Source organism: Falco cherrug, chromosome Z (assembly GCF_023634085.1).
Source record: "Falco cherrug isolate bFalChe1 chromosome Z, bFalChe1.pri, whole genome shotgun sequence".
Lineage (NCBI taxonomy): Eukaryota > Metazoa > Chordata > Aves > Falconiformes > Falconidae > Falco > Falco cherrug.
The window spans coordinates 71492260-71632490 of NC_073720.1; the positions used below are offsets into that span (position 1 = coordinate 71492260).

At 41.1% G+C, this 140231-nt stretch overlaps 1 protein-coding gene across 5 annotated transcripts; it reads left to right on the forward strand.

The window, feature by feature from the left end:
* The first annotated feature begins 1652 nt into the window (after window positions 1-1652).
* Window positions 1653-109222, forward strand: MOB3B (MOB kinase activator 3B). Of its 5 annotated transcripts, none has more exons than XM_027808474.2 (6): window positions 1653-1822; window positions 4830-4917; window positions 46686-47294; window positions 84035-84237; window positions 88531-88648; window positions 104654-109222. In XM_027808474.2, exons 3-5 carry the CDS (start codon window positions 46877-46879, stop codon window positions 88612-88614), a joined length of 705 nt encoding a protein of 234 aa, XP_027664275.1. In that variant the 5' UTR covers window positions 1653-1822; window positions 4830-4917; window positions 46686-46876; the 3' UTR covers window positions 88615-88648; window positions 104654-109222. The 5 variants fall into 5 exon arrangements, with proteins under 5 accessions (XP_027664275.1, XP_027664277.1, XP_027664279.1 ...); XM_055699631.1 differs by lacking the exon at window positions 1653-1822 and adding an exon at window positions 2170-2296; XM_027808475.2 differs by lacking the exon at window positions 1653-1822 and adding an exon at window positions 2579-2807.
* Window positions 109223-140231: the final 31009 nt, after the last annotated feature.

Genomic DNA, 140231 nt, shown 5'->3' on the forward strand with positions numbered 1-140231 from the left:
TATCTTTCTTACCTACTCCTTCTTAGGGGTCTGATCCCACAAACTCTCTGTATACATATTTTACTGTTTTAAATTTCCTGCATAGGAATATGGGATATAGTAATGACAATGCCAAACCAGGCTGCAGCTCAGGAAAAAAAGACTGATTCACTGCCTGAAACCAAGGAATTGGTAATGACATAAAAAGCAGTTCCACCAGTGACAAAAACCTGCTCATTCTGCTATCAGAAAGATTATTTCTACTGCTATTTGCTCACATAGCTCTGTGAGAAACACCTAATGGCTGCCAAGCTAAAACTAAAAGTTTGTTTGAAAAATCTTCACTTCTCAGGCTGTTCTTGCTGTGTTTATGAAGGTACAAAGGTCACTTCTACTATCTTTATTTGCAAATGTTTGGAAAGAACAGTTAATCAGTCACAATACGGTATTTCCCCCAAGCAACTCAAGTCTCCCTCCCAGTCACAAACTGCCAGCACATTCTTTGTTACCCACTCACCTTTCCTTCTCTGGTTTGGCAGCCAATATTTCCTAAGCCCAGCTCTCACCTGAGATGCCATGGATTCAGCTTTTCCTTCAGTCCAGTTAAGGTTCTGCTTTGCCTCTGCCACATGGGAGCTGCTGCTGCACTCCATCTCCAGCTTGAAAAGAGACAGAAGCTGGGGTCTTCTGTGAGGGCAGTGTTGGAGTCCATAGTAGGGAAAAAGAGGACGCCTTCCTTTGCCTTTCACAGTGGGAAGGGAGGCAATGCCAATCTTCAACAAACCTTGTTGATTTGTTGCAATCTTCTGCAAACCTTTGAAGTGGGCAGCCCTCTTCCCCATGCCCTCTGAGATAGAGTTCCTTCAGAGGAGAGAGCCTGACCACTCACCAGGGTCATTTGTCGGTGCTTGCCATGCTGTTCTGTTCTCAGAAGAACACTTTCAGTTTTGCATGGTCCTTTGTCTTGCATCTGTGTTAGGCTGTATGTTTCCACATGGGTTTCTGCTGCTTGAGAAGAGGGGAGGTTGGTTTGTGTTCATTCAGTCTTCGTGAAAACATTTCCCGAACTCGGTCAGCATTGATGTTCAGTTTGAAATTTTTCCTCTTAAGAATAGTTTGGCATATAGCCATTTTATTTTGAGTTCGGTGGCACTGAAACGGGTCTCTGCTGTTACTGTGTCATGTGTCATGTCCTGTCCCCTTTTTTGCCAGTGGAAAAAGGTAGGTCGAATGGGAAGGTGTAAGACCCTGAAGTCTATGTTGACAGGAAAAAGAAAGAGCTTTATGTCCAAGCTATGTATATATACACTCAGCTGGGAGAATGTGTTTTGCTGAGTATTTTTCTTCCCTACCAAAACAACTAGATCAATGTAAATACAAAGATGGATTTCGCTATACAAACAGTTGTGTGTCAGCCTACTACCATGGACCCATGTATTAGACCAGGGGTCCTCAAACTGTTTAACCAGGGGCCGGCGCGGATGCAGCGGCAGGCAGCCATCTGCGGCTGCTTGGTTTCCCCCCCACAACTCCCGGCGGGGGGACCTGTAAATACCGGGGACCAGATTGAGGACCCCTGGATTAGATAAACCAAAGATCCCTTTAGCTGGTAAGACATTTACGAGTACAATTATGTATCTTATCCTCCAGCCCTGAGGGAAAAGCCCACGGTCTTTGACCTATGCTAACGTGGCAAACCCGTACTGTTTTGGAGGGCAAACTCCTCTGGAGCGCTGTGTAGACGCGGAGCCCTGTTGGGAAGGTCGTGGGGGCTGAGGTTTTCCTGCTGCTCGTTGCAGGCTCCCCGACAGCTCGGCGTTCCGCGTCTGTTGCCTACACTGAGGTAAGTTTTCCACCAAGCTCTGCTAAATGCGGTGTAGGGTCAGGCCTCTCCCCGGTGGCCGAGGGCAAGCAGGCTGCGCCTCGGACGGGGCGGCAGGGGAGGGGGCTGCCGTGGCGTGCGCTGGGAGGCCTCGGGGCGCCCGGGTGCTGAGGGAGCCGCTGCCGGGTCCGCGCCCCCCGCCCCGCTCCAGCCAGGCGGGGTGTTCCCCTGCGGGTGGGCACCGCCATTTCGGCCGCTGCCGCCGCTGCCCGCTCCGCGCCCGCCAGGGGGCGGCCTCCGCCCAGGGCCGCACGGCGCGTGGGGCCGCGCGGCGGGAGCCCGGAGCCGGCGGCGGGGGCGGGCCGGGCCGGGCAGCGCCTTGCCGCCGCCGGGGCTCCTGGTGGGCGGCGGAGCCGCGCCGGGCCGTCGCGTCCTTTCCCTGGCCGCCCGGCGAGGAAGGCACCTGGGCGGGCGGCGGCCCTCGGAGGGGCGGAGGTAAGGCGGGAGCGGCGGGTCGGGTCGCTGCGCGTGGGGGGAGAGGCCGGTCCCGCCGCGCCACAAACTTGCGGCTGGGACGCGCTCCGGCCGCCCGCCCGTTCCCCGTCCCGCTCAGCCCGGATGGAGGCGCCCCCGCCGGCAGCCCCAGCTCCGCCCAGCGCGGCGGGGGGGGCCACCCACACCTGCCGAACGGGGGGGCTCGGCCGATGCCTGCCCTCGCCGGGGGGGGTCCCGCTCCCCCGCAGCCATCGCGCTTCCCCGGCCCGGGGCCTGCGCCTTGCGGGGGGTGGCGGGGGCGGCCGGAACCCCGCTCCCTGTCCCGGTCGAAACGGCAGGTGGGCACCGTGTGAGGGGATGGGGCAGGGCGGGCCGTGCCGGGGGCACTTGGCTCCCCTTGGCGCTGCGTAGGTACAGCAGCCGGCTGGCCCGGAGCCCGCGGAAAGGTGCATTTTCTTAACGGCTTTTCAAACGCACACACACAAACAGACCCCCGCTTCCCCCCCAAAAGGTAGGTCGCTGCGTGCTTTCCTCAGAGCTCCAGGGGTCTGCTCGGTCTTGCTGAGGGAGCTGCGGGCTCCGGCGACCAGCCGCGGCGCGGTGGGTGCGGAGCAGCCGGCAGGAGCGGGGCCGTGCGGCTTAGAGAGGAGGGGGCGACCAGTCGTCAGCCTCGCGTTTGGGTTGGCTCCCCCCACCCCATTTATTTAAACCCAGTATGGTGAACCCTTCCCAGCCCGCTTCTCCTGCCTTTCTGCACCGTACTCCGACGCGGGGAGGTGAGATCAGAGCCCAGCCTGTCGGTCGTGTTGTACTTGTGTTGAGCAAAGGGATGGGAACCTCGGCACCCCGGCTGGGAGTTTGTCTTTGGCATGACAAAAGCTGAGGACACAGCCTGTTAAAAACAGCAGTCTGGCTACAGTTATCTTAATGTTGGAGATGAAGTTAGTGTTTCCAGAAACCTGCCATGCAGCTGCTCTGCCAGGTCTTTCAGTTGTGCAGAGACAGGTTCAGGATGCTAGATTTTGCTTTTAGTTTGCAAGGTTGCTCAGTGAAAAATGGTTTGAGTTAGACAACTTGTTCACTAGTGAAACACAAACACAGGATTTGAAATCTCTGCAAGTCTTTGCAGCATCGTGATGTGACAACATGATAGCTGGTCTCACAGAGGCTGACACAGGGCTTGTTATGGAGAAATGAGTAATTGCCAGTGCAAGGATCAGCAAACCCTAGAGGTATCTACTGTTGGCTTAAAAGAGAACAGCTACAATGCAAGCACTGAGTGGTCCTCATTGGCAAAGGCTCCTGGAGGCTCCTGCTTGCACCTGATTGACCCTGCAGATCATCTGTCTCTTCTGACAAGACTGTTGTCAACTGTCATTTGAAGATGTAGAGGCCTTCCTGCTCCCCCTTGATGGTCATGAACTGTTCTGGGGCTGGTTGTGGGCAGTTCTTGTAAACAAACTGTTCTGATTGATGCAGGGGTGTGTCCTAAACCAAGTTAGAGCAAGAACAGTTTACCTGTATGATTATCAGGTGGATAAAGGATGGTTGAGAGTCCTTCCAACCCCTGCTTAGATTGCAGTGATTTCTTATGTAGACAACAGGATTATTTCTATTCTCCAAGCCATTTAACTGTGTTTTTACACACAGATAATATTCATATATAATGAGGGACAGTCGTGAGAAAATCTTCCAGATATTCTTCTCAGACTGAAGAGTTTATGGGCCAGATACTCTGCAGTAGGTAGATGGAGAGCCTGTTTCCCCATCTTACACCATAGCAAAGCATGTTATTCAAGATTTGCAGACTTTTCTGAGTGGACCAACTTTTGTGACAGTTTTGCTTCTCCACTCTGTGGGGTAAAGAGCTTCCCTGGCACAAAAAAAAACCCAACCAAACAAAAAACCCAAACCAAACCAAAACAAAAAAACCAAGGAGGAAACTGCTTTTTTTTGTAACAGAGAGTATGCACCTCTCAAAGAGGGGTTAGGGTAGAAAGAAGAGGAACACCAGGTACACAGGGTACAATCAAGCAATTCTGAGTTCCAGAAAGTGCTAAAGAGCAGAAGGAGATGGATGCAGAATAATGGGATGTTGTTTAGCATCAAGCAGCTTGGAATGATGATTTAATGCTGTTTGCTGCAGTGTTGGTGTAGTAGCTGGTGCTATTTAGAGCTCATTAGTGAGTGATGTGAAACTTGGGACTGGACCAAATCACTTCAGCTCCTCTGCTGATATTTTTGTCACGATAAATTGTTGTCAACTGCCAGCAAAGTACTCAGCATTGTTTGAGATCCCTGAGGAAGGTACTTACTTACTGGAACAGAAACTAAGAGAAGCAGGGAGGCGCATGTGCCCTGGGAACATGGATCACAGAGTCATTTGGAATAGCAATTGTTTACAAATGTTACTGGAAAAATGGGGTACTGTTCTTTGTTTAGTATTCAGTCTTTATCATCAGGTAAACTGAGATCTCAGATGGAATAGTTTATAGGCAAAGCACAATGTTATTTTCATTTTTGTGTTTTACAGTATTATCTTAGGATTAGATGCTTCAGTAGTACCTTTGACGGATGAGTCTTCTGAGCGTCTTCTGAGCCAAGGACTTAAGCCTGTGCAGGTAAGATGGAGACAGAAAGCTAAAATGAGTAAGATATAACAGGAATTTTAAAGCTAACTACTGTACAATTAAATTTACTTCCAGAGAAATTGCCAGTTTACTACTGCATTAAGCTCTTTTGGTGGCAGGTAATTATCACATTAGTATGCTGAAGGAAAAAGGATTATGAATGAACTGCGGGTATAGCTGAAGATCTAATAGTCAGTTGTACATGAAGTAACTGAGAGGCTCCTCTAAAGGAGTTTGGACCAAATAATAGTAACAGAATGGGAGGTTTTGCTCACTGTTCTCCTGCGATTGTTATGCAGTCTTGCTGTGACGCTCGCCTTTCTCTGTTGTGCTGGTTTTCATATGCACTGGGTGTTCTTCCCTGCTTTATTTTAAATCTTTACCTTGAGACAGAAGTATGGATTTTGTTTTTTTGTTTTGTTTGGATAATTTTCTGTTGGTCTAGTGACCTCAGGAAAAGGTTCAAGAAGTGTTAGAGCAGGACAAGAATGTGAGATTGAAAAGTGGGAAAGGGAGGAAGAGAGGGTATAGAACTGGGTCACCCTGTCTTGTGAACTGTAACTTTAGTTTGATTTACCCCAAAAAGATAAAAAGGCTCTTAGGCTAATCAAATAGTTTCATGGGAACACATTAAGAGCAGGGGATTCTTCAGTCAAGACTTCACAAGTTCTGTTTGATTTAGGAAATCTGTGTTCAGATTTACTTCAAAGTATCTGCTGCTTTTGCTGTTGTGGGTGCTTCCTTACCACACAAGTACAATCAGAAAAAAAAATAAAAATTCTACTTTTGTGTGAAGATTGAACATATCCTCATGTTACCGAAAGATGCAGGTTTTTAATCCATGACTGTAGTAAATTCTGTGGCTAGTAACGTGCAGTATATTTAGGTATGTGGTAGCAGAGAACCTCTCCCCTCTCAAAAGCAAGTCTTTCCCCCCTGTGGTGTATACATTGTTTTGGGATGTTTGTTTTTGTTATTTTACACTTATTCCCATTTTGGGTGTACAAAAAATAATTATAATTATGCAGCTTTGAAGTTTTAAAACAAATACTAGCAGACAGATGAGTGCAGTGGGGGCTGCTGAGCAGTGGGGAGAGCCCAGGTGAGCTCAGAGACCTCCGGCACCAGGCACCTGTATCGGGGCGGCTGACGAGGCGTGTGTGGGGCAGGGGGGCAGGGGGGCGCAGCGCTGAGGGAGGGGCATCACGCTGGCCTGGCAGAGTGGCTTGAAGTGCATGTCGTCCGACAGCCAGGAGCTGCTTTCTGGCTGCGGTGCAGGCCAGGGACCTCGTCCTGCCTGACCCTCGTGGCAGAATGGTGGGCGCACTGAGAGCCAAGGCTGCAGCTTCAGCTAGGGGTCTGCACCATATGCCTCTACCTACATGGAGCTGCTGAAGGGAGAGGCCACAGTGCAGACCTTCAGGCTTCAGGGCGTGTGTAGACCTTTCTCCTGAGGCAGGGACAGGCAGCAGGCCAGCCTGCAGAAGGTATGCCCAGGTGGAGGAGCTCCTGCAGCAGGTGGCTGAGTTGCAGGAGACGGTGAGAAGGCTGCATAGCATCAGGGAGGCCGAGAAAAAGTTAGATAGCTGCTTCTGAGCGCAGCCTGCAGTGGACCTGCAGCCACAGAGCCAAAAAGTCCCCCACCAGCGCACCAGGGGTGAGGGGTGGGAGCAATAATGCAGAAGAGTGGAAGATAGTAACAGCAAGGACCTGCAGGAGAAAGACACTGCCTCTGAAGCCTGAGGAGCCCCTGCAGAGCTGCTTTGCTGCTCTGCCAACTGAAAAGGAGAAAACTTCAGAAAACATGCTGGAGCTGAGTAAGGCACCCCAGTCTGCCTGTTGTATAACAACCAGCGCAATTAAGAAAAAATGACAGGTGACAGCAGTAGGTGATTCTTTTGAGAGGTACGGAGGAACCTATTTGCTGATCTGATGCACTGTTTAGCAAGGTGTGCTGCTGACCAGGGGCTTGTATCAGGGATGTTATGAGAGACTAACAAACTTCATACAGCCCACTGACGATTATCCAGTTGTTGTTTCACATGGGCACCAATGATGCAGTCAGGAACAGTCTGAGGAGCATCAAGAAGGGTTACAAAGCCTTGGGAGTGGCAGTAAGAGACTCTGGAGCACAGATTGTTTTTTCATCTGTCCTCCTACTCAAAGGGAAAAGGCTTGAAAGGGGCAGCCGAATCTGGCAAATCAACAATTGGCTGTGGGACTGGTGCCACAGCCAGGAGTTTGTCTGCTTAGACCATGGAACTGTCTTTGAGAAATCTGGTCTTCTGGGGGCTGATGGGGTTCATCTGACAGAGAAAGGGAAGAACATCTTTGGTCAAAGGCTTGCCAAGCTGGTGAAAGGGCTTTAACTACAGTTGCAGAAGGAGAACCTCAATCCATCCCACTCCTATCAGTTTAGTGCCAATGCCAGCAAGAGTTGCCTAGAGCCTGGAGAGGGATCAGAGGGCATCAGGAGAGTACCTGCAGAGCAGCACAAGGGATTCCAGCTGCTCCAGCCAGTAAGTCATTGTTCATTGAGGGCCAAACTTAAATGTCTGTATGCAAACACACATAGCATGAGGAATAAATGAGAGGCACTAGAGACATGTGCACGGCTGCAGAGCTACAATCTGACGGGCATCACAGAGACATGGTGGGATGACTCTTATGACTGGAATGTTGGGATGGAAGGTTACAAGCTCTCTAGGAAGGATGGGCAGGGGAAGAGAGGAGGGGGTGTCATCCTCTATGTAAGCAACCAGCTGGACTGCATGGAGCTCTGCCTGAGGATGGATGGGGAGCCAACTGAGAGTTTATGGGTCAGGTTTAAAAGGAGGACAGGGACAGGTGACATAGTGGAGGTCTGCTGCAGGCCACTTGACCAGGAAGATGGAACAGATGAAGCCCCCTGTAGGCAGATAGGAGCTGCCTCATGTTCACAAGCCCTGGTCTTCATGGGGGAGTTCAGCCACCCCAAGATCTGTTGGAGGGACAACGCAGCAGGGCATAGGTAATCCAGAAGGTTCTTGGAATGCATTGATGATAACTTCCTTTTCCAAGTGACAGAGGAGTCAATGAGGAGAGGTGCTGTGCTGGACCTTGTTCTCACCAACAAGGAAGGGACTGACGGGGAGTGTGAAGCTTAAGGGCAGCCTTGGTTGCAGTGACCACAAAATGGTGGAGCTGAAGATCCTTAGGACAGTGAGGACGACAGCAAGATTGCTGCCCTGGACTTCATGGTGTCTGCTTGGTAAAGTACTGTGGGATTGAGCCCTGGAGGGAAGATGTGCCCAAGAAAGCTGGTTAATGTTCAAGGATCACCTCCTTCAAGCTCAGGAGCAGTGAGTCTGACAAAGAAGAAGTTGGGCAAAAACTCTGGGGGACCTGCATGGTTGAACAAAGAGCTCTTGGACAATAAAACATAAAAAGGAAGCCTTCAGGGGGTGAAAGCAAGGACAGGTAGCCTGGGAAGAATACAGAGAAACCATCTGAGCAGCCAGGGAACAGGTTAGGAAAGCTAAAGCCCTGACAGACTTAAATCTGGCCAGGGACATCAAGGGCAACAAGAAAAGTCTCTATAGGTACATCAGTGATAAGAGGAAGACTAGAGAAAATGTGGGCTGTCTCTGGAAGGAAATGGGAGACCTGGTTACCTGGTACATGGAGAAGGCTGAGGTACTCAAATGACTTTTTTTGCCTTGGTGTTTGCCTGCAAATGCTCCAGCCACACTGCCTGAATCACAAAAGGCAAAGGCAGGGAGTGGGAGAGTGAAGAACCCACTGCAGGAGAAAATGAGGTTCAAGACCATCTGAGGAACATGGAGTTGCACAAGTCCGTGGGACCTAATGAGATAGGTCCGCAAGTCCTGATGGAACTGGTGGATGAAGCGGCTAAGCCACTATCCATTGTATTTGGGAAGTTGTGTCAGTCTAGTAAAGTTCCCATGGACTGGAAAAGGGGAAACATAACCCTCATTTTTAAAAAGGGAAATAAGGAAGATCTGGGGAAACTAGAGGCCAGTTAGTCTCACCTCTGAGTCCAGCAAGAAAATGGAGGAGATCCTTCTGGAAACAATGTTAAGGCACATGGAAAATAAGGAGGTGACTCGTGACAGCTCACACAGCTTCACTAAGGGCAAACTGGGCCTGACAAATCTGGTGGCCTTCTATGACAGGTTACAGTGTTGACAGATGAGGGAAGAGAGACTGATGTCATCTACCTGGACTTGTGCGAAGCTTTTGGTACTGTTCTGCACAACATCCCTGTCTATAAAGTGGAGAGACATGGATTTGATAGGTGGACCACTTGATAAATAAGGAATAGGCTGGATGGTTGCACTCAAAAGAGATGTCCAAGTGGAGACTGGTGATGAGTGGCCTTCCTCAGGTGTCCATATTGGGACCAGTGCTGTTCAGCATCTTTGTTGGTGACACGGACATTGGGATCGAGTGCACCCTTGTTTGCCGGTGACAGCAAGCTGAGTGGTGTGGTTAACATGCTGTAAGGGAAAGGATGCCATCCAGAGGGGCCTTGACAGGCCTGGCAAAGAGCCCTGTGTGAACTTCATGAAGTTCAGCAAGGCCAAGTGCAAGGTCCTGCACCTGGGCTGGGGCAGCCCCCAGAATCGATACAGGCTGGGCAGAGAATGAATTGAGAGCAGCCCTGAGGAGAAGGACTTGCGGGTGCTGGTGGACAAAAAGCTCAATATGGCCCAACAATGTACACTTGCAGCCCAGAAAGTCAACCAGATCCTGGGCTGCATCAACATAAGCGTGGCCAGCAAGTAGGTTGAGGGAGGTGATTCTCCCCCTCTACTTGGCTTTTGTGAGACCCCACCTGGAATACTGTGTGCAGCTCTGGAGACGCCAACATAAGAAGGACATGGACCTGTTCGAGCAAGTCCAGAGGAGGTCAGTGAAGATGGTCCGAGGGCTGGAGCACCTCCTGTGAGGACAGGCTGAGAGAGCTGGGATTGTTCAGCCTGGGAAAGTGAAAGCTCTGGGGAGACCTTATAGCAGCCTCCCAGTACCTAAAGGGGGCCTGCAAGAAAGCTGGAGAGGGACTTTTTACTAGGGCCTGTAGTGACGGGGTGAGGGGTAACGGTTCTAAACTAGACGACAGTAGATTTAATTAGGTATTAGGAAGAAACTCTTTACTGTGAGAGTGGTGAGGCGCTGGCACTGGTTGCCCAGAGCAGCTGTGGATGCCCCATCCCTGGCAGTGCTCAAGGCCAGGCTGGATGGGGCTCTGAGCAACCTGGTCTAGTGGAAGGTGTCCCTGCCCATGGCAGGGGCGTTGGAACTAGGTGATCTTTAAGGTCCCTTCCAACCCAAACTATTCTATGGTTCTATGCTCCTTATTAGGAGTTAACACTGAATTCCAGACAGGAAATGTGAAAGTAATGTCTACAATAACTTCTTTTTTCTTTTATAAGATATAATTAACTTGTAAAAGCAAAGATTTTTTTGCAGAAAGCTAACATAGGCAGTTTTTAAACACCTGTTCCCTATAAAGGCTTAGCTGACACCAGTTATCAATTAAGTTCACTTGGGTACCCCAAATTATCACCTAATGAGTGTATGGCTTTACAACCCCTCTTGTTTCTCCCTTTCAGAAAAAAACACTGTATCTTGAAATGTGAGTCACAATTGATAATAAAGCATGTATGAGTTAATAGTCATTCATGAAAGTACCTCCCCAGAAGAGCAGATGAAGGAAGTGAATATTTCCACACTGTGTGGAAATGGGCTTTTGCTCATGGTGCTGTCATTATCTAACCAAAATATGCTGTGATCCCGTGAAGAATTGATATAATCTAGTAGGATCTGTAAGGCTGTGTCCAGTCATATCTGCTGAAGTCTGTGCTGACTCTTGGCTTTTCAGAAACTGAAATCCAAGTGCAGATTTTAGCAAAGAGAAGTACATCCACTGTAGGTATAGGTACGTAGATACAACCTGACATCATCTTGCATTATGCACAGGGAAACCTCAAGTTCATGGGCTTCAGCTCAGCAACTTCCTTAAGCTGGGTATGCAAAATTGGGCTATATTAATTCCCCACAGTAACTATATATTAAAAGCAGCAAATAAAAAAAAAAAAAATAATTTCAGAATGAAATATGCTTGAACGTATTTTGCAGCCATCAAACATCCCTATGATGTCAATGTAGTTGCAAAGTGTTTAACAAAACAGATTGATTAATGAGGTTGTTGGGAATTTAACATAGACTATGTATGAAATTGATCTTATGTTCCCTATACAAACCAGATAAAAAGCTGAACTTTTACGCTGGTGATTGAAAGTAGACTTACATTCAGGATTCAGAAATCCATTCTTTCCTCCTCATTTCTGTAAGATAGGAGCACATGAGAGTAAAGTAGGTGGGCCTGATCTCTTTAGCTTGAAGTCTAATTTAGATGCTTAAAACTAGGCAGTTGTAAGTATCTTGGTTTTGTCAATAATAATACCATTCCATTAGGATCACAAGATGCAGAATTCATTTTTGTCGTTGTGCCCCTTGTATCCCCCCCAAAGTGGGAAAGAATTTTGAGATATGTATTCCATTTAAACAAAGGAAAGACGTGGGACTGAGGTGGCTGTCCAGCCCTCAAACTTCTCAGGGGAGATGTTGAGATTCTTTTATCAGGTAATGGTAGCAGCATATCGAATTTTTCCTCTTTAGAATATTCCCTTTTTCTTCCCCAGTCCTGTATAGGCACGGGAATATTTTAACTCTTTTCCTTTTACATTCCAGTTCCAGACTTTCCATTTATGATAAACATATTTTAGGAATCAGATATGCTTAGAAATCTGTGGTGGGAAAAAATCTGTGTCAGAACTCATCCAGTCCTCTAACACATAGGGAGCAGTATGAGATCGAAGGTATTCAAGGTCACTTGGGTAGCAGTGAAACTGAGGAAGGTGATGACTTGAAGCACTGCTTGGTCACCTGTATAAGAGAGAGGAAGGTGGGAGGGGAGTAGAAGAAATTGTTAACATCTATGTCCATATGGTAAATATTTTCCAATTAATGTTATCTGCTTATGAATTTAAAGCAGATAGAACTGATACATATTGTGAACCAACAATATCCAACTGAAATCCATATTGCAGTTATTGAATATGCTGCAGTTATTAAATACACTATACAGAAAAATGGGGTTTGTGTCCCCAGATATAGATGTAAGTGTACTTGCAAAATAACAATCAAGGCTGGGAATTTACTTTCTAGCTCAGAAGGTCTACCCATCATTATTTTTAAGTTTAAAGAGGTCCAAGTCATGTTAAATTCTTGTCTGTTTTGTAAATTAAATCTTTGTAGTGTATAAAACTCTAGGAAGGTCCATCTTCCTTATGCATGCCTGTACCTTCTACTTTTTTCTGCATTAGTGAAGTAATGCAAAAGTAAAATCTATGCATTATCCAAATGCAAGAATTTCAGGTCATAAAACAATTGGCATATTCCATGGAAAGACCAAAAAATGTTTTTATATAGTGCAAAGAGAGAATACAGAGGAGCAATATCCACTTGTTTCTGAAAGAGCTTACATTCTATAGAAGCAGTGAAACCAAGTGCCCCCTTCACTTGAGCTCTACATGTTTAACTTAGAGCACTGAATGCTTTTTAAAACAAGCCCCAGTTACCAATTTGAATATTATTGAAATGTGGAAATTAAAAACCTATCAAAAAGGAGAAAATTATCAGACTCCTACAAAGAATCAAAAAATAGAAGATGTTACCTATTTATGATGTGTGATTTTTCATAAGACTGTCAAAAATTATAAGGCTTGTTCTCAGTTCCATTTGGACTGCTTCCCAGGAACAGTGGCTGTATTGCTTATCTTTTAGGAAATTGGTGATTCTTTGGAAATACTTTTTCACACTGAAGGTAGTGCTTTTTAGGATCCATGTTTGAAAGGTGTTTCTTGCTTTTGATTGCTCTTCTGATAAGCATATCTCTAATTCTTCAATTTGCTGATGAATTCCATTTTGGAATATCTCAGTCTTGCTTATATTCCAAGCACCAACAGGAAGATTTTTGCTAAATAGTTGGAAGATCTGTTGGAGGAACTCATAGATGATCATTTTGACATTCTTCTGTGTGATATTGGTAATCTCCATGGGGAATCTGAAATCAGTTGTTTCGCTGAGGCATTGCTGAGAAAAACAGCCACCCATTTTGCACAAAAAGTTAATGTTGTGGTAATTCATTTTGAATCCCTGGAAAAGGCAAACTGGATGCGAGATTTGAATGTACAATGCCAATGTAACACAAACTTGTAGCAAACTTCTCTGAACCAAGATGGTCATACTGATGAAGTAGTCAGCACTACTTGCCTTGCTTTGTTGCGGATCTGTAAACTTGCAGTTTCTTGATTGTCTTCTCTGTGTTCACATGCTTCTTCATGTCTGAATTTATTTCCTCTGTGTGACATGCTATGTATTACTCATTTTGTAGGAATTGCATTTTTATCAACTGCCAACGTTTGTTTATTTCAAACAGTTGCAAAGGTTTCTTATTTCTGCTTTGACTGTATTTAATTGAAAGAAGTGTGAGTGAGTCAATCTGATCAGTCAGAGGACATGGACAGAATAGCAGGTTAGAATCTGGTAAGGACATTCCATCTTCTCATATTCTTACTGGAACAGGCAGTCTTGAGATTTTATTTATATGCTTAGGTTGACAAAGACTCTGAAAAGAATCACATCCTCAGCTAACAGGTGTGCACTTTAAGTAAGATGTAATTTTATTGATATAAAAACAAATGTCTTTTTCAGTAGGATGGATTGTTTTGTTTGTGGAGTGGCTTAAATTTTATTAGCAAAATAACCCTGTTGTTGACACAAGCATTGACTCACTAGGGGCATACATTGCTATCACTGTTGGCAAAAAAGGGAGTATATACAATTCTTAAGACACATGCCTTGTCTCCAAAATCTATGATAGTTTGCCACTCAGAGAGGCTTTCTTTTACTTCATCACTTGATGAATCAGCCTAAATTTTTAGAACTGTAAAGGAAAGCTTGCTTTTATGTAACAAAGAGGAATTCCTTACAGTTCAGAGTAAGTAAACTTGTGTTCTGAAGCTTCCTCCTGTGTGAAGGCAAGCTCTCAAGGAGACTGAGTTACTTGTGTTGGTAGCAAAATGTCCTGTCTTTAGGACCACCCTGATCAGTGTAATGCCAGAACATGTCTCCCAGTATCTGGCCAGTGGACTCTGAATATCACGTCTTTGGGGTAGCTTGTAGTAGGACTGCAGGTAGCTACCAGCATGTTAATTATAAGTGCCCAAAACAGTCGCAGCCTTTTGTGATGACAGTTCTGAGGTAGTGCTACATAAGCACTGTGGCTTGAAATTAGTGTGCTTGGTTGGCTCCTGAATATACATAACAAAGTGCCATGTTTCTGGGTACTGCTGGCTTCTCAGCCCTTTCGACTGGTTCCTGTAGTCACAATATGAGAACTCACTGGTGATTGAAGGCTGGGTTACAAGGCGTTCTTTTCTTGTGGGAATGTTCAAAGATTGCTAAATCTATATGTGAACAAAAGTGATTTGGTCACTGAAGTGTACAGCTTAGAAAACCAGGGGACATGCCCTTAATGTAATTCAGCCCTCATGATTACAGGGATATTTGAAAAAGAATATGGAAGATGTTGAAGCTCAGGAATGTTCGATGTAAGCAGCAAAGGAACTCTTGGATGCTCTTAAGATTAGAAACTATTTTGTTTTTAAAAAAATTCCTATTGATGCTTGGGAAGACCTGTTATAATGTGACAGACTGAAAGATTGCTATGGATAAGCAGTTTCTTTAGCAAGCAATGGGATGACTTCAGCAGTTATACAGCAGGACGTTACTAATATATTAATGCTCCTGTGATTATTATTCTTGTTTTGCTACTGCTGATGCTAATGCTATAGTAATATTGTGGTATTGTCATGGATGATCTACACACAGAGATCTTCAGAGAAGTTAATTTATGAATGAAATTGCTGGGAGAATGGTTTAATGTTTGAAAGACTGGACTGAGAATCAAGAGGTCTGTGCTAGATTTAATGCATGGATTTGCCACATATATCTTTTGGCGAGGCATTGAATTACTTCCTCTTTCAGTTCTTAGGTTTTTTTAAAGGCAGGATTATTAGGTTTCCCTGGCTTTTTGTTTGCTATATCTGTTTGTATTCCTTAACACATGTAAGTTATGTATGACTTGTAGTGTGTAAGGGGTCTAAACTTAGTTGGAGGTGTTGCCTTTGTTGTATATTTTTTATTTTTTTTAAAAAATCTGTGCTTATATCAAAATGATTTAAACTAAACTGTTATTAGCATGTAGTGTTAACATGTAGTGTTAAGAAGATCAGAATAGCTAGTTGAAATTTAGTGTAATAAAAGGTTACTGGAGCCTGTAGAAGAAGGATAACTATGAGTTCTTCTGAAGTTAAGTTTGTTACAAAAGTTCCCAGGGCATACAATGCATTTACTAGTGATTACACACAGTTTGAAGCAGCAGCAAATACATTTCTCAGACATTTTTTATATTGATACAAAGTTAGTGTTAAAAAAAGCAGTAGAACATTTCTTTTTTAACTCAGGAGGCTGTAGTGTCATAAAATTCTGGTTTTAATAGATTAGATTGAGCAGAATAAAAATAAGTAGCAGACTGAATCAGACCCTGATGCATGGCTGGAGTGCATAGTGAGAAATTAGCAGAAATGGGTGCATTCAAGGCATCATATGAGAATGAATCACATCAGCTTCATGTCTAGGTTACAGCTAGGTAATTGCATTAATAATGTGGGTTTTTTATCAGAGAGATCAGAGTCTGTTCCAAAAGCTTCACCATTGGGAACATGGTTTTAATGTCTGGCCACGGTTCTGATAGTTTAGTCCAGAATTAAATGCTAATTTACCTCACCTTTAACTTGGCTCACTTTGCAGTAAAGATCTCAGGACAAAATTTCAATTTGGTGTACATATGCATGGTTCTGTTGCATTAAATGGAAAAACATTGATTCAAAGCAGGCGAGGACCTGTCCTTTCGTCTACTAAAGTGACATGAACAGCTTAGTCCTGCATGGCAAAGCTGGATATGATTCACTATTAAACAGTTTTATTCTGTTTGTACGCTGGAGAGCAGAGTCACATCCCCAGTCATTCCTTGTTTTCCTTCCATTATGATTTCATAAGTGATCCATGACCTATTTGGATGATGAGAAAAAATACTAAAATTTCAAGCGGAGATTAAGCAATAATTAAGAATCATTTAGCTGCTGTTGAAGAAATGGAAGAATTTTTCTTTTCTCAAAAAAAGGGAGAAAAAAAAAAAAAGAAAAGTCAATAAGGGAAAGGCTGCTCACAGTCACTTCTAGGTGGGATGATTGTATGTGGTGAAGGAGACAGCATCTTCATTGTGGAAGAACCTTTTGCATGATTAGGAATCAAAAGACCTGTTGGCTTTGTGCTGCTTATCTAGGGACAAGTAAGGATGATTGCTTCCCTGGGAAGCCGAGTTGTCTCTGCACAATACTGTAACTCCCCTGCTTTGAGGACATCTGCTTTACCCGAATGAAGAGTACTATCTTCTAAGTTAAAACTGTCCTTCCTTGAAAACACAGAGAGGAAGAATAGATATACATGTTCTACCTTCTGCTGCAAACCATCTTCCCTGAGACCAATCTCCTCACACTGACCCTTTCTTAATGCATTACTGACTGTTCCTGCAAAAATGGAAATACCTTCCATGTGGGAATGAGAAGAATGGTTTGAATCAGCAGGAGGTATGAATCTATACTTTTGATTCAGTGCTTCATTTTTTTTCTAAGCTTTGCATTGCATTCTTTCCTCTTTAACACCTCCTTGGAGTTTGTTCAAGGGACCTAGAATCACTGAAGAACCATTTTTTCTCTGGTGAGGTAGAATTATTTTGTTTTAAAATAATAATAATTAAAAATATAATTCCATTACAGATGTTGTCTGTAACAACAGTGAGAAGTTGTTGAAGTGAGAGCTTCAAAATATCTTCTTGTTGTACTCACACTGGCTGTTGTGCTTCAGTGAAGGCTGAAGAACGTTTCTTGGACTGTGGATCCCATTTTGTGCCAAAGCAGCTGAGGGCATGAAAATTTTGTGGCTCAGGTGGGACCCGAAAACAGAATTCTGAGGTTAAATCTGAAGCAACAGCTCTAGTACAAAGGTCTAAGAGTCAACTGGATGGAACTGAGATCCCGGATCTGAATTCACCTAGGAGATATGGGGGCTCAGTGTCTTTTCATTTTCCTGTATTTTAACTACATCATTACAAGACAGAAATACTGTTACAACGTGCCTTGGAAGTGTTACAAAGCTTTACCCAGGCTCTGTGTCAGGGTTGTCTAGTGGAAGTATTGTGACATGACTGAGGCCTGATAAATGCAAAGCAGTTCTGAATCCAGATGATCTCAGAATCTTAGATTTCTGAGAGAGACACTACTTCTGGATTGTCTTTGTTTCACTCAGTATTGCCCAGTTTGCTTGCTTAAAAAGTGATGGTGACAAAATCTGTTGGTTTAAATGATAAAATATGGTGTGCACCCCACAATGTAATGCAGAGAAACACTGGCAGGTGGGGGAGCCTGAAAAACACTAACCACAGCTGCTTCCATCACAGGTCATAGCCCAACAAACCCCCACCTCCATAAACCCAGAGGAGTGCAGGGGCACAGTGGCAAGCAGGACCCCAAATTAAAGACTAAGAGGAAGGCCCCCTTCCAGGATTGTCCTGGGGGAGCCTCACTGCCATGGCTTGGGAGAGAAACATCAAGATGAGTCAGTGCTGGACCACCTTACAAACTTCCTTGGGGTTTGTCCTGATTTCAGCAGGGATAGAGTTAATTTTCTTCTTGAGTAGCTGGTGCAGTGCTGGGTTTTGGATGTGGTGTGAGAGCAGTGTTAATAACACACTGATGTCTTTAGTTGTTGCTGGGGGATGTTTATACTAAGTCAAGGACTTTTCACTTTCTCAGGCCCTGCCAGTGAGAGGGCTGGAGGGGGTACAGGAAACTGGGAGGGGACACAGCCAGGGCGGGTGACCTGAGCTGGCCAAGAGGTGTTCCATACCATGGGACATCACGCTCAGTATATAAACTGGGGGGGGGCTGGCCAGGTCCTGGGATCGCTGCTGGGGGCCTGGCAGGGCATGGATCAGTGGGTGGTGAGCAGTTGGGTTGTGCATCACTTGGGCTTTATGTCTCCCTTCCCTTTGGATTTTATTCCTTTCCCTTCTTCCTTGTCATTATAATTGTTGTTGTTGTTATTATTATTATTATTTATTTTATTTTAGTTCAATTATGAAATTATTCTTACCTTAACCCTCGAGTTTTACATTCCTGTGTGATTTTCCTACCCATCTTTCTGGGGATGGGGGAGTGGGTGAGCAGCTGTGTGGTACTTAGGTACTGTCTGCAGTTAAAACACAACAGGGTTGCTGCCTAGAGGTAGGGGACACATTATGGGATGCACAGGAAAAGCATTTCAGGATTTTGTAGGACCTGTTATGGGGTGCTTAGGGGAAGAACCAAAGGCAGAGAAAAGGATGGATCTGGGCGTTTTGGAAAGGAACAAGCATCTGAAAATAGACCAATGAAGGGATAAAAAGGTCTGGTCATGTATAAACAGCAGCTGTTTATATTTCTCTGGTCTACATTTCTTTGGTCATGTCCTGTGCCTGAACATCAGTATGTCCTGTGTTCTTAATAAACTCCACTTCTAAGTATTTTCCTTGGTGAGGGACTGTATTCTGTAGAGGTGTGTGAGTATGGGGTCTAAGTACTAGCATCTAGAGTCACACCACAGGTTGGAAGACCCATGTGTCTTTGGTACCAGCAACAGGAGGGACCAGAATAAGTGAATTTAAGTGCCAGCAGCTGGACTGGGATGAGGGGTCTGAGAACTGTGTGTCTGCTGTGTCAGTGACTGCAGCAAGTGAGGGTATGTGATAGAGCATGTGAGTGCTGGAGAGTGTCAATCTAGACTATCCAGTGAGTGGATAGTGTGATCTGAGGGCCATGTCCGTCTCTGCCTCTGAGGATGACACCACAGAACGGTCTGGATATTTGGGGGAACCAAGGCAGACTTGGTCATCTGCTGTGGAGATGTTTGTGTGTGTGTGTGCACACATGTGCGAGGGGGTCTGTTCCAGCAAGTGAAGTGGTGCTGAAGACCTGGTGGCCCATAAGTCCAGGTGTCAGGATCCAGAGACAGCTACAGGGCAGATGTGTCTGAGCCCAGCTGCTGGAGGGATTCACTTTGTACATGTGTACACATATGTATCCCCACCAGCAGACCTTGCCCTGCTCAGCAAGAGAGGGTAACAGGAGGAAGCTGTTGGTATTCATGTGACTGTTCTGTGTGTCTGCCTGTGTCAATCTGGCTACGTGTGTGTGTATATACGTGCCACACGTATTTGTGTGTATGCCTATTGGGAATGCATGCTCAGCCTCACTTCTGGCTGGAGCCGGGGGTGTGGAACTGCAGCGTTGCCTCTGCTGTGCTGCTGGATTCTGCCTACCCTAACAAATTATGGTCGTTTTCTCTCAGCCAGGGACCAGCAATCCCAGTAGGAAATCCAGAGTCTCATCTAAGTGCTTATAAAGTACCCATCTTGCCTCATTCATGTTATTGAGGGCTGTACAAGTAAAGGAGCACTTGCAGGGTTAAGAAGAAAAGATTGATCTTTACTGAGTGTCTTGCTATGGGGAGAGTGTAGAGGACAGTCTATCAGAAAAACAGGTGAAATATCCTAGAAAGGCTGTTTAGCTTTTCAAGGGAATTTCCATCTGGCTGCATTGTCAGCCTGTGTTAGATTTTTTTGACTCTAGTGTTCTCATCGGCTTGCAATCAATTGTAATAAAGTTAGACTAGCATTATTGTTCATCCATCTGTAAAAAGGTCATCTTGGCAGCCAATAAAACAGCAGTCATGAAAGCATCTCCATAGTGACAGGAGATACAAGGTTCCTGATGTTTTCTCATTTGTACTGGTCAGTGCTGGTCTTGTTAAAATTGTGTGTAGTAAAGTGAGAAACCAAAATGCCAGACTAGATTCCAGGAGAGGGACTCACTTGGGTTTCCTGCTGAGCAGCATTTCTTTCTGGAAAGAGAGCAAACATCACTACATTTCTTCTCTCAGTTGTGAAGAACCCTTAAGCCTGAATCACATAATCCAATAACCATGATAGGGAAAGCTCCACCCAGCCAACTTGTTTACTCCCAACTGCAGAGGAAATACTTCATGCGGCTTGTGTTTTTAGAGATCCTTGTCAGTCAAATTACTCTTGGGGTCAAGCCTCTAATAGGGCACAGATGATGTCAAACTTAGGGTGAAGTTCTACCACACACATCCAAATCGATATAATAGTTAGCTCCTACCCAAAGAGCTCGTTCTGTTTCTCTCCTGTTTGGCCTTAGGACTGTTTCAGCTTGGGAAACTAATGTGATGGAAAAGCCAATCCCCTTCCCTTTGTCTAGGGAAGAACATGGCTATTAGCATGGGAACGGGACCTGCTTTCATCAGCAGGCAGCCTTCAGATCCACCTGAGAGGTATGTTTAGGCTTGGATGATCTGATCTTGCTGATTTCCCATGGTAAGGCCTCTGAGGAAAAATAAAATTCTCAGCCTTTAGAGCTAAGATGTTGATGATTTGGATCAGATCTCTTTGCTTTCAGACCTTTTAAAAAGCAGATGTGTCACTATGAGGCTGGAAACCTGGTGTTTTAAGTTTAGGAGCCTGTGCTCTGTAGAAGGCAACCTGAAGTAGTTGTGTGGTCTTATCTTGAGATCCACAGAGGCAACTATTAGCTATATGGCAAAGTGTCTCAGCTCCTCATTTCTAGTGCTTGGCCTGTGATTGACTGCAGAATGTAGAACAGAGCAAAACCATTTGAAGCAAAACTAATAAAAAGCTAAGAACCTTATCAATTTAACCTGAGATTTCCAACTGCTGTATGTGTGCTACAGACCTCTCTCTTACAGAGTTGATGCCAGAATCAAATCAATGTGTTGTATGTTAGCCTGTATTAGAGGCTATAAACCTGGATTCATATTATTCCCTCTTACAATATATGCATACAGTGATTCTGTAGACTATCCTTTATCAGCCTCATAATAACAGATAACAGGATTTCTGGTCACTTACATCGGGTGGAGGGCAACTACTGTTCTGCTGTAATGAAAACTTCTTTGTGTTGCTGACATATCCTTTTTATTTCAGCATGGCAGTTTGCTTGTGAGAAATGTCTTGAAAAATGAATGCAGCATAACTGTAGGAAGACTGCTAACTCAGTAGTGATGCAGAATGGTCCAGATACATTGAGTAAAAGATTTAGCTATATGTGCTGGGTGTGTTTATAATTTTTAAAATTTTATTTCATGAACTAATGAAGCCTAGTTTCTGACCTTTCACTCAATTCTCTGGCTCCAGCTCATGTTCTGTCAAAGCTTTCAAAAGGTAAGTCAGAGAACATAGTGCAAGTAATTTTCAATTTCACGTTGTGCTGAGTGATTAGGTTTTTCCTTAGTGAGGTCAGTAGGCTTGTTTTCGTCCTTGTCCAGATGCTAATTTTATGAACTCTGGAGGATAGTATTTAGTCTGAGGTTTGAACTGCTTTCTCAAACATCATTGAAGCTGGATGATGATTTGGAAAGTTATTGTGGGAAGCCAAACAGACAGCTGGACTATGTAGCATCATGTTTCTAGGAAATCAGTTGAGAAGTGTGAGAGAGAGATAATTACATCTTTTCCCTTAAAAAGTTGTTAAAAGTTAATACTACATTGATAGCATATCTTTGGAATTAAGCATTATTGTCAAGTATAGTTGCAGTGGACTTGTTGTGAACATGTGAAATAAGGTAAAGACAGAGAGTGCTGACGTCAACTTGGTTTGGCAACAGGAATAATAACCGTGCCAGCTTCTGCTTGTTCTGCTTGTTGTTTTGTTTGTGTTTTGTTGTGCCCCCCCCAAAATGTTAGTGTTTCAGATTAGCTTTGTTTCCTCTGGGTAGATGGTTACATCCTGAAAATGGTCATTAGCAGCAATTCCAAGAGCTTGCCTTGTTAATGATCTTATGTTAATGTCACAGGGACACTTGTCTCTATAGCTGAAGGATTATCAACTAACAAAGTTGTTGAAGGCTCTCACAAGCCTTGGGAGGAATGTGTGGTTACATAGGCTCCTGCAGTGGGGCAGATTCCAACTTGGGAACAGTTTGTATTTCTCCATGAAAATATGACTGTATCTGTTACCTGTCTGCCATGTGCATAGGGGTGTTTGGGGTACATCCATTCTCAACTGCATAAGAAATAGTTCAGACTTCCTGCTTGAAGACTCCAAATGAACAGTGACATTAAATTAATTTGTTGTGTAGATGCTGACTCCAGAGTTAAGAACTATTTGTACTGTGTGTTTTGCAACTTAGGATTTTACCAAAGTCTGTGAAAGAGCTAAGTAAGTTTCCTAAGTCCTTTCTCAGTCTTTGCTCAATAAAAGATTGTTTGGACTAAATGGGAGGAGATTGCTTCTGGAATTAGTTAGTGAACTGGCACATGTGCCTTTTAATGCAGTGCAGTTAATAAGTGGTATAGGCTTTTAGTGCCAATGCTTTTTTTTGAAATTGCTCAGCACACACAACAGGCAACTGAGCAGGCTAGCACGTGACAGATCAGTGTTTTGGGCAGCATCTCAACACAGGAACCTTTGATGTGCCAAAACTATGAACCAGTTCACCGTAATACTTATTTCAAAGTCTGTAGGAATGACAGCTTTAAAACCCTTAATAGGACGAAGAGTATAGGTTGCTGCATTTGTGTCTGGGCACTAGCATGTTAGGCAAAGAGAGGTACTATTGCAAATGGCCACAACAGGCTTCAGTGCTATAAACTTACTCATCCCAGTTCCAGTGGTTGACACTGACCAAACAGCTACATCCTCACGCCAGAGGCCTAGTAGTCACCTTCTGTGAATGTTAATTCAGATTTGCTGTATGGATTTGGGTCAGTGTTTTATTGGAGTAAAATGTTGAATGCTGCAAGCAGAAAGCAGCTATGGGCCCCAAACTCCCACCTATTTCTAACAGTGAGGTTAGCAAGTTTCTGGAGAGATTGATGATTTCCTGGAAAAACTAAAAATGGGCTCAGGGAATGAGTCCACTTTTAGTCCAGTACTCCTGTTGACTGGAAAAAATCGCGTGACCTGGAGACCCTGAGAGCTGCAAGCTTTCCTAAAGCTTCTTTCCTAAATGCCACTGTTGCCTCTGTAGAGATTTATAGCAGAATCTTAGCACTAATGGGAGGAATTCAAACCAATAACAGTATTTTGTTGTCCGATGTCAAATTAAAGGGGCTAAAAGTTTTTTATTATGAGCACACCCTTGGGCTGCTGTTTATGTAGCAGGATTTATCTGCTGTGCAACACCTCTATACTGGAAGTATGAAGCAACTGAATTATTTTTTTTGCAAGTCCCAAACCACAACGTTAAAAGGCAAACCTGTGAGATACACAACTCTTTTGGCAGGTGTGTCAGTTTTGATTACCTGTGATGGTACATCAAGTTAAAAAAATAAACTAGAAATGTCCTGTAAGAAAAGCTCTTGCAGCAGTGGCATTATAGTTTATACCATGATAGCCTAAGGACAAGGGAAGAAATTAGTTTCATTCAGCAGATAGTTGAGAAAGTCACAGACAGGCTTTCAGATAGAGAAGAACAGAAGGATCCCACACAACACTCCTTTGCTTAAAATGTAAAAATGATCCTGGTTATCCTGCATTTTTTAACTGAAACAGACTCTTCTGAAAGCCTCTTTTTGAAATAAGAGTCTTCTCTGCTACTGTGCAGTCAGTACCACACCTATTTTTTCGTTCACAATTTGGCCATTAGAAGAAGAGATGAAATGGGCTATCATTAAATTTATGAAATGGAAATTTTAACCCTTTTAATACCTGTCTGAGTTCAAAACAGGTTTCACTTTAACCTAGTACTGTATATAGCACTCTTCAAGACTGCTGAAGTGTTTTTATAACAACAGTGGAGTATAATCTTTTTTCAGACTGGATTAACCCTGGTGTAAACAGAGGAAGGTTCTGGTTTGCACTGCAGACAGGTGGTTTGGTAGGATAGCATTTGTGTAGGTCTGTAATTTAGCCACAGTCCAAAGTCCTCTTTCTTAACTCTTAGGAACGAAACTGAATAGGACCAATTTTTAAAAGACGGTTTCCACTTAAACAGTGCTATTCTGTTAGTGATGATAGGTAAGAGGACAGACCAGTAAGTACATCATCTGAGAGGGATGAGAGGTGAGAGCAGTATTTGTAGTTACCTCTCTTCTCCTTTATTTATTTCTTCCTCTGCTGTGACAGCTAAAAAGTTGCCTTTATTTTTTACCAACATTTATGTCCCAGGCAACTAGGACAGCTGTAGGCCAGACTGGCTGGTTTTGGAACTTCTGTTAAAAAAATCCTTGACTTATCAGCTTGGCCCTCCACACTCCACATCAAAGGAAAGCAAGTACTTGCATGATTCTCGTTACTAACAACACGTTTTCTGTCTACAAGCTACTTGTCTTGGCAAGGTGATGAAGAGAAGTAGCTTCCAGATAACCTGCATCAAATTTCTGTGGTGCTAAAGGAGTAAGGTTTTCCTTGGGCTATTTCCCATTTTTTTAAAATTAAACAGAATTTTGAGAAGTGAAGGGAGAGTGCTGTTCTGGCTTTATGGCTTTTTCTACCCATCTCATCTCCTTGTTTTGGGCCACCTTTACTTTGTAGAGGTGTTATTTCATCCCTAGAGTCCAGTTGTTAACTTGGTTAGAGGTTTGTGGTTTGTTTCTGTTTGTCTCCTGTAGCTTATGCAGGAGCTTCATTTAAAATGTTTCACAGGAAGGGTGTTGACAACTGTTGTGTACCAAGCAACTGATAATTATATGGTGCAGCTGTTCTCCCCAGCATGGGGTAAGAAGGAAGAGGAATTCCCAGTACTGAGTGCTTAGCACTGACATTCTTTTTTCTGAATAGAATTTGGGCTGAAGGATTAAAACTTTGCATCTCTGTAAAGAGAGCTGGGATGGATACTCACATAGACATTTGGATCTTGAGCAGAAGAGATCAATGGTAAGCTGTTTTTACAGGGTTTAATTTCTTGTAAGGAATGTCCTTGGGAGTAAATATATATAATAAATATATTTAATATATAATAATAAATATATTATATATAATAAATAAATATAATGCGTAACATTTCTAATGAAGTCTTGAACAAAGCAATTGCCTGAATTAAAGTTGGGGGCGTTTTTTCCTTAATTTTATTGTGGTTGTCAGCACCAAAACTGTTATTAGCAAGTGGAAGTCTGATTTCTTCCTTTAACATGATAGTGATAGTTCAGCTTGGAGGAGATGCATTCTGTTCCCCTGTTCCAAAGGACTCAGTTCCAGTAAACCATTCACTGTGGTAGAGTCCAAACCTACACACAGGTTGAAGGTGTATGGAAACCACTTGGGTAAGGTCAGACATACAGAGGCCTTTACTCTAGATGCCCCAAGGTAAATGAGTAACTGTTCTCTGTTAATCACAGACTGATGGACAGATGTGCTATGTTGGAAAGAGGCACAGGAATGGGAGAGAAGATGCTGAGCCTTGGAATCTTAAGGCGTTTGCATTTTCTCTCATCAAAAAAATGTGCACCTTGATACCATTTTTATTTTTCCTCCTCAGAACTTACTGTTTTCAGACAGCGACCTTAGGCAACACTGTATAAATCTCTTCAGTTTAAAACATTGCTGTTCCTTTGGAAAGTGATACAGTTTCCAGAGCTAAGAAACAAGGTAGTGAAGAAGAGGTGATTATCAAGCATGATAGGATGAAGGACTAGAGTACGTGCAGGAGACAAAAGTAAACTCATAAAGTAAATCAAATTCATCCTCTGATTTTCCATCTGTTCCCAGAAAATCTAATGAGTCATGTCCATACTTCTTCCAATAACTTGAGCTGGCTCCTTCCACTTCTACTATTTTCTGCACTGCTTGCATGTTGAACATGATAGTTTAATAATTATGACCATGCCTATTCTAGTTTAATGATGCTGAGACTTTCAAGAGCACTGCAATTTCTTAGCAGGTCACAGAAAAAACTTCCTGAGAGATAAGATGCCAAGTTTGTGTTGTCTGTGTTTCTGACAGTCACATTCTAAAGTCCACATTTGTTTCATTTCCATTGTGAAGCTATTCGACCTGGAGGACTCTGTTATCCAGTGGAAGTTGGGACATATGTTGTTTCATTGAGCAGGTTCAAGCTGAGTTAAACAAAGGTGCCAAAGTCTGCTTCAAGAGCGTGTTTATAGTCTGGATTCATGAACAGATGGCAACTCTGAATGAGGCAACTGTGGTTTTCTTCCTTGGTCTGCTATTGGCCTGCTGTGTGACCTTGGACAAATGACTTGCTCTTACCTTTCTTGCTTTTACCTGATGTTCCCAAAGCAGCCAAGGAGACAAATATTTTACACAAGAGACAGTGGGATTTGTTTTGGTAAGAATTTTGTGGCTATATTGTACAGCAGAGAGAAGGGCCATTTGAAAATCAGGTCTTTCACTGTTATAATAAAGTAGCCTTTATAATTGGATTTCTTTTTGGTATATTAGACTGATAAAGACACCAAACATAATTTAATTACTTTAATGCCCTTTAAAGTATTATAAAGAAGGAAAATTCTTCTTGGGTTGTACAGCTCATTATCCTTGCAGGTGTAAGCTTCTTACCTCATAGCTTTTTCTAGTGCTTTGAGCTAGCAATTTACCGGTTTCTGCAGTGTCACCAAATGTGGCTGATTTCAGGGGCAGTGTGCTTCCATTGTGTATGCAGGAGTCGAAGGAGTCCTAACATGTAATGTAAAGCATGTAGAATACTGATGACATTCCACTGTAATCCCTAAAGAAAATCTTGATTTGACACTATCTTTAAGGTACCTTGTCTTGCAACAAAAATGCTTAGGCTGACAAGCTCTCTGCTAAAACATCTTGTCCCTTGTGATGGAGGAAAAGAATAGAATGAGCTGCTAAAGAACACGGTGGATCTCTGTAGTACACACCACAAGGGATGCATGTTTTAACTGCTTTAGTGTCCTGAGAGCAGAAGAATTTAGGAAAACCAAATTTATACTTGCAGAATCCTTGGAAATTTTGCATTCCATCCTGACTGCATATCTAGGCAGCTTTTCTCTCTTCTGTGAGGGATTTGGAGGAGGCAGAGCTTTGCTTCTGCTTTTTGCTTTAGACAATCTTGGGTCCTGCTGTGTGCTGCTTTACAAGATAAAATCATCCAAATGCAAGTGCCAGGTCACTTTCTTAGGCAGAATTGCAGATAAAGTTATTAATAATCCATCTTTTACCAGTAAAACTGGAGCATGAGCTGGGAAAAGCCCATGTAATCCAGCCCTCCCATTCAAACAGATAGGTTTGCTGTGGAGCCAGTGTCCAAAATTCTCATGGCTGGCTGCTTTCCATCAAGACACTCTGCAGAATCCGCGTGGGATGATGGATGAGAGTCTGCTACGATGACCTCATTAACTGATGCCCACTTTTCCAGATACTGTCTTCTGCATCATACTGTAAACTAACATGGTAACAAAACAGAATTTACTGTATAAAAAAAAGCCTGGAGAGAGAGCTGTGCCAGTCATCACTAATATAGTTTCTGCTTTTCAAAATCTGGCATAATGCTGTTCTCATCTAGGAACTACTTAGAATTAAAAATGGACCATAGCTTGAGATCTTTTAAGAGAAATTGAGGTGGGTATAAGGAGTTCATTTGTGCTGCAGTAGAAAGCTTCACAGGGTAATAGGGAGTAGATATGATTTATTAGATAGAGTTTAGCCTTGAGAATCTGAATTGAACTGGTTACAGCCTTTTAATGTAAAGCCTAGTGCCTCATGGCAAGCTATTCAATGCAATGAAAATAAAATATGGTGACTGGAAGGACACTGTATGTGTAAGGGTGTGGGGTGGAGGCCATGTAAGGCCATTTGAATTTATCTGTCATTTGCCTTGGATAGGTAAGATCAAGAATAGCTTCTGGGAAACTAGCAAGGAGGAATGGGAAAGACACGGTAATTTCTGGTGGTTTTCAGCAGGGCCCATTGTTTGATACATTGTAACAGCATCGTGTAAAAATTGTTTCGCATTCTAACCAGCATGTTTGTACTCAATGTTGAGTTTCAGGTGCTACATACTGTCACGGTCCACACAGTGGACTCGTGATGGTTCGTTAACTATGATCTCGAAGTGCAAAAATCAAGGTGACCATGCCAAGGGGGTTATGCTTCAATTAAACAGCACAATTTTATTGTTTGCCCGTAAAGCGGCTTGCGACAGGTAGAAAGACAGAAAGTGAGTAAAAGGTAAAGTAAAAAAGGAGAAGGAAAGAGTATTACAGCTACCACCATGGGTCCAAGGAATCCCTATGGTCCCAGGTCCAGGCAGCGTCCCACTGGTCCTTCCAATCATCATGATCCTTGGTGGGGAAGATCTCCAAAGTTCAGTCGCTAAGGAGCCATCTCTTATGCCAAGCAACACACCTCGCTCCTCCTCTGGCCCATGGATTGTTGCCAGTCTCCGCCTTCTCGAGCCAGGTTACCAGCATGTCCAAAGAGGAGCGAGTGCCTGAGGTGTGGTTTGCCTTAGAGGTGGGTGGCTTCAGACCAGGAGGTGTGGTTTTGTATTATAATGATATTAGAGTGAAGAAAGTTCACCTGAAGTTTATGTTTTCTGGTTCATTGTTATGACCATGGTTGTGATCCATCTTCTGGACAGCGGTTATGCGGCCTTATAGTATTGTTCCTTTCGGTCCCAGGTAGCAGGGAGCGGCATAGTACTCCTCGTACCGTGCAGTTCTCCTTCCCAGGGTGTAGCTGTTCCTTTCGGTCCCAGGTAGCAGGGAGCGGCATAGTACTCCTCGTACCGTGCAGTTCTCCTTCCCAGGGTCTTTGTGTCTTGTGTCCATGAGGACCACATTCCATCTCCAGGTCTCTGTTGGCAATGTTGAGACAATATCGTTCTCTTTGGACCAACTCTTACACATACTTAATGAAGGCCAGGAGGGCTTTCTCTCTGCCATGTTTGTGGCTAACCCACTTGCATTTCTGAACTGTTAGTTATATCTTTGTGTACTCAGTCAATGTCAATGGAATTGCCTTGTGTTTAAGAGGAGTAAGTCTGAAAAGAATAACTTTGAAGTTTCAGTGTGTGTGTATGAGGACACCAGTGGCTGCATTAAAACCATAAGGCCCCTACTGGGATTTGATAGAAAGTGTCAGGGTTTGGGGTTTTTTTTGTTTGTTCTGTAGAATTTAAGTCATGGGTGTTTAAGAATCTTAGGTCTCATAATCTGTTGCAGCAATATCACCTGCCATGGGAGGCACTTCTATACTATTGTATTAAAATTCAGTAGGCAAGTATTACTCTGTCTTTTTCATGAAGACCAATACAATATTTACATAATTATTCATTTCTGAAAACATCTTGCATCAGAGAGTCACACAACATTTTCCTTAGATGTATTAATGAAACCCTGTGTAACATAGAAGCATTACTTTGCTTCTGTTGAGACAGTAGAAGAAAAATGGGCAAAGGAGCATGCCCATTATCTAATGAAGTGCTAGTGATGCGAGTGTGAAGGGATGTTAAGGATGGGATCTGTAGCTTCTAGCTGTAAGACTTGCACATCTGGACACATTACCTTAGGCTACCTTTATTTTCAGAAGAGGTAGATCAACATCTATAAGTTTGATGCGTCTGATATATTTCTGATATATGTCTAGGATGAGGTGAGTCATATCATAGAAATATGTTTCTCTTCATTAACTATAATGGGAGTCTAGACAAGAGCCAAATGTGTCAAAATCTACAACAGAAATACTTACATTTGAACAAATGATTCCCTTCACAAAGATTTTAGTTGTAACCCCTCTGTATCTTGCCACTGTCCTACATCTCATACCAGAAGAAAAATACTCCCTGAGTTTATGTACTTTGCTTTGACAATAGCCCCCACAGCTTATCTGAAGGCTTTAACTTTTGCCATGTTCTCAGTCATGGCAGAGGCAGCTGCCCTTTCTTCTGCTGGATTACTGTATGTATCTGCACTGGAGACACCAGTGTTCTGCATTATGGGAACATTGATTAGCTTGAGCTGGACCAGCATGCTGGCCAGTTTTCATGCTCTGAGGAATATAGTGTAGTAACACTTTGAGGACTGGTCTGGTCTGGTAACCACAAAGCCAGCACACTTCTGTGTTCTGAGTGTTCAGGGATGAAACATTGATGCTGGCTAGGTCAGGTGGCTTAGGTGATCAGACTGTGTTAAGAAGTATGAAATTGTCTTTCTGGCTGAAATTGTGTTGTCCCTGTAAATCATACAGGCAAAATTTGTTCAGTCCTCAGCCCTTTCCGAATTTAGCCCATTTTAGGCAATGTCAGTCCAGAGGTATAGTTGCCTTAGTCTCCCTTTTCCAGGTTTCCTACCCAGTAAGCTACTGATACATAACTCAGAGTTGCTGGTGTTGCTTCTTACGAACTTTGTTCATGCATTTATTTGATTTAATATGTGTGAGTGCTTATTATGCCATATAATCTGACATTTGGACCAGAAAGGTGGAGTTGCTGATTTGTGATTCGCAATTATTAGATTTCTAAGGCAGGGCCATTAATTGCTCTTAATACAGGCTTGTGCTCAGCAATGCGTTAAATTAAGCTGATAGATATAGCATTATTGTGTTGTTAATTTTGCCCTGTCACTTGTAGATTGTAGATTGTGGGGTTTAAATATGTCCTGATCACTCTGTTTATATTGCTGCAGTAACACTGTCATGCATTATTATTAAATTTAGCATAATCTGTTTTAGTTTAAATGATCAATGCTAAGCTTCTTTTTAGACAGGTCGATCTTGTTCTATTGGTTAAACTAAAGGAATGAATATACAATAGTCCAGTATATTTATTCTGATGTGAAAGCTGTTTTTCAAGCATGTCTGGGACTCTTAAATTTCAGGATTTATTTTCAAAAGCGCTTGATGGGAAGTATGCACAAAAAATCATATCCACTAAAAGAGTATTTTTGCTGTGATTTTTCATGTCAAGAGGCCAAATCTTTGTTGGCCCCCTAAACTACTCTTTTACCACTTGGGTAGAAGGGGACAGAATTACCATTAGTGGGCCCGTTTAGTACAGTATTATAGAAAGGAGCCAATTGTGAGCCCATTTTCTGAAATGTTAGATCATAGAATGGTTTGGGTTGGAAGGGACTAAATCCTCATGAAGAATTGGCTCTTAAAGCTTCATAATTAGGAGATCCATAACATTGCGCTGCATCTCGTGCTTGACAGGTATAGTATTTCCAGAGGTGGTTTCTTCCTTAAACAAAAATAGTTAAAAGGGACTGTTACTACTTATCTTCCGTAGGGTCATCATAGTTTTCCTCTGGAACTGATGTACTGCACTATTAGCAGATATTTGTTTCAGATCTTTAAATATCAGTGAGTGTGTGTGTGTAGGATAGCAAAGAAGGACTGACAGTCTGCCAAAACTGTCATGGAAACTGGATTTCAAATTTGAACTCAAGTGGGAACATGTTTACCCACAAAAAGATTGGTGCTTTACTTTAAGAAGGTGTTAATCACAGAATGGTTTGGGTTGGAAGGGACCTTAAAGATTATCTAGTTCCATCCCCAGCTGTTGTGGGGGTAGAATTGAATTGTTGGGTGAGTTTAACTCTTTACAGAATAGTTTTTTTGCTGTTCAGTGCTTCATTTTACCTCCATCTTGAGGAAGCAAAACATGCCTCCATTCTTATTCTCTGCTTCGAGCAACTATAACTGAAATGAGAATTTGTCTTTATACTGAAGGCTTATTTCTTCTTAAGTTCTTTTTATGTGCATGCCAGTGTTTCAGCTCAAAACAGACAGTAGGCTAGCAGGAGGGTTGTTTCGGTTTTCAGGGATACTGAAGCCTGAAACAATGAGTTGATTCCTTATATTCCCCATAGATGTCCCCTTTCCTCAGTCCTGCACAAAAAAAGAAAGTGCAGCTGAATCAACTCACTTGTTTGGATTGCTGCCTGCACTCTTGGAATCTGTTTCAGCAAAGTCTTATCTTTTAATGCTCATGTTAACAGTAGTACAGCAGCACATATCTGTACCCTAGACTAATTGTATTTGTCTGATAATGTCTTAGAAACTGAAACATTGTGAAGTCTTAACCAGACAAGGAGCATAATGCTTGACATAATGTTTCCTGCATTTTTTCAGTGAATCGATTCTGTAACATCTGCCTGATACTGGAATAAACTGTGCCATTAATCTAACAGTCCTTATGACAAAGGGATGTGACAGATCAGAAGTGAGCATATAAGGTTACCCCTTACCTTTTAGTAACCATATGTTGAAATCTCTTCTGTTCAAGGCACAGTTCAGGTACAGAGTATGCAGTTTCACAGTCTGGATACAGCGTCTCTGTGACACAGAAGAATTACAAGTCAGTATATCCAAAGACCACTGTCAACAAGCAAAAATTTTATGTGTCCAGGCTACTACAGATGATAACTGTTCTGTGAAGTTTTGCAGGGTATTATGTCATTTGGCTTAAGGGGTGTGGATAGGTACCTGTGTATTGGAAATTAAAGGTTATATTCTGCCTCCATGGGTGTGTGTCTTGGAAAACTGGAAGTGACATTAAATGTAGAAGCTTTGGAGGAAATCTACAGAATGTGAAGGGAAACTGTTGTATCTCTGCAGGCCAGAACAGCTATATTCTACATCTAGGTAACTCTCTGTAGATGTGATCTGCTTCACTAAATTACATTGGACTTTGAATATTACAGTTTGCATGGGGCCTATGCAATTTCAGAAGCACCCTTACATTTTTATGATATTCTCAAGACTTATCAATATGTTTATAATAAAGTAAATTTCAGTTAGGCCTTTAGAGAGATCTGGAGGGACTTCTGAAAGTTAACCATTATCTTGTGTTAAATTGGCATGACCATTTTACTGCTGTAAATTTAATGTAACTCCTGTTTAACTCCTGTTGAAATATATTTGAATCTGAATGTATTCTTGCATTGCAAGCTCTTTATTTTTCCATATTTGGAACATTTCAGCTTTGTCTGTTGTTTTGACTAGTTTGTTTTTTATTTTTAGTAAGTAGAGGAAATATAGCACCAGTGTTCATATTTGTTCTAAAATAAAGAGTTGGTAGCTGAAGAAAAAAATAGTAATCAAAATAGTGATGATGGTTAGCAGAACTTGGAAAATCCTGGTTTCCTGGCAGTAGTAAATTGTTCCATTGTAATTATACACACTTTTCATGCTAGTTTAAGCAGATGTATTGAAGAATGAATCACAGAATAGTGGATTTTATCTTGAATTCCTGAGTGTGCTAAATCAGTGTGGCTTTGACCTAAATGGAGCTAATCTTGTTTTATTTTAGAGCAGGCAGGTGCATAATTGGGTGATAGGCTGTGGTCTTACAGGCTGTACAGCTTTCAGTGAGTTGATCTTAACAGGAAGTGCACAAGAAGACTACTCCTCTAATTGCATGTGCTCCCACACATGCAATAATTTAATAATTGTATGTGTCTGCACGTGATGATATAAAAAGCAGGAAATGTAGAAGGTTTACACTATCTTTGTGTATTTGGCTGATTGTTTTCCACACTTGAACTTAGGGTTGGAAACTCAGTAGATGCAAAATGGGATGTAGCCAGCAGCCTTTGCTTTAAGTGCCTGATGTTGGCCTTCTAAATTGCTGTTTAGCTGACACTTTTAACCAAAGCCTCTTGCAGTTCCTGGACATGACTGTAAGAAATATTAAGTAGAAGAGTGAAGAAGGGGAGAAAGAAAAAAAAAGTGCAAGGAAAATTAAGATGATATTTTGGAACAAAGAGAGGACTAAGAGGGATAGAAATTCCATCTAGGGAAAAAACAAGAAGGGAAAATATTTCTGAATCTGTATCTGATTTTATAGCATTGCTGAGACGTGTGTTTTCAGTCTGTGAAACAGTATGGGATACTCCATCTATTAACTACCATCCAGTTTGTTGTAATTATAGTATCTACCAGATACACTGCCAGTGACTTGCACCTTGGTACTTCTTGGGTATTATTGGCCATTCCTAAAGAAATATCTATAGTCTTAAGTTTCAAGTCTTGCTGGAGCCAGAACAGTGGTCAGCAAGCCAGTGACTCCCTCAAAAAAACTGCTTGCTTAGAAACTCAGTTGTGTGGCTTGCTATCATGAGTTCTCACTCATTTTCCTAAAGGAAACTTGGACTTCTGTCCCTGCTGTATTAGGATAGGATTTCAGTTTTCTCAGTTAGTTGCATGGGTGGCATGCTTTTCAGAGAGCAGATGTATTATTATTTAGGAGTACTCTTGGGATCTGTGGTGACTGCTGCCTCAAAAATTATGATGGCATCTGCCTCTCTAATATCAGCTATTATGTGTGATACAGCTGGGTATACTCAAATAAATTGAGACGGGATCAAAAGCATAATGTATGGAATGCATGGGTGGCAAAAGATGTGACTGTAATGGGATAAAGAATAGCAAGGTATCAATGGAATTTCCTAACCATTTATTCATGTAGCAACAAGATAAAAGCATCATAAGGGGCAGTAGGTCTAAGGCTGTTTTGGCTTAATGCCAGTTTAGGAATAAATTGCAAGTGCTAAAATTTGTGTAAACATAATCAGCATTCTCGGTACTGTTAAAGATTCTGTAACATTGTAATGGATAAACTAAAATGTTAAAATAAATACAATAAAGCTGTGTAGTAGAAGTGCTAAATATGTAGTGAAAAAAAATACCTCAACATCATTATCTTCTGGATGTGTTTCTGATAGGAAGCAGAAGAAGGAAAGAGATACAGAACATGGGCATGGAGACACTCAATGACATAACAGATAGGTTTGTGTTGATTATGATGTGAGCCAGGGTATGGCATCTTGGCTATGGTCTGAATGAAAAGCATGTTGCTGATCCAGGTGCTTCCCATTGCAATTGGCTTTTAGTGAGAACTAAACTGTGCAGTGCCAGGATGTGGGGAACCACAACCACCCTAGTTCAAAGCAGTCTTTCAAATAACACCTTCCAGAGATTGTCAGCTGAGCTTTCCCTGTTTGCTGGCAAGAGGTAACCACTTGAGCTCTATCCTTGAATGTGCTGCAGGATATGTGAAGAGTTTTCAGCTGTCGTCCTGGTGAGCACAGTGCTCAGGTAATGGGGCTAATAGTTTGGAATTGGAGAGTAGGGAAGCCAAGCAGCTGGGGTCACTTTCTAAAGAAGGGAGCATTAACAAGGCAATTGGAAAAGGAATGCAAGCCTTCAGCCTCTGGAGGTGACTCCTGTCAAATGTTAAGGAAAGGTATCTCTACAAGGAGGATATTACATGTTGCCCAGGCAAGTGAACTGCAGTAGAGAAATATATCTGGTACTTGAGGGAATTGGCCATGAAAGAAATGGGTTGTTATGACTAGGACAATCCACCATCACCCACAGATCCTGATGAAGTCTTATGCACAGGACCCACGTGGCAGAAATTGGTACAGAGCGCACCATCATCGTATGCGAACTCATTGGCAACAATGGGTTGGAATTCCATTATTGGAATCCCACCCAGCAGTGAATGAAGTGGTTTGCCATGTCGAGGATATAAAGGTAGTGCCTCTACCTCCATCATCTCAGCTGTGGAGAGGCTGGTCCAACAACTTGATGAATATATATACCACTCTCCACCTGTATGGACCCACATCTCAGCTATCAGTTGTAGAGGCCCTTCTGTTGGGGAGGGAGAATATAAGAGATACCGTAGGATACCCTGTAATTTTACCTGTGGGACCACGGAGAGGATGTGAGGAGATGGGTTGGAAAACCTACCTCAACTCTGGAGGCATGGGTGTGTGAATGACAAGGAAAAACAATCACAAATAAGGAGTCTTCCAGGAAGGTTGCTACTCCAGTCTCCAGAGGGCAATTTTCCAAACAGAGTGATAGGTCTGACTTTACTCTCAATCCTGTGAAAAGGAATTCTAGTCCATTCTGGTAAGACATAAGTGAGCATCCACTTCACACCACTTGCCATCCTGTTGGGGAATCCTGCAACCAGGATTAGAGGGACCCTACCTCCAGCCAGATGGAGGACAGGGATGACCAGGCTTACTGGCCTGTGCAGATCCAATGGCCTGGCACATCAGACCCACAGGAGTATAAAGCTCTAGTAGATACAGGTGCACAGTGTACTCTAATGCCAACAAGCTGTGAAGGGGCAGAACCAATTAGTATTTCTGGAGTGACAGGGGGATCGCAACAGCTAACTGTATTGGCTGCTGAAACAAGCTTGACTGGGAATGAGTGGCAAAAACATCCCATTGTGACTGGCCCAGAGGCTCCGTGCATCCTTGGCACCCCCTATACATAACAGCAGGTCATTTCGACAAAATTATAAGGTTGAACTTGATAAAGCTGCAGGGTAGTGATGAAAATAGTTCTCCAGAGAAAAATCTCTTCCATCATCAAGTCAGTTTAGTCCTGGAAGTTAAGAACAACTTATAAATCAGCACAGCAAATGATTTATTTCTCTGAATTTTGAAAGCGCATATCATACAAGTAGACACATAAGACTGCACCATCAGCTGCAGAGGCAATGCCTTGTGACTGCATGCTGCTGAAGCACATTATGCTGTGCCAAGTTGCAGGCTACAAGTACACCAGACCATTGACCTACAAAATCATCATCTCTCTGTTCTGTGAAATCTTTTGTATTCTTCAAACGACACACATACAAATACCTTGACTATAATTATGGCTCCTCGGTACGAGTTTGAAAACATTCATAATCAACTGTAGTTGCTGCCACTCTCCCTATCTGCCATATTGAGCATTTAGATCAAAACAAAAGGAAACAAAGATTTCTTCTGTTGTTACATACGCTTAGCTTTTCTGATAACCATGCAGAGCAGTGGTTTGAAGTAAATTGATTGGGTCCTACAGCTGCTGGAACTCCATTTCAGGACAAGGTTTTAGATTTGTGATATAAATAATTGAAAGATATTTGCAGTTAAATTATCACCTTTTTTTTTCATATTCCTCTATTTGTAAAGAACTATGTGTTTTGCCTTGTCTTGATGAGCTCTACTTTATAAAAACAAGTGAATCCTGTCTCCCCTCTGTTAATAGTGGAGCTACCTTCACTGTTCTGCTGGAGTGTTTAGTACCTATAGCAGTCCTGCTCAGTTTTGAATTATTAACTGAGGGGCTGCATAGGTCAAGCTCAATTACTGACTCCCACATGATTTTAGGCAAGTTTTTGTCTCAGCAACATTGAGTTAAGGGTAATTTTTTGTAGCTGAGAATCACAATGCACATGTTGAGAGTTATCAGTGTTTGTTAGAAAGGGAGCAACACACCAGTTTGAAGATGCCATAGCCTTCTTGCAGATCCTTGCTTTGGAAAACATACCTGAAATCCTGAACTTCTTAGGACAGTTGCTGAGGCACTGTGTCAGCAACCTGTTTCTGCCCTATCCACTCTCTACAGATGAACTTAAGCTTTGGTAGGAGAAGCCAGACTAAGGCTAAAGGGTCTGAATAGATGTCAGCTGACCTTCTTAGATCTCATTTTTAGCAGCTATGCTTGCAGGAAGTCCTGTTTTCTCCGTGGGGTGTTGGTTATTTGTTCCTGCCAGCATAGTGTATGTAACATGACTCTGTATCTCTGTTCATTTGCATGCTTTCCCTGGACAAGAAAATGTGTGGTTTTAATTGAAGTGTCACTGAGATGGAACATATCATTTAGACTTTTTTCTTAAAGCAGAACACATACGTGGTTTCCTAAAGCTAAGATTTAGACCAAAAATAACACTGAGTTTGACCACTGCATGCAGAGTAGGGCGTTTGAAGTTCTAGGGGATAAACTGCTGGCTTCTAGCAGATAAGGCATTATATTGCTTTGTACAGAAATACCTGCCCTCTGGTTGATTTGTACACAAAGCAGAAGAGTAAGGCCCTGACACGTGCTTTGAGACCACATTTTTGTGTGCATATTTCGCTGTTCCCTCACATGACCTGACTGGCATTTTTTCAACAGACTTCAGTGGACTTAATTTTAGGCTTGTGGATGTCCTGAGAGTACAGGAGTGAGCAAGAAATCATATTTTAACTCTCTCACAGTCTACATAATTCTGCCAGTACTTTTAAAAACCACAATGTAGATTTAGAAGTGAATTAAGTTGAACAGAACAATGAGACCTGTGAAGTTCAACCACGGTTTAACAAGGAGCTCTTACTGTCTTACCAGGACAGTGTTTGGAGTGTAAAAGTAAAATTATAGCTCTGTTGAAGCATAGTCAAAATTTCATCTTTGAAACAGGTTGGAGTCAGAAATGAAACAAAATGGAAGAAATGTGTGTTATAGGGAGTCACCACGTAATTTAATTTCTATGTCCTCCTCTTCTTTAAGGCCATTAAAATTTTCTTACCCCTTTCATCTGTCCTCTGTATATTGCTTTTAAAGGAATGAAAGATAACAGTTCTGTTGCAGCAAATTCTACAATAAGCATGCTACAAAAGTGTAAGAACCATACATTTATGGAGAGGATTCCATCCACAGAGACAAAGATTTTGGCAGAGGCAGGGTTAGTGAGTTGGTTCTGTCTACTTCTACCCCAGTAAGCAGACTGATCGAACCACCCAATCCACCAGTATGGCAACAGTTTACAAGAATGGTAATTTTAACAGCAGCTGGCAAAACAAGGCACAGGGACTCATAAAGGCTTTGGTTTATTAGTGGTGGAAGGATGTAGCAGGTCACAAGGGATAGGTAACTGAAAGCAGAGGCTGTCTGTGTACTTGCAGAGAATGTGTTAGTGACTGTGTTTGCACGTATGTTAGCTACAGCTCAGACCAGTAAAAGCCTGTGAACCAGGGAGAGAACTGGAAGAACCTGGGTGTGCAACAAAAAAACAGCATTCAAAGGGACTGTCAGAACTGCATGCTTCACTGTCACCTGTCAATCCGGCAAGCTTTAGCCTTGGTAGTTGCCTGAACTAAAGGGAGTTCCCCACCTGCTTTAAAAGTTTGGGAAGCTTGAAATGCTTGTGGCAAACACTGCGATTCACTGAAGTGGCTGTGCCTGAAAAGGCATTGCCATGGGTTTCGTTTGTATTCCATCTATCTCATCCTCTGCCTTCCACACAGACCTTTCCTTATGCTGTGCTCTTTTTCCCCTGTGCTGTGTGGCCAAGCAGGGGGTCAAAGAAATTGATTGGGATGAAAAATTGGTGGTTTGTTTAATTATTGTAGTTTACATCTTGGTCTTGTACAGCTCCCTGCAGGGGGATGTATAAACCTGGGGCAGGTATCATAGGGCAGATGGCAAGAAGGCATGAACATGAAAGGGGAGGAGGTGAGGCAAGACTGACTTTTCAGAAAAAAAATCATAGGTATGCATACATACCCCTGTATCACTGTCAGTCTGTAGAGGGTCAAGACCTGAAGTTCCTGGATGATGGAAGAACAGAGGCTGAACTTCAGTGTAATCTAAACCATGCATTTTTTACAGTTTCTTTACTGTAGGTCTGAGAGATACCCATTTCAGTTCACCTTAAACTGTGTGCTACAGTAAGGCCACGTTCCCATCCAATCCATCCTAGATTGCCATGGATGCTGTCACATTATAAACTTACAGTGAATAAATAAGAGCCAGGGTATGCTCAGGATCTTCAAGGTAGTCAGTGTACCTTCCCAGAACTTCAGATGAGGAGAGGCGAGTCCTTTGTTTAAACACAAACTATTATCCACATGTTGAAAAGCGTGCTTTGTTTGGGTTAATAAACAGCATTTACACCTAAGATTTGAGCAATCATATCTGATTCTGCTGCTGTCAAACAGCTGATATAGTTCATCATAGAAATGACTGCTGGTTTAAGTTGACTTCTAATTGTTTTGTATAAACAATCTTCCTAAAAGGAAGGAGGGACTTCTCCTTTTTGTAGACTGTGTAGAAGAGAATGTTGAAAGAAGTGGAATTAAATCGTTGTAGATAAATCATAGGGGAACAACTATAACAATATCATTAATGGCATTTGTCTAAAAAGGACTGCAAATACCATGTTTTATCCCCTGACGCCCCCCAAGCCTTTGTTATGCAGTCACAACAAAGGGATCAGTGCTGTTCTTCAGCCCTTTGTTATTTTTCAGTTTTATTTCTATGAAAAGCTATGTATTTTGGCAGAATCATAAAACATCTTTTTATTCCCTTTGTCAAATGCTGCTATAATATTAACATAGCTTAGAGATTTTCAGGCAGAAGTTGGTCCAATTAGTTACTGTTTGTCACATGTGACTCACCAATGTTCATTTTTATAGCACACGGTTTTATGGACAATTACCTGTTGTATTTTGCTTTCCCTTTTCAATCTTTTACCTTAGAAATGGGGTAGAGTTGTTATCAGTCTAAATAAGGAAAGTATCAAAGGTAATTTATATTTACTCCAATGAGCCTTGACCTTTTGATTATGAAAATAGTATTTATGCTGTTTTCTTTTACAGATTTATGTGATCTTTTACAGTTGTGGCTTTTATTCATTTCATGAAATCACTTGCTGCCATACATTTTTTTCCCCATACATGGACAAAACAAAGGCTAGTTATTGCATGTCAAAATAATGGATGTTGCTGTATGTGGGAAGTTTCTAACTATGAGAAGGATTCTTCCCAGTCAGCACTTTCTACCTGAGTACCTTGAGGCTGCAGTGCTGTTATTGTGGATATCAACAGGTTAGCTTAAGGTAAACCTAGTGGCTTTAGAGGAAAGGAAAGAACTTGGAGAAAGGAATCTTGCCTTGGGGAGGACTTTAATTCAAATTCTGATCTTTTTCCTAAAGCTTCTGGGACTTCTGCCACAATAAACAAAAGAAAATTCTTGTCTTGAGCATCAGTAAGCTTCCTTTCACTGGATGCTTTCATTTACTGTTGTTATTTTGTGTATTAATTGGCATGCTCTAGCTTTCATCCAAGTAACACAGAAACCATGGACAGATGCTGCAGCAGGACATTGTTGTCCTTAATAGTGATGGTTCTACCTGAAAGCTTTCACTGTAGAAGCTATGGAGAAGTTATCCAAGCCAGCACCTGGGAAACTGAGACTTTGTGTACACATATCTGTGCATACTTCTTCTAAGTTTCAGAGTAATAGTCAGACATCCTTATTCTGGGAGCTTAGTCCTTATGGAACTGGAAGATTGTGGAGGTTAGGATGGAATGTAGAAAAAGATGCACTGACCTTCAGAACCTTGTTCCTATGTTCCTGTATGCTGCTTTTAAGAGACATTTTCTCAGTAACCTAAATTTGCTTTGATCCTTTTTCCTTCCCTTTCAGTTCTGGCACAACCATAAGGCAAATCTTAATCTCCTTGTTTACATTATACGTTAGTAAGAGGAGGGGGTTTTGCCCCTGAAGAATGTCTTCTCATATAAAGAAGTTTTCACTATGGATACAAATCTTTTTTTCCTTGTGATTTCAGGTAAAACTTAGCTGAGCTGCACAAATTTAAGTATGTAAATAAGATACATGGAATATTATTGTTCCTATTTACTGATTTTTAGTTTGTAAATAGGAAAGATGCTTTCAGATTTCAGGACAGACCTTTCATTACCGAATAATTCTTCATACTTTAGTTGTACAGAGAACCTGTTCGTTGTATAGTATAATGCTGGCGTTCAAACAAGAGCCTGGAAGTAGAAAAAGTGCTCAATCGGAAAGGAGTATGGTATGTGTCTATGCCTCCATATAATGTGTTTCCTGCCCCAGTTGTCTGATGTAGCCATAGTAAAATGGCCTCTTGCATGGATAGTGAAGCATGAAGCCAAACATGAGAAGTCTACAAAATGTTGGACCTTAAAGGGATTTGAATCTAATGTGTGCTTTCCTACAGGCTTCTGGGTTTGGATCAGACTACACAAGTGCTCAAAATGGAGGTTTGTATTTTGGAAGGAAAAATGTAAAAAATCAGTTGATGCAGGAGTTGGTTTTCAGACAGTGTCTCGCTGGATAGACATCTTACTGTATGATTGATGCTTGAAAAGTCATGTTGCTTCACTTTTTTGATTAATAAAATGGGAATTACACCACCTACCTTCCAAGCAGACCTCTAAAGCTTGCGTAATGCTCACTAGAGTGCTGTGATGAAAGGTATGTGTTTATAAATTGTGTCATTTAACATTCTTACTACCTGTGTTTTAATAAAAATATATATGATGAAATGATACAGTATGTTTTTAACTCAGCAGTGACGCAGACATGATGGTGGTCACAGTGTGTGGTTTGTTGAGGGTGGGTTTTTTTAGTGGTATCTGCATGGCTAGGACTGTGTTATTATTTCCTTATGTTGATTTAGTATACCTCATATTTAGACTTGAGTTGCTGTCTCTGTATGTCCATGTTTCTACCTAAGGCTAGGGACAGCATTGCCTACTGTGGTACTGATGCCGTGGATTAACTCTGTGAGGGTCTGGTTCTCTATTCTGAGATCATCTCCAAATCTGCAGTTACTGTCCTCAGCCATGGCTCTGCCAGCAAGGAAATTCACCCAAGTGCATTACTCATGCCGTGGAATAGCATGGAAATAGCAGTAAAACTGTTGGTGACTGTCACACATCTTCAGAAATATATTGCTATGAAAAGGAAGAAGAGAAGCTGAGTCGTTGGAAGGAGTTATCTGAGCTGCCATATCAGGACAGACATATATTAAGTATCTAGTTCAGAAGATCATCAAGATTATCCAAAACACTGGCTTTGTATACCATCAAACCAAACACCATGAGCCACAATGACATTCTTTATGCCTCATTGTATGGTTAGGACCTGTCATGAAAGATCAGAAGCCAGCTTCTATTGCCTTTGGTACAGGTATAAGTCAGGATCAGTTCCGCTGGCATTACTGTGACAGGAGAGGAGACTGCAAAATATCTGTTGGCAATAGTTAAAATTAATTTTACATAGAAGGAGGATGGGTGCTACTGTACCACAGATTTCAAGGTGTTATGATCCAGTCTAACCAATACCACAACATTATTCACTATGTTTCATCTCTGAAATAACTCTTCCACCACCAACTGAGATAATGAAACTGGGACCATTTCTCATTCTTATCAGATGAAAATTGTCGCGGAAGTGAAAGCGGTGGCTGGCAAGCCAAGTTACATTCTCAATGCTTTAAAAATCAGGAGGTTTTGCTCACCGTTTTTTGTTGAGGCTGTCTGATGAATTTTCCTTTCATTAGTGCTATCTGATTTTGAAGCATCGGCTTTGCTTTCCACATCCAACACTACAAAGTTTTAATTGACAGTATGTGATCTGGGATGGAATGACAAACCTCTCATCACTGATTGTTGATTCAAACACAGTGCAGCAACCTGGTGGAAATCTAATGGTGCCTAAGTTCCTGGAGTGGCTTAGTGATTCATCCCAAAGCAGGGGAGTGGCCATCCTACTATTAACTACCACCACTTTATTGCCTAAGCAGTAAAGATGCTTTTAGAGCCCACAGACTTTGGCTAGAGCTTTCCCATTAGCTTCAGTCTCTGAAGGATCCGCACCTAAAGTGTGTTTAATCTCTGCTGAAAATCAGGTGAGCCTGTTCTTTTGTCTCTTGTGAGTAAAGTCAAAGCTTCTTTATTCCAGGGAAGTAATTCTGATGTTGTTTGTAACTGTTTAGAAGAGCCTAACCAAGCTGTTGCTTGAGTTGGGGCAGCTTGAGTAAAGGGCAGCTCTGTAACCTGCAGGAAAGCAATCTGTTTCAGAAGTGAGGGGGTAAGTCTCAAAATTATTGTTTATTTCTTTGTTCAGTTCTGTTAGCTTTTGAGTGAAGACAAGGGTTAATTAGACAGCAAATACCCTCAGGAAGCAGGATGCCAAAAAATATTTGAGAGGGATGATTAATTATAGTATTTCTGTGAAAATCAGGTCACACTTCTATTTTGCGTTCTTGTACATGAAAATGCATGAGAAAGCAAGTCTATGCATCCCCTGGCTTTGCACAGTCTTCAGTCCCATTTTAAGAGAGAAAAATACCAGCTCTTAGCACAGCTAAGTCTCTAAGAGAAGTTAAACAGTGAGTTTGACTTCTACAGTCCTGCTTTGCAAAGATAGTATGTAGTTTTGTGTTGTGTAAAGTATGGAAAGATGAAAGGGAAGAGCCTGAGCTTTTATTGCAAGGTGTGGAACAGAAGACTCTCCGGACAGGAAATGTACAGGAAGTATTTGTTTATTCTGATTCTGCTTTGGTGGATTAAAGAACGGTTTCATCTGACCTCATAATAGAGTAATCTTCTGGATTAATCTTTGGGTTGAATTTGACTCTGATGTATGTGTGCTTCCACAGTCACCACATGACTCCTGGTACACAGAAGACTTGAGATGATGAGTTCTTTGCTGGATATTTTGGTTGCTTTTTCTCTCATTAATTGGTTTTTGCAGATTTACTGAATGTATGGAGAAAAAGTGGGAGAGAGTATGTATTTTGTTTGCATATTTAGTAGAAAATAGCATATAAAATACTGTGTCTTCTGTTTTACTTAGAAAGTATTTAACATCAGTGAGTACTGTGCTTCAAAATATGTCTTTTAAAGATGTTTTGTTTGGTGCTAAGCATGTTGCTTTAAATAAGAACTTCTTGCATTTTCTGGTGAATATTTACAGGTGAGGAAGGCAGTCAAAGGAGCCACATAAGAGTGCCAGATATATTAAAGTGGGAAAAAAGTAGTTACCTCAGCTGTAAAACTCTGAAGTTAACATCGTTATTATTGCAAACTGGGACATTGGCTCCATGCCATCTCTGAGTGTGTCAATCACAAAAGCCTGTGCAGCATACTCACCTGTTCTTTGAAAGGCTTTGAAATAAACAGCTGACTTCCACAGAGCATTTGAGAGTAGAGGTTATGGGTCTTAGCAGCAAACAATAAACTAGGACAAAGCTGTCTCTTTAATGATTTCCTGTGGCAATGACACTTAAGTAAATTGTTCCAAGGTTAGTTTTGTTTAAAGTCTTCTTTCCGCAACCTTTATCAGGTTTCAGGATCTCTGTATTTGAACATTACTCCAAGGGACATGTCAGATACAGTAGTCTCCCTAGAATTCATTGTTGAACTTCTTCTATTTTGCTGCCACAGAAAGAATAACTGTTTATAAACTCATGACTGGAGTATCCCTCCATCATGCCATCAGCAAAAGGAAAAACAAACCCTTCTCTGCTGGTTTTGTTTAGCTGCTGCTTGCTGGCAAATTGGTTGGATGCTAATCTTTCAGCTGTTTGGGAGAGGATTTTTTTATGGCACATTCTATTGTGTGGGAGCAGGGTCTAGCATACCTGACTTCTCTTTTCTTAGGTATGTGTTGCTTTCTGGTGGGGCTTAAGAAAAAAGAAACATGTTTTCCTCTTCCTTTCTGCGCCTCAGCAAAGCTTTACCAACTGCCTTCAGAAGAATTCAGCGCTTTCCAGAAACAGCCTAGTAAAATTTTCATGGACATGATTTCTGTTAAGGGAAGCCATGGAGCACACATAATTCCATGATGCGAATTTATCAGCCACTGTTAGGGTAGGATTTTTGTAGTACTGTGCAAATTTAAAACATGTTGTGTTACTTATTTGAAATAACTCACAGCATGAAATATTTGTTCCCTGTCTTTAATCATAAAAACTTCAGTACTAAACCAAAGTCTAATTGAGACAGCCCCTATCTACCATATCACCTACTAATTGCCTACATTTACTGATGGTAATACTCTTCTGCACGTTCTTGTATATAAAAATAAACAAGGCTTTATTGCAGTAATTTATTTTTTTTCTCTCAAACTGGCTGTTAAAACCATTCATTGTTAACAGCGTCGTTTAGAAGAAACAATGTATGCTTTTCCTTCTGTAAGAAGGTATGCCAAGTATCCCCCTGTAGAGATGAATAGAGCTGTAAAGAAAGTGGCAGTTTCACCACTACTTTCTAATCATTCTACACAATCCAACAGAAAATTAGGACCACTACTGAATTCCTGAAAGTGGGTCAAGAAAAGTAGAGATCTCTGTGCAGTTCTGTGGGAACCAGGAATTAGTCGTGTGCAATACTGTAGTTTTCACTCTAACTAGTTTCTATGAGGTTTGCAAAATCAAATAGCTCATTAATTAAAAAAAGATAACAAATACAGAAAAGTCTTGCACAGAGATTTTTTTTTCCAATAGAAAAGAGCACTGAAGCTATGGTGAATGCTTAGAGTCACTTAAGAGCAGTTAGATAAGACTTCTAAATTGTCATATTTTGTGTACTATATTTATTTTTACATTATGTATGGTATGCAACCACTGTAAAAATGCAGCAAAATGAAAAGGTTGATTTTAAAAATGATCTAACAATGGGAAGATCATACAAGATTTATTGAATTCCTGTCTTTATGATAACTTAAGAGCCTCTATTTGGGTAGATGATTAAAAAGGACACTTAAGTTAATTCCTTAATACTTTAAAAAATTAGGCACTTTTTTTTATTTTAAATGTTCATCACGTTAGGGGTTGACCAATTTTTAAGGCTAGCTATTTGCTTTTCAGCTCACAATTAGTGGAAAATGATGGTAAAATAGTAATAAAACCGACAGGGCCAGGCTAGAGTTCACCACTAACGTGTATTGTTTCCATATCCTTAGGGACATGAAGCCTTTTGGGAAGGCTTTCAAGAGGAAGAGTTAGTACACTGCTCTGAAGTTGATACGAGCTTCTCTGAGGAAAACATCAGGGCCTGAAGGATCTGTGATAGGGAGCAGTTGTTTTCAGATACCTGCATTAAATCTCAGCCTTGCTTTTCTGCCACCTGCTGCAGAACAGAAGATTAGCAGACATGTCCATAGCACTCAAGCAAGTCTTTAATAAGGATAAGACTTTCCGCCCAAAACGCAAGTTTGAACCTGGAACCCAGAGGTTTGAACTTCACAAACGAGCGCAGGCCTCTCTGAACTCAGGGGTGGACTTGAAAGCGGCCGTGCAGTTGCCCAGTGGAGAAGACCAAAATGACTGGGTGGCTGTCCATGTTGTTGACTTCTTCAATAGGATCAACCTCATTTATGGAACTGTCTGTGAGTTCTGCACAGAGAGGACCTGCCCAGTGATGTCTGGAGGCCCTAAGTATGAGTACCGATGGCAGGATGACATGAAGTACAAGAAGCCCACAGCATTGTCAGCACCCCAATATATGAATCTTCTCATGGACTGGATCGAGGTGCAGATCAACAATGAAGATATATTTCCTACCAGTGTAGGTAAGTGCAAGGAAGAAGTCCTAAAGCATAAGCTGCCTTCGATTCTGTGTACTAAGAATGGTCTTTTCCTACCATCATTTTTAGAGATTATGAAGTTTGAGCCTTTGAACAGGAGCTGGGGGAGAGGACAGTGTCTTTCAGGAATAACCTGAAATGTATGAATTGTTAGCTGTGGCTGCTAGATATTGTGCTTTTTGTTAGCCTAAAATGTTTTCATTCTAGCCATTTGCCCCTGGTAAACCTCTCACGTTGATCATGTCAGCATTGCATTAGTAGCTTGTTGAAAGCTAATCAAGTTTGTGTTGCTGTGCTGTTTGCCCAGCCACTTAGGCAGATACAGAATGGATGGAAAGCAAAGCCTAATTACATTGGTATCATCCTCTCAATATGTGTACATCTGTGTGCAGTGCAAGGCAGTAGAGACGAACTTAGTGAATTTTGCCCTCCCTGCCTCTTGATTTCCCATTCAAAACTGATGAATTGGGAAGTGAATTATTCTCCAAGTTTCTGTTTCTAAGACTGTATATAACTAACAAGCTTTGCTATGGTTTAACCAGACAGCCCAAATGAGAGAGCTGTTAAGTGCAGCACAATATTCCTTTTATAATACTACCAGCTTTCCTGAAGAGTGGGGCAAGTAAGTGAAATTATCTTTGCTGGTATAGTTTCTTCTGGGTAAGGACAACTTTGCAAGAGTGCATTGTGTAGTGTAGACAGCCTAAATCTTTATCTGTGGCTGCAGGTAATAAAAAAAAAAGACAGGATGTTATATCTCTGGAGATGTCAGTGTAATTATGTAATTTTTAGCAATCTTAGTTAAGGATTCCTGATTTGATTCTTCTAGGGGGGAAGGCTGGGAGCTTGCTGGAAGAAATCTGAGGTATTATGTATAAATACTTGGTCCAGATGAGTAACAAATAAGAAGAATGCTCATACGTTACAATTACTTCAGCCCCATATTTTGCATTTTATATGCAGCTAGGGCTGGCTGATAATTAGTAGATACATCAAGAGGCTGTGTCTATCAATATTTCCTGACATTTGAAATATCTTATTCTTGGCCTTGGCAGTTATTTGTCAGGACAAACTTGTGGAGTTTTTTCCCCAGTTCCTATCAATTTCTTTTCTACTCTAACAGGTAGAAAGAAGGCATTAACCATATCTTTTAATCTGGACTTTGCCAGCACAGCAAGAAGAAGGATAATTTCAAAGGAAGCAGTACCATGTATTTTGCGTAGTGAAAAATGGGTTTGATTTCTCAAGCTCCTGTTCTTTTATGTTTCTTCAGGGTGAATGATTTTTGGAATTGAAGGTGCAGTGAAATATGTGGGTTTTCTTCCATTGGTATGCCTGCGAGCTTTTGTTACATCAGGTTTCCGTCTTGGAGTATACCAGTATTGTTACTCTGCTCTTGCATATGCAGAAAATGTGTTCTGTCTATGAGCATGGGGAGCAGGTAACACACTGGCATGCTGATGGGCTTTACTGAACCAACAATCTGTAACACACAAGCTTTCAGCTCTAGGTATTCCCCCCTTATGTTTGTATTAAGGTATATCTGGAGGAACTTTTATCCTGAAGGCTTACCTATTGTCATCCTAAGAACGGAATCAGTAAATGCCCTCGGTCTACCAGTTTTCTCCTCCCAGCAGCTCCTGCTGTTGTACATCAAATCAAATCTGAAGAAGCTGAGGAACAGGAAAGACCTGTGATCTCTAGAATGGGGCTGGACTCTGATACAAGTCAGAACAGGAATGCTTAATGTCTGTGAAAAATCTTTCACTCTGAATTGACTTAGAGGAGGGGGAAGAGTCTGCGTGAGCCTTTATGGAGTGCTGGACTGCACGATGGTTGTATTACAGACTGGGATGTCTGGGCAGTCCTGCAGAGAGATTTTATAGATACCTTTCGGGGCATTATTCCATAGAGCAGCACTTGCATCTATATTCTGCTCTCCCCTCATCTTGAGCCTTTGTTGCAGATACGATAGTGTGCACCTGCACACTTTTCGTTATCTTCTTTTCTCACCCATTTGTGGTATGAAACTGTTAGTAAAATTGTTTGAATGGCCTTAGATTTTACAATTCAGAAACAGATGTGTACTGTGTTGGATTTGGCGTGCTGGGTACCTCTTCTTTCAGCAAGTCCTTGATTAGGCACCCAGAATGATCAAAGGGAAGTTTGTGTCTATTCTTGGGTAAGTTAGTTTTCTTTCAAGGGAATCTTTCTGATTTATTTGCACACCAATTCTCTATCCATAAAATGGAAATGATACTGCCTGCCAGCCTGTCTGAGTATTGCTCTTAAAGATGTTGAATGAAATGCAGTTACTCAGCATGTGTATTGTTACATGTTTTGCTTTTCACAGTTGATCAGAGAATCTTTGTTATTGTGTTGGGTACTGTTTGTTCTTACCTGTCTGCAGCAGCCTTTGGTTAGATGCACCATTAGTATTAATGCAAACCTCTATTTTCATTTAGAGAAATTAATGACAGTGAAAATGATGATTGTTCATTCTTCAGAGAAGTTGGAATCAGTCTTGGAAGATGATATACTCAGATGTGAAACAAAACAGACTTAGGGACGTCCTTACTAATAGTGCAAGAGTTTTGGAGCACTGAGTGGCTGTAACGTAAAGAGGATAATTTGTTGCTTTGAGTCTGTGTAGGATGTGATCTCAGAGAATTGTTCTGGAAAAAATGTATGTCCAGTGCATGGGGATTGAGGCTGACCCTTCCATTAGCAAACGCGTTTGGTGAAAAGACTGAAGACATTCCAGAGTGGGATTCATAGGCGCTATCCACAGAAATTTGAACATTTTTCTCAGCTTAATCCTATGAAACTTGCTTTATTTCGTTTGACATATCTCATGTGAACTGTCTGAAAAGGGATTTCAAGAGCTGTGATTAAGCACAGCTTTCATTGAGAAGCTACTTTCAAGGAAAATCATTTCAGAATAGGGATAGCCAGGCTTGGTGGGCTTTTCTTGTGTGTGGTATTGTTGTTCCTCTGTGGTGTAAAAAAACCATAAATTCAATAGAGTTATAAATTGTTATGAATGTTGCATTTAACCCTCTCAATGTTTACATTGGCATGATGACCTCTGGCCACTTACCAGTGCTATCTCCTCTATGATCTACTCCAGTTATTCTGGTCTATTCATTTGCTGGTAGAGATCTCTTTTCTTCCAGCCAGTCTCCTACTAATACTGAACTGGCTGGCAGAAGAAAAGGGAGTTGATATGGGAACAGAAGAGCTGTCAAGGATTGTCTACAGGTGACAGAAAGAGGTGCTGAATACTTAGAAGCATGTCTTTGTATACCAAAGCTTTAAGGACTGCCTCTGTAAAATGGCCTCACAGCCTGCAGAGGATTTTAGACATGATGTGTCTTTGTCCTTATTTCCATTATTCTGAATTTCCTTTATCCATTTTAGTGGATTTAAGGAATGTAAGAGTCTGACAGCTCTGGAGACAAGTTCTGTATGTAACCACAGAAATACTGTGACCTGTCTCAGCCCTGACTAAGTGGGAATGCAGGAACAGAACAGAAGAGAGTTCACTCCGTTTGCCTGCTCAGGCCACTGTGGTGAAGCTATTCATATTAGCTCCCAGCATGAATTTCTGTAGTGTGCTGGAGTTTTATTTAGCTTTAGGGTAAATTCTTTTTCCTCAGTAAATAGTAGTTGCTGTTCTAGGCACCTAGTGGTCTCACTATTTAAACAGCTTTCAAGGGATGTATCTCCCAGGCTCATATGGACAACATAAATACTCCGTAGTCTCACAAGTACCTTTTCTTCCTTTTCTTTCCCTCCCCTACTTTTTTTTTTTTTTTTATCTCTCTGCTTTTTGGTAAACAGACTGAAGAAATCATGTGGAACAGGAAGCAGTGGGTCCTTGGGACAGCTGCAATTTTTGGTGAACTCCACTTGTCAGCTTTCACAGTATGTGTTTGGGTAGTGTCAAAAAAGGAGCTAAGAAAGCAAGCAGCTGTCCGCTACTGTGTTCCCTTCAGACCCTGATTCTCAAACGACAGATTCAGTTGGTTTAGGTTTTTTCTCCTCATTGCAGCTTCAAACAGGGTGTAATTCTGTCTTGTTTGGATTTTCAGTGAATTGAATGTTTTGTTCTGTTGTAAGTGTTACTGAGAAAGATATATAGATATCTAAAGGCACAGGGGATTATTTCATTTATTCTAATCTGACCTCCAGTGTAACACAGGCCAGAGAACATCACCACGTGATTTCTTCATCAGGTCCATAGTTCGAAATAAGAAGACATTTATAAGACAGAGTTCTGCTGAAATAAACTAGAACATGAACTTCCTTTCTGACTTGATGTAATGAAAAAATTTTCCCAGTAAGTTCAATAAAGCAGTTGAGAGAGGGCCCAGAGAGGTTGTGCTGTCTCCATCCTTTGGGATTTTCAAGACCAGGCTGGAAAAAGCCCTGAGCAACCTGGTCTGATGTGATAGAAGGCTGGAATGCAGGCCTCCCAAAATCTGTGCCAGCCTGAATTTTTTATCCTGTGATTCTTAATTGTAATTTCAGCACTGACAGGCTGCTTCAGGAGCAACAGCTAAATTGATTAGAAACTGCTTAAGCAGTTTAAGAAGCTACAATTCAGCATTTAATGGAAGTACAAAATCACTTCTAAGCTAACTCTTCTAACGTCTGACTAGTTACTTCTAACTTCTAATTAGAGTCTTTATAGAGGAGAATTTCAAAGGTTATTAAGTTACTGTAATCAAATAGCCTAGATATGGCCAATGAAAATGAAAACATACTTTTGAAGTGTTTAAAGCCTAGGACTTTGGCTGACACAATAATGCATATTTAGAAATACACTGCCTGGTCCATGCTTAACCAGTAAATTTTGGTAGCTGATAGCTTCAGAGTTTTTGCACAAAGCATGTGTGTGACACTACTTCCAAAGAGGAGCCCAGTATGTCACCATAATGCATCCAAAAAAGCAGACCAAGACTCTGGAGGGCTCTTGTGGATATGATTCAAAACAACCACTAAATAAATAACTACACTTTTTCAATTGTTTCTTAATAATATTGTGGCAGAATTTTTCTGGGTCTCTAGCCAGTAATAAAAGTTACCACTTGGGGCACTTTTCTGCAGGAGCAGGGGAGTAGCTGGCTGGTGGGTGTGAATAGAGACTCAACTACTTTTGCTGAGCAAAGGTCTCTTCCTGTAGAAATGCAGGAAGGATGTTTGACATCATTGACTTTGTCTTACAACTTTCCCTGTCTTATTGCTCTTCCAAAGTGTGGGGTCCATGGTGTGGGCCTCATATACTTTTTATTCACTCCTTGCAGCCATTGCAACTGTATCGTCTAGGACGCACCATTACTTCATGCACACACACCCTTCAATAAAAGTGTTAATCTCTACATCTGGTTAATTTCTTTCATTTTAAGACAAAGCTTTGCCGGGAGCTGAAGGTGGGGCTCAGATTTCTGCATGTTAACTGATCATTCAATCAGCCAGTGGTAGATGCATTTAGCTGTAGGCAACCAACTGAAAACTGTTGTAAATTCCAAACAATCCTTTCAGCTTGATCTTTACACCTGTCACACCAGTGCTGGATCTGGGCTAAAGAAGAATTTTGTTTTGTAAAGCTTATGTTCTTTTCACTGTTGCTGCCCTTCCTTGGTCCCTCTCTTCAGTATGGATGTACTTGCCAAGAGCTTTAATCTCTTGTGCAGTGAAATAGAAAGACTTTTGTATTCCTCTATTTCCACATTAAAATTTTAATTCTGTATGTACATATATATATGTTACAACAAAGTTATAGCAGCAGCACAGCTATCCTCTTCGAAAATTTGGTGTCTTTAAATATGTGTGCTTGGAAAATATCGGATAGATATTTTCAACTAGATTACATGTCAGAGCTTCTTCCTCCTCTCCCCTTTTTCCTGTTCCTTTGGTTCAGGATCTAAACAGATGCTTCTACGTAAACTAAGCTGGCAGATGAGTTAACCCACAAACCTAGTACACTTCAAGAGTACCATCCAAGAAGATTGAAAAAAACTGTGCTGGCCCCATCTGTGTGGTGAGTGATACAGTTTACTAGATTAACTATATATCTGGCCTTTTTAGCGTTAACTTTCTTGCTGACTGATTATACTTTGGAGCAATTTGATTCCCTATTTTTGCATGGTATCTGAAATGCCTTGATTAGTCCAGACATTCTCCTTTTACAAGAATAGGGACAGAAGCTTAGGAGTCGTCTAGACAATCCTCAAGCACAATCATTGTTAACTGACAGGTGACTGCTCCCAAAGCTGTCTTCCCCAGTGCACACTCTTGATCTGATGCTAGATGTGCCATTCAAGGAATATATAGGTCTGCTTCCAGCTCAGACGTATAAATTATCCCATTCTTCACTCTAGTTCTGATAATAATAGAAAATATGTGTGATAGAAAGTAAGTGCAAATTCTTTAGTAAGTGTGAATTCTTTAGCAAATTCTTTAGTAAGTGCAATTTTTTTTGTGAGAAAGATTTGGCAGTGCTGAAGGAATGCTGGAGAATGCATATGAGAAGGCTGATGCCTGATATGCCAGGTTTTCCTTATTATGGCAATCACTGACGGCTAAAAAGCATTTCTACAAACATGTAGAAAAGCAGGTCTCAGCTGCTTTCTTCCATTCTCCACACTACAGAAAAAAACCCAAAGAATAAGAACTTAAGCGGTAGCATTAATGGTGGAGGGAAAGCTCATGGGGAGAGGGATGTGTTAGCTGGCTCTGCAAAGGCTGAAAGGTTTCAGGATCTTTGTTCACCCTAATACCGCTTTGGGAGGAAGAAAGAAGCATGGAACACCTGCAAGAAGTGGAGTCCCAGGTGGGAACTGGAGTGGTCTATCTTGTAGCTGCTAGGTCCATTGTTCTCAAGGAATGTAGTACTCCAGCACATTGTAATGGCATAAACTGTGGGGCATAAATTAGTCTGTCAGAGAATCTACAACTCCACAATCACAGCTTCTACCCTAATTGAACTGGTGAGCTGTTTTTTTTAGCTACCATGACTGGTGTCTGTAGCTTGTTAAGTCTATGGAATACTGGGGCTGAGCTTGTGCCCAACTCAAGTGTCTGGGAAATTCAGTACCTTGAGCATGCTCTGCCATGTGAAGTGGGTTTGTGTGAACTGAGTAGTCTGCATTCCACAGTGTTGCATACATTCCTTTCCCTGATGAAAAGTAGAATAGCTCCTTTTTTGAAACCTTATAAAACAGACTTTGTCCGATATGCTGCAAGTAGAATATATGTAGGAGAAGCATTTACCGATTATAGTGACTTTGCTGGTTCATGTTTTGGAACTCAAGCGAAATAAGATACACAAGTATCAGCTTTCTTAGCGGCTACTTTTTTGCCTACGTTTATTGTATCCAATTGAAGTTTTTATTTCAGCTCAGAAATACTGTAGAAAATTTATGATAGTCCATACTCCCTTAAAGTATTTCCACCTTTAAGGTCAACCTTTTGAGGATGACAGTGGTAGTTTCAGGGCATGTGTTATGCAGAACCTACCCATGGGAAAAGACATAGGTCAATGGGGTCTTCAGCTGCTCCAGACCTTGGTGACAATCATCAGAATAAATCAGAATAAAGTGTGGTCATAGAGATATGAAAATAAGATAATTTAGTACAATCTCTGTTTAACTTCACTGTGGAATGGCTGGAGTGCTATAGTGGTATGGTTCTAAGGGAAGTTCTTGAAAGCCTAAAGCAAGGACAAGGTCTTTGCTTCAGCCAGACTTATATGCACCACCACTGTCTTTAAGTTTGGCCACCACCTGCTTTCAAATAGAATGTTTGCCTTCTAGATTCACATACTGTATGTAAACAGAGCAAACTTAGAAACCTTCACAGCGGAAATGCCTTCTATGCTTCACTGCCAAGGCCAGCCCTCTGGTTTCCCAGACCCTGGAGGCAAGAGAGGAAGTCTGGAGAAAGGAAGACTTACCCTTGATCAAGGACGATCATGTTAGAGATCACTGAAGCAAACCTGACACCCATGGATCCATGGGCCCTGATGGGAAGCACTCCCAAGGGCTGAGGGAGCTGGCAGATGTTATTGCCAAGCCACTCTCCATCATCTTTGAAAGGTCAGTGAGAACCTGAGAGGTGCCTGAGGACAGGAGGAAAGTCAATGTCACTCCACACTTCACAAAGTTCAAGAAGGACCCAGGAAACTATAGGCCAGTCAGCCTCGTCTCCATCCATGGAAAGGTGATTTAACAGCTCAGCCTGGAGGTCATCTCCAAGCATGGGGAGGAAAAGAAGGTTGTCAGGAACAGTCACATGGATTCACCAAGGGGAAGTCATGCCTGACCAGACTAATAGCCTTCTGTGGGAATGACTGGCTGGGTAGATGAGGGGAGGATGATGTCTACCTTGACCTCAGCAAGCCTGTTGACACTGTCTCCCACAACATCCTCATAGGCAAGCTCAGGCAGTGTGAGTTAGATGAGGGGACAGTGAGGTCTGAACTGAGAACTGGCTGAATGGCAGAGCTCAGAGGGTTGTGACCAGCAGCACAGAGTCTGGCTGGAGGCCAGTAGCTTGCCGTGTTCCCCAGGGGTCAGTGCTGGGTCCGGTCTTGTTCAACTTATTCATGCATGACCTGGATGAAGGGACAGAGCGCACCCCCAGCAAGTTGCTGATGATACAAAACTGGGAGGAGTGGCTGACCGACCAGAAGGCTGCGCTGCCATCCAGCGAGACCTGGACAGGCTGGGGAGTTGGCAGAGAGGAACCTAATGAAGTTCAGGAAAGGCAAGTGTAGGGTCGTGCACGTTGGGAGGAACAACCACAATAAGCTAGTACAGAGCAACAGTATAGGCTAGGGGTTGACCTGCTGGAAGGCAGCTCTGTGGAGCAGGACCTGGGAGTGCAGGTGGACAGTGAGGTGCCCGTGGGCCAGCAGTGTGCCCTGGTGGCCAATAGAGCCAGTGGGATCCCGGGGGACGTTGGGAGGAGCATGGCCAGCAGGTGGAGGGAGGTGATCCTCCCCTCTGCTCTGCCCTGGTGAGGCCCCATCTGGAGTGCTGTGCCCAGTGCTGGGCTCCCCAGTTCAGGAGGGACAGGGAACTGGTGGAGAGGGTTCAGTGGAGGGCTGCAAAGATGATGAGGGGACCGGAACATCTCCCTTAAGAGGACAGGCTGAGAGAGCTGGGCCTGTTTAGCCTGGAGAAGGGAAGGCTGAGAGGGGATCTTATCCATACATACAAATATCTAAAGGGCAGGTGTCAAGAGCTGCACCTCAAATCCTGCGTTCAGGTTTGGGCCCCTCTCTGCAAGAGGGACGTAGAGGGGCTGCAGCGTGTCCAGAGACGGGCAGCGGGGATGGGGAAGGGGCTGGGGCACAGGTCTTGTGAGCAGCGGCTGAGGGAGCTGGGGGTGTTTAGTCTGGAGAAAAGGAGTCTTGAGTAGGCCTTATACCTGGAAGGAGGTTGTAGCAAGGTGAGTGTTTGTCTATTCTCCCAAGTAGCCACAGGAGAAGAGGAAATGTCTTCAGATTGCACTATAGGAGGTTTAGATTGGGAAACAGGAAAAAAATTTACTTTTTAACAGTTATCAAGCACTAGAACAGGCTGCCCAGGGAAGTGGTTGTGTCACCATCCTTGGTGTGTCCTAGTGGTTTACTTGGCAGTGCTAGGTTAATGGTTGGAGTCTGACCTTAAGGGTCTTTTCCAACCTAAATTAGTCTATTATTCTTTATTTTTTAAATGCAAACCCAACAATTTCACATAATTTGAAACATCTCTAAGCACAGCATTCACCCTGACAATGTTGCAGAGAAACCCATCAAACTTTCTCATCACCATTATCTGTCAAGTGTGATTAAGTCACTTGTGTGCTTCCATTAAAGACAACTGTAGTAGCATATTGCTTGGAGAAAAAAAATTCAGCAGGAGATTATGGGAGGAAAATTTATTCCCAGAGAAAAGCTGTTTAACGTGGCTCCTGATAGGATTCATTTTTCTGCACCAAATTAGTTTGAGCACTGTCTTCAGCTGAACACTCACTGGTAGTGCTGCACATGACATGACTAGCTCTTGTCAACTTGGCTGCATCTTATATTTTATCTTTTCTTCATAAGTGGTTTTGCATGTGTTTACATTGGAAAAAGCCATACTAAAAAAGTGAAAGCTGGGACAATGATGGTTCCGAAGGGAGTTTATTTCAGAGTCTCAGAGTGCCTCCACTTTAACTTTGTGGTTGTTGGGTTCACCATTTCTGTGGTATGTGGGACACTCTGGTCCCTCACTCAGGGGACTGTCAATACTTGATGCCTTAGCTATTCAGTACCTTGAAGAAAACAGCTTGAAAACTTGACTCATGATCTGGAATAAGGTAGCTGTATCCCTTCTACTGTATTGATTCTTAAGATGGTAAGAGGCCTGGTACCTTGACAGGGAACAGGCATAAAGTTTTTTTGGGGTTGGTTTTTTTGGGGTTTTTTTGGGTTTTTTTTTTTTGAAAATGTAAGTTGGTGCAACCTAGAACAGAAGCATATAAGGTTGTTTAGGAGGCAGAGAACAAAAAAGCGTAAGTCAGTCTTTGCATTATTCAGGAAAACATGCATTTTGTTAGAACAACTTTTCTACAATCTACTCAAACCTCCTGCTTTTTCACCAACCCTTTGTCATCACAGACTGGACCAAGGCTTATAGTTTCTTTTCCACAAAACTGTTAAGAGCCATTCAGCCATTCATTAAAATGGAACACATACAAGCCTGATTATGTTCTACATTCAAGAAAAGCTGAATTACTCTTGAAAGCGGGTTCAAGTCATCATTGGCTCAGTAATGGAGAAGAGTTTGCTAGTATCTTTTGTCATAGCTACCAAGCCACCATTGCCACATAGGATTCACAACTGGTGGTCTCTGTTCAACTGAAGCAAGCCTAGCATTAGCCTAGCAGAAAGAATGGAGATTAGTAAGGTGGGGATTGGGTCTAAAGTTGACCCTTAAATCATATGATCCTAACTTTTTTTTTTTTTTTAAACACTGGAGTGTTTTTTTTTAAAAACACCTGCAAAGACTTTGGGTTTATGTACAACTCACTAATTATTTATTAGGTATCATAATTCAGCCAGTTTGCATGCAGTGGCCTTAAAAGTAATTGATCAAACCCTGTTCTATTACATATATTACATTATACATAGGTGTGAATCTAGTATGATACGAATCAGTATGAACACCAGTTATCAGAATTCCTTCATGTTCAAGCCAATACACTTATTTTGCTTAATAGTCATGCTTAGTAGTAACATAAAGCATCCTTCTTACTTTTACTGATACTTGTGTACTGAGGGTCATAAAGGATCTTTGCTAAGAACATGTATAACAAGAGTAGACCTTACTTTACGTTGTCTCACCATCATGTAGTATACCTCATTGCTTTTCATCTAGTTAAATCAGGCATGTCCTGCTAATGCCAGCTAGCATCCAACAGTGTTAAAGCAAGAAATACTCCATTAAATGGTTTGGGAGGGTACGCTAATATTAGTTAGTGATACTGTTGTAAAACATTTTTTTTTCATTTTGTGTTTCTGTAATGAGGAAGGCATTTTTAAATAGATAATTGTTTTCCTGTCCAAAATGGGGGGTGAGTGCAGAATTGTTCATATTAGCCAGTTGTGCTGTAATACCCCCAAAACATGTTTTCTGTACTATCCTGGCTAATGGAAGCTTCAAAAAGTAAGCAGCACAAAAGAAGTTTATGAAGTGTCTTTTTGTGTGTATAGATGCACACTGAGTGGTAGAAAATAAAGTAACCAAAAACACTTGAACAACAGGACAGAAACGGATACTGGTCAGCTTATGGCCCATGCTCCGATGGAGTGTATGTGTCCTCTAATTCTAAAAATTTAGAAGCTTTGGTAGGTCGTTCCTTTCTGTGCTTCTATGGGTGTACCCAAGCAGGGGTAAAATACTCTCTTGCACCTTTGTTAATGTCCTGGAGAATTCCAAGCAAAAGTTGTTAAGTACTTGCTGTTGACCTTCCACAGCTGCAATGCAAACAGATAAATATGTCCAACACAAGGCATGCCTGTAGCTGGTGAGTGAAGGATTTTTTTCCTTGATAATTCTAAGCTGTGTTTTTCAGTCCACTGGTGTGTGCAAGCTTGTCTTTTTATGTGACTTGCTTGCTTGCCCTAAAACAACTGTCCTGTGGCTGTACTTGTGTCATGTAAAATTTCACATGTTCATGGTTTTTAAGCACTGCAGAACTCCATCAAGTCTCCCATCTGCCCTCAAGATATCTCTATGCAGCATTGTTACCCCTGCAAAATTCTACTTAATATATGAGTTTTGGAACTGCACAGATATACAACAGAAGCTGGAATTTCATTGACGTTCTCTTTCATTATCCTCTTAACATATGTAGCCACTGGCATAATTTTTTGTCTTTTTATTCCCCATAAACTGGACAGTTTTGACTGGAACCCATCAGCCAACAAAGTCCAAGAAATGCTTGCAGTGAAACAGGAAACAAAATATGCATCCTGCATATGCCTTTTGGCATTCGAAGCCAAAAGCTGAAGGCCAGTCTTATTAGTGTAGCTGTGGCAGGACAAGCTCTTGTCCTGCAAAGAGATCTGATGAGTCACAGAAGTAATGTGAAATAGTTAAGATAACTATTAGCTACTAGTCGTGTGGACAGAACTGGATAAGCAGTCTTAATTAAAGCAACAAACTTCCCTTCTCTGCCATTGATGGTTAATGTAGCTTCCATGTACCTAAGCAGTGTACTGTGAGATGCCAGACAGCTCTTGTTGTGCTGTAACTCACATTAACAACAGGGTCCCCAGAGGAAGGCTCTGCAGCCTGACAGTCATTCTTGTGCTGAGTTGTAAGCCCTGTGTCATGAGGATGAACCACTCATACAGTAAAAATTATTTGGTTATAGTAGACCATGTGCCAAAGAACTTATAGGTGCAGCATATGGACTGTGGAAATATCAGACAACTTTCTGATACTGTTTGTGTGAGACCCAAAGTCTTGTGGTTACACAAGGTCTAAATTGTTCCATTTTCCATGAAGACTGACTCAAGACGCTCTCCAGCAGATGATGCACCACTGTAGTTTGTGCCTCCACACGCAAATAGATACAGGAATTTCCTAAAACACAGATCTTGGTAGTGTTTCATGAGTCTCCCTTTTCAAAAATTTCACTTGGAAAATCCTCTGAGCCATGCCTTAGAGTCCTTGGAATAGGGGGTAAATGCAGGTTGTGGTACTGGGTGGGTGACTGTTTTGTATGACTGAGCAGAAAACCCCACTTACAGCAAAGTAAATTATTAGAAAAGACCTGACAAATGCTTAGAGCATCTCAGCAACACAGTATGGAGTGAAACAGGCTTTACTGACAGTGCTAACACAGAGGATTTTTTTCTTCTTTCCACCTCACAGTGAGTCACATTTGAGGAACACCACGGGGGCTGTGCCTTTTCATATGCTCGAAAATATACAGTGGAAACTTGTATTTCCTTCTCATAACATGAATCATTAGCACTTTGACTCATGAGAAACAAAAGGAAGGTTGCCGAGACATCTGGAATCAGAGATGATCAAGAAGGGAATAATCAAAGTCTGTTAATAGTTGGAAGGGGAAAGGGAGGACAAGGAACAGCTGTCTTTGAAAGACAGAACTCTCATCTGGATATGAAAAGAAATACCTTTTCTTTTAAGGAGCAGATGTTTCAGCTGCGAAACATTGTAGTTTACTAATAAATGTATACTGTCAACATTCGCATGGTGAAATAATGGGTACTGTTTGTACAGCGTCAACTCTAACCATCCTTAATAGAAAGAATTCAGCCATCTAATAGATGAATCCCTAAAGCTTGAAGCTGTAGTACTCAACAATGGGGACACTTCCAAATCACATGCTGAATGACATCAGACCTTTTAAAAAAGTGCCAGTGAATATTTGCGCATTAAAAAAATACATCTGTTTAGAATTTATGTGCTCTAAAATTAGTTGCATACCATGGCTGCCTTTCCCGTAGAGTTGTAGGGCTTGGTTTTGGTTTTTGGTTTTGGGGGGTTTTTTAAGATCTAATTGTTGACGAACCTTATAAAGTAATATTAATGAATTTTAATATTTCATTTGTCAAATAAGACACCAAAGCTCAGGTAATCGAAGTAGTCTACATAATATATGAGTACTTATTCAGATAGGAAATTGTGAGTAGAAGTGATTTTTCCTGGATTACGCAGTGGTTCATTGGTGCATCCAGAAACAGGTGATGCCAGTGATTCCGAAAACACTCTTGATCTGTTCCCAAACCCCTAGAGTTGTGTATGCATGTGGAGTGAACAAAATGAAAACTGAAAGGCTTTAGAAAGACTCCAATCCCATGCACTTCTTGCCCTCTAAGAGAATGCTTGACAGAGTTTCTGGAGGAATTCAATTGTAGATCAAACAGAGAAAGAGTTTGCCTAGTGTTTATTCAGGACCCACAAGATTACAGTCTTTTGAATATTTGATTCCAGATCCATGGCTTTTGAGCATATGATTTGCAGAAGAAAGACTGTGAAGTTCAAAGCAAGGATTCATTCAGCCCAATAGAGGATGTCTATGGGAGAAGACTGTAAGAAAAGGGGAAGGTGCTATTTCCCACCTTCCAGCAATCCACATGGTGGATATTGTCTCAGAGGTGGCAGAACATTTTTTGATCCGGGGGATTCTGGCAAGAGTGAGTATCTCACAAATGGCAGTCCCACTGTTTTATCTTCATGGTGACTCCACATTCTGCTCATTTCAGTTTCTACTGGTTTGGGCTGCATTGAGAATTTCTGCCTATAAATTTTCCCTGTGAAGAAAAGAGCAGTTGGAAAATTTGAGCTAAAAATACATCCTTCTGTTCTCTTTTGAACTGAAAATCAAGGATCTAAAACTTTATGCCCATTTTATCATTTATCGTTTACACCTGCGGTACCTTTAAATACTTTATAAATTGTCTTTGGACAGCCATATTTTAAAATCTTTATGTCACACTAGCTGTCACATGCAGACTCCAAATTTCTGAATAAAAGTCAGTTCTCATTTTAGTATTCAGGTTGTGTTATAACTTGAACTAGCTGATTACCAGTTAACTATACAGTACGTATTTTTGCTGCAGAGATTACACAAACATTTGTAACTCTCCCAAGGCACAGCAACAGATGTCAAGAAAAAAAACAACACAAACCCAACAGTAATTTCATTGCCTTCTGAGATATCAACAGCGGCAAAGGAGGGGAAGGGGGGAACCCCAGAACTGAAGCTTGTTGACACAAAGAAATTGGGGTTATTCACTCATGTGGACTTTGCCACTGGGACTGTGATAAAATTTCAGTTTTGCATAGTCCATTCCCACTGCCGACAATTGGGTTGCAGGACACTGAGGACTTAAGTTTGAACTGCAGCTGCTTGCACATGAGCTGAGAAGCTGTACAGTAAAGCAAGTGATGATGTAAATATTCAAGATGAAAAAATTGTCACATGGACAATTTAGCCTTCAGCTAAAATGAAGGATTTCCTTATTATCTCTCCTGTCATCTGCCCAAGCTTATCCTAGCATGTCTCCTATTATGAGGGCTCAGCTGTTAAGGCACACAAAACTTCTTTTTATTCTATTGAACATCTTAAGTTCTCCTTTAAATGACATCTAGAAGTCTTTGCATTCTCAGGGTAAATGCTGGTGACAATGTGACCTTCCTTGATTTTTTTGAGCAGGCTTTTCTTTATAGGAATTTTATAGGGCTACTTTACAAAAGTTATGTTTGTTGTATCAGGATCTTGTTTTGTTGGTAATGCAATTTCCCTGACATTTTTTATCATCAGGTTGGGTTTTGTAAATATGGTGGGAACAGACAAATGTCATTGACTTCCAGTCAGTTTTCTGAATCTAAAATCTGAATCTTTTATAAAGTCTTTCTAAGACAAACTGATTCTATATGGCATAGCTGGGAACATTAAGCTAATGATTTTTTGTCATTGGAAGTAGTTCAAAGTATGTAGGCCAAAACAGAGGAATAGAGAGAAAACCCCCGTTCTTCCCAGCAGCTGCAGTCTGTATTCACTGCTTAGACAAAGCTGCCCTAAAGCTCTGGGAAAGTTTCTTCAGCAGGTGGGATCCTCAGGCATGCACCACTACCACTGTAGTGCACCAGTCCCAGTTAAGGGAGGGTATAGCATGGGACAACAAAACTGAACTTTGGCTTTGAAAAAGAGGTCTGTGTCAGGCAGCTGCAGAGACCCTGCAAAAAATTAGAGCCAGCTTTGAAAGCCATTTCATCTCTTGCTTTACCCTGCAATCCAACCCACAAAAGTCACCTAAAACAGCAACAGCTAATGAACTGTACCTGCCTTTCAGCATCATGGGGATGTGGAGCTATGGAGGCCACCCATGAAATCAGAGGTCTCATTAAAGCACTGTTCCTTCAGAATTCAGAGTGCCCATTTTTTCTAATAGTTTGACTTTTGGAGTCTTATATTTTCAAACTGAGCAACTCCTTTTCAGTCTTATTACAAGTTGCTTATTGTGATAATGTAAACTGTCACCTGCTAAGTTTCTGGCCTTAAACTACTAAATAGACAGTTACAAACTTTTCCACTGATAACTTTCACTCTTCTAGCAATGAAAAAACACTGTTCAGTGTCAGTCATATTCTGCCTTCATCAAGGTACACAAAAACCTTGCTAAGCATGTACTGAAGTTATCTGCACCCCTGAATCTGCTACCAGTCTCCAGGCTGTGCTGATGGTCTGAAGTGGAAGTGAACATGCATTCCTTTCTTGCTGTTGGGGAAGGACTTGGTCTCTGAACCTGTCAAGATGCCAATATTCTGTTACGGTGTGACCTAGGTCTGGTACTGTAAGCTAGTCTGTCAAAGTACTTCTGCAGCAGTTGTAACTCCTCCAAGTGGGAGTTGTACAGTACAGCTCGAGGCTGGCAGATGGGAACAGGCCTCTTCACCTCCTAATGTGGTCACGTTTAAGTAGTTCCCCTAGCAGCTCCAGTGTAAAGGGGTTCCTTAAGGGCTGTGAGTGCAGCATGGTAAGACAGCGAGCACTCTGGCCTTCATCCCGGCACTTGGAGCTGTACTGGACAGAATTACAGAATCACAGAGTAATTTAGGCTGGAAGAGACTTCTTGAGATCATCTAATCCAACATCCCTGCTCAATGAAGAATCATGTAGAGCAGGTTGTCCAGTCCATGGATGGAGACTCTGCAACCTTTCTGGGCAACCTGTTGCAGTGTTTGACCACCCTTGCAGCAAAAAAGTGTTTTCTTTGGGTCAGGCAGTATTTTATGTCTTTTTATTTTGTGTCTGTTTCCTCTTGTCCTGTCAACGGACACTATGGAGAAGAATCTGCCCTCTCATCTCCACTCCCTCCCATAAGGTATGTATACACCTTCTTGTATAGTCTTCTCCATAGTGAAGAGTCCTACCTCTCAACCATTCCTCATATGAGAGATGTTCCAGTTTCTTCGTCACTTTTGTGACACTGCACTGGACTCAGTTCTGTTAAGTCTATGTCTTTATTCTACTGGGGAGCCCAGAACTGGACCTAGCACCCTAGCTGTGGCCTCACCAGGGCTAAGCAGGGGATGAATCACCTCTTTTGACCCGTTGCCAATGCTTTTCCTAATGTAGTCCCAGATACCGTTGCCCTTTTTTGCTGTTAGGGTGTATTGCTGACTTGCAGTCAGCTTGGTCTGCCAGAACCCAAAGGTCCTTCTCCGCAGAGCTGCTTTCCAGACACTCAGCCCCTGGAGTGTACTGGTGCCTGGGCTGTTCCTCCTCGGGGGCAGGACTGTTCATTTACCCTTGTTGAACTTGGTGGGATTTCTCTCTGCCTGTTTTTCCAGCCTGTAGGTTTCTCTGAACACTGGCACACACATCTGGTGTACCAGCCCCTCCTCCCAGACTTGTATGGTCTGCAAACTTCCTGAGGGTGCACTCTGACCCGCCATCCAGATCATTAATGAAAATACTGAACAGTGTTTGCCCTGGTATTGAGCCCTGAGTCATAAGTCACAGCTAGTGACTTGCTTCTGACTGGACTTTGTGCCACTGGTAACAACCCTCTGGGCCCACTAGTTCAGCCTGTTTTCAGTTCACATTATTGTCCATTTGTCTAACCCATACTTTCTCATCTTGTCTATGATGACGTTAGAAGGTATGGTGACCTCGCTGGAGTGAAGGTAAAGAACATCAGCTGCTCTCCCCATTGTCTGCCTAGCTGTTGACCTCATTATAAAGGCCATCAAGTTGGACAAGTGTGGTTTTCCTCTTGTAAATTCGTGCTGACTACTCCCAATCAGCTTCTTGTCCTTCATCTATTTGGAAATGCTGTCCAGGCAGATTTTCTCCCAGCACTTTCCCAGAACTGAGGTGAGGCAGACTGGCCTAGCGATCTCCACATCTTTCCACTTGCCCTTCATCAAAATAGGAGTGACATTTGCTTTCTCCCAGTTTCCAGGAATGTCCCCCAGTCACCATAACCTTTCAAAGGTAATCAAGAGTGGCCTTGCAGTGACAGTTCCCTCAGCATTTGTGGGTGCATCCCTTCTTTTTTTTTTTTATTTCCCTCCCCCTGCCATACTTACCCTCTTGTCTCAGGGGCCTTGAATTTCTGAAGGCCAATCTTATTAGCAAAGACTGAGCCCAGGAAGGCATTCAGTACCCTGTCCTTTTTTATATTGTTTATTACCAGTTCCTGAGCCCCATCCAGCAGCAGACCCATATGTTCCTTAGTTTTCCTTTTGCTGTTTATGTACTTGTAAAATCCTTTATTGTTGCTGTTCACATGCCTTCCCAGGTTCAACTCTAGTAAGGAGCAACTTCCTCATCCATGCAGGCCTCCTGCAACATTTGCTTGATTTCCTACTTGTCAGGTCAGACCTTTCTTGAGCTCAGAGACGGTGATCCTTGATTACCAGCCAGCCCTACTGGACCCTTCTACCCAGTCTCTGAAGAAGCTGAAATGTGCTTTTGTGTAATCTAAGGGTGTCATCTTGATTTTTGCCTGCCTATCTCTTCTTAGGATCCTGACCTCCACCACCTGATGGTCACTCCAGCCAAGGCTGCCTCCGGCTTTCATGTCCCCCACTAGTTCTTCCTCCTTCATTAACTATGAAGTCTGGCAGAGGACCTTTCCTTGCTGGCTCCTCTACTACATGTGCCAGGAGGCTGCAGTGCACTCAAGAAGTCTCCTGGATTGCTTGAGCCCTGCTGGACTGTTCTTCCAGCAGGTATTAGAGGGGTTAAAGTTCCTCTTCGGGACCAGAAGGCCTTATGTACTTTTTCCTGAGCAGGCAGTCTATAGCAGTGATGTGGTTTAACTGCAGCCAGCAACTAAGTGCCATGCAACCATGCGAACCACGTGCTCACTCCACCCCCCACCTACCCCCTCTGGTGGGATGGGGAGGAGAATTGGAAAAAGAAAAAAACAGTAGGTTGAGATAAGAATAGTTTAATACCTGAAATAAAGTAAAATATACTAATACTAATAATGATAATGATAATTATAATGAGATGGGAGATAGCAAAAAGAGAAAGAAAAAGATAAGTCAAGAAAAAAAACCAAACCTGAAGTGATACACAATACAATTGCTCAGCACCTGCTGACCAATACCCAGCCAGTCCATGAGCAGTGATCCCACCCCTCCCCTGGCCAAGTCCCCCCTGTTTATATGCTGAGCATGATGTCTGTGGTATGGAGTATCCCTTTGGCCAGTTTGGGTCAGCTGTCCTGGCTGTGTCCCCTCCCAGCTTCTTGTGCCCCTCCAGTCTTCTCACTGGCATAGCAACATGAGAAGCTGGAAAGTCCTTGACTTAGTATAAAGACTACTTAGCAACAGCCAAAAACAGTGTGTTAACACTATTCTCATACTAAATACAAAACACAGCACTGTACCAGCTACTAGGAAGAAAAAGAAACTGTCTCAGCTGAAACCAGGACAAGCAGATACCCTCCACAACAGTGCCCATGTTGGTCTGCCCCCAAATCTTGACACAGAAGCTCTTGAATGACTCCTGACCTGTCCCAAGACAGAACTCTCTGCATTCCCAGTGCTCTCACAAAGTGTGTCACTCCCCTCCTCACCTCCAGTTGTATCCACCAATGTCTATAACGTGGTCACTTAGAACAAGTATTACTGTTTCTAGTGTGTCTTTTAGATTAAGTTTTGTGGTATAATGATAGATGGCAAACTAGCCTGAAATAGACCCTGCCAAAATGTTCCTTGCTGTAACTGGTGGATGGCAGCCCAACTCTTTCAAAGCCCCTTGGGATAGCAGATGGCATAGCTGACAGATTCAGAAGTGCCTGGACCAGTGCTGGGGGACACAGGCAGGTGACTTTCTGGTGAGGGATAACAGAAGGTGTAGGAAACAAAATCAGTTTCCATAAAAACTCCCAAGAGTTATGCACTTGTTCACAAAATGTTTCTTGAATGATAAACCAGTGTCTTGTAGGCAAAGAGAAAAAGATGGGATGGAAACGTAGACTATGAATCAAGGCTGATTACAAAAAGTCTAGGATATTGAAGATCAGGCTTACTAGTTACAGATTATAATGAAAATTCATATAAAACTGTATTCTGATTTTCATAATATTTGTCTCTTCTTGAATAAAATGAACAGTATCTGTCTTGTTTGTATTTTGGCACAGTTTGGCTGCTGCATATCCCCAGCATTTTCCTCTTTAACATCTGTATTCATCTGGTCTAGATTTAATCACCCATGCAGGAGTTAAAAACTGTTAACTTCCACCATCAATCCTGTTCCCCTGGGACTGAAGTTTTGACTTATAACCTATTTGTCAGAATATGATCCCAAAAAGGCAAGTAGTTTGTCTTCTCATGTGAACTTCCAGTATCCTTTGCTGAGCAAAGTGGACACTGCTTTCTTTTTTTTTTAACTTTCTATTGTTAATTCCCGGTGACTGAGACAGACAAAGAAATGAGCATGACAACTCTCAGCTGCAGGCTCCAGCTGCTAATTCAACCAACCAGCATCTGCTGGCTTTGGCAGATGGTTCTTTCTTAGCACTACATCTTTAATGGCCCACTTCCCCTTGTTGGCCAGGGACAAGCTGTAAAATTACCTAATGGTACTTAAAGACACCTATTAAACTTTCCATCTGCGTACTGCATTTGAATTCCACACACTGCCTTGTTACTAACATGTTTTTCCCAGGGGAGACATACACAGAGCTTCCGATTTATATTTCAGTTGGGTTTAAACATCATCTGCCTTTTGAATTTATTTTTTTTTTTAAGCAGAAGCGCAAAACTCTCTGAGTGTTTACTTCTAGCTTTGATGGTCTCAAAGGAAAAAGAAGAGCTTGGAGTAGATTTTTAAATCTCAGAAGTTAATGATTGGAGCATGTCAGTTTGTGCATGCCAGAAATGACAGATTCTTTGAAGAAAAATTGCTTTCTGGATGCTTGGAATGTATAAAAGGCAGCACACAAATCAGGGCAATGGACAGTCTCTGGGTATAAGGCTATACTTAGCATTAGCTTCCAGCAGTGTGGTAAAACTTTACTGCCTGAAAGGATAAAGGGTAGTAGGAAAGCTGTAAGTTTTCTGCAATCTGGAAAGTGGGAGTAGCTGTTCCAAAAGCTTTTTACACCAAGAGCACAGATTAGTTCTCAGTGATGCAATACACCTGTGCACTAAGTTGAAATAGCAGAAAATGGTTGAACTGCCACGGTTGACTGAGTGTGAATAACTGCCAAAGGAAATCAAGCAGTCCAAGGGATTATTAATGGGTGAGCTAACAGAATAAGGAGCAACAAGCCAGAGACAGTAAGATGTACTCCAGCTTCAATGGCAACTGAAATTGGTCTTTTCTTCACAGAAAGATCTAACCATTCCTGTTAATGAGGTGTTGCTGCATGGAATGGAACAATTAACTTTCCTACTATTGCTTTACTTTAGGAATTAGGTATTCAGTGTTATCCTATGGATCTGTCTTGCTGGTGTTTTGTTTTGTCCCTTGAATCAATTAACCCAAACTTTAGTTTTTTATTGGTGAAATCCATCTCCTTCATTACTTTTCATGTCTGTATTCATCTCCCTCTCCTCACACCCTGTATTTTTTCATGTGAGCCTTTCCCAGCTGTATTATTACATTTGGACAATGATTTGGGTGACTGGTTATGATAACGTTGGTACGTTGCTGTAGCCAACAGAAAGTTTCAAAAAACAATGCCTACTTTCAGGTGACCCATCATCACACAGTCATTTTCTTTTGTACATTAGTTTATCTTCTCTGGAAAATTTGTTTCAGGGTGACTTGATTTTCTTTGACTCATTTTTGGTGCCTTGTCATATAAATTATCTCAATTTACCTCCTGTGTAGAGGTTTTTTTCTGTTTGTTTTGTTTTGTTTTTTATGAACCAACGTAATTGAAGAACACTGTATATGAAGGGTTTTCCCTGACTAGTCCTTGTTCTTTATCATTTTTTATGATTCCCTGTGAAAAAAGTGGTCTCTTGGTCATGATACAATTATGATACTTGCATACTAAAAGATACTTTGCAATGTTGAGACTGCAAGTGATAAATGAATAAAATATTGGCTAGAAAAGGAAGCAAAGGGTGAGAGCAAGTAGTCAAATTCTTCCCCTGTGGAACTGAAGAAAGTCAACAGCGGAGTTCTGCAGCCTAACATGCTGGAACTTTGATTGCTTAATATATTCATAGGTAAGCTGGAAAAAAGCATGAGCAATGAAGTGATAACATTTGCTGATCTTCTGAAGCTATTCAAGGTAGCAGGACAGGGACTGACTGAAGACTGCAGAAGGCAGTGCTGTGAGACAATAACTGAGCAATAAAAAAGCAGATACAGCTCGGTATAGAAAAGTAAGAAGTGATGCATGTGGGAAAACTGTTCGGGTTGCTGTGAAGAATTATCACCTTTGAGGAGACTGTTACCATGCGGATTAAGAGTTCAATGCCAATCAAATGTTAAAAATTACTAGGAAATAAATTGGAAGCAAAACAAAACCCATAATTATGCAATTATGTAAATCCGTGTTTCTCCCGCACCTTTTTGCAGTTCTCATTACAGAGAATATGATGTTAAAACTCTAAAAGTTTCAGAGAGGGCAACAAGGATGAGCAAAGGTACAGAAATACCTCTGCATTAGGAACAGAGGAGCTGACTTATTAGACATGTCTCCATGGAAAAGAGGTGAGGTGATGAGTAGAATATGGGGCAGATGTGGCAGACAAGGTTTGCCTGTTGACCGCGTCTTCCAACCCAAGAACTCACCAGGGAGAGTAAGGCATACAAGAAACACGGTGTTGGGCAGACTGCAGAGCACCTTGCCAAAGAAAGCTGTAACTGGAAAAACAGATGGAGTTAAGGGGTATCTGGAGAGGCAGTTTGAAGAGAGATCCTTTGCAGGCTACTGAATAGACAAGCTGCAGTAGGCACAGCAAATCACTTGAGCAGAAAGTGATCAAAGGCAAGGAGGGCATTAGGAGAAAGCACCATATATAGAATACTAGCCTGAACCAGAACAATAGTTTTCATGTTAGTTTTGAAGTAAATTGCTGAGCTTTCATTAAGTCCTTTGGACGTAATGTATTTGCCTCTGCATCTAATTTGGTTTGGACAAACACCTAGAAACGAATGGAAGGAACATACTCCAAGCAGCTGCTGTTCTGAGTGGTCCATTGTGCCCTTCTGGCAGACAGTGCCTTCCCTTGCATCCTGCTAATGATCCAGTACCCCAACTGCTACACTTCTAAGCACATTACAGTAAATCAACTCTGATTTGACTTTTAGAAGTAGATCAGACATATGTATCATAATAATAGCAAAGTATGTGGACGGAATGGCGTGACAGGTTATAATGGTAACAGCCAATTAATTTGCTTTGCCCTATTGTCTGTCTGCCTGAGCTGTAAGTTTCAGAGAAGACAGACACATTTGTGGATGTTAAGCTGAAAGTCTCCATTGACTTTTGCATTTGGCAGTGCAGTGGATCTTTTGAGTTATTGATGTAGTGCTACACTGAGCAGTGAGTGCAACAGGCTTTTTTCCCCTCCCTTCTTAGCTTTGTTTACTAATAATCAGGTTTTCAAAGAGGCTAATAGAAAAATATGAAAGTGTGTAACACTGCAGGGAGGATTCTTTGTTATATTAGGGCTTCTCATATAACTTGTACTTGTCACCTCATGTTGTGCACTGAATTATTTTAAGAAGCTTTACCACTTTCCAAAGGTGCATGTTTATCAGCTGTCATGTAGTGTAGCACCTCTTCTAGTTTTTCAGGAACAAAGCAACCAACTTGTAAGAGGTTTTTTGACTTCTTGAAGTACACCTTCCTCCTTTGAAGTATTCAATCAGGCAATACATTTTCATAGAATCATTTAGGTTGGAAAAGACCTTTGAGGTCATCAAGTCTGACTGTTAACCCAGCACTGCCAAGTCCAACACTAAATTGTGACACTAAGCACCACGTCTACATGTTTTTTAAACATCTCCAAGGATGGTGACTCAACCACCTCCCTGAGCAGCCTATTCCAAAGCCTCGTTACCCTTTCAGTGATTTTTTTTTTTCCTAATATGCAATCTAAACCTCGCCTGGCGTAACTTGGGGCTGATTCTTCTTGCCCTGTGGCTAGTTACCTGGGAGAAGAGTCCAACCTCCACCTGCCTACAACCTCTTTTCAGGTAGCTGCAGAAAGCAATAAGGTCCCCCAAGTCTCCTTTTCTCCAGACTAAACACCCCCAGTTCCCTCAGCGGCTCCCCACAAGACCTGTGCCCCAGCCCCTTCCCCATCCCCGCTGCCCGTCTCTGGACACGCTGCAGCCCCTCTACGTCCCCCTTGCAGAGAGGGGCCCAGACCTGAACACAGGGTTCGAGGGGTGGCCTCAGCAGTGCCCAGTGCAGGGGGACGGTCACTGCCCTGGTCCTGCTGGCCACACTGCTGGGGACACCAGCCAGGGTGCTGCTGGCCGCCTGGGCCCCCTGGGCACACTGCTGGCTCCTGCCCAGCCGGCCGTCACCCAGCACCCCCAGGCCCTTTCCCACCAGGCCCTTTCCAGCCGCTCTGCCCCAGCCTGTAGCGCTGCGTGGGGCTGGTGTGACCCAAGGGCAGGACCCGGCACTGAGCCCTGCTGAACCTCACACGACTGGCCTGGGCCCATCGCTCCAGCCTGCCCAGGTCCCTCTGCAGAGCCTCCTGCCCTCAGGCAGATCAACACTCATGTCCATCTTGGTGTCATCTGCAAACTGACTGAGGGTGCACTTGAACCCCTCATCCAGATGGTCAATAAAGATATTAAACAGAACTGACCCCAGTACTGAGCCTTGGGGAACACCACTTGTGACCAGCCACCAGGTAGATGTAACTCCACTTAGGACCACCCTTTGGCTTCAGCCACACATCCAGCTTCTAGAAGAGCACACCTGTCCAAGTCCTGAGCAGGCAGTGTCACCAGGAGAATTCCATGGGAGGCGGTGTCAAAAGTTTTACCAAGGTCCTGGTAGACAACATCCACAGCCTTTCCCTCATCCACTAGGTGGGTCATCTTGTCATAGAAGGCGATCAGGTTTGTCAAGCAGGACCTGCCTTTCATAAACCGTTTGCCACTATAAAGGGCCAGCAATAATAACCACAAGATTTTTTTTTAGTGTGTGTGTGTCTGTGTGTGTGTGCGTGTGTGTGTGTCTGTGTGCGTGTGTGTCTGTGTGTGTCTGTGTGTGTGTGTCTGTGTGTGTGTGTGTGTGTCTGTGTGTGTGTGTGTCCCAGGAACCACAGGGAGTTCTGGCCATAGTTTTCCTGGGCTTCCAGGCATACTAATTTTGTTCTTGCAGTAGAAAGAAGTGTCCTTAGGCATTTTATGCAATATCCAAAAGCGTGTCTTTGTAAATCTTTATGCAGTTAGTCTCAATGCAGAATAATTGTTCCATTTCTTTCTGGGGCTTGTATTTTTGTGGGGTACTATAGCTGTTCTTTTTTCAAATACTGGGATGGAGTGATCTTGTTTTCCTTCCCAGTTCTGAGCAGTGTGCATTTATCTATATGGACCACCCAGAAATTAAAACCCATTCATTTTCAGTATATTGTCATGGCAGTTTCAATAGGCACTGCTTACTTTTGTCTCATTGTAGGGGTTAGAAGGGTAAGAATAACCTCATGAAATTAGTTACAGTTTTGCTGATCTTCACATTCAAGTATGTTGACCAGACCCTAAAGTGTTGAAGAAAAAATACTGTTTGTTATGGAGTTTTTCTGTTGGTTGTTTTTGTTTTTGTTTTTTTTTTCAGAATAAGATGTTCAGGGTTTTCTCATCATACAACAGAATAATACAAGTTGTAGGCACACAAAAATGCTAAATAAATTTACAGCTGTGAGAAAATCCACAAAAATAATCAAGTTAATGAAGAAACTTGGTAAGGCATCAAACCCAAATCAGATCGTTAGAAGAATAATTTGACCCTAGAAAGTTTTCTTTTATACAAGACAACAACGAGAAGGGCCAGCCTTAGAGACTGGCGGAGTTAAAGAGAGCTTTGCAATCCACCAATTGCATGGAGCAATATTTTGGTGGTGGGGTTTTTTTGGTATTTGGTATATTTGAGAAAAATATAAAGGAGGTAGAGCAAAAGACAGAATGGAAAAGGAAAGAAACCACAAAGCAGGTGGGTTGTAACTGTGATTCCATAAAGCCCTACCTTATATATTTAATAAGCCTGTGCTTCATGTAATCACCCAAGAGCAAAGATGTAAAACAGGCAATGATGGTATTAGGGAATCTTGCCATCAGCTGTCCTTACATGTTTTTTATTTTTACTGACACACACCACCCCCTGAGCTTTCTGTCAACAGGTATGTAATGCTTTAATGGAATTGCATACTTAAAGGATAGTTTAGGGAAGTTACCTTCAGAGGTTGTGTTATATCCTCTTTCCCCCCAAAACTGTGGAGTTTCCAAAATGATTACAAATCAGAATGGCAGAAATTGTCCTTTGTCATGCAGCAGTTTTGTCAGAAACATTAAAGAGAAAGTTTTAATTCTATGTTCTCAGTTGAGACAGCTTAAATTTAACTGAAAACAGTATTTTAAAGGTAAGCGGATCTGGAAGGTTGATCTGTATGCCACTTCTATCTAGATTTCTACCCTCAATATAGCATGTTTGTTGCAAGAGTGTTTTGAAGACAGTCTGTAATCACTTTTCTTTGAATATCACTGTATTTTCCAGAACAGATTCATGCTGAATCTAAGTGGTGGACCACAGAGCCTCCTCAATACTTTCTCTTTTCCTCAGTCATGTTAATTCTAAAATGTAATAGATGAACCTGCTGGATCTTAGGATGTGCACATATAACAGCTTGCCTAAAGAATACATAGTTTAAGTTCAATATTATTTGGTTAGAGTTTGTAGAAATCTACTTTTAAGGTTCAGCGAGCAGATGAAGGCACTGTGTTGCAACTGTAAACATGCAACAGCACATTGCTAGATCCCTTCCCATGGTTCCACTTCTCATGCAGTGGCCTTTTGTGGTGCACCAACATTGCATACTCTGCTGTTGTTATAAATTAAATGTTTTGCTCAGTGTTTTGCTCTTGTCCTGAAGTAACTATGTGCTCCAAGCAGAGAAAATCAAGTACTTGGTCTTTGCCAACCATCACTTTTGTTTCATTACAATTACTAGCAATGAACTCCTTGCTGTGAAAATGTATAAGTTTATTGCTATTGCTCTTTGAACACTTCCATGGCCATGCTCAGCTGTTGCTGTCAGCAGAATCACAACTGCCACTGTGTTTATCTCTGAGATAGGAGGAAAGAAAAAGGCACAATGTGTTGAACATGTGAACTCTAGAGCCTCTCTGTATCTTCTGTCACAGGTAGAGTTCTCCAGTATACCCTTAACAAATTGCACCCCATTAGACATTAGTTCCGTAACATTCAGCTTCCTGGAACATCACTAAAGGGTAAGTTGGCATGAAGCCTATTCACTCTCATGAAGATCTAATGTTTTAAGACACGCTGGACTGGAAATCCTGAAGGTGAGAGGAGTATTTAGGAGACTAGTATTAACACCATCCTCAGGATTTTAGAAATCAAAAATATAAACAGGTCTTTTGTGAGTAAGCAGGAGGAAATAAGAAATACATTTTCTCTGTGATTTACTGTTTTTTGTTCCATAGAAGAGCCAGCTTGAGCCCAGCACCTACAGATATTTTTGAAAAATGCAAAAGTGAAACCCTTTTTGAAAGTTTGTCCTTGCCTGCCAACACGCTGACCTGTCAGAAGCTGGCTAGTGACTGTGTATCAGAGAAACAGGTCTGTAGTAGTTTGAAGCTCTCCATCCAGTGTCTTGGTAGTCTTTTTTTCAGTAATGCACAGCTGAGTTCACTCCAGGTGCTAGTTGTCTTTGGCAGCACTGTCTGAGGTGTAGGTGCCTTGCATCTTACACAGTTCATCGGTGCTCAGAGGCTAAACACACAGACTCAAAGCCTGCAAGCACAGAAGAGGTGGAAACTAGCTAGCACCTGTGCTGCTGTGTGCCTTCTCTTTAAGGCTGCTTAAGGATAATTGCTGTGCCAAAACCACATCCACACATCCTCCTGCTTTACAGAGAGGAAATGTTAAGTGTCCAGATAAATAAAGCTGCCAGCTCTCAGTCAGGTTTTACACACAAGTTCTATCTGCTCTTCAGTGTCTTAGCTTTCAGGCTTTGTTAGTTACAGTGAGACCATATACATGCCTGTAAACTTAAAAGATGATTGATGTTATACACCAGTTTTTAAGACCCAAAGAAGAGTTTGTGCAGTTGAAACTGTTACAATGTAGAAATATTCTTTATATAATATTTAAAAGGTCTGTTGATAAGATGGTGTTGCTCAAGAATAGTGGGGCCTCGGTGTTTCTTCTAAAGGTGGTGTTTGAGGCTGTCAAAAATCATTGATATTCCAAGATTTGGTGGGTGGGAATTGGGTGATAGATGCTAAGTTGTGGAATGATCTAGAGTACATTAAACCTGTAAAAGATCTGTTAAAGAAAAAAATTTACTTAAGTGAAATCAGGGAGGCGCCCTGATTCTCAGGCAAGTTTGATAATACAGCAAATTGACTTACCTTTGGCTAGTTATGTTTTAAAATACTCCTTTCATTTGTTCTGTTTGAAAACTTTTAATCCTGTAGTGCATTTGATTTTTATTGACTTATTTTCTTTCAAAATTTTTATTAGTAGATGAATCTTGCAAAAGTAGTTGGTTAAGGTCAAATTAATGCAACTTTTGAAAGTGTTTCTGTAATTGTCCTTGCTAGTGACATTAAAATAATATGTTGCCTATCTTCCTGATGCTTTAAAATAAAAGGATACTCTTGCTCATTGATTTCCCAGACTCATTTTCAATGAAATTATTGGTGAAGCTTTCTTTGATTTCCAGGTACCTAATGCAGCCCTAGGCATCTGAAGAGACAGATCTTACCTATTCATGACATATTGGAAGGAGTGTTTAAAAGATAGTAGCTCGTTTGCATGGGTAATCATAGGTTTTGAGTGCCGTGTAAATCCAGGCTTTGTTGGCGTGTACTTTAATAGTAAAGGTAGTCTTACAGGGGCATATGCAGCCAATACAAATCCACTTTATGTGACATTAGTTCATGTTTTGGAATTACACAGGATCCAAAACCTGTCAGTCAATGATAGCTTTTAAAAAGTGTGAGCATGTGTGGGTGTGTTTGCATGAGTGGATCTGTGCGGGTATGTCTGCATGCTTGCTGACATAACCTGAAATCCCTTGGAGCTGCTGCCATCTGTGAGCCTGATGTCCTGTGCACACTGCATCTTATTCCAGAAGGATTTGAAATAGGTTTCCTTTTATAAGATGAATATGCTACTGCAAGATGCAGGAGCACGTCCAGGAGCAGGACTTTACTCACTGGGCTACAGTCATGCTATGTCTTTTGCTGCTTTCTGACATTGCAAGTCTCTTTCTTTCAGCACAGTGGCCTCAAGATGGCATGAAGAGTGCAGTTGCCTGGATTCATAATTTTTCTGTTGATAAACATACTTTCCCGCAAAACAGGAGGAAGAGATTTGAGTGTCCTTAGCTCTGGAAATACCACCAAAAAAAATGAGTGATATATAAAAGACAAACAACGTTACCTTGTCTGGCTCTGCTCTGAAATGAAATCAGTCACTGCTGCCTTTGGTATTGAACCTGACTGCAACCAGTGTGTACCAGGCATGTGCTGAGCACTCCCCAGAGGAAAGCTGGATATCCTATCTAGTGTTTGAACATCACTTAGTGTTTACATGGTAGGGAGAGACTGACCTCTTCCAGTAAGGCAGTTCTGAGAAAACAAGGCAAGCAAAACTTCAGGTATCAGGGGAAGTCCACAGTTGTGCAAGGGCATGAATTGGCAGTTCAGGTTGCAATTATTGAAGAGTCAATCTGGCTTAGCTCTCTGATATTTGAGAGTACTTAAATGTGCTGGGAGGGTGTTGCTTGGCTTTTTGTCTTCAGCTGGTGGGTTCATTCAATTCTCAACCCTTTAACAGTTATAAAAACAGAACAGTGAAAAGCATCCGTTGTGTTACCCCCAGACCCAATGTTATAAAAGCAAAAACAATCTAACAGGTAAAAGCAGATTTGAAAGCCCTGACTTATCTTGCTTGTCAGCGTGCAGAATTCTCTCCCAGGACACTGAACTTTATTCCAGTCTGTGTGGGTTTAAATCAGGATTAATTCAGGCAAAGTCAGAGACCAGGGTTTTGTTCTTGGGTATTTTCATTCTTAGTTTTCTGGATCAGAACTTCAGGTTTTCCACTAAATTTCCCTTGCATACTACTACATAATTGTCTTTCCCTATCTCATTAAAAAGCTACATTTTATTGGAGGGAAAAATAACTTATTTAAAACTTATTAATCCCCTCTTGAAGGAACTATCAATATGCACTGGAGGTACTCTCATACACATAAAATATTCCTAAGTCAGCACAGATATCAAAGGGTCAGAAAATGACTTGCATTAGGAGACACACGGGCTGTAATCTGAGGTGTTAGAACTGCCTGAATGTTTCTTCTAGGCTCACTGAAAATGAATTTAGCACAGTAATCCTCTGAAGAACAAGTATTTCTTTTGTGCTATTAACCTTTAAACTGTAGTTGCTTGTTAATGTCATGCCATGAGTTTTGGTAGATGTAAGGCCTCTGTTTTTCAGTTAACTGCTGGAACGTTTGTTTCTTGGGGACAGTAGGCTGTTTTGTCGGGTTCTGAGTGCATCTCCAAGACCATGCTGCTTGCTGCTTCAGATAATGTTTCATACTGCTGCATCCTGCTGCATCAGCAAGCCCAAGAGGGGCCTTTAGAACACCTTTTTTTCTTCCAGTGTCTCTGTGAAATTAATGGGGAACCAGAATGTTTGTTTCCTGAAGATGTCAGATGTTAGTAACAAAAATAAAAGCCATGCTGGTCAGTGATGCACTTAGCCCAGAAAGCTGAAACCATGTCAGTATGCAGAAATTGTCAGGCCACAGTAAGTATTGTAGGAATAAAACTATTAACATACCTCTGCCAAGTGGGGAGGAAAGTTTTTCTATTGATATCTTGACCAGGCTTCAGTGTTCTTACATTCACTCATTGGATTAATAAACTCTCTTTTGCCATCCTGAGCTGTTATACGGCCAAATGGCTGCTATACTTTCCGTCCTAGGAAAGGCTGCATTTTTTTCATCTGTAGTATAGTTTCTGGTAAGGCAAGGAGAACTTTAGATTATTCTAGTGGATCTCAAGCCTATTTTAGACTATATATATATTAATGCTGTATAAAGTTTTCAAAATGCAATGCTCCAATAAATCTCATTTTGTTACTATAGTGAAGATGCATGCTTCAGGGCAGATGAGTTACACGGTCACACAACGATGACTCTACAGCTTTTTATGGCATTCAGTGTTCTCATCGCCTTGAAGACCTACGGATCTATTCTAATGGGTTCATCAGCCTGATCATTGTCTGGCGTGAAATTAGCCTTGCTTGGTATAGGCAGCTAGAGTGTTCTGCTCTCTGGCCTTGCTGTGTTTCTCTTCTGTTCATCTGCAGCAGCAGATGCAGAAGTAATAAATTGACAGGGTGGAGATCAGATTGTAGTCAGGAAAAGCCATTGTAAATTTGCTTAAAATCCAAGGGATCTGGCTTATGTAGTGTAAGGGTTTAGGTCCCTCTGTCTGATTTCAGGGACAGTCATTTCAGGTGCTTTGCATACTTAGTTGTTTTACAGTATTTGCATTATAAGACACCTCTTCTGGCAGTGAAATTGCTAATTAAAGGGCATAATTTAGTGCCATCACCCATTTCATGATATACAGCAGCAGGGAGAGCTGTTGTGGATGTTCAAGTAGCAGAAAGCCTCAAACAGTTTTCTGATTTGCACCCTGTTCCATTTAGAGTTCTCTTCAGGACAGCATATGAGTACCTTTGTTGAAGCTCTGACAGTACACCTGCCTGCTGATTTATTTACCAAGAGTAACACTGTTAGAGGCAGTCCTGCTTAAAAAGAGAAAAGGACACCATTTTGCTTAGAAAGCCATATAGTCTCAACAGTGTTTTCCTTTCTTCTGCTGTCTCTGAGGTATAGGTACATGGAGGATATAGATACCTGGTAGTCTAGTTTATCCCTAATATTTTGCAGCTGTCTATTTATGTGAGGAACAAAGTCAGCAAAACTGACATTGTTTTCATTGGCTTTTGAGACAGACACTTCCTTGACTAACACACAGATAACATTTAACATCTGCTTGGATCGGAATAGGTGTTTTTGCAGCAAAGCTTCCAGGAATAGCTAAGGGCACCTTTTGCAAATTTTTGTACTTGGAGCAGGCATAGGAGAAGGAAAATACAGAAAGAGGAGAGAAGGAGGGTTTGGTTCAGGTGCCTTCTCCAAATTGTTTCTGGTCATACTGTTCTCTTGCTCTTTATTATAAAACTGGGAAAAAAATCTTAACTTTACCATGTTGGCATGGTTTTAATCTGTGTTTGCAATAGTATAGTGTCAATCCTTTTGCCAATGGAGAAGGGAGTCTCTTTTTTTTCCTACATGTCTATTTTTTAAAAAAGAATGCATTATAACTGTGGCCTGTAAAAGGATTTTCAAACATACAGCAAAATTTCTGTGCATGATTGCAAAGGGCTTACCATCTTCCCTTGAGTAAAGTGAGACTTTACACAAATACAGAAAGTCAAAAACGCTCATGTCTGGCATCACAGAAGATTTAACTGTGCAGTAATTTTCATTGCATGTTACAAGTGGGAATGTGAGCCAGTCCGGAACCCCATGTAACATTACAGGCAAAATGTCTGGGTTGTTCATTCTCATTCCTCAGCATAGACTTTCTGGGACCATATACTTTTTGACTTTTGCCTAGAAATAATGAATCAGGCAACAGAGACAAACTGTATCATGACTTTTCTTTTGTTTCCTCTCTAATCTGTGCAATTGACCTACTTCAGGGGAGGTAATGATACGTATGGAATAAAGAAGATTCAAGATTGTCATATATCAAATGAGACAGACTTTTGCCTCTTGTGTTTATCTCAGACCTTTAGTTACCCTCCTTCATCCCCACCTAATGTAGTTTCTTTAACTTTTGGTCTCTCTGTATTATCTTTTCAGCAAGCAAGTAGCAAGTAGCAGCTAACTCAAAAATTTCAGAGTCATCCTTGTATTTATTTGCCTTTCAATAACCATAACACAGCAATTTAATTTGGTGTTTAAAACAGTCATCTTTCTTCCTGGAATTTTTTTTCACTGTTAAAATAATCTGAAGTTTAAATAAATACTTGGATTGTTGGTGGGTTTATTTTTTGGGTTTGTTTTTGGGTTTTTTTCTTTCTCTTCCTCTCCATTTTTAACTACAGAGTTCCAGGAAAGGAATTATTAAACCTGGACTCTATGTTAAATGAAGGCTTGGATGGGGAGAGGGCAGAGGCTACTGTGGCTGAGCTGAAGGACAGAGGAACAGACTCTTTTAACAAGTTAGGGATCTAAATGTAAGCTAACCCATTTCCAAGAGCTACTCATAATGATTATGTCCTGTGGTTGATTTATTTATAACTATAGCAGTTGCTGTGGGAACAAAACATTAGGCCAAATTCTGACCTCAGAATATAAATCTAGAATGGTTTCACTCTGATTTTTTTATATTTTGATGGCATTACTTTGGATTCATTCTACTGTAACTGAGATCAAAATCTGTCCTGTTGTGTTAGGGTTTTTTTTTCCTTCGAGACTGCATTTCTACAGTCCTTTTAATCTAATTTTGAAGACAAAGAGCAGCAGAGTGTATGTTTAAACTAGTGCTGTGGCCACCTTGTATGCTCATGTGTATCTTGAGGTAGATCAGACTTTGAGTCTGGTGACCCTGTGTACTCCAGGGACAGACCGGCTGGCAGGCTCCCCATGGCTGAGGAGTCTAGCTCCCTGTACAGCTACCAGTTGCTTTCAGTGGTACAAGGAGGCACTTTTTAACTATTTAGGACACTGTGTCAGTTTGTAAACCAATTTTGCAGGAAGGGGAGAGAAGTCAGAGAGCCATTACGGATTCTGTTATACCCAGGTGATAAACCTGTGATAGTATCAATGTTTCACTGGTATATAAGAGTAAATGAAACAGAGAGACCTCTGCAAAATTGGAGTTCTGCAACAGCATACGAAGCTACACAGCCTGTCTGAAAATGTAATGCATGTGAGGAACAGTGTGAACACTACAAGTTTGTTATGCACCTTAGGCTGTTCACCAGCTCCTCCCCGCCCCCCCCACCCCACCCCACCCCTTCTTCCGTGTTTTATTTACGTGCCCTCAAATTGACTGCCTAACACAACTGAAAAGCTGTCAGATGAAAGTCCTCACAGCAGAAACAGTGCTTACAGCCTTTAAACTTACTGCCTGTAACTGTTAATTGGGAATAGGGGCTGCAGAGAAGTTAAAAGGATTTGTTGGCCTGGTTTATTCAGATTGTTTTAGTCAGTTAATACAGAAGTATCAGTTTCTTCATTACAGTAACTTTCTTCAGTAACAATCATATGTCAGCCCATGGAAGATGAAACTAATTATTCTCCATTTTGAGACATGCCTGTTGTGGATAAGAAGATATAGTGCCTCCAAGAATTCATCTCTCAGTTCAGTGAAACAGCTTGCAGTGACAAGTGCCAGCTATTCCCCTTCCCCTTTTTTTAAGACTTAACATTTTCTTGGGTATATTTTTAAAATTCTGATTTGGGTAGCTTTATGAAAAGATAAAGCAGGCTGCTGCTGTAATCATTCCTGAATTTAGCCATGCTCTGATGGCTGAAATGTGATCCCCCTGGTTAATAAAAAACTGTCTGGGGTTTCTGTTACGTTTTTTTTGATTGGTCATATTTATTTTGCCCTTGGAAATGACAGCAATGTTTTTTTTATAATCTAGGTGTTTGTCTAATTGCATGGAGTTTTGATTCAAATATTGCCAAGACATCTGTATGTATTATCATTTCCATAGTTTAGCAATGTCTTAATTCATGGCTTGAGCATTTAGGCCCCCTCTCTGTGACCTCAGAAATTAGCTTTAGCGTTGAGATGAATGGATGTGACAACCAAAAGCAAACATTTCTTAAGGAGATGAAGTAGTTGTGCTCTGATAGATGTGGCTGTTTCTCTGGTCCCTGGTTTATGTGTCAGGAGGAAGAGGGGTTGCACCACATCTTTAAACTATTTGAAATTATATCAAAAGGATTTGCTTCCAGTGGACCCAGTACAGGCCAAAAAAACCAAAGACACTTTCCCACATTATCTGCACCTCAGCAATGGCAAATGTAGAGGCAATTCAGGACACTTCTGCAGCTGAGGTACTTCCTCGTTGCCATGCTAACAGACACCATGTTCGCATCTGCGATGGATATACCCTGGTACCTCCTTGGCCAGGGAGTCCATGTCATCATGTCAGAGGCCTGTTCACAGAAGGAGATGAACCTTCAGCTTTTTGGAGCAGCTCAGTGGTATGCAATGCTGTGCAAGACCAATCTTCAATGAAGGGGAACTGGTGCCCCAATGTGGATGCCTGGCTGTTTACTTGCAAATGTTGCTTTTGCTGCTGCTTTGGAGTCTCCAGCTGTGAAGTGGTGTAACTTCTAAGGATTTTGGAAGAGCTGTTTTCATGTGTGTTTGAAAATTTTTCTCTTAAAAGAGCAATCATATTGGTGCACATAACTGGGAAGAAGGTGAAAGCAAAGCTGTCTGTCCATCAGTCAGTTATTTAAAATTCATTATGAAATTTGGTGCTGTGAAATTGCACTGTTGAATAAGATGAGTAATGAGAGTGTCACTTCCAGGACAAGCTCTGTATGTATCAGTATGGGGAACAGCCATCTCAGGTTGTAAAGCCATTGATGTTAATGGTACAGCATGCACTGCAGTGAAAATCACATTTCTGAACATTACAATACTGGATGTTCCTCTTAAATTGTTCAGTAAAAAAGGACCAGTACCTGTCAGTCTTGATCCATTAAAGTTGTTGCTCAAGTATTTGGTTATCTTTGGCACTAGTGGTCAGATAAATGTATGCATTAAGTGATCTTCTGAATTGGAAAGAGGCCTAAGAAGTTATAACTTGGTTTGCAGTTATAAACTCACACTTTGCTCCAAAGCTGTAGTCTTGGAGGATGACAGGATAGTTATGACAACCCTGCCTTCTCTATTCACAGGTGTTCCCTTTCCAAAGAACTTTCTTCAGATCTGCAAGAAGATACTCTGCCGGCTTTTTCGAGTGTTTGTTCACGTATACATCCATCACTTTGACCGTATCATCCTCATGGGAGCAGAGGCTCACGTCAATACCTGTTACAAGCATTTTTATTACTTTGTGACAGAGCTGAACCTCATAGACCGCAAAGAACTAGAGCCTTTGGTAAGTGTGGGGTCTAAGGGAAATCTCTAGGAAATTTTCATCCTCTCATCACTGAGCCTTTCCCACATGTGTTGCAGTGGGTTTCATCTAGGAATAACATTCACGGTTGAACGAAGGCAATTTAAAGGGGTGAACCCTTGCCTCTGTCCATAGACCCATTCCATCTGCTGCAGTATTTGTGACATGTTCAGAAGGCTCAGTAGAAAAAGAAAAGTGCAGTGTATTTTTTAGAGAAAAAAAAAAAGGTGGGAAATACTGCCATTTGAAAACAAGTTCATTTATCTTCTGCTTCTTCCTGTACTATATATTTTATGTATAGTTTTATTCTGGTTTTTATTGGTCAGTAACAGCGCGGTACTCATAGCAGTCACATGAATGCATGTGAAGGGAACAGTGGTCTACATAAAAGTGAATTTTTATGTTTTTTTAATCTTTAAGTGGGTGTTTGCGAAGGTATTGAGTGTGTTAGACCCAGAGCACACTCTGGATTTAAGTGAGACAGATGAGGTGAGACAGAGGTTCGGACAATTAACAGTGTAACAAAACCAGACACTTCCTTTCCGACTGCAATAGATCAAAATTATATTGTTTCCAAAAGTAAGGCTCCAGAAATGGAAACACTTTTGCTGTTGCTTGCAAATGCAAGTGAAAGTGTAAGCAAAGAAGGAAAAGTAAAGCACAATTCAGAAGGCAGTTTATGTACAGTCCTCCCCTGTGGGCATTTAGCCAACTTTAAAAGGGATCAGAGCAACATTCCTCCATGGGTCAGAGTTTGGAAAGCATTGCTGTACGGCTTGTTGATGAAGTGTTAGAACCACTGGGATTTTTTTTGTCTCCACAGAATTACAGAACAGCTGAGGCTGGCTGGCACCTATGGATATCGTGTAGGCCAAACCTCTGCTCAAAGCAGTGTCACCTAGAGAGGGCTGCCCAGGACCGTGTCAAGTTTTCAGTTGTTCCACATAAAGGCACATTGCAAGGAAGTGTGTAGCACAGTTGGTAGAAACACTTCTGAAAGCATGGCAAAATGTTGTTTGCCTGTATTTCTGTAGGAATGGGAGCTGTTGCTCATGTGCACGTATGTGCACATACTTCATGTACACATATATGCTTATGTTAATTGAAGGAGAGCCTGTAAGGCAAGTCAAAAGTGAATGGTCTTGTTTCAAGCAGTTCCAGGCCTGCTGAAAGACACTGCGTATGGCACGTATTGATAACTTGCTATGTATCTATGATTTGTTTCAAAATAGGAGAACTTAATATAACATCTAAATGTGTTCTAAGGGATAGAAGGAGGCCCTGCAAAAAAGAACTGCCAGACTAGTGATCCTAGGTTAGCTGTAGCTGTTAAATGCTGAAGATGTGTGACAAGCAAGGTACAAGGCAGGACATCTCAGAGGTAAGAAGAGAGGCGATCTTAAGGCCATTACGAGATCTTGCTTGCTTTGGAACACAGAGAGCACAAAAATTATTTAATGCTGCAGTTTGTGGTTAGCAGTATTCCTGCACTAAGCAGACAGATGAAGGATTGGGGCCAGAGTGGTGCAAGAGGTGGCTGAAGTCCAGCAGCAGAGCAAACTAGGAGTGTGCTCCAACTGGTGTGTGCTTTCCCCTTGCATTCCAGCATTCTCTCCCTTCACAAAATTATCCTTAGGATCATCATGTGATGCAGTATTATTAACTTTGCTGGTATACAGAGTCTCCTCTGTATTTCACCTGCACTGGGAAGACATCATGTGAGCAAACTGACAAAGCTCTACCTGCTTCCATCATCCTGCCCCTGACTTGAGTGGGTATCAGCAGTATGGAAATGCAGAAAGAAAATATCTGTCTGTGTTTTTGTCTTCAGCTGGGCAGAGAGAACGAAAGGAGTTGCCAAACAAAAGCAGACATTACAAATAATCTTGAATTTTAATGTGTTAGTTGAGAACAATCTGTGCCCTGCCAGGTTCACCATGGCAGAAAATGAACCCACATTATCTCCCATAATTAGAAAATGGGCCAAGAGCTGATTAAATAAACAGACTGCTTTAATAAACAGGAAGGCAACTGATTTATCAATATAACTTCAAGAAAGGAATTGAGTCAGGCAGTAGGTGAGTAGTAATATTAGCCTGCAGGATTTATGCTTTTTGTTTATAATAGCTTTTGTCAGCCTTTTGCAACCCAGCACAGCAGTAACAAAATCAAATGAAGCGAATGAGTCAAACAGGGTTCCCCCTCCCTTCTGGGAGTTGCATAACTTGTCCTTTCTGCAACCAAAGGGGGAGCTATAGTTTAAGATGCTGCGTATCTTTTTCCCATCTCCATCACTATGTTAGCTTGACAGATCCCTCAGTCTTTCATAGATCTGTTTTATATGGGGACAGAAAAGGAAGCTGGCACAGTCACTAACACTGCAGGTGGTCCTGAGAGGAAAAAAACCCACATGTCCAATTGGTTAATTTGAGGGAAAAGAAGTCTGAAAGCATATCTCCCCTTTCCTGCAGCTAACAGACAGACAAGGCAGTCTGCACCATAAGAGCTTTCAGAAGACCATTAAGGCACACCTCCATGCAGAGGCTATCAGAAAATAAACTAAGCTTTGAATTTTAAGATGTGGAATCTGCTTTGTACTGTCTCCCTGTATGACCAGCTTTATTTTCCACTGGCAGTAGTTCACCTTAATTCACTTCTTAGTCTCTTTCCATAGCCAAAACTGTCTAGTGCAGTGGTGCCTATCCCACCCTCAGCCTATGTAGGTGTCCACTTGTGTAGCATGCTTTAAGCACTTCATCTAAATGTGCTTTTTAGTAAGAATCTTAATGCAGATGCCTCAGCACATTAACTTAGTGTTCAAACAGCAGCCCAGCTACAGCGAGTAATGCCCCTCTGCTTCCTTTCTGTGATACCTTTTCTCTAACAACAGATTTTATAGTATGTAGGTCTGAAGAAATATGCTAGAGTGCTTTACAAGCACATCATAAGCAAAATAGTCTTGCTTTGGGGAGTTTTACTTGATTTATCACCATTTAACAAAACTTCTACAGATCTGGTTATTGAGGAAAATGAGATAAAAAAAACACTTGATGAAGAAACACCTTTCTTCCCTAGGCTCTAATTCAGTAAAAAAGTTCTCTTCCCTCCTCCCAGGTCTCAACTCACCTTGGTTCTGCTACATGTTACATTCAGCTATTCCTAATCCCTTTGTTGAGGTGAGGGCCAATGAGGGAGACCAGGGATGTGTCTACTGCTTCTTGCTCTTACTTGTTTTCCTCCACTCCAGCATGGGTTTACTGTGGGATACAGTCTTTCATGGTGTCCCTGCTCTGGTGAGGGTTGCCCATGACCCGCAGTCCCTTCAGGAGTGTGCCTGCGCTGGCACAGGGCACTTCCTTCTGAGAGTACATCTCTAACCACATCCCCAGCAGTGCCACCAGCCATGTGTCCTCTCCTCTAAGTGGTTGCTGCTTTCTTAAATATCTGTGAGCAGAGGCACCGTGTGCTTCTCTAGCTGAAGTTTTAGCACATGGTAAGTTATTTGCAGTGTTTCAGTGGCAGCTGGAAGTAGCTGTGACTGGCACAGGGAATTCATGCTCTCCTGCCACAATGTCACCCCATACCCACTGCTACCAAAACCTGCCAGTTACACCCAGTCCAAAACATCCTCTGCAAAGTAAGTCATATGCAATCTGTTGGTTGAAGCCTTGCTTTCTGTTTCCAGTTTTGTTATGGGTTTCTTGCCTCTCTCTGGTAGTAGCTTTCTGCATGACTTTTCCCATGTGGAATATAAGAATATTTAGCATCTCACAGAAGTATTGTGAGCCTGAATTTAACAGTTTTTGCAAACTACTCTGATGCCATGAAATAAGAGTTGTAATAAGAGTAGAGCTTGCTCCTGGTTCAATTTCCTACCTTCAGCAGCAAGCTGAATCCTTGACACACACAAAAGGAGTGGGAAGACCACAACTTCCCGTGTTCCATAACTCAGTGTTCACTTTTTTGCTTTGCTGTTGTTTAGGAGTTGCACTGCTGAAAATGGGAAGTGTGTAAGCACCATGCTGTCATGCTTCCTAGCTCTGTAGACTTCACTTGAATCTAGCAGTCTGTTAGTCTGGGCTCCAAACTACAGATCCAGACCCTTGTTCCCCTTTTTTTCCAGAGTAGATTGACTGTCTTCAGAACTGCTTCATAGAACTCTCTGTTAACCCACTTGTGAAAGGTGTAACTCTTCGTGGTTAAGATGTAACTTGAAAGCTGGTTTTCATATATTTTGCTGGGACAGGTCACTCACCAGCTTTTTCTGCTTTTAAGGAATGCAACCTGCTGTATGCAAGGCAACACAATCTCTTCCAAATAGCTGATTTCTTTAGCTCAACACAGCATAAATCATCATAAATGTGATTTGAAGATTTAAAGTACTCAAAGAAAGGTGAGTACTTTCTCTGATATGTATCACATTCCATTACTCCCATCTTAGAAAAAAAAAGGCTAACTAGCAGTAATAAAATACTGCTACATATAGAGCAAGTGCTCCCTAAAGGAATCTATCATTTGAAAGTGTCTTCTAGCAGTATGGCAGCATCAGGTCACAGAAGTTTCTCTGGCATAAATAACAGTTTCAAAGAGCATTCCTCACTGTGAGGGCATGGGGTGTCTTTTTTAGCAGTAGCTGGTGACCACCTTCAGATGCTTGGTTTGGCTTGATGATTGCAGAGCCTGTTTACTGCTACAGTCAAAGTTTGGCTGGAACAGGCACAGGTCCTGTCATGAAACCTGAGGATCAGGGCAGCTACAGCAACATGACCTCTAGTAAGGGTGGGAAGAAGAATAAAAAAAACCAGAAAAACCCCCAACTTTCTGAAAAGCCAGAAAGGTAATGCAAGAGGCATTAAACCACATGTTTTTGTTATATACCCACCCACCCATGCCCCGTGCCCCCTGCGAGAAGGTGCCTGTCAGAAAGATAAACACAAAGAATCCAGCAGCTAGCTACACTTCTCCTTCAGTCATGTAAGAGCCTTCTGATTCAGAGGCCATAGACATTTGTGACTAAATCTCAGCGCAGGGCATTTTGTCAGATAGCAGTTAGTTTGTGATGCAGCTAAGTCTGCTCCCAGCTTCTCAGCATTGACCTGTGTGTATTGCAGTATCTTGTTTTGATTTCCAAATCTGTGCTTTTTAATTTGCCTGATATTTCACTGTGCCTTGTGTTTGTCAGAGTTAAGTAAAAAAATAAAAACACCCCCCCCCCCCCCCCCAAAAAAAAACCAACCTTAATCTAAAAATGTGGTGAGATTTTAGTGTTAAGTTTGGAGGTCTGAGCATGGTGCAGTTCACCTGAAGGAACAAGATTCCCAAGATGCATTTTTTTTTTTTTTAAAGTTGTGGGAGGTGTGGACCTGGCTCTTTTTCTTACTGTTGAGCATTACATATTAATGTAACCTTAAATTGTATCTCCAAAGAGGAGAGACAGGGGAAGAAAAAAAAAAAAAGACACTTGGTCTTTTTGCTGTGCAAATCTTTGCAAGGTCACAGAGGGCCCGAGAATGTGTGCAGGGCTTGTATATTCAATGTGTACTCTGAAACTCATGTTACAATAAAAAATCTAGGTGGCAAACTCAAGCATATTTCATCTTTCCATGGCTACCAAGTTGCAGAACTGTGGGCAGGTCAAGCACTCAAATCATGCCAATGAGCACTGGGAAGTAATGTGCCAGGATGACACTGCCAAATAGGAAGGAATGATACGTGTGGTTTGAGTACATTTGCTTCTCTCACAGTTATTAAGGAGTGTCAAATGCATGAATCTGTTTGCCAGAGATACCTGTATATGCCATTTTTTAATGGTGGGGTTTTTTTGTTTTTTTGGGGTTTTTTTTTTTGTTTAATCAGTGTAGTGTCCTAGGTACCAAATGTAGTTACCAAAAAGTAACTTTTGTGCTCTTTCAGAAGTATCCAAAAATATATTGCAAACCAGCCAGATTCCCAGAAGATAACTTTGCAAACTGTTGATGGCATTAAAATTTCCCTCTGAGGACAGGGGTGAAAGACAGCAGAATATGACCATCAGCTTTGCTCGTTCTCCAGAAATCTTTCTTTTTATAAGTCACATCCTGTGAGAACTTTGACCTTTTTCTCAGAAGTCATTTTTTATAAACATTTGTTTATGCGAACAAAAAGAATAATTACAGTTGAATGAAGAAAATAGAGAAGGATATTATTCACTGTACTGTTCTAGTAACTGTTAAAATGCTGATTTCATTTAGATGTAGTGACATTTGGTCATGGTAGGAAGTGGACAGCAAAGTGGTGGCAGTCAGTGTAGCTGAGCGCATAAAAAAGGTGATGCTGGTAACTGCCTCCATGAGGATGGAGATCGTCTGCAGGCTACGCAAAGGCAGCAAGGTTTTCTTGCTTTATTCTCCATGATTCTCAGTGTAAATGGTTCCATTGGCTTTATGGCATGATTGGTTTCTGATAACATTTTCATGCAATATGTGGAGCTGCTTAGAAGTAACCATCTATGTTGTTAGATTTGTCTTTCTGAAGTGAACTTTTAGTGCTTGTCCAGGCAGTCTACAAAGTAAGGAGGTGCATGCTTAATACATTAACCTAATCATTAAACTTTGTTCAGTTTGGAGGTTTTTTTCTTTTTCCCTGCTCTTTTTCCCCCTAGGAAGCAGTATTATATGTTATTTGCAAAAACCTGCTATGGTCTGGGTGACAGAAGATTTCAAAGTTAAGCACGTTCAGGAAATTACACATTGAGGTTAGTGTAATGACCATAACTCTGCCATCCTATATTTTAAGATTCAGAGCTACATTAATGCCCTGATGACACTTACATGAATCTGAGACACTTTCTTTTCAGTCAGTGAAATTACTCCAGATCTTTTCATAAAATTCAGAGAGCAATCTAGCCCCACAGTCACAGGTGGCATGTTCATGTGCTGTTTTTCCACCAACATTATTGTTACGCAATACGCTGCTTTGTGAGCTGCTGCAGAATGCTTTGTACCCAATGGTTATATTAACTGACAGGTTTGTAGGCACATTTAGCAGAACAATCAAAACTACAAGGGGAAGAGTTATTTTTGTACTTACAGCCAGGTTGTCAGCAGTGCTGACATATGTGTGACGTTGTTTGTCAAAAGATAATGTTTCCATCTCTAGGCTTTTCAGCCAGGATCTTCCATAACCTATTAAAAAAAAAAATCACTTAAGATATAGTTCCACAATCATTTTAAGCCAAGAAGAACGCAGACTGAAACAGGAAATGATGATCCTGCCCTTCCTATAACTACTAACTGGATAATCCTTTCCTCCTTCCTTGTGTTGGAGCTAGCCTTTATGTTACCATAGTCAGATCCAGGGATGGATCAGCTGAGCACCAGTTCAGCCAAAACTGATGAGTTTCATGTAATCATAGAATCATAAAATGGTTTGTGTTGGAGGAGGCTGTCTACTAAACAGCACTGGTCCCAGTACAGACCCCTGAGGGACACCGCCCATCACTGATCTCCACCTGGACATTGAGCTGTTGACTACTACCCTGTAGATACAACCATCCAGCCAATTCCTTATCCACTGAACAGTCCAGCCATCAAATCCATCCTTCCAATTTTGAGAGAAGGATATTGTGGGTGATCATGTCAAAGGCCTTACGAAAGTCCAGATGGATGACATCTGTAGCTCTTCCCTTGACTATTAATGCAGTCACTCCATCATAGAAGGCCACCGGGTTGGTTAGGCAGCACTTGCCGGTGGTGGAGCCATGTTGGCCGTCTCGAATCACCCCCATGTGCCTTAGCATGGCTTCTAGGAGAATCTGTTCCATGACCTTCCCAGGCACAGAGGTGAAGCTGACAGGCCAGTAGTTCCCTGGGTCATCCTTTTTACCCTTTTTAAAAATCTGTGCAACATTTCTCTTTTTCCAGTCACTGTGGACTTCGCCTGACCACCACAACTTTTCAAATATCATGGAGAGTGGCTTTTTTGGGAGAGCCATTTCTCTCGGGACTCTGGCATTCCTCTCATCAGGTCCCATCGACTTATGTATGTTCAGGCTCCTCAGGTGATTTTGAACCTGATCTTCTCTTACAGTGGAAGAGACCCTGCCTTTGGCCCCCCCATCCCTGCCTGGAGGTCCATTCACTCGAGAGGTGATTACCAGTGAAGTGTGAGGCAAAAAAGTTGTTGAGTACCTCTGTCAGGGGGAGTATGCTTTCTTTGACCTTCCTTTTCTGCCTGACATACCTATAGAAGCCCTTCTTATTCTTCACACCCGTTGCCAAGTTCAGCTCCATCCACACCTTGGCCTTCCTGACCCCATCCCAACACAACTGAGCGATGCTTCTGTACTATTCCCCAGGATACCTATCCCTGCTTCCACTGCCTGTGCATTTCCTTCTTACCCTTTAGTTTGACCAGCAGGTCTTGACTCAGCTATGCCCGTCTTTTGCCATCCTTCCCTAGCTTCTTATACCTGGGGATTGAGACATCCTGTGCTCTATGGAAAGCACCCTTAAAGATCTGCCACCTCTGTTCTGCTCCCTTGTCCCCAAAGGCAGTTTCCCAGGGGGCCCTATTGACTAACTCCTTGAACAGCTGGAATTTTTGCCAGGACACTTTCCTGAGCAGTTACACAGAGCCTAACATTGGCACAAGCCAGGTAGTGGAAACACAGAGTTGGGGGAATTGTGATGGTGTGACTGCTGGTTTTGTGGCAGCCTGCTCTTCTGATGGCACACACACAGACAAAAGTGTAGTCCTGTGTACTGGAAGGAGTGTGCCCCTACATGCATGTGAGGGTTTGGGCTTGCAGCAGCTGCTGGTGCTAGTCCTGTTAGATGTTCAGAAGTCAGAATACCAAATCAAAAAGTGTCCATTTTCATGTGAGTTTCTCCAAGCACCCTGTCTGTTTCAGGATGAGCTAATTAAAAGTACCATAGACAGATTGTGCTCAGGTGAACACTTCAGAGTTCCTATTCTATGCTTCTTGCTTTCCCAGGGCTACAGTAAGGCATAAATATCAGTCCTACAGCTCTGTCACTGCTGTACATGAGGCCCAAGTAGCTGCTGTTGCACATCTGATTTACCACAAACAATGCATCTTTCCACGAAGTATTTAGCAGCTTTGCTGCATCCTTGTTGATACCAGAAAAGATGTGTATGTATCAGGCAATTCTTTGCCAGAAATGCCACAGACATAGTAGAAGTACCATCAACATAGCCTGTCTGGCACTAGACAAAACCAGTGCTCACATTGGAAAAATCAGCAGTAGCAGACTTAATAAAACATGGCAAAGTGTCAGCATTGTGACAAGGGTACACTCAGATGAAACACAGCTCAGTTAAACATGATTACATAAGACTTCTTCTGCAGACAGAGTTTTCAAGCATGTATTTTAAAATAAAAGTATACCTTAATTAATTCACTTGATTTTTTTCCAAATTATTGTTTGGTCTGCTTAACTAATTTTTTATGTTTATGGTGAAAATTAGAATTTTCTCCATTTTTCCATTTACAGTCTTTATGAAAGCAGTGATGGTACTCATAAATCAATAGACTGTGTAATATAAATTATTTGGCAGTCAGCAGAGGACAGTCTGAGCTCAAAAGTAGAGGAAAACTAATTTCATTAAAGTCACTGTGTTCTCTTTATCATTATCCTTCATAGCTACCCAATTCTACTTTTGTGTTGCTGCTCATTGACATCAAAGTACAGCACTTCAGATCTTTCTGAAGTGTCCTGTATTATAGCACTTATAAGAAGCCAGACAACAAGGCAACACTGGAACAGGCTGCCCAGAGCAACTGTGGATGCCCCATCCCTGGCCGTGCTCAAGGCCAGGTTGGATGGGGCTCTGAGCAACCTGGTCTAGTGGAAGGTGTCCCTGCCCATGGCAGGGGGTTGGAACTGGATGATCTTTCAGGTCCCTTCCAACCCAAAGCATTCTATGATTCTGTGAATCTTAATGCATTGTTTTAAAGATATCTCCGACTTTTTATCCTTCTAAAATTCCTAGCGAGTTCTGTGTGCTGTCTGGATAGCTGAAACTTTAGGCAAAGAACATTTAAGGTTTAATCTTGTTCAGAGTCATAGATACTGCTGATGCTCCAGAAGAATAACTGATCTTTAACAGATTCTGATAAAAAAAAAACCTCTAAGTGAAGCTTCTGTATGAAAAGCTTTTCTTTCTGCTTCCTCTTGCATTGATATTGGGGCATTCAGAGGGAGAGCTGCCAGCCCCCTGCCACTCTGGTAAGAACAGGCAGGCCCAACGCAAATAGCTTCTTCTGGAGAAGTTGGCACCTAGCTTCCCCATCCTTTCTCTGATTTGCTTTTGTCCATCCTCCCACAAAACTGCACACCATGCCCTCTATTAGATAGAATTGACTATCGGCCTTTCTTATAGCAAAATTCACTTGCTAAATATTTACTGCGTGCCTTGTAGAAAACAAAAAACCCAACGGTTACATGTGCCAGTAGATGCGGAACTAATAACCAAAGTGGGAGGTGGGGGTGAGGTGGGGGTGGGGTGGGGGTGGGGGGTTGTGGGGAGCAGGAACGCAGACATGGACGGACATATCACTGGCTCTCTTTAAGCATGTGATGTAGATATTTGTGTGTTCTCAAGTACAATTCACAATATGAATTTAGTTTTCATACATGCTTGTTGCTTGTAGTTGCTTCAAATTCTGTTACTCATCCCAAAGTGGTGTAGTGACTTACTACTTGTTTGGGTATTACCAAAAATGAAACACTTGTAGAGCCAACATTAAAGTAGGTATAATTTTCTTTTTTTCTTTTCCTTTTGGTCATCACTTTAGTAAAAGTCCCCATTCAGACAAAGCTTGTCACTGCTGCCAACTAGTCAGCAGTATTTTTGCTTTGGAAAAAAAAAAAAAAAAGAAGAAGAAGAAGAAACCAAGCATTCCTTGCCCTCAGTCCAATTTTTCCATTTCAACAAGAGATATGGTGATAATATCCAAAAGAATTTCTTTTACATTGCACAAATGATGAGAATCAGTTAATAGATGTGACCACCAGCTGAACAAGAAACTAGTGGTAGCTAAGTAAATGTCATCTTTTCCATCTCCTCCATTTCCTGCAAGAAGTCAGGGTGGGAAATGAGAACACTAGGACTTAACATTGCTGAAAACCAGGATTCTCCAACTCTTAAAGAGTTGTAAGATGCACTGCAGTGTCAGTTTTTCTCAGTAAATAATTTCTGGCATGCATGTTTTTAATCATTATTTTCATCACATTCACTGTTTTCCTTGCACTGAACCCAAGCATGCTCTGCTTGGAACAGGAGGACAGACAGTCTTCCCTACTGACAATTTTCTGTGTGTAATCAACTAATCAGAGGTTTTGGGATGGTACTGTCTGGTGCTCTGGATTAACCACTCTGCGCTTTTGTGCTCTGACATGATTATCTGTTTTTGTGGTGAGAAGTACACCACCGAAGTCCTGTTTTAAAGTTTTAACATCAATTCAAGTTATAGGCTTCTCCTGTATAAAGGGGCTTCTCCACAACACATTTGTTCTTCAAAGATATTATTAATACAAGATAAAAACAATTATAGTTAACTGTTTGGAATAAAGTGAGAACATGAACATTTTGAAGAAACTTATTCCTCCAAATATCTTCAATTCTGAAAAACATTAAAAGAGCAGAAACTAACTGCAAAATAACATCCATCTGATACTTTTGCACTTCTTTATTTTCTTTTTTTTTTTTTACAATCAACTCCAATGAGATTGATGTAACAGAAAAGACACGACACACAAAAAATATTTTCATAAATATTTAATTAATTTTGAGTTTCTGATGAGTTAATGTGAATCCTGCCTAGTCAATAGGTGGCTGCTCTGTGCTAGCTTAGTATGTGTGGGGAGTAGCTGGCTTGCTTACAGCAACAAGGAGGAAAAGCAGAGCAGTAAAAGGAAATTGTGGTTGTAAAACCACAAAAAAATGACAGGGGCATTCCAGGTCAGCTGTTATATGAAACAAGAATTTCAAATTATTTGCTTTATAATGGATACGTGTTTCCTCCACACTACTCACATGAGATTCCTGCTCATGGGCTTGCCCTCGTGTTTAAATTCTAAGCTGAACCAGAGCCAAAATTGCTCCTTAGTGACCACAACGTGATACCTTACTCTGCCTGTCCTAGTAACTTGTAGCTGATGTGAATCAGAGTTGCAGTTTGTGCTCCACCAAGGAAAAACCCTAAAGAATACGTTGTCTAGGTAGAATCAGAAACAGGCAAAACTGTTAAGCGTTTAATTGAATCTATAATGTGTATGGGTCTATTTACACTAGTTCTTAAACCTATTAGCAAAAGGGGTCCTTACTGTTTGTGCTTTGTGTGGAAGGCACATTAACTGCAAGCAGGGACTGGAAAAAGCTTTTTCACCACCACTGCAAAAAGTGTGGTGGGAACTCCCCCACAATGGTTCCTGTAACGCTTTTAGATAGTTTTTGTCCTATCTGCATTAGCGTCTCAACTGGGTTTTATTACTATGGAGAGAACTACTGATGCCCATCCTCTTTGACGAAATATTGTCTTCCCAATTTAGGTATATCCTGTGCTTCTCTGAATGATGCAGATCAGTTGCCCCTTCTAGACTGAAACAAGGAGGCAACACTGACTGAGTGTTGTCAATCTTCACAAATGAAAGACTGCTTTAAAAAAAACCAGCAGCAATACCTGAGATCTCCTAGAACTCAAAATGTTACCGAAAATCATAACCTGGAAAACTCTCAAAACCAAATGATAGTTTAGAAAGCCAACATTGGTTTATTGCAGCCTGGGTGCATGGGGGATCCTTCCTCCTAACGTGCACATAACATACCCCAGGGTACACACTGTATACAGTACAGTATTTGCATAGAACATCACATATCCATGTCATTCACACACAGAATTGGTTACAAGCTTCTTACTTATAGTGCAAATTGGTGATTGCAACGCCTTATCGGCTTGTCTCCTCTTGCAGCCAGAACTTTTTTTATGTGGTGACTTCTTCCTGCATAATTTACATAACAGTGTTCTTATCATTATCTGTTATTTCCCCAAACTGACTCCCTTGATCAGAAGTCCTTTCAGTCATCAGTTTTGATGACTTGAGATGGTGGGTACTTGAGCATTAATGACTTGAGAGGGTGGGTCAGCCTGACCTAAACTTTGTGCACATTCTGGTTTAATTAAATCAGAGTTTGGTAGTTGGCGAGTTCAGGCAACAAAACCAACTTGAAATTTCAGATAACTGCTCAAGAAATATCTGTAATTTCCTTTCTGTAACACTTAATGGCTTAACCCACTAATCTAACTGGCATCAGAAGTTTCAGGAAAGCTATTCCACCTAACTAAAAAGATGTGTTTTCATAATTTAACAGTACTTCTTGAGTGACTCAGTTTTATTGAGTGTTCGATTTGGCTGTTAGTCATTCTAAACCCACATGAATTAGAAAACTGAGAAACATGAAGTCCAGTTTTTCAAATTGCCAGAAGAAAAAAACTGCCACCTCATAAACTTGGCAGTTTTGTAAAAAAAAAAAAAAAAAAAGAAAGAAGAAAAAAAGAAATATGTATTTACTATTTTTACCATTTAAATAAATCTGTTAGTGTATATAATTATTTATGAAAAATAACTACTATATGCAACAAAATTGCACTTCACAGTAGAGAACTAACATGTCTCCTGATAAATTTTCTGCAAAATTTTATACTAGAGTTAGTGTTACCATTTGCTCATTCACTCTGCGTGACCTCAGTGCCAAAAGCAGCACATCTCAAGTCCATTTAATAGGGTAAGATACACTAAAACCAACCAGAGAAGGATTTTTACTTTATTATTACAGGAGACAAAAACATACAGAAGGTGGAAGTACCTCTTTGCAATACAATGCCTTGAAGCAAGTCAGTCATCTAAATGCTGTTCTGTATATCTACCTGGATCTAACCCTATTAACAGGTGCATTTCGCACTGTAATTTACTGCTTCTGCTCCTGCTTACAGTCAGTTGATAAAATGTCTGTGTATTCAATGAGAAGGGATTACATTTGCAGGGGTTTGCCTGTGTCCTGCAAACATAACCATACAAATTCAGGAATAAGCAACTAAGATTATTATCAGGCCATACTTAGCCTCAAAATAACTACCTTGAAGCCAAACTGATTGTAGGAGAGATTAATTTAGTCCATCATGGTAATTGAGACTCATTCATTGAAGACATCCTGAAACCTAACAAAGGAAATACCGAAATGATCAATATGCCCGTTGGGTAGCAATTACCAGTCTCTCTTTTTTTAGGTCAGTGTACAGAGATAGGGGCAACTAAAGAAGCAGAGAATTTATTTTTTTTTTTTGGTAACTTTGGAAAATACAGTTTCCAAATGAAGATTCAGGGCATGGCTCTAACTAAAAATTCCAGAGAAAAAAAGGTTGGGTTTTTTTGTTTTGTTTTACAGTTTATATTACTGTTACAAATGTGGCTTCAGCTTTCCTATCCTGGTTAATTAGCTATGAATATAGCTGAATATAGATAGCTATGCAGCACAGGATCTTAGACCATAATTTATTCCATAGGAAACAGTGTCTTTTTGACCAGGATACGAAGAGCTTTGTCCACATGATGATTATTTATCAATTGTTTAAATCTTTGTAAATAAAAAGAGTCACAGAAGTCGTAGCCATATGTGCTTTGAAGAACCGCATGGAAAATGTTCTTCTAAACCTTTTGCTTCTTCACCCACTTATTCAGTGGTTCTGAGCTGAACAACAAAAAGACTGAACTGGCTCCACAGGTACATCACTGAGCCTCTCGGTGTATATAGGGTATTCCCCTTGGGTTTGGAAAGGTATGTCCTGGTGATGTGTGTGTCTGCTCCAGTGCAGCCTTCTAATCAGATCAGAAGGGTTGTTTGTGTGGTGCCTTCCTGCTCAACGTTGTGTATTTATTCACAAGGATTAAGGATTGTTACACAGATATTAAATTTCTTAACTGTAAAAATATGGCTAAGGCTGGGCAGTGCTTTGGTTTTTTGGGTGCAGTGTTTGAAGACATGAGTACACGATAGGCTACATAGAGGGCTGAATTCTGTAAGTCCATAAGTTGGGACAAGTGAATTGCGCATGGTGTCCTTTCCTGGCATCTCCTTGCTGTCAGCTAGTTGGTCAGGTTTTCCAGGCTGCTGGGTACCTCTGGGCAGGGTGCCTCTACCCACCAGGAGGTAATACATTTCTTCTAACCACTTCTCTGCTGAGACACTTATATCAACATCCTAAACCTTCACCATGTTTAAAACCACGTCAAAGAGCTAAAAGAAGCTGTTGTCACATCATCCTTAAGCTTGCCAGCTGGCAGTAAGAGGAGGTGAGGAGGGGAAATGGCAAGCCCTGCTCGGCTGCAGTTTGGGGAATAAGAAGTAAGGGTCAGACACAGGCACTGAACAAGGATTTTAATCTTTAAAGAAGCCCTGGTTCTAGTGAAGGTTATTATTGCATTTTTTTCTGGTGTTCTTTTAGAATACTCTGATTTATGCTATTTATTCATGTCACTTCACCAGCTTTCCTGTCAGCTTTTGCATAAGGCAGACTGCAGACACCTTGCTTCCATTAAATGCTAGTCCAAAGGTGATTGTTTTTTATGCCTTATATTTTGGCAAGTCCATGTTTGATTCACACAAGCATAGAAATACTATTTTCTTAGTAGAATGTGATTCTTTGCTGAGGAGCTCATTCTTTATAACACATTCAGATTTCATCAGCATCTGCCCATAGGTAGGTTTGTCCTGTTGAAAAGAGGCTTCTTCCGTTACTAGTGCATGCTTGTAAGGTGTTGGATTTTTTTCATTCTTTTCTTAATAAATATTTATTACCTTTTTAAGACTGTGTGTGTTGCTTTTTTCCCTTTTTCTGGGAAACTATGTTGGTACTCCCTGTAAAATGTTAAGGGATGCAACCTTCCCTGAAATCACAAATACCAACAGAATAGACAGATTTCTGGTGCTTAGAAAGTGGCTTGTTAGCATTAACTCCAGCAAGTGAGAAAGTACTTTAAGGATCTGACAAAGAATAGCAAATGTTTCTCTTTAAGTTACTTAGAATAGTCCTGTGTTAAATTTTCCTTAGTGGCTGCTCTGTGAGTATTCAGCACACAATCAGGTCCAGATTTTATTTTCTGTTTTGTATTTTGGCTTTGAAAACCAACATTTATTTCTAAATAATCCAAATTCACAAGTAGTCAAAAATTGAGAGCAGGAACAAGTCTCAACACAGCAGTATGGAACAATGATGGAACAATGTTCTGAAATTTCTTGCAATTTGTTTTAAAGAAGAAGCACACCTGGTATCTAAAGCTCTGGTATGGAGAGTTTCTGTTAACAAATTTTTGGGTGTTTAGTCAGCATGGAAGGACTTTGGAAGTTTTAAAGACCTTTAAAAATGCTTGTGTATGCCTGCCTGTGTCTCTGTGTCTGCTTTTCTAACTTGTCTGTCTAGCCTGTGTATTTCATTTAGTATCCAGCTGGGGCTGGGTATTGTAGTACCATAAGCCAAAAAGTCAGCATTTCCATCTTCCTGCCATCTCAGAAGAGTCAAGTCAACAGCTAGTTGTCATTTCCCATGTTTGGTAGTACACTTATGTGCTTTTAATTGATAATTATTAGCCAAGAACATACCTTTGCACCTTTTCCAAATTAAAACGAACATTAAAGTTTCAGAGAAGCACAAAACTAGGAAGACTTAATAAACACTGAAGACGACTCGGCTTTGAGTTTGTGTTAAAGCCAGTACTCACCTAGTGGCTGTGCACTACCAGAATAACTAAGAGCCAGATCTCTGAGGGGGACTTCTCCACTAAGTTAAATGGAGTGGGGCAATGTGCTAAGTTCCCTGGTGCCCATCAGAATCAGTGAGAGATTTTGCAGCAGGCTCTGTGAAGAGCAGGGGATTAGTTCTTAAAGGTAAGTATTTCAGAGGGAGTGTCTGGCAGGTAGGAGCAGTCTGGTCTGTAAAAGGCTCAGCAGTGGGCTCTGCAGCACACAGCATGCCTCATGCTGCTGCCTGGCCAAGGTTACACACTGTGGGTACGACTTTTCCTCTCATTCTCACCAGCATTTTGAGTGAAGCTAACTTTTTTCTTTGCCAGCTTCATAGTTATATCAATGTCTTTCAGAAACCATTTTCTGTTTGGTTTTGTTCTCTATTGTAAATTCCTCTAAGAAAAAGTCAACTAGAGCTACGTCATTCTCACAAAGCATGTACCAGTTCACTGTTGTAAGGATCAGGGTGGTTTGTTCTTTGATTTTTTTTTTTGTTTGGGGTTTGTTTGTGTTTTTTTTTAAAGGATGTCTAGTTCATTGTCATTGGCTGAAATCAGTAAAACCTTAGGCACTTATATGCAGGAGTGCAGTGTGAACATAGTCTGTACTTCTGTGTCCTTCATTTACCAATAACAATATAGGTCAATACAGAAGAAGTTTCTGTGCATCAGAGGTGATGATGTTTTGTTAAGTTTTATAACATTTTTTTCACTACAACTTTGGTGAGCGTTTCCAAAACCAAAGCCAAGCAGGTGTTGGAATGGAAGGCCTGTTCAGTAGAAGCAGGGAGAAAACTGCAAAGCCATTTGCAGCAGCATTCTCCTGACAGGGTGGGGGGAATATAATTTAGGTGGAAGGCAGTGGATGTAAGGGATCATGAGTATAACTTCATAACCAAACAAACTTCCAGAAATCAAAGGAGGGAGAGGCTTGGGTAGAATTTATATTACTATACAATAATAAACTCTGCCTCTACAGAAGAGTTAGGAATGGCACGGTAGGTTCGCGTTTCATGACTATTGAGCAGTGAAACACTAAACAGCTGCACATAGCTGAAGCTCACATGGCAAACGCGTTTAAAGCCCTCTAGTTTATACCTCATGAATCGATTGTCCAAGGCTCCTACTCGTTCCCTTGCCTGGACACATTTATCCATGTTCAAACTCCTGCCTCTGAAGCGATTTTTTCTTTAAGGTAGGAATGGAGATGCATTTTACAGGCTGAACATGTTGCTTATGATGTTTTATTATTCTGTCGGGAGGCAGTTTGCCTCACAGTGCTCCTGGAGGAGGGTGGTCAAGTTTACAATGACTCCAATAGTGTCCACATTGCCCTGTTTACTGCTTTTCTAACAGGGTAAGATGCTACTATCTGACTAGAAATAGCTGTTCAGCAGCAGTTGCAGAAAGAACTGTGGTGGTGGTGGTTTAGGTCCCAGATCTGTCAGCTGAGATTATTGGCAGTACAGTATGGAGGACTCACAGACACTGATGATGTGTAAATTTAAGCATCTGCAAAGATTAACACTGCCTCAATCATTAGCACCTAATTAATCTCCATTAAGCATTAGCACCAAATTAATCTTCAGACAAGGGAAATAAAAGAGTAATTTAAAATCTGGGAAGAAAACAAAGGCTTTCGCAATGACTACTCCCTTGCTGAGTGTCTTTTAGCTCCTTTCTACTTGTGGCAGATTTTGCTGAGGAAGGTGCTAATCAGTCTCCGCAAGGTGTGTGCCTCCTCTGCCTGTAGCAAAAAGCCTGGCACCACAAGCCAGGCATCACACTGTGGAGGCAGCTTGGCCAGGGCAGCACCTGGCATCCTCGGTGGGGAAAACCAGATTTGGAAACGGGGTTAGGCCCTGTCAGTAAAAATTCTGCGTGGTGTCTAAACCACATCACAACTCATGTCCCCTGCCCTGCCCTGCCCTGCCCTCCCTCTCTGGGAAGAGCTTCCTGAGGGCTTCCAACCAAACTGAGCGTTGCTGGATTTTATCAGCTTCTAGATGCCTACTTTGGTCAGAGCTAGTTACCATGGTGTTGATGTAGTAGTAAGTTATATATGTTCCGCATTCGGTACTTGCATAGATGCTTTTTCTGATCTCTCAGAGAAAGAAGAAAGAGAGGCGTTTTGTATCTACTTATGTATAAAAAAGTAGGAAGCTGTCCAAGAGTGCACTGATTTATATTAAATTCTGCACTTGATGTTTGTTGCTTTGAAGGAATAAGCCTAATTCCAGCTGTTTAAAAGAAAAACAAAACAATGCCAAAAAAAACCCAAAAACCCAAACAAACCTACCACAAAACATTTAAGGAGAAAAGGGACAGGTTTTTCCATGAACATTCATTTTTGTCACCTTTAACAAATTAGAAGAGAAGCAACCACTAGTTCAGGTTACTGTATGGATCACTGTGGAGATCACACATTACTGTATACATTACTGTACTAATTACCATTGTCTTTATAACAGCTGTGAATTGCAATATTCCATTCTGTTATGTGCATGACAGCAAAATAACAAGTGATGCAGTTAGTTAGAAATGAAAACTGAATAAAGCTCTGGAAAGGGTAAAAAGTGCTACAATTCTGCATAGGATTCTAGGTGGAGAAAGGATCTGTTAAGCAAGGGTAAGATACAGTTACAAGACTGTCAGCAAGGTGTTTACATTAGATAATAATGATCTTGTAACAAACTATGCAAACAAGCTAAGACTTCCAGAAACTTCTGGTAACTTGGTAAATCTGAACAGATTTTCCAAGGGAAATGCTGTACAGTCTGGAGATGCTATGAAACAGGACCTAAAGGAACAACCTGTACAACTGTAGAGACCCTTAGATGCATCAGCCCTTTAGCCTTGACAGCAATCGACACACATTTATGACTTGCATGTGAATGGATGTTGGACAGGCCATCTGATACATCTTTCCAGAAAATCTGCTGGCAAATATAAAGAGTTCTCCAGAATGGGGCAGCCAGCTACCAGAAAGTTTGTATCAAAGTGCCTGTAAATCAGATAGGATAAATCCTATATGGAGGTTTATATGGAGAACAGATACGAAAAATTCCTAATGGAGCCTGTGAATGCTCCAACACCCCATCCTAGAGACAAATGCCACAGCTTTGGTCAAGTCTTCAGAGAAGATTTGTGTCCATGTTCCCTTTGTGTCCATGTGTGGCAGAAATAACTAGGCAAAGGATGTATTTTCTTGGCTGTACTATTATCGTATCTTGGCAAAGGATGTTTCCTTTTGGCTGCAGGTGCAATGACAATGATTGGAGTCCTATTTCTTACATTATATTAGAAGGTTTCTTGCTTTTGTAGGTGATTTATTTCTTTTTTGTGGGATGCAGCACCATTTAGCTGACACGGTTAGGGAATTAGAAAGGGTATTAATCTGTCAAAAATGAAAAAATGCTGCATGCTAATTGCAGTTAGGTTATTTGTCCTTGAAATGATGGAGAGGAGCAGAACCATGGTGGCATATAAAATCACATGAATTTGCAGAGATGCAGAAATGTTAATGGGGAAGGCATGTGCACGCACTTTACAACAAATGTCATTTGCTTTTTAATCTCCCTTTCTTTTTTTTACAGAAAGAGATGACAACCAGGATGTGTCACTAGAAAGCTACCCACTAAAGAGATGCAAACTCCAATTTCCTTCTTACTGCAGAGTGCAAGAATGTGACAGCCCTCATGGATTGAACCTGCTTTTTAATCCATGAAAGCAGGAAAGTTGGGAACCACAGTTACTTTCACAAACACTTCCTGCCACTGTCAGGGTTCTTAACCCTGAATATGCTGCTAGGAACCTCATCTGAGTAACATGGATTATTAAGAAAAAGAAGAATCAATTTCATATTAGTTCTAGCTGCTTCATCAGGGACAAGAACATCTTCAGCCATGAAGGATGACAGACTGTGCTCCTGCTGCTAAAGCTTTATTGAAATTCAAGTCCCTTGGCTGGCCTCCAGATTAGTTATTTTGAAACAAAACTGTATTGTTAGTTGCAACGTTGTGGGTTTTTTTCTTTTGTTTCTTGGTATGTGCTTTGTTTCCTAAGTGCCACAGAATATTGATGATCTGGAATCGCAAAGGCTTTTAGCCTTTAATAGTCTCCACCCTTCACCAGGGCACCCAAGCTTGGTCACCAGTCCCAAATGCCATGGAGCCCTGTGTTTCCAGGAACACAGCCACATCCTTCAGCTGATCAGGCAGTTTGTTCTTCATTGTGACTCATAACCGGTGACAATGGGACAGTTTCTGATCTCAATTACATGAGTAGGAATCCAGACATAGCTCTGCAGTGTGAAGTCTTTTCTTTGAATTCATACTGTGACTGACAGTGAATCTGCTCAATATCTCTACATTACATAAAAAAACCCAACTATAGTCAGCATTTTCCTGAAGTACCCTATGAAGTACACCAATCTATCATGCAATTTGATATCCTTCTGTCCTCTTAGAAAAAGGATCCCTCATTCGCCTTAAAGTTTCATCTTTTCAGGGAAAAAGAAATTTAATTTTAGTAACTGGGAGGAAAACACAGTAAAGGTGAGTAGTATAATGGCTAGAGCAGAAGGACCTAAGTGAAGGTCTCTGTTGCATCTAAATGGTGTCCAGCAGTGCAGCTTGCTTTCCACAATGGACTAACACAAAATTTTTTTCCCAGTACTCGGTCCAGCTTAACTAACACATGTCTGAACAGGATGGAAGGATCCATTACAGTAAATCAAGTCTTCTATGACGAATATGTCCTTATAAGAGGCTTTGTCTAAAAAAAAAATATAATAATAAAAAAGAATAAATAAAGCAATATTTAACTGAGAGATCACAAGGGAGATACAGCTGAATAAATGGAAATCAAGTGGACACACCTATGTGTTCTGTGCCTTCTAATGAATTTTGCACACGTGTTATTGTGAAAGATAACTCCTTCCTGAGTTAAGTGCTGAAGCCTGTTGCTGCCTTCTCAAGTGACTTAAGTATGTTTACATCTTCTGAAACAGTATCAGAAGCAAATCTGGTGGAGTATCCAGTGACTGGAACATTTGAAATACAGTGGTAGCAGACAGTAAAGAATAACAGCAAACCTTTCCTAGCTCATATTGTGGTACATTCAGATTGGCTTGCCTGCTTGCTTAAAATAGGGCTTCTAAATGGTAATAATCGCATCCTCGCTGGAACAAAGGGCTTTTTTGTCTGTGAACATTCAGTGTAGCTATGGTGGAGGCTTTTCTGCATCTTTAGAATTATGCAAGCAGCAGCATCCTTTTCTTTCAAGGGGATAGACTTAAGTGTTCCTACCTCCTTTAGTGGTCTTTGCAATGAAATTAATTCTTTGGGGACTGGAATGCACACACAGATAAATTCTGGCCTGCTGGCCCTTTTCCAGGATATATCTAGCTTGTGGAATTCATTGACACAGCTATTGCTGAGCTTAGTTGCCTCATTTTAAAGAAGATGAAAAATGTTAAATCTTTGGAAGAAGGTACATGATACATGTGGGTGACAACTGCCTGGAATTACAATATGAATTGCATAAGAAAGGGTTTCTTGTACTACTCTAAAGTGCCTGGGCTGTTGCACTGTTGGAGATGGAACTGTGGCTGATACAATGCTCTTGAATTTCACTGTGCTCAGTTGCCATCTGGTGTTCTCATGACTGGGCAGTACTGCAGTGCTATATTTTAAAGTTTCACGTGAAGATGCAAATGAGTGAAATTTTGTGCATAAAGATCAGTCACTACACACATTGAAAAACATGGCATTTTATGCATTAAAATAATATATTCTTCACTTTATTATGCTACTTACCGTATGCTTGAGTCTATTCACTGTAACTCAGTCTGAAGATGAAGCAGAATTTGTTCCCAGTTACTCTGAATTATTTTTCAATAACATTTTTGTGAATGCATTACATTTGTGAATGCAAAATTTATCTGTTGGAGTGGTTTCCTTTTTTGTAAAACTGTTTTTCAGAAACTCTTACGCTTCCTTTTCTAGTACAGCATACTGTCTGAGGTAAAGGAGGGAAATGCAGAATTGTATGCTAGAGGATTTGTCTTTGACATTGCCAAAATTCCTGTAATGGGAAAGGCCCATTACAACCCAGGAGCTGAACCAGCTACAACAAAGTGCAAAATACACTCGTTTTGGTTGCTTATTCTGCTGGGAAGAACATGGAATTTGCTAAATGAATAAATGTCCTCCAAATGGCAGGGTTTGGCCTTTGGCTAAATGCATCCCAACAGGTACTTTTGCTTCCACTGCACAGGTGTTCAGCCATGGCCAGGCCATCTCATGCCATTTCTCCTTTTCCTGTGCCTGGTGTGTGATATCCCAATAAAAGCAATGTCTGGAATGTGGCATCACTACATAAAAGTATCATATTAACCCTGCTCATAGAGGAGAGAGGGGCAGAATCCTGTTAGATCTCATACTCAAGGATTCCAGCTTCATCAGTAATTTCTAGGGACCACATCTGGACAGAACTGCGCTTTGGTTCTTTATTGCAAGTCCCGATTTGTGTGACTCCTCAGGATATGTAACAAGTACTGAGTTTAAATGTGATTGTATGCAGAAGCATCCATTTCATAATGAGAAGAACTTTCTAACTGATCTTACCACTTATATCTGTTCCTAATAATTCCAGCATTTCATATGGTTCTGGGATTTTGGGGGGAGAAGGGGTTGTTTGGGCTTGTTGTTTTGTTTTGGCATTTTTTTAATGACCTTTCTAATCAAGTTTAGTTTTTCTTGCCTAAAAAGGATTTTAATTTTTTTTTAATCTGGTACTTTAGAGATGCTGTTAGTGTTAAGCTTCAAGGCACTGTAAGAGGGATCACTTTAGCTGACTGAGACCACAGTCCACTTCAGAAAGTGAAAGGTTCCTGTGATACCAAAATTGCCTTCAGTGATTAAAGACTTAATAGCTTTCAATGATTGTCTCTGTAATAAGGGATTTTTAATGGACTTCTACTTTGTGTGAACATAGATTAGTGTCACTGTAGTGACAAATGTAACATGAAACAAATCTTTATGTGACCTCTCTTAGGTTTTATGAAAGATGGAGACCCAGGATCTATCAAAGGGATTATTTTTTTTCAACTGATAAGCAGCAGTTGTCCTTCCCCAAGGACAATGCTGTCAACAAAAAGTAGCTTTCTCACTTCTCTGTGCCTCCAGAAAGGACGCCTCTCATCTATGCCCTCAGAAGAGAGACCACCAAAGGTTGGTTTTGCATTATCTGTTCGAAAGAGCAGAGGCAAGAGAGCCGGAGGTACCTGCAAGCACTGCAAAACAGGATGCACTATGTATAGAACAGGAATATGCTTGCTATTATATAATATGCTTTGAACTGTTTTTGAAAGGGGATAACACTGGGGGACCCAGTATAGACAAGTAGTCAGTGTTTAGGCATTTTTTCCTATATATTAGAAGAAATTAAGACATTTTTAATAGTTATGAACACTATACCAAGGGCAAGGCAAGCCAAATGAGTAATAAGAACCTGATAGTGGTATACATTTAAATCTAAAATGATTAAACATGATTTTTCATGTATTTCACGCTAAATATAAAGGCAGTGTTTTTCAAGGTTTAGCCAAATAAGTTGGCGCTATTAAAGCAGTTGTTTATTTTCTGTTTTAATAAATTTTCCTGTTTTAAAGACAGACGTAATATAATAAAGTGTTGTAATAATATTTTCCTGGAGAAAAAAAAAAATAACTTGCCCAGCCTAATACATGTGTGTCGATGCATGTGTGTGTGCCCATATATATATATGTATGTATGTATGTTTGGGTGAGGGTATGGATGTGGAAGTATCAGTGTGGGCATACATACACTCCCTGCCCTTCCCCACAGAATAATTTTTTTTATTTTGGTAATGTTTCTGGGGGGTGCATCTTTCTAATAAGTGGTTGATTCCTTTTCCTTCTCCATGCATCAGCGCTGTTTGGTATGTTCATTTTTTTCAGTGGTGTCAGTTGTGTCTTAAGCTCTTTGAGTTCTGTTTGTTATTTAGTAGTGGTTCAGCTGTATGGGAAGAGGGACCGACACTAACTGTTGTAGTCATTAAAAGAATAGCACCAATTTAAAATCCTAGTGGATGAAGCGATGAAATCCAAATCTGAATAAAAGAAACATAACCTTGCAGAAGTATTGTGAAGTTATTTGGGATCTAAGTCTTCAGCAAGAAAAATGCATGTGATTTTCATACTGTGGGGTGGAATTTAGAAGTGAGTGAGATCCATCACTGCCAATGCACCAGCTTCCTCACAGCCCTCCTGGCACCAATGCAACATCAAGAAAAATTGACTAAATGTCTTACTAATGAAAACTGGCCAGCCTCTCACCAACAGAGCCTTTCTTTAGTTAAGCTGGCCTGCTAGTACCTGACAGTTCGTTGAGCTTGGGTAACTCATAGGTTTCATCATGTTCTTCAGCTGGTTTCTGATGGGACAATCCAAGACAGAAGGTACAAGTAAATAGGATGAAGCCAGTTCAAAGCAAAGTTTAATCTCCTAAAGACAGGACTAAAGAGCCTTGGTTAGAATTTGGCTGCCCAAGAAGGAAATAGAGGTCTAATAGGGTGACAGAAACTAACTCCAGCATATGGACTTACAGCTTGTTGGACTGTTCTTTTTGTCCTTTGTCCTGATTCCTAAAGGATATATAACTATATATACACATTATTATATATAAAGCTACAGTATACTGAATGTGTCAGTTACAGAGCTTGAGGGGAACAGCATAGGGGTTAAGAATGGCTGCTGGCTGTGTAGCGACAGCGCCCGGGAGAAGAGCTGCTGCTGGACTTTGGGTGTCTCTGATGGTGGGAAATAGCTAAAGATTAGAGATGCCGGGACTGGTGGAGTAACTGGAAAACAACTGCTGCAGGAATTTGAGGAAATCTGGCAGAGCTGAAAGAAGTCCAATGGCAAGGGTAGCGGGAAGGTTCTTAGGGTAGCATGTGCATATCAGTAACACCAGAGGGCTGCGCCACCACTCAGAGGGCCCTCAACAGGTTGGAGAAAAAGGCTAATGGCAACCTCATGTTGTTCAATAAAGGGAAATGCAAAGTCCTGCACTTGGGGAGGAACAGCCCCAGGCATCAGCATGTGCAGGGGGTCACCCAGCTGGAAAGCAGCTCGGCAGGGAAGGGCTTGGGGGGCCTGGTGGACACAAAGCAATGACCATGACCCAGCAATCCACCCTCATGGCAAACCTGGGCTGCATAGAGAGGAGTGTTAGCAGCAGGTCAAGGGCTGATTCTTCTCCGGTGCTCAGCTCTGGTGAGACACACCTGGAGTGCTGGGTCCAGTTCTGGGCTCACCAGTACAAGAGACAGTACAGACTGGAGCAAGTGCAGAAAAGGGTCATGGGGATAATGAATGGACTGGAGCATCTCTCACACAATAAGAGGCCAAAATAGATAGGTCTGTTTAGCCTGGAGATGGTCCATGGGGGATGTTTTCCACATGTATGTCTATTTCATGAGGTGAGCGAAGAAGACAACCGGATTCTTCTCAGTGATATCCACTGACAGAAGCAATGGGCACAAACTGAAGTACAGGAAGCTCCTGTTAAATGTAAGGAAAACTATTTTCTTTGTGAGGATGAGCAAACACTGGAGCAGTTTGCCCAGAGAGGCTGTGGGATCTCCACCCTTGCAGCTATTAAAAAACCCCAACTGGACACAACCCTGAGTGACCTGCTCAGAGTGACCCTGCTCTGAGCATGGGGTGGGACTAGTAGCCTACAGCAGTGCCTCCAATCTGCTGATGTGATGACCCTGTGGTTACAGCAGTGTATATAGGTTCTACAGCAGTGGTCTTTAGTCTGTCTAGGCCAGAGGAGACCTATACTGTCAGAGGAAAAAGCTGTAGCAAACTCCTCTCTCTCCAGCTTTGCTGCGTGCCTCCCTCTTTTTCCCTAGCTTGACTCCATAAAGCAATGAAAGCTGAACAGCAAGCGGAAGGCGCCTCCTTGGTCAGCCAAGGAGCGAAGCAGAAGGGGAGAAGTGAAACTGGCAATTACATCCCACGCAACCTGATACATGGGAGAAGTCTCAGCGGTGTCATTGCCACTGGAAGCAGGATGGTGGTTGTCTGCTGCTGCACAATATGACCATTGAATTATAGAATCATAGAATGATTTGGGGTGGAAGTAACCCAGAAGATCATCCAGTTTCAACACCCTGCCACAGGCAGGGACACTTTCCACTAGACCAGGTTGCTCAGAGCCCCATCCAGCCTGGCCTTGGACACTGCCAGGGATGGGGCATCCACAGCTGCTCTGGGCAACCAGTGCCAGTGCTTCACCACCCTTACAGTAAATAATTTCTTCCTAATGCCTAATTAAATCTACTGTCATCTAGTTTAGAACCGTTACCCCTCACCCCGTCACTACAGGCCCTAGTAAAAAGTCCCTCTCCAGCTTTCTTGCAGGCCCCCTTTAGGTACTGGGAGGCTGCTATAAGGTCTCCCCAGAGCTTTCACTTTCCCAGGCTGAACAATCCCAGCTCTCTCAGCCTGTCCTCACAGGAGGTGCTCCAGCCCTCGGACCATCTTCACTGACCTCCTCTGGACTTGCTCCAACAGGTCCATGTCCTTCTTATGTTGGCGTCTCCAGAGCTGCACACAGTATTCCAGGTGGGGTCTCACAAAAGCCAAGTAGAGGGGGAGAATCACCTCCCTCAACCTACTTGCTGGCCACGCTTATGTTGATGCAGCCCAGGATCTGGTTGACTTTCTGGGCTGCAAGTGTACATTGTTGGGCCATATTGAGCTTTTTGTCCACCAGCACCCGCAAGTCCTTCTCCTCAGGGCTGCTCTCAATTCATTCTCTGCCCAGCCTGTATCGATTCTGGGGGCTGCCCCAGCCCAGGTGCAGGACCTTGCACTTGGCCTTGCTGAACTTCATGAAGTTCACACAGGGCTCCTTGCCAGGCCTGTCAAGGCCCCTCTGGATGGCCTTGTAGTTAATACAAAAAATATCCAAAATGTGAATATTTTGGCCTTACCAAAAAATATCCTAGTAGATTTGCTCTGCAGGCCTGGAGAGTGATGTCCAAGGTCCACCTGCAAGGCTGTTTTAGACACTGCCACTTCAGGTACTGTGAAACACAAGAAGTAACAGTTTGCTACTTCTGATTTTTGGGCTCTTACATTTCCACAAGTTGCTGTTATGCAAAATGGTCACTGAAAAGTGACCAAACTACTGGAACAGAGGCATAGCACAACTCAGAACTTGCACTTGTTTTCAAACAAATGTCTGTAAATTTGACTTCTGCAAAGCAAGTGGTATAAAAGCAGCAGCTCACTCATTATCGGACTGGAATAACAAATGAAACTAAACTTTATTGTCAGTTCCTGTTCTTAGTTTGGAGATGGTTTTGCAGGATTCAAAGTGGACCTGATGTACTCATCAAAACACTTAATTTTTCTAACAGGTTGGCTGTTTCCTGAAGGTCTGTGGCCCAGCCAGAGGCTCATTACTAGATCCAGCTAGGACTTCTTATGTGTCATGTTCAGAAGGATGAAAAAAGCTTCTGCTTTGCTAAAAAAGAATGAGAGAAGTACAAAGCACATCAACCAGCAGCAGGAGTGAATAAAGGAGGAAGCTTTTTGTTTGAACCATTAAAAGGGTAAAAGATCATAGAGAGCTAAGTATGGTATCCAGCTTTTCCTAGTTAAACAGCTGGAAACTGTTACCTATTACTTTTTTTCAAGTGGAAACTCCTAAATAATGTTATTTTCTATTCTTCAAATTCATATGTGAATGTACAAGTTTCAGCTGTTGCCCATGTACTTTTATATTTAAATAAAATGAATCAGAATGTCTCTTCCGTAGCTGTTTTGACTGTCCACAGACACCAACATTTCAGGTTGAGTTTTCTTGGGTTTGTTTGTGGGGGTTTGTTGTTTTTTAAGTGTCTGTGCTGTACTGCCTCTGGTCTTCTGTTCTGAGCCTAGGGTGTTGTGAAAAAGCTTGGCAAAATGTCCAAATCCTTTAATCTTGTTATTTCTGTAGGCTAAAGTCATGAAGCCTTTTACTTGGTCTTCAAACCCAAGTTCATACTGTTACCAGATTTTGTAACCAGACTGTATGGGCATATGGTTTTGTTTAGCAACATGCACATATTCTTGAGGAAACAGAATGCAGACATTATTTCAGCTCAGGATGTTCCATGCAAAGAACTACCAAGTGTGATTAACTGAAGTAATTGCTGCTTAGGACAAGGTGACTGTGAAGAACAATGATGTCCTTGGAAGCTGGCAACACAAGACTCTGGATCTGCTGGACAGATAGCCAAACATGTGTCCTTCGGTGAACTGCTTTCATTATAATACTAAAAATCACACCCCTTACACCAGCTACCCAGACCCACAAAGAGACCCTTCCTCAATGGGCGTGTGTAGTTGGCCAGTGAGGTTATGTAGCCATTATGTGGATACCATCCAACCAGTGTTAAGAGGGTTGGAAGCTAACAAATTAATATTCATGTGATTGTGTATAAATATGATTGTGGAAAGCACCAAGGTGTGCTAAGTCCACCTAACACCCAAACTTGCACAACTTTGTATAAAGGTAATTGTATTCTTAGACTTTTTCTTTGACATTGCACACTGGGTAACAAATTCGTTTTTGAGATGACAATACAAGTGAAATCCTGAAAGCCTGATCAGAGTAAAGCCATGGCAAGGAACCAGCATGCTAGAAATGGCACTGGAGCTGCCACTGCTTAAGGCTGCTGTGTAATCACTCTACAGCTTTTTAGTATTGAGATGGAAAAAGCTATATTTTCTTTTAAAGTGAAATATAACATACACTGTGTTTGCAATTTTAATGAAAAATGTAATTCTGTGATTGATGGGCAGAATGAAATAGACTTCAGAGTTTTCTGAAGAAGAAACTAGACCATGGATTAGTATGAAGTCACTTTATATTCTGTTCTGCATTTTTCATTCCTTCTTTGGTGTTTTGGTTTTTGGTTGTGTTATTCCAAATCTGGGCTCTTCACCCAATGTGCAAGAGCTGACCCACACACAGGGTCGAGATACACGTTTGTTGTGTGTCTGCACAGAGATGGGCGCTGGGTGGTAAATCTGCAAAGCCAGCACCTCTTAACGCATGGCAGAGCTTCCTATACCCTTCGAACTGTTGTTTACAATTATGTTTAGTCACACTAAATTCTCACCGGTTCTTAGGAGTCTGGTCTCCGTTTAAAGGTACAGAACTCTTTTTTTTCCACTGCACATGTTCTGTGGGGAGGGGGCTTTGTTAGTAGGGGGCTCTCTTTGCTCCAGTGTGGGTCTTCTAGTATACTAATTGGGATAGTTCACACATAGGGTTTTGGTTTGGTTGGTTATGGGTTTGTTTATTTTTTTTCCATTTAGTCTTATTAGTCATTTGATTCCCCTTGAGCTTATCTTGGTATTTCCTAGCTTAAGGTATTTATGGTGTCTGTTCCTTCTCCCAAGGCCATGTCTTGTTAAATATTCTTGAGGATTAACTAACATCCTCTGTTTCTCAAATTCTTTGTTTTTCATTATAGATATTTACATATCTGGGTTTTTTTTTTTCTTTCTTTTTTGAAGTAAGTAATTCTTGTATCAGTTGGGCTGCTTTGTGTGTGGGGGGGGGATGGTGGAGTTTGGTTTTTTTTGCCAGTTCCTCTTCTAGTACTTGTTTTGGGAAAAATCAGGTGAGGAAATCAGAAAATTACATCATTTGGCCCAAGAAAATCATCCACAGGCAGGAGGTACTATTAGCTCTGGTGAACACGCAGCTGGTCCCCTTCTGGAGCACTCAATGAGGGTGAAGAGAGGAAGAGATAGTTCTGAATAGAATATATATCTATGTGTGCAAAATAAGGCATTTTCAAAGGCCGTGACAGGATATTAATGAGATGCATCTCATTAGCTTTGATGCTGTAGCAATGCTTATTCATTAAGATAGTAGGTAGTATAATTATTTCTTGAAAAATTAAAATGGAAGAGCTTCTGTGATCTATCATTAAAAGGACAAAAGCAAGTAATAAGACCATTAGGTTGTTGTAGATCAATTGCAAGACAGCTATGAATTAGTATCCTGAAATTAAGCCTGTTATAGATTATCTGCATAATGCAGAGAGGTACACATATCTTACTTTTCTTTTACACATATCTTACTTTTCTCTGTATGGAAGCAAAACACATACATAACCAATCTGGATAATTTCAGCATCCTGTTGTTAAGGTTGGAAGGTGGTTTAGGCCATGTAAATAAACACTTGTCAGTTTTGGAAATAATGTTAGATATCCCTTATTAAGGGACAATTTAAATTTGTTGTTTTGCTGCCTCAAGCAGAGACCTAAATCATATGTCTGCTACTTTTGGTATCAGTAACTTCTGCAAGAAAATAAAAGGCACCTCAGAATCCACTTAGTGACTACTATGTTGTCATTTATTTTTTGCCTGGTACTTTGACTTGGCTGGACTGAATACTCCAACAGATTACTGTAATCATCAGTACACGCTATACTAAAGAAGTACAATCTAATATTGCTTTAGCTTATGGCAGATCAAATACACAGCAATATTGCCCATGTGTGTTCTCCAGCAAGTCAGTAATTTAAACAGCAGTGAAGATGTTTACACAGATATTTACCATGCATTTGCAGGAGATGGTGCACTCCAGGCCTCCCTGACAGCATCACTAAGTGTCCATGAGGAGTGATACAAAGAATCTATCACCAATATTCGAGTGAGCGGAGGTTACCTTTATTCGGCAGTGCTGGGTGCATGGGGGATCGCTCCACCAAAGTCATGCACAGCGAGGGAAACTTTCAGCCCCCTCTTCATACAAGTCACTCATGTCTCTTCATTAACTTTCCAGGAACTCATTAACGGGAACTCATTGAAGTTTCTTGCACCTGGACAATTAGCACATTCCCATTCAAGGACCTAGTATATCTTCAAGTTAACAACATTAACATATCTTGCACCTGGACAATTAGCACATTTCCATTCAAGGACCTAGTATATCTTCAAGTTAACAACATTAACATATCTTGCGCCTGGACAATTAGCACACTCCCATTCAAGGATTTAGTATATTTTTGAGTTAACAACAAGGGTCTCCTCAGATAAACATGAGCACACCGTTCTTTAAATCATATATGGCCCATTTTTCATTCCCCCCTTTTCTAACAACTATTGTAAATTCTTTTACAACTATAAAAAATCACTATGCCTTATGATCATTCTTTGACAGCACCAAACGAAACATTGAAGTAATACACATATTGGTATTCCTAAAACTATTACAATTAGTATTATAACAAAAGCATGCTTTAACCATTCCAGATTAGGTAACCACAAAGTTAATTTGTCCCATATAGCCTTAAAATTCCATGATAAATAATATTTAGTAATTTCACGTAAAATCTGAAACCTGTTCCATATCTTACGGATATCTGTTTCAATTCTATTACTTTGGTCTACGTATACATCCAGTAATCATTCCACCCCTCAGACTGGGAACAAGTGTTTTGCCCTGGGTTTCCAGGACATGCTCCCCCTGCCTTGCTTCGAGCTTTCCAACGACAGTTATTATCACTTTTCATGAATATTGTGGTTGTTAGGCTTAATATTTGTAAATCAAATCTAGGATCCAAATCATATGTTTCATCATCAAATAGGCAATATCCTCCACCATCGCCTGGCTTTTTCCAAAAGTCTGGCCAGGTAGGCCATTTGTCATCAAGATAATTCCAGTTTTGAGAGGCCACCCTGACGTGCGGAATTAGACTCTATAACTCGAAAGTTATAAAGTAGGTATGTTTATTGCGCGCAGATGCACGGGGGATCGCTCCTCCACAAGCGTGCATGCCCGAAGTGAGGAACCATCTCACATTTATACAATGAAACAAATGAATATTCAATTAACGCCTATACATATTCGTTACCTAAACCCCGCCTTCGTATGTTAATTAGCTGATCAGTCCGTTTCCTGGAATGTGGTGGTCTTGCAGGTTTGTAGGTGATTCATGTTCTTGTGACCATCCGATCTTCTTCAGGTGATTCATGTCCTTGTGACCATCCAATCTTCTCCAGCAAGGAGACTTAGCACTCCCTCCCTCTATTTGAATGTCTCTCATCTTTTTCTCATTCTTTTTTAAATAGCCCCTTTGTTAGAGAAAGAAGGGCAGGCGTCTCCCCGTCTCCCCTTTGTTAGAGGAAGAGGGGCAGGTCTCCTCAAAACTGTAGTTGTCTCCTCAGAGCTGTGTGCCTATGTGACCAGACACCGCACCCATGACTAGTCACCATACCCACATTCCTCGAGCAGACACATACAGTCACAATCGATGTCCATTGTCCCCATTTCACACTATTTCTCCATATCAACCCCGTGCAGGGGTGTTACCAGGCCTCCTTTAGGAAGAGAGGTACATATCCAGCATTCCTTAGTTTTCATAGCATTAATAATTATTTGTAATGTTTAAGATGGGTATTGTTTACCCATGCTTCAGTTTCTGAAATACTGACAACTGTTACAAACAAGATCAGAATAACTTCACACAAATATCCCCTGATCCTTTTGACAGTCCATTGTGTCTCCAGAGATTTCTTTACCTGTCAATATCAGGTTCCTCCTTTATCTTGATTGCAGTAAAGATGGCCAACAATACTCAATAGGGTCCATTCCACTTCTCTTGTAGAGGATCACCCCATTATAATTATGATCTAAAGAACCGTAGTCCCATGGGTCCTGCCGAGGTGATGGCCCATGATTTCTCAGGAGCTTTCTTTATCCAGAGTAGTGAATCCAGGCTGGTTGTTCTTTTATCTTGAGGGCGGTGAAGGTTGTCAGCAGCACCAGATAGGGTCCTTCCCACTTTTCTTCCAAAGGTTTCCCTGGAAAAGTCCTTATCACCAGATTTAAGGGAATGGACTGGTTGATCTAATCCTCTGACCCTTGTTAATTGTCTCTGGAGGGCCTTCACATATTCACACAAATATCCCTCCCCTAACTGCCTTAAATCTTCTCTGGCAAATTGTAACTGGTACGGTCTCCCATATATTTCAAAAGGGCTCAAATTCTCCTTTGTTCTTGGTTTAGTTTGTATTCTTAATAATACCAAGGGAAGAAATTGTGGCCAAGTGAGATTTGTCTCTTGTCCTATTTTCGCTATCTGTTTAATTAAATGGTTCATTTTTTTCACTTGCCCACTTGCTTGAGGCCTATAAGGAGTGTGTAATTGCCAATCTATTCTTAATACTGTACTCACTTGTTGTATTATTTTAGCACAAATGTGTGAGCCTCTATCAGAAGAGATTGTTGCCAGAACCCCAAAGCGGGGGATAATTTCATTTAACAATCCTTTCATTACCTCTCTTGCTTTATTTGTTCGACAAGGAAAGGTTTTTGGCCAACCTGAAAACATATCAGTCATAACTAATAAATATCAGTACCCCCCTTTTCTTGAGAGTTTGGAAAATCAACTTCCCACTGTTGTCTGGGGTAATTTCCTTTACTAATATTGCCTAGTTTTATTCTATTTGCTCCATTGGAATTATTATGTAAACACACTTCACATTGCTGAGTCACCTGTTTTATTACAGTATATAAGTTTCACCCTATCAGTTTCTGATTTAGACTTTTATATAATGTATCAGCTCCCCAGTGACTCTTATTGTGTTCTGTTAGGGCTGTGGTCCATATTAAATTGGATGGTACCACTATACGGCCATCTGCCAAATAAGCCCACTTATTTATTTTTATTTTACCATTCATGTCCTGAATTAGCTTTAGGTCTTCTTTAGAATAGATTGGCTCCTGATCTGTACTTACAGTTTGGATTTTCCTGTCTGGTATTAAGGATAATTCCTCCTTTCCTACCTCCTCTGTTACTCGTCTGGCCTCATGGTCAGCCAGGCAGTTTCCAATTTCCAAATCAGTGCCTCAATGGGCCATCTTATGTTCTTTGTTCCTGGATGACCCTCTTATAACAGAGGGGGCCATTCCTCACACCAAGGTCTGGCATGGCATATGTTCCCACCGCTCAACGCCTACTGGGTTGCAGCCAGCAGCGGAGCTCAAGATTCTTCTTGGTGGCAAACACAGAGGCCAACCCAGTCTTGCCCTTGACTGTGGTAGGAGGCACCTGACCAACCTTATTCCTTGTACTTCGTTGTCAATGCAGTTTCATCTGCGCATCCCATAACAAGTCACTGTCATGGCAAAACACACAGATTTACATTAGTAGATCTACTACAGAGTGTATTTTATCTCAGTTTTTATGTCAATATTCCCCACAGCCTTACTGACCAAGGGATATTGTTTTACTGGAACTAGGCAGGCCTCCCGCTTATCATTTTTACTGTAGCAGGCAAAGCATTTTTCGCCTTACCTGGAATTTATTCCCAGATATACCTGGTTAAATATTTCTTTTACTTCAGGGAGGTCCTCTTTTCCACTTTTCTGTTGAATTAAAGATAAGCTCAAGATTTCAATTACTTGATAATTTTTAACTTTTGGTTTCATTTCTCCTTCTTTAAACGTCTAGATGTTCTAATAAATCTCACCCCAACAAATATTTTGGTGAATTTGGCATTCTTATTTGTCTTCTTGGTCACAACCAAATTCCAAGCATCTAAATTCCTCCATCGAAGATTCACCTTTATTCTCCTCAGACCCATTGCCGCCTTACCGGTCCTGTTGTACTGCAAATGCTGCAGCAATTGGGGTGACATTGTCAGGTCCTTCTATTCAATTGTCAGCAACAGCAACCCCCTCCTCCTCACCAGCAGAAGGACTGGGGGGAAACAGCAGACACCCTGCCATGTGTCCAGCATGACTCAAGGCGCACCTTTGAGCGGGTATGGGGGTTTGTACAAACTCACCCCAATACTTTAACACTTTCACAGGGTCTTTGATTCTCCACCACCCTCCTGCTTCAGATCTTACATACATTAGTACAAGCTTTTATCTTACAACGTGTTTCATTCTGGTTGCTCCACAGAGGTAACCACAACCTGAGCTTGTTTTTCCACAAAAATTTCAACAAGAACATCTTTCTAGTTTAGGTCTCAGTTTTCCCCCATCCTTTTCTAGAGCCATAATCAAAGGATCAGGTGGTGTTAATCCCACACTCCTTCTGCCACACAAACGTATCTGCACACATTACTTCATCCCACTTTTGTTCCCTATGAAGAAACAGCATAAGCTGTAAAATTGTGTTGTAATATAAGACTTCCTTCGGGTGGCCATCTTTCGCCATCACCTAATGTATACAAAGGCCACCAATTCTGACAATATTTTAAAAATATCTTTTTGTTCAAATTTCCACTGGGAATTCCGCCAAATTCTTTCCAATGTTTCAAAATAAATCCCAGGGGTGTTTTGGTATTTATTTCTTGGCTCGGTCTGCCCCCCCATCTTCCTAATAAGTCTGGTATTTGTCTACAATGTGTTGGTTATTACTGGAGGCACCATACTTATCTCAGAACACACACCACAGTTCAAGACCTCTATTTAGCCTTATTTCTTGATCTCATTATTTTTCTTCTTATTATTACTATTTTGCGAGGAGATAATATATCTTAGACACTTGCCACCCTTTGTTCAAGTATACAGACAGAACCTACGACAGTAAGGGCAGAGGGTAATTCGTGTTTTTTCCAAATGATGTTAGTTCTACGGTTTTGTCCACAGTCTCCCGCTCTAATTTCTAATTATGCATTCCCCCACTTCATAAACTGATTTTTCAATCGCTCTGTCCGTCTCTGGCCGGCCCCTCGCGGGGAACACGGACGCGCAGGTCGGGACTCCCCACTCGCTTCGCAGTGACACCGCATCTCACACGCACCCCGCTCTCCGGGCACTCTCCGGGCAGCCCTCAGCCGCATGGGCAGTGCGTTACGCGGTACCGTGCACCTGCATACAGCTCTAGGAACGCTGACAGTTCGCGTTATCACACAAAGTACGCATTTCAATGAACAACTGCCAAAAAAACAGATTCTGATTTTTTTCTGGCCCTAAGCAGGGTGTTAAGTTCTCACACTATTCGCCTAGAATTACCAGAATATTTTCTCATTCATAACTCCAATTTTGACATGTAACAAGACAACACCTGGAACAAACAAGACACGGAGCGCTATTTCAGTTGCTACATTCTAGGAATTCCCCAAATCTTAAGCCACCCTAAAGGAAGTTTTCAGCTTCCCAGTTCTTAAGGCAATCGAACAGGGCTATTACCCTTTTCAGAAGGCATCCCTTTTCTCAGCCCTGCCAGACAGCCTCCAGTCTCTCGTCTTATGGGGTAAAACCAAATCTGAAGACACCCTAAAGGAAGTTTTCGGCTTCCCAAATCTTAAGACAATCAAATATTCAAACCAAAGAATAAATATAAATACCTTTTATGTTGTGCAGAAGTCCTTGTCCACCTGTGTGAGGAGCCGAGGGGTAGGGGAGTCTCACCGACAGAAGATGCATTCCAGCACCGGTGGAGAGTTCTCCTGCCTGGCTCACCAAATTGATGCCAAAACGGCACAGAGTAAATGCTCAGAGACAAATTTTGCCTTTAAACAGCAACCCCCACCATATATTCAATAGTTCTTTACACTGTAGGCACTTTAAAACATACAGAGGTTTACACTTGCCCCTCGGATGCTCAAGACAGTACTCACACACCAACATTCATATTATACAGAAATGTTCTCACATTTCCAACATAAAATAAGTATAATATTTAATATTAATCCTATAATTATTAATCTTACATACACGGATTGACTCCAAATTATCAAGTGTTTCAGTCTTCTGACTAAAACACGGATTTCCAATATTACCTTAATATTAAAACAAATACCAAAACAGAATCAGAGTTTGCTGCAGTGTTTGTCACTGCGGTTGGGGTGTGTGTGGCTGCAGTGTTCGTCATGGCGGTTGAGGTTTGAGTGGCTGCCGTGTTTATCACATTGGTTGGAGTCTCTGCAGTGCTCATTGATGTAGTTTGAGTGGCTGCAGTACTTGTCAAAGTGGTTGGGGTTTGGGTGGCTGCAGTACACTGTAACTGCACTTGGGGTTTGAGTGGCTGCAATACTTCCTGAAGTGGCTGGTGTAGCTGCCATGGCTGTCATTGGGGTTTGAGCAGCTGCAGTGAGTGTCACAGTGGTTGGAGGCTTTGGAACACCTATTACTGTGGTTTGAGTGGCTGCCATGCTTGTCTTGGTGGTTGGGGTTTAAGTGGCTGCAGTGTTTCTCTCAGTGGTTGGGGTCTGAGTGCCTGCGTTATATGTCGAGGCAGCCGTGGTTTCAGTGGCTGCACTGCCGGTTACCACAGCTGGGGTTTGAGTGCCTGCACTTCTTGTCAAGGTGGCTGGGGTCTGAGCTGCTGCTGGTGTTCTTGCGGCTGCAGTGTTTGCCACGGTGGGTTGTGTTTGAGTTGGTGCAGCACTTTTTGTGGTGGCTGGGGTGTGAGTGGCTTCAGTGCTTATTGTGGAGTTTGGCATCTCCACAACACCTGTCACTTTGGTCTGAGTAGCTGCACTGCTTGCTGTTCAGTGGTTTGAGTGGCTGCAATGCTTTTTGTGGCAGTTGGGGTTTGGGTCGATGCAGTGCTTTTCGCTGTGGATTGGGTTTGTGTGGCTGCAGTGCTTGTAGTGGCAGGTGGGGGTTGGGTTAGATTAGCTGCCATGCCTAATTTTGGGGGTTGAGTAGCTGCCGTGCTTTTTGTGGGGCCTAGAACAGCCACAGCCAGTAGCTTAATTCTCAAAAAGATTTAAGCCAGATTCCGCATTCCCAGCAATATAATCAGGGTCACTAACTTTTTGGTCCCAACATACCAAGGATAGTCTTAATTTTTCAGAAGCCTTAAACGCTTCTGTAATTGGCCTGCAGGAGAAGGCGAACGTGTAGGAGAAGGGGACTGGGTGACAGGCTCATTAAAAAGCCCACGGTGTAATTATCACTAGTCCCGGCAGAGGGCGCGCGAAGAACAGTGTCGGCGGCGCAGGGCGCGCAGCGGCCGCAACGGTTCCGCGGCCGGGCGGTCCGTCGTTCCGCAAACCGGCACCGCAAACACCACAGCGGTAACTTCGACCCAGGTCCAACGGACCATAAACAGCACTACTGGGAGCACACACTGCAAGTAAAGCACTTAACGCAGTCCTTACATCATGAGTAGGGACTCTAGAGAGCAAAGAGAGTAACAACATTGTGGCCAGTGAGTATTAAATCAATCCAAAGAATAGTTAAAACAATTCGGTTTTAACACGCTCTAGTCACATCTGTTGTTATCGCAACCCTTCATGCCCCACATTGGGTGCCAAAAAGGACTGCCGCAGTTTAACCCCCGGTCAATAACCAAGCACCACACAGCTGCTTGCTCCCCCTCACCCAGAGGGATGGGAAGGAGAATCGGAAAGGAATGTAAAACTCAAGGGTTGAGATAAAAACAATGTAATAGTTGAAATAAAATAAAATAAAACCAACAATAATAATTAAAATAATAATAATAACAACAATTACAATGACAACAAGGAAGAAGGGAAAGGAATAAAATCAAAAGGGAAGGGAGAAATAAACCTCAAGTGATGCACAACCCAACTGCTCACCACCTGCTGATCCATGCCCAGCCAGGCCCCCAGCAGTGATCCCAGGAACCAGCCAGCCCCACCCCATTTGTATACTGAGCGTGATGTCCCATGGTATGGAACACCTCTTGGCCAGCTCAGGTCACCTGCCCTGGCTGTGTCCCCTCCCAGTTTCCCGTGCCCCTCCAGCCCTCTCGCTGGCAGGGCCTGAGAAAGTAAAAAGTTCTTGACTTAGTACAAACATTACCCAGCAACAGCCAAAACCATCAGTGTGCTGTCAGCATTGTTCTCACACCAAATCCAAAACACAGCACTGCACCAGCTACTAGGAAGACAATTACCTCTATCTCAGCTGAGGCTAGGACAACATGTCATCTTTTACAACAAAAAGGGTTCAAGTGCTCATGTTGTAATTCGAGTTTGAAAAAGTAGGAACTCTTACAACCAAAACAGAATGCCTCTAGGAAGGGCAATGTCTTTAATGTCACAGTTCATTTTACTTAGCCAAAAGACATTCTTACGGAAGCACCAAAAGCTACAGACTGGATCTGTATGTGTCTTCCTTCTCATCTTTTCTTTATTCTATCAACTTTAAAAATCTTGCTTATGTGAGTAACAGTGTCAACAGTAAGTAAGCTTATGTGAGTGTTGATTAAATAACGGTTTTCAGACTATGAACCTCTGTTCTCCTAGTATAGTTATATTGTTCTCAGCCTTCAGTTTTTCTTCGTATTTTTTTCTGCAACACTCTCCTCTCAGCACATATTTTTCCACTTACTTTTTAAATGCCTGACTTTTCTTTCTGTAGTCAGCAAGGGGAAATATGCCAGTTTCTTATGTAAGACCTTAGCAGTTTGTGCTTTGAATCTTTCTTTTGTTGCCCATTTTTCAGTTCACATAGCTAGAATGTTCACGTAATCTAGACTCTGGCACAGAGGTAGTTACATGGGTAGTTTGGCAAATTGGTACAGATTAGGGGTAGGATACCTTTTCTAGGTTTTTTATTTAAAATCAAGCATGCCAAATAATACTAGAAGCCTATGTCCTGCATTATTTAAACAAAGAACATTGTATTTTGAAGCAATGAAGTCCTTAAAGTTTACACAAAGACCTTGTAACCAGAAACGTGTTTGAAACAGTTGTAGCTTACGGCCAAGCAACAATAAAAGGTGAGAACTAAAAGTTTTATTGAATCTTACACTTGTAGTTTGAGTTGCAGGGTGTGGTGCAATAAAACTCCCTGCAGCAGAAGTATTTTTATTTTTTTTTGAGCTAGGATCTATTACAAATTACAGTGCCAATTGCACCTCCTCCCCTGAACAACCCACAGCACGGTTTAACAGTGTGTGGTTACTTGGAGAGGAGCTATTCAATCCTTCTGCATCCACAGGACCCTCTGCAGCTCCATTTGTAAGACTAAAGAATAATTATATTATCTTAAGTAAGTGTCCTCTTTGCTCCAGTGTGATTTGTGGGATCTTTCCAGGGCAGGCTTACCTTCTTCTCTAACTGCCTTATGACATCTGTCAGCGTGGTACAGATGTCACGGTACCCCACCTTAGAAGGAGTATCACATTTCTCATGACTAAGTAGAGCAGTCATAGAGACCAGGATAATCTTTGGAGAAGTAGCATCATTTCCACTACGAAAGTAATTTTACTTTTCTTTTTATCCCTTACAGCTTCTGCCGGGACTACTACAGAATTTATTTTGCTTGATGGTATGTTCTAATCAAAATTTTATTCTGGTAAAAATTATTATGGAGCTTACATTTTTTTAGGAAAAAAAAAAGCAGAAGGTATTTCTTCTTTTCATTATTTTTCTTTTACATGAAGCTTTTCCTGAGAGGGCTTAATAAGATCTTTCCCTTCCAATGTAGTAGCACTGTTGGTTTAGAAACATTCTACAGTTTCACTTGTTCTACCTGTGTGCAGGTGCAAAAGCACACAGGAGGCAAAAGTGCATAGAGCTTGTCCAGCATCTCCAACAACCACACCCCATCCAAACAAAACATAACCACTGGAGCTTGTAACGCCAGAGAGAAGAGCATCTGCTCACAACTCTGTGAACCAAACAACAAGCTGAAATGAGAATTGCACAAGGTTTGCTCCTGAGCTTTCTCACCATTCAGGCACAGTCAATCCTGCAGATAGATGACAGGGTTCAGTCATCTGGAACTGTGAAATGCTAGGACACTCACAACTGTTTTTCTAGCTGCCTCCCTTTCAGATTCATTGGTTCACAAGGGAAAGGAAAACCAACTTTGTTTCACAAGGTAAAAGAAGAACTGTTGGTTTCCTGACAATTGCAGCTGTTATCTTACACTCCAGACCCAAGACTGGAATATTTTCTTAGCATATATAATTTTTTGTCCTGACTGAGAAATACCCTGATTGGCATGCTGTACGATGAAGGCTGCAGATTGAAGTGAAGTGAGAGCCTGACTCAGGAGATAGTTCCTGAACATCAGTGTATGCACATAGCTGCTGGAAACAGGCCATACTTAGAAATACAGTGTCATATGACTATGGAGATCTTAATTAAACAGTAACAGCATTTTTAAAAAAGTGAGCAGCATTGCTTTATAATTTATTAAACTGTTCTAAGTCACTTGTTGCAGCAAATGTATTTTGCAGGCTGTCAAATCATCAGCAAATACTGTTACACTAAACCCCAACAACATATATTTGACTAAGAAGCTATTGACTAAGCATTTTCTAAATTTTCCAAAGCAGCACTACCTGAAGACTATTTGGAAGAGGAAAGGAAGAAGATGATGATGATGAAAACAACACTAATGTTGAACAAAGTCCTGGTAAGAAGATTAAAGAAGTTAGAAATGAAATCAAGTTGAAAAAGTATAGATATTCTGTCACTTCAGGATCAGGTGTTTTACGTGAAGTGGAATTCTCCCTTTTATATAATGTGAACTTAATGTTTGCAATCCCTGCTCATAACACTGTTTTATGGAGTCACCATCTCCACCTAAACCGACTGCATTGCTTACACATTCGTGCTAAGTCAGTGGTGAGTTTCTAGTAACAGGATTGGATAAAGGCATCTAGGACCCTGTTAGTTATGTCCTTGAAACAGAGCCCTGTTCTTTGATCATGCATTGGCAAAGCTGCGTGCTTATAGACAGCACAGAAGTGAAAAGCCTGTCTGTGGTGGAGCAGAGGGAAGACCAGACTGCAGAACATCTCATGGACAAAGTCAGCTTGGTTCTTTTTCCAGCAACATTTGAATTACATAGATTTGAAATACCAGAGCATTATAACATTAAAAACTGGAATTATAAAATACCCCTGTAAGCAGAAGATTTTAGTTAACTGCTTCTTGCTCTAATGTACCAGGAAGAGGAAGATGGAAGAGAGAGGAACTGTGCTGTACTATTCAGTCCTTGAACTAAGAACGTTCAAAATTTTTATTATTCATTGATAAACATGTTGTAGACTGGGGGGAAAAAAAAGGGATATTAGTAAAAAAAAAAAAGAGGAAGAAGCTGTTATATGTGGCCTTCAAAACATTAATTTCAATTGTACTTTAGGCAGTTACAGAATAGTGCAATCCAAATTTTCAAAGGAGAGAATGGTTGCTTTCTCTATAACAATGACTGCATTTAATGAGCCACAGATCAGTTAAAGCACAAATAGTAATGCAAATAAGTACTTTGAATCTGAAAACATGCTTCTATACCAAAACATTTAAGAATGGTTTAGTTTGTGTATTTCTTGGTTTCCTACCACCAGGCACATTTCATTACTACTTTATAACTGCTGCAAAATGTTAAACATATTCACAAATATATGAAGTTAAGTTTCTATTGATCTGAATGAGAGACATGCATTTGTGTGTAAAATTTGGCCTCTGAGATTGTATGTTTTCTATCCATACTGATTCATGAATGAAACAGAAGTATATGCTTTCTGTACCTCTGGTGAATAAATTAGCTTGCTTCTATTTCTGAACAGCTAGAAAAATATACCAATCTCATTTCATTTTCTAACAAAAGGCTAATAAGAAAACGCCTTCCTATAAACCAAACTGTAAGGAAAGAAATTTTCCTAAAAGGTTTACCTGTTTATTGTGAATTTGTATATAGGATCATAAAAGGTGAAATAAAAAGTTATTGCTTAAATATAAGGTTTTCCTTGTGTAATACTGGATTGTTACTACTTCTTACAGTTTTCAGATTCAAGAGCCAAATTTATGAATGTTTATGGGGATGTGTCTGAAAATAATAGAAGTACACGAATGGAGTTTCACCTTTATAGATAGAAGTAGCTTTTTATGTGGTTTGGAACTATCCTAAGTTCCAAATGACTGAGAATTAGTCACTATTTTAAAATGATGCATTGCTAAAAACAAAAGATCTGATCAGTACTGCATATTAGAAGAAATTACACTTACAAAAGTTCAGAAGATCTAGGAGAAAGTGGGCAGGGTTTAGATCTATACAAACTATAGCAAAACTAGGATACACAGATAGCTGTAAAAAGCAGTAAAAATTAAAAAAAATAGAAGACAGAGTGACTAGCTCACTGAAGGCAGCTCTGAGTTTCATTGCTTTACACAGGCAAAAGAAGTAAAATGCTGCAATCAAGTGTGTTGTAGCAGTCACACATAAATAATTTTAAATTGTTCTAGAACAGCCAGCTGTTTGCAAATTGTTTTTATGCCACTTGTTTCTCTTAAAACAATAGAATTAGTGACGCATTTAATAACAGATGAAATGTAAAAAAGCAATGGAATCTTTAATCACTTCAAAGACATTTTTGTCATCAACAAGAGCACATAATCAGGTTCCTGATCTCAGTGACACCAGATACCATCCAAGCAATGCATTTTTCAAAAAAATACCAAATAAGAATACAGTATAGCAGTCTTGATGGGTTTTGCACACAGTAAATTAGTAATATGTAGTATCAATGGTTCCATAGATACTTAAGACCACCCAACCTCCTCAGATGTGAAAAAATGGGTTCTAATAAACTCACAGTAGTAGCATCTCCACAGTCCCTGGGGCCTATGAAACTTCTATCAGAATTACCCTTTCTGACGGATACAAATGATGTCTAGAAAGACTGGAAGATTTGCTTTTGTCCAATTGATAGACAACTAAATGAATTTGGGGTTTCACAGAACTAGTCCTTTTATTAAGAAGTGCTTATTTTTATTTGCAAATCACACAGATATAATCCATTGCTGTATACATCAATTTATCGAGGACATTACTAGTGCATACTAGTGGTGCAGTGTGCTTTACTGTTGTAGTGTCAGGCAATGCTGATTTGCTTCAAAGAAACACAGCTCAAGAAACAAGCCAAGAAGATTTTAAAGTAAACATAATGCTTGCTGTGCCATGTATGACTCCTGTCTGCTCCTTGGTATTTATGATATGCTGTTGTATGGCTTTCTTTAAGCACTGGATGGAAAAATAGTAAGATTTCCAGTCATGTGCTGTGCTTTATTATTTAGATAGTAAAGTAAGGTGCTACTCCAGACATAGGATTAAAGAGTATGCAAAAATGTGATAAAAGCTTGGAAAGGCTGTACACATATATAGTCAATTTGCTTACTTTTCCCCCTGCACAACCAGAAAGTTGTATTATTACCTAGGTGTATGTACTAAACATTTCCTTATAAGTTGAGATGCTTCTCTTTGTCAGTTCCAAACTTGGGAAAAAAACCAGAAAGCTCAGCAATTTGTTATCAGTCTTCAATGGAACTTGTTAAGTTTCTATTAGGTTCCTCTGGTTAGAATAACATAATGATTTTTGTTCTGTGTTTTAGGAAATCTTGTCACACATTTAAATGCTCACATGAACAACACAGACCAGCTTCTGCATCTTACTTTGACTCTCTGAAGGGGGTTCCTGATTCTTCAGTTTCCAGAACTGCAGAAAGCAACCTGTGGGGTGAGAAAACAGCACTAGACACACAGAGTAATGGGAAAGCACAAAATCAGAAACATCACCTGTCATAAATTTCGTAGTGTTACACCATCAACTTCTCAAGCATCAAGTCTCAACAGTATTCATTCATATTAAGACTTAAATGGAAACCACAACTAAATAGAATCTCATTGACAGTAACTAACAAGCTCTCTCAGATGCTGGTATATGCACAACTGTGCTTATACCAACAACACTTACGATTCACTAAATTTGTAATTTGAAATTTCATGGCAGGACAGAATAACCTTTTCATTCTGGTAATACATTCGGATACGTAATTAAGACACCCACACTTGAGAAAGGGGTCAAGCTGAATTTTGGTAAGCAGTCTGCAGACTATAAAAGTTAAAAAGACAGTGGTTAGTGGCTTAAATATGCAGCTGGATAATTTGACTTTCAAGGCTGCTTAAAGTTTGTGCACAATTATAAATATGCCTGCCTTGAAATGTTATTGGGTATTTGGGACAATAAGACTTGTAGTCTTGTACATAATTAATAAAATAGATTATTTCTTCTTCCTATGCTGAAATAGATTATTTCTTTTTCCTCTGCTGAAATCTGTAGATTGCAGTATAGGATGTCTTATTTTTTTAATAATTAATTAATATCTGTCTTTCCTCGAAGAGATGCAGATGATTTACAAAACCCCCAAAGGAATTAAAATAGTAGTAGATTCAGTCAAGAACAAAATCAAGGAACGGAAGGAACTCTCACAGTACTGTCATCCCTGTGAAAGGATTATAAACACCTTAACCCTTGAAAATGATCTTAAAGTAAGATACTTTCTCCTAAGAAAACAATTGTAGTGCATTTTTGGCACATACATGTCATGTAGTTTCATTTTCCTGCAAATAATGGCTGTTGCCTTTTAATTAGAATGATACATTGCTCATTACAGTTCTCCAGAAACTGTCCTTGAAGATAATAATCTACAAAACTGTTATGCAAGTTTTTCTCTCTTCTGTAACACTTAAGGATGAAAATGCTAAGCAGCAGTGTAAGCCAACAGAAGTATTTCCATGTGAAAATCAGGACAGGAATGCAAAGATACCTCCATTTAGGAGTAGATGCATATTCATAAACAGGTCAAGAAACTTCCCTTATGAAACCTGAAATGAAACTTCAAGAATCTGACGATGAATGTGATCTTGTCACAGATGTGCCGTCACAAGCGTTAACAAAACTTCAAGAATAAGTAGGGACTGTACAAACAAGAACAGGGATGAAGAACTGGCTGCTGTAATATATGCAGAAGAATTACGTGATAATGCTATAGCAGCCATTCTTGGGTGTACAGAAGAAAAATCAGAGAAAATGATCACTTTGCAGAACAGCAAAGGTTTGAAAAAAGTCTGAAAAACTAGGCAATGTTTCTCCAGAAGCAAATGAGATTTATTTGGCTGATGCAAACACCAATACATTGAAAGTTTTGGAGGAAAAAGATGCCCTTGTCTATAGTAAGGAGAAACATATCTTTAGCTGCTTCTCTTACGGCAGACATGCAGAAGGGAATTCTGAAGGAAGGTAATGCAGAAACCCATATATTGGTGGAAGCATTTGTTCAGGAGTACACTACTAATGAAGACTGTGAGCAATGGAAGAGTAACACAGCCTGTTTTGTGTACTGCTCACTTGTCAAAAGATGAAACTACAACCGAAGGATCTTACACAGAAGAATTAATAAATGCAGAGGAAAGCCAGAGCATATAAGACAATGGAGGCAATGATTACCCAGAAGATGCGTAACCATGTCCAACTTCTTACTTAAACGCGAAAGTGAAATAACTCTGATGAGTTCATCTGCTGAGGAAGTGAAACGCAGTGGGGGCACAGAGCTGACCAAATCAGATGCTCCATTACAGAAGGGTTGGAGAATTTTTGGTGAGTTTGAAAGAGGAGCACAAAAGGACAGTGATAAGCAGGTATTTGCTTCCTTTTCAGTGCTAGGGATCTTTTTTCTGAGCCTGTGAGGGTGGGATGTGATATACAGTTGAGTTAAAATACTCTTTCCAAAATGTAAGTAAAAGGTTACATATTTGATCCTTCAACACCAGTAGACAGTCATAAAGGAACATTTACAATTCTTTGGTCTAGTTTGACAACAGGTGATCTGTGTGGTACCTGAAGCAGACAATTTCTTTGAATGTCTCTGTGCCTTGGGGTAGCCTTTTTTACTTTTACTGCATTAAGTTTTAAAGGCAGTAATGTATTTCAGTAGTCTCCTGTTCTTCTTACAAAAAAAGGTAGGAACTTTGAGTACCACTGCCTCAGCTTCAAAGCACTGTGGCTTCGTTGTTGTGAATGTAAAACAACAGTTTAATACTGATGGAATTGTAATTTTTCTGGTGATTTTTTTTGACAGAATATCCTGAAACATTGGAGTGAATGGATCACAACAATATTACTGAAGTCTATAGCTTTATAAGAGTTGGTCTAAATAGTTTGTTCTTGTTTTTAATAGCTTCATGGAGGAAACGTAGTTCTCAGTTTATTAGAATCCAAAGCAAAAGTTCCTGGACAGAAGAAAAGAATTGCATAAACTGCAAAATTGGATATGAGCTATAATCTTTGTAATAAAGTGAAAATCAGCATAGCTTTACTTAATATCTGGAGACTTATGTTGAACTTCAGGCTGGCTGAATCTTTTAGTCTAACTTTCAAAATATTTTGAAATTAATTAGAACAAATGTCTCATCAACTCTTCTGTTAAAAGTTGTAGCAAATATTTTAGTACTTAAGAGTAGGTTTTGATGCAGAAGTAAGCTGCTGCCCAGGGCAGCTGAGGTCAATGAGTATTGAAAAGTCAGTTTGGACTGCAGGCTTGTACCGAGAGACAACAGATACAGTGCTTGGAAACCCAAAGCGGCTGTTGCTTTCTCTGCTTTTACAGTGCTTTAGGTGTCAATGTTAATAGTAGGCACAATTCTTTAAGCCCCCTCCACCACTCCTGAGCTCCTTCAGCTTCATGTTTTCCTTCCAGGGACAGCATGCTGAGCTCTGAATGCCATAGCAAAATGCAGTTTTAAGAAGCAGAGTGTTAACTCCATCACCATCTCTCTGTGATTTGAAACTGCTTGAATGTTAACTCTGTTTTTTCCTATGTGTGTATCAGGTACATAACAAAAATGAAATGGTGCCTTTCAGAGCATACCTTGATGGCAGGGTCATAATGCAAAAGTTCATCAGGCACACTGGGACGCAATGGAGTTTGCAACTGCCGTTAAAAAGGTACAAGCTTTTATTGCTACAACTCCTTAACAGAAATCAACTATGTCTGCATTGTCAGCTACCCAATTTCAAAGCATTGGACCAAGGGTTATGACAGCTTGATCTGTAGCTTTGACAAACAAAGTTTCTTTTTGCTTCAGATAGACATCGCTTGAATGTGTCTGTTTTGTTGTGAATGTTAGCTGTGAGTTGACTAATGGTGAGCACTTAGCTTGTGCACGTATACAAGGTTATATGTGAAGTCTTGGTAGCTGTAGTGGAAAGGGGAAAAGTACTTGGTGCCAAGTTATTTGAACATGTACAGTTTTGACCAAAACTGTGAAAAACATTTGTTTTGTGGAAAGTCTTTTGATAAACAAGTTGAAAGAATCAAAATAAAAATTAAAATAATAATAAAAAAATATGGTGAGTTTCCTTTTAGTACTGTATCAACTGTTAAGTTTCTAGTCTGAAACATTCAGACCCTCTAAAACAATTTGTTAAATCTTGTGATTTGATAATTGTGTGCTCTTCTCCCTTTAAATTCTCCTTTATATGTGAAAGATCCTGGAGTAGAAGTTATTTACAGCATTTGATACTAGTTAAACAGTGTTTCGCTTCCAGTTGTTCTACTATCACTTTGGAGGTATGCTTACAAATTAACCTACCAAGCAGTTAATAAAACACTGCTTCCTAGTTTCATTCATGTGTTTTCATTACAGATGCTATAAAACATCTTCACATAAAATTGAGTTATTCTGCCACTGTATGCATTCTTTCTAAATAGCAGTAAAATGAATTAGTGTATTTCATGCTGTACAAATGTGTCCTCCTGTATAATAGATACTGATACAAGGAAAGTTAAGCAGGATGACTGCAAGGATGGCTCCAGAACCTCATGAAAAAATTTTATTTCTAAGATCTGTAGCTTTCCTGCCTTTAAAAATGCAAAGCAATACTTCAAGATACTTACTGATTGCATTGACAGATGAAGTTAGAATGGTGGATTTCCTTGATTTTTCTTCTTGCTACCATGATTTTTTGTGGGGAAGGGGAAAGGGAACAGGGAAGGCAGGCAAATAGGTGTTTCAAAATCATAGTCACTACAATCTGAAAACAGCTTTTCACTTGACTCGTGTAGCTGCTTTATTCTAGTGTCTTCAAACTGATGTATGATCTCAAAAATACCAGAGAACACTTCGCATAAACTCTATTGGAAGGAGTGAAGACTTAATGTGTTTCCTGATATTCCAGGTTTGCTTCAGTGCATTAGTTTACTTTTACCCTAGTTTAACAAAGAAGCTGTGAAATACCCATGTTTCAGATTAGTATAATTTAATAATAAATCTTACTATTAGAGTTTAGATTCAGTCTGTATCTTCTGTGTGTTTCAGCCTCTAAATTTGCTTGAAGTTCAGGCCATTGAAACCAGCAGTGGTCAACAGCACATAATGCTGAAGGGAAATGTTGCAACAACAATCCTTTGTCGACTTTCTGTTGGTTCATTCAAAAGGACTACCCTTTGCCATGCAAGGTGCTGCAGAGTTACTGCAACAGAACTTGGATATATGATTGTGAACAGAAGTATTTTTTAATAGCAATTAATTTCAAATAGTATTTTGGTAATGTGATACACCAGGATAACTTTTTTTAAAAAATTATTTTGTTTCTGTCATGCTTTACTCAAGTTGTTACTCATACTGTATTTTCGTTTTCCTTGATTATTCTAGCAGCCACTACACAAATATAAGCAATTGAACATACAAATTGTTAATCAAAGCAGTTTTGATAGGAGAATTAAGTACTAGTTTTTCAGTCAACACATGCTTGTGCATTGGTTATTTTCCCTTAAAACTTCCTACCACGTGTACTGGCAGAGGATATGTGATGACAGGCTTTATTTGGCATCAAGAAAGGTACCCTTACAAGTCAAAGGGCTGTCGAGGAACTTGTCAAAAGGTTAACAGAGGCATACTTTGGTTTGTTAACGCCAGCTTTGCTTTGCAGTATTGAATGGCCAAATATCACAAGGTTCTCTTCTCAGAAAATTTACTCTATCCTTGCCTTTTTGGTTTTGGGTTGGTTTTGGTAGTTTTTTGTTTGTTGGGATTTTGGTGGGGTTTTTTTTGTTTGTTTTGGGTTTTTTGGTTGTTTTTGAGAAAGCAGAGTTCACTGAAGCTCCCTGGAGTCAGACAAATTACATGATCTGAGTTTTGCTTTCTAATTAAGAATGTCAAGTAGTATGGCTTCTGTCAGTTTGATTATTAATATTTTTCTGTAGTATTACATCTGGATTACTTCACACTTCCTATCTCCAGTATGTACCTTCTTGCTTCCTAAATGGTATAATGCATGCCCCAATAACGGTGAGACTAGGCTGTGATAACTACACACACAGCCTTTGTTTCCTTTGTGCAAAATTACCTTTCTCTTGGTAGTAGCACACATTTAAATGCTGCTCTTAAAGGATCTTCCCTGGGGAAAAAATGTGGTATAGACTTATCATTTCTTGTTTGATACACTCTATGCATCTTTGTAACTGGATCTATTTGGGTGCGACAGTGCTATGGTTAACTTAACTTACTGACGGATTTTTGAATGTGATGATTTAAAATTCTATGCTGGATTTAAAAATAAGCATATTGTGATAAGCAAAACTTCCACACTGCATTGTTAATGAAGGCTATAAGTTCCTAAAAATAACCTCATTTTTTTCAGACTAATTCATTGGGTCCTTAGTTTATGCTCTGAGTGAAGTACTGCCTGAAACAAATGCCAGATGGAGAGTGTGACTTAAATCATGACTGCATTGCTAGTGCTTGCTGAAGGACTGAACCTTTTCTAAGAAAAAAGAAATTAAAAAAATAGTCTTGATATCTCACATAACTTTGAGCAGAAGACCACTTTTTTTATTCAACCAAGGAAAACCTCTATAGCTACTCTTTGTAGAAACTTATAATGAAATAAAATGATATTTTAATTTATAAATACTGGCTTAAAATATTAACTGGAAATGTAAAATTGAGAAGAAATGCTAAAAAATATGTTTTCCTGACTTCAGGGTGACTTAGTAACAGCAGATTTTCCAGTGACACTGGATCCATAAAGTCAAAGGAGGAAAGCAGTAAAAAAGGGGGAAAGGAGATGTCAGTTGTCCACTTTAGCTTATAAATGGGCTTATTTCAGCCATGAGAGGAACCTTCTTGCTCTCTGCAACTCCCCAAAAGGAGGCTGTAGGCAGTTGGGGGTCTGTCTTTTCTCCCAAGTAACAAGCGACAGCACAAGAGGAAGTAGCCTCAAGTTGCACCAGGGGAAGTTTAGGTTGGATATTAGGAAAATTTCTTCACTTACAGGGTAATCAAGCACTGGAACAGGCTGCCCAGGGAAGGGGTTGAGTCACCATCCCTGGAGCTGTTTAAGACATGTAAGTGTGGCACTTAAGGACATGGTTAACAGCTGGACTTGGTGATTTAAAAGTCTTTTCCAACCTAAACAATTCTAGGATTCTATGAAAATGTTTGTTGAAATGAAAAGCTGAAGGTAAACTTAACTTTCTTATTGTGCTATAGAAGAACCTTTTTTTTTAATACATCGCTAATCTTGGGAGGCTGCTTATGTATTGATACTCCGCTCTCACAAGTACTGTTTATGTAACTTTTTATACTTCAATTCAGCATTTTTTAGCTTTATAGCAAGTCAGCTAGGAATGATGCTCTGTTTATTGGTTTTTTAGCTTTCAAAAGAGTCTGCCTTAGCTGTGGTGAAGTATACACTGTTGCTGCTTCAGGTAATGAACACAGAGGTAATGAGGAATGCGACTATCATTCTGGTAGAGTATTGGAACAAAAAGGTGGGTAATCTTGGCATTCAATCTTGTGGAATCTGTTAAATCACATCAAAAGTGAACAAGATCAGAGTACAAAACTTTTTTTGCACAAGGTTCAGCTGAGATACAGTCAGCTGTTCTTTTGGGAATGCGGCTGGTTAGTAAAGCCTGTTTTCTCTGAATAAGCCATAAGTTGAGCAAAGCTGATGTCAATAAAATCATATGGGAAGACTGTAGGAAAATGTTCATTTTGTGACCTTGCACTGACTTCCAAGTGAACCTTATTCTTTTCTGAGAGACACCTTAAATACTCAGAAGTTACATTAAATATTTCCCTCAGGGAGAACATTCTAGAGTATACTACAACTTTCTGTCTCCCATTCACTGTTTTATTTTTTTTAAATTAAAACCTTGTCTTAGGAAGGAATGATGTACAGTTTGTCATCTCTGCATAGGTGGGACCTGTAGGTGGGATCTGCTTCTTTCCATACTAAAGTCCCAAAATAAAATGGAAAAATAAAATTGAGAGAAGGAATGAGGGTACTGATTTGATTTTGCCATTGCTAGTTGCTGCAAAAACTGCTCAGTTTTCAGCTTCTCTTTTTGACAGTTCCTGGTAGCATGGAAAAACACTGCAGCTGTTGTGAGAGAATAGTTGGGTCTGCTGGATGTCAGATTGCAAATGTAGGAGTGACGTTCTCAGAAGTTTTACATAATGCAGTATCTCAGTTGTGCTTTCTGAGTCCTTTTGGCTTAATGTAGGGTCATAGCTTTCTGCAAATGGCTTGGTATAAACCTCTTAGGTTTACTTACTAATGTCTGGTAAATTATGTGGCAAATACCAACATGGAGTATTAGTTATATGTTCCTGAGTCTGTTAGAGAAACTGTCTGGAAATTTAGGTAAAATATATCCGGCAAACTTGCATTGAAATAGTAACAGAAACTTTGCAGCTTCATGTTCAAGATGGGAGAATGGAGAAACTGAAAGGCTTCATGAAGGCATTAATTAAATAACTGCCTTTTGATGGATCCTATGGTGCATATACTCTGGACTGCAAGACAGTATAAGCAACATAAAAAGTTTGGTTCAGTTAATAGGAAACTATACTGCTGTTTATGAAGCAGCTTCCTACCTGTAGTAGTTTGGAACTCGTGTCCCTGAGGGGGTCTGCAAAGCTGTGACTAGTCACCCCACATGACCAGACCTTCAGTTTGACTAGTCACTCTAGTGGCACGCTAGACCTTTAGCGTTGAATATGCAGTGAGCAAAATTGTTTGGATCTGTTGACCTGGTATCCAGTCCTGCTTTCTGTACTTACATAATGTAAGGAAACATCATTGCTGTGTAAATGCTCTTTAAATTTACTTTTTTTCTTCAGTGTTGCACAACCCACAGCTTGAAACTAACAGAGTGACAGTGGTTGATGCTAAGCTACAGGTTTCCTGTGATATGTTTGTTAACCCAGATGGTAAAGCTGTGGACTATGATATAAGGTGTGTAAATTAGTTTATAATACTTCAGGATTAGAATTAATAAATTGGCAGATAACTATATAAGAAGAAACGTACCTCTTTAGATGTCTATTTGTAGCAATATAAATCAAAGACTCTCAATCAGGAATAAAGCTTTTGTTCTTAAAGGTCCAGTTAGAAAGTTTTTTCTTCTTGCCCACCTCAGTTTGGTTTTTTTCCACATTTGAGGACTTTCCCCCCCTTCCTTAAAACAACAAGTTAATTAAGTTAAACCTCCCAGAATTTGCTAAATTCCCTAAAGGGGAATAAATAGAAGCAAATGCAAATTTCATCTATAAATTCTGTTCCACAGAAAAACAGTACAGTCATAAGCCGTGTATTGAGGCCATCAGCCTGTACAGCTTAACAGGATTTGGCTGTATTTAGTGCAGATCACGTGTATTTGGTCTTTCTATTGGCTTTTGTCATTGAGACCTGGAAGACACGTTTTTGATTCCTATTAGTTCTTTGAAGTCCTGCAACTGCTTTAAGAAACACAGGTTTTAAAACTTACTGTAAAAAAAGTTGGAGGAGAGCCAACATGATGTCTCCCTACTTCTTCAACAGCAATATCTGTTTGCTCAGAGCTCTGTCTTTGGTCAATGCTTAAAACCCAGGCTGAGTCACTTGTGGTAGAGCTGAGTTATTGTCACTTAGTTTAATTTATCTTACACTACCTAGGTGAAAAGAAAGAGAATTAAAAAATGCCTTATGTTGACTTCAGCATTGTGTGATTTCAAAGCTGGATAGTTTTAACTTCAGTTTCTGGGAGAATGACCACTATAAACCTAGTTCTTCTAGATATTTCTTAGTGTCTCTGACCATGAACTTCTTCTAAATCTGTCTTTAGACTCTCTGGAGTAACAGGATCATCTGAAGAATACAACACCTCTTCAGCGTGTACAGGCAACACCGCTAAACTTCTTCAGTGCAAGCTCAATTTTGACTGGACACAGCTTAGAAAGTGACTTATTTGCTCTCAGAAAATGAACTGTTTGAAGCCTGGTTTTAGCTGGGTTTTAACTGTTTTTTGTAACTGTTTTAAAGATGTGACTACTTGCCTTTACTGTGTTCTAATAAATTTCAAAAAGGAAAAGAATGTTACATTTTGGCAGATTAACATGTATGGCAAAAAAGAATGAAATGTACTTGATAGTTAAATGACAGCTGTATTAAATAAAATATTATATTCAGAGAAGGAGGAGATGTGTGTACCAACAGAGTATGGTAAAGTTTCTGACATTTCAACTTCCTACTTTGCTGTTCTGTACTTCTAACTATGGAACCGTACACCACCACTGAATAATATTGTTATATCTGGGTTCACAGAAGCTTAGAATTTTATGTTTTCTGATCTTGAACGCACACCAGCAAATGCATAAAATGCAGTGACAATTCCTGCTAGTGATACCTAAAGGAAAATCTAATGGGAAAATTTCACTGTGTCTGCTTCTGAAGCTTAAAATGTACAGCAAGGAGAAAGCATGAATGCACAAATTTCTGCTTGTTGACTTACTGCCTTTTAATAAGACTTGGTGCTTCTCCTATTTAAGTCAGCCTGGTGCTGTCAGTAATGTTACTCTATGCTCTGCTGTGCTATCCTTACCTTGTAACCAACCATATACACACCTGCAAACTAAGTGTCAGAAGGGGAAACCTTTCCCTCTTTCTTTGTCTAGCATCTTCCTGCAGGTCTTGTGGGGTGACGTGATCCACCCAGCTAGAAAGTCACTGTGGTCTGATGGTCAATTATGAGCTAGTGAATTGTGGAAGGATGACAGGGAACGTATGTGTGAAGCATGAGGTTAGCTGGTATGTGAAGTCTGAATAGGGTAAATCCACAGGATCCCATATGGTTGAAGATACCCAATGCTCGGGTCAATCTGCCCCTGTTTGTCTATCTAAGGACTAGAAGATCTTTCTGGCAGGCCAAATATCATTGTTTTGAAGCATTTCAGTACAGCATTTTTAAAAAGCCATACCACACTACAGACTCATAAGTGATAAAATAAGCAAAAGTAAGTAAACCCTGATTGTATATTATAGGCAGTAATTTATAATTATGCAGTGAAATTATT

Bases quoted from the DNA above. Each gene is read 5' to 3' on its own strand.
- MOB3B (XM_027808474.2), top strand. From the start codon at position 46,877: ATGTCCATAGCACTCAAGCAAGTCTTTAATAAGGATAAGACTTTCCGC. The intron at 47,295-84,034 runs GTAAGTGCAAGG...CTCTATTCACAG, and splicing joins TATATTTCCTACCAGTGTAG to GTGTTCCCTTTCCAAAGAAC. The intron at 84,238-88,530 runs GTAAGTGTGGGG...TCTGCTTTTAAG, and splicing joins GCAAAGAACTAGAGCCTTTG to GAATGCAACCTGCTGTATGC.